The sequence below is a fragment of the Heloderma suspectum genome, chromosome 13 (assembly GCF_057233095.1).
Source record: "Heloderma suspectum isolate Gila_16-S chromosome 13, 16-S_ref, whole genome shotgun sequence".
Lineage (NCBI taxonomy): Eukaryota > Metazoa > Chordata > Lepidosauria > Squamata > Helodermatidae > Heloderma > Heloderma suspectum.
The window spans coordinates 28,551,749-28,674,227 of NC_139470.1; the positions used below are offsets into that span (position 1 = coordinate 28,551,749).

General features: G+C 47.9%; 4 protein-coding genes and 1 long non-coding RNA gene across 5 annotated transcripts; all 5 read left to right on the forward strand.

Moving 5' to 3' along the window:
• Nucleotides 1-4,286: 4,286 nt before the first annotated feature.
• Nucleotides 4,287-34,016, forward strand: LOC146336271 (2'-5'-oligoadenylate synthase 3-like). The gene is made up of 12 exons (XM_084819272.1): nt 4,287-4,586; nt 7,418-7,644; nt 9,299-9,446; nt 9,689-9,708; nt 15,093-15,184; nt 17,729-18,231; nt 22,474-22,750; nt 23,989-24,170; nt 29,571-29,580; nt 30,062-30,290; nt 30,864-31,011; nt 31,904-34,016. The coding sequence occupies exons 1-12, from the start codon at nt 4,416-4,418 to the stop codon at nt 31,946-31,948; spliced, it is 2,052 nt and encodes a 683-aa protein (XP_084675398.1). The 5' UTR covers nt 4,287-4,415; the 3' UTR covers nt 31,949-34,016.
• A 4,627-nt stretch (nt 34,017-38,643) lies between these two features.
• LOC146336272 (2'-5'-oligoadenylate synthase 3-like) lies at nt 38,644-56,701 on the forward strand. The gene is made up of 6 exons (XM_084819548.1): nt 38,644-38,877; nt 43,886-44,162; nt 49,718-49,899; nt 51,642-51,797; nt 52,382-52,508; nt 53,421-56,701. Exons 1-4 carry the CDS (start codon nt 38,656-38,658, stop codon nt 51,741-51,743), a joined length of 783 nt encoding a protein of 260 aa, XP_084675674.1. The 5' UTR covers nt 38,644-38,655; the 3' UTR covers nt 51,744-51,797; nt 52,382-52,508; nt 53,421-56,701.
• An 8,694-nt stretch (nt 56,702-65,395) lies between these two features.
• On the forward strand, nt 65,396-95,772 carry LOC146336273 (2'-5'-oligoadenylate synthase 3-like). The gene is made up of 11 exons (XM_084819547.1): nt 65,396-65,652; nt 67,823-68,105; nt 69,901-70,073; nt 70,849-71,075; nt 73,147-73,294; nt 74,726-74,920; nt 84,169-84,451; nt 86,871-87,049; nt 89,241-89,491; nt 91,645-91,792; nt 92,679-95,772. Exons 1-11 carry the CDS (start codon nt 65,464-65,466, stop codon nt 92,724-92,726), a joined length of 2,124 nt encoding a protein of 707 aa, XP_084675673.1. The 5' UTR covers nt 65,396-65,463; the 3' UTR covers nt 92,727-95,772.
• Nucleotides 95,773-102,650: 6,878 nt separating this feature from the next.
• On the forward strand, nt 102,651-106,471 carry LOC146336274 (ubiquitin-like protein ISG15). The gene is made up of 2 exons (XM_084819549.1): nt 102,651-102,787; nt 105,437-106,471. Exons 1-2 carry the CDS (start codon nt 102,785-102,787, stop codon nt 105,905-105,907), a joined length of 474 nt encoding a protein of 157 aa, XP_084675675.1. The 5' UTR covers nt 102,651-102,784; the 3' UTR covers nt 105,908-106,471.
• A 2,623-nt stretch (nt 106,472-109,094) lies between these two features.
• LOC146336275 (uncharacterized) lies at nt 109,095-112,902 on the forward strand. The gene is made up of 2 exons (XR_014785719.1): nt 109,095-109,930; nt 110,817-112,902. It is a non-coding gene; the product is annotated as an uncharacterized LOC146336275 (long non-coding RNA).
• Nucleotides 112,903-122,479: the final 9,577 nt, after the last annotated feature.

Sequence of the window (122,479 nt, forward strand, 5' to 3'; positions counted from 1 at the left end):
TGCAGGTTAAAAGCCTCATGCAGAAAAGCCCATAGATTCACCACCCTGGGGGCTAGTTCTTCTTCAGGCCATCTGCCCTACCCTAGCATGGGTAACAGTGTGACTGAAGGAGCTTCCCCAGTTTACTTCTGCCAGCCAAGCTGCTGTTAAAAGCACAGGAGCAGAGTGAAAGGGAAGGTGGCAACTTTATTCACAGACAGGGAAGGTACAACTCAAAACAGGGGCCAAAAGATTCCCCTCCAGCCCAGTCCCTTGCCTGAGCCCAGGGCAAACAAGTACACTAATTAGATTCCTCTTGTGAAGTTTCCTCCCTTAAGTGTTTGCCTTGAAATGCCCCTTTTCCCTCCTCTTCCTTCATCCAGACACTGTGTCCAGACTATCAAGTTCATAATCATGGGTCGCCTCAAATTTTATCTTGCCAGCAAACAGTGGGTGGGATTAAATGAATGTCACCCCACATAGAAAACTCGGACCGCATTCGACTTCAGCATCACCTCCTGCTGCGGTCTAATTAACTAGCTCTGATTGACTCCCCCAGGACAACAAACCCAGCCTGTTCTGGCTCTTGGGAAAAGGCAAGGCAATTTGGGAACGAACATCTGTGTTTCCTTAGGTGGAGCAAAAAGACAAGTAGGGGTCTTCCTGGCAAAGCTTTTCTTGTTGCAGATTCCTAGAATTGGGGGGGGGGGTGCAGAAGATGTCATCTTCCATTTGTAACCCATAGTTTCTTCCCACTGCTGCTTCTACCTTTTTCCTTTCCACAAAAGATCTGTTAAGCAAGGAAAGACAGAATAGCTGTACAAGGCCTTTTGGCTGAAACAAAGAAAGAGAGAAAAAAAAAGAGAAAGCCTTCTTCACAGACTGGAGGCCTCTGCCAAGGCTCCTGATAACCAAGGGTCCAGGGAATGATAAAGGGGTCTAGGAAGAAAGGGAGAAAGGAACTGGGTATTATTAAGATTAAAAGCATGTACCCTATCAGGAACTGCATAAGGCTGCCAACTTTTTACAGCCTCCTGCTCCTGCGTTTCTACCAGGAGCTTGCTCAGCAGAGATGAGCAGATGGCCATGCTGATCTCCACGCTGTCAAAAGCTTCACCCACTGATTTCTGTGCACCAAGCTACTTTTATAGACACAATAATTTTTTTATAGACACAAGACACTTTTTTTATAGACACAAGACATGAGAGCTCTTTTTTTGGAGGGGTGCAACCCCCTCTGGAACAGGCAGTACACCCACTTCCAGGTTATGAGAGCCACCCACCCACAGAGCCTCCATCTTGTTGGGCTTCTTCCCCAGATGACTTCTCCAAACATCTTCCTATAGGGCCACATGTGGACAACTTGCAGCCCACATGTGGCCCTCGGAGGCTGTCTGGGTGTCCTGCTGCAGGTACCCAGACCCCCAGCTCCCCTCCCTGCCGCCTCCACCACCACACAGGGGGCACAAAGAGAGTAATTCTCATGTTCCTGGTTTTCCCGGGTCCATGCTTAGCCATAAAGCCCGTCACTGACACTCAGCCCAACCTACTTCACAGGGTTGTTGTCCAGCTATCGGGAGGCCAATTCTGCAAGGAAACAGGGTGCATGGGGATGACTCTCTCTGTCTCTGGTGTGTGTGTATGTGAATGTGTGCATTTCATGGCCCCACTTACCGGCCTCACCCGTTTGTGTGCCCCCAAAACATTCTATGGGGGTCAAAGCAGCTCCACAATCCCAAAAGTCTGGGGCTGCATTAATAGAAGCATTGCTTTCAAATCCCGGGAAGTACTAGTTCCCCTCTACTCAGCTCTGGTTAGGCCTCATCTGGAGTACTGTGTCCAGTTCTGGGCACCACATTTTAAGAAGGATGCAGACAAGCTGGAGTGTGTTCAGAGGAGGGCAACAAAGATGATCAGGGGACTGGAAACAAAGCCCTATGAGGAGAGACTGAAAGAACTGGGCATGTTTAGCCTTGAGAAGAGAAGACTGAGGGGAGATATGACAGCGCTCTTCAAGTAGTTGAAAGGCTGTCACAGAGAAGAAGGCCAGGATCTCTTCTCGATCATCCCAGAGTGCAGGACACGGAATAATGGGCTCAAGTGACAGGAAGCCAGATTCCGGCTGAACATCAGGAAAAACTTCCTGACTGTTAGAGCAATATGACAATGGAGCCCATTACCTGGGGAGGTAGTGGGCTCTCCCACACTGGAGGCATTCAAGACGAGGCTGGACAGCCACCTGTCAGGGATGCTCTGACTTGGCTTCCTGCATTGAGCAGGGGGTTGGACTCGATGGCCTTGTAGGCCTTTCCAACCCTACTATTTTATGATTCTATGAAAAGGTCACCCACCCCCAAGACAGATGTTGAGAAGCATGCGGGACAAGATGGAGCCCTGCGGGACCCCACGACACAAGTGCTATGGGGTTGAGCAGAAACACATTTCCAATGCTAGTTTGAAATCGACCTTGCTTTTTACATGGAGGTAAACAGCAGGGTCAGTTTCAAACTAGCATTGGGGAATGTATGTAAACCAAAACCTTTACTTGTAGATTTCTGCAAATGAAGCTTCTGTTAAAGGCATAGGGGCAGGCCTAGAGCTCCCACAGCGTCTGCAGCAACTGGAGAACTGTCTGAGGACATTTTGGTGCCTGCGGCAGAAAACTGAGTGGGCGCCTCTGGCTGATTAAGGAGGGGCACAGTCCACCAGGGAGTTCTCCTGCATCCACAGCATCCCATAGGGCCAGCTTACAGAGCTGGGGGCGCACCAGAGGGAAATGGTTGTCGCTGATCATTTGCTGCCCTCTGGTGGTTAGAGTGGGACTGTGTGGCACTCCAAAGCCATCTGTGGATTTCTTGTCCACCATGGTGTAGGACTGCCTTCCCCAACCTGGTGCCCTCCAGATGTGTTCATACTCATAGAATCATAGAATAGCAGGGTTGGAAGGCCTACAAGGCCTACAAGGCCATCGAGTCCAACCCCCTGCTCAATGCAGGAATCCAAGTCAGAGCGACCCTGACAGGTGGCTGTCCAGCCTCGCCTTGAATGCCTCCAGTGTGAGAGCTGCAGTACCCATCATTCCCAGCCAGTATAATGTTGTAATAAAGGTATCATAACAATATGGATCTTGAAATTTTGCTTATGGTCAAGATGGCTACCTTAGCTCTTTTTCCTGCTCTTTTCCAAAGCTCATGTCTTTGACGTGTGTGCCTTGGTGGCCACGTTTTCACAGCTGCTATGCCATTGTTTCTCATTTCCTTTATGCCTGAGAGAACTCTGGTGCTGCATGGATAGCCAACTTCTCCTTTAGAAGCTTGGTTTCTGCATTGCGCCGTGTTATGTCTTAAGGAACTCCGATGCTGCGTGGATTGACAACTTTTGTGTCTCTCTGCCTTTGTTCCTCCAGCAAAATGGTGACCCCTTGGCTCTGCCTCTGCTGGTGGCCTGCCTGCTGCCCCCCAGCCAGCTGCCACGGCTCTGTGTGTGTGTGTGTGTGTGTGTGTAGCAGAAAAAGGGCAGGCTTGGGAAGGGTTAACCTCTCTCTCCCCCCACACCCTTGTTGCTGCTGTTCTGACTGTTCCTCCTCTTGAAGCTCCTTTTGCCTAGAAGAATCATAGAATCGTAGAATAGTAGGGTTGAAAGGGGCCTACAAGGCCATCAAGTCCAACCCCTGGACTTGATCCGGACTTGAACTGAGACAGAAGCATCTGTCTCAGTTAAAGGTCCACATGTAATGTGTCAGGTTTCTATAACGAAGATGAGGAGGGGCAGGTTGCAACCCCTGCACGGAGAAACAAATATGTATTTAGCAGTATTCACTCCGCTTTAGAATGTTTAGTAAATAGCAATATTAAGAAAATGATTAATGGGACTATAAACTATCTGTGAATAACTCTAACCCGAAGCTACGGCTCACTGGAAAGCGCGGCGTCATTGTTGCTGCACCAAAAGCAGTTGCATGTCCCCATTCCCAGAGTGTTTCATTTCCAGTCTCTGTTGTGGAGCAGCGCTCCCCTTCTTGCTGCGGGCTGCTTCAACTGCGTCCTTCTCTTCTTTGCCACGCTGCTGGTCTCCCGGCATTTCCCTATCAGCTCTCCCCTGCCCTGCCCTGCCCTGCCCTGCCCTGCCGCCTCCTCCTCCCTGGCACCAGCCACCTGACCTGTCCTGCAGGCCTTCTGCCCCCCCCAGCACACAACCCAGAGGCCCCGGAGGCAGGCGTCACTCCCGCATTCGCGCACACCTGGGTGTTTGGCTGTCACTCAAATCTGCTGCTCTGGGCAATGATGTTGCATCGAGGAAACGAAACTGTTTAGAGGGCTGGAAAAGGAAAGCAGTGACCAAGTGAATGCGAGCAGCTTTCCTCTCCCTGATTGCCAGGGGAGGTAGAATCTGCCAGGCTCAGCCCTCGGGACCGCTCCCCTGCCTCCGTCTCTGCCATGGATCTCTACAACGTTGATGCAAGGCGGCTGGATAAGTTCATCCACGACCACCTCCAGCCCAACGAGGTCTTCCTGGGGCAGGTGCGCTGGGCCATCGACATCATCTGTGAGTTCCTGACGAGAACTTGCTTCACAGATGCCACTTGCTTGATAAATCCCCGGCCCAAGGTGCTGAAGGTTGTTAAAATAAGTACTGGGGTCCTCTGGATACTGGAAAGGATGGTGGGGGGCAGATTCAACAGGTGAGCAGTGGGGTGGGGAAGGCGCACATTTGTCATTAATTATAACAACAACAACGTCGTGTGGCTCATTGAAGACTAACAAGCTAATGTAAAGACTAACAGCAATCATGGGCCAGGAAAAAAAGAATGTTTTTGAATGAGGCACCAACACGTTCCAGAAGGCATCATCTTAAGAACATAAGAAGAGCTGTGCTGGATCAGACCAAAGGTCCATCTAGTCCAGCATCCTGCTTCTCACAGTGGCCAACTGGATGCCCAGAGGAAGCCCATAATCAGCCTGTGAGCGCATAGCCCTCACCTGCTTGTGCTCCCCAGAGGCAGGTAGTCAGAGGCCTGCCGCCTCTGATTAGGGATGGACGAAAGTCCCTTACCTGATCCCGAAGCTTGCTTCGCGGTGGGGGGGAGGCGCTCCGTCCCTCCCCCTGAAATTCTTGGCGGGGGTGGAGGCGCCCCATCCCTCCCCGCCGAAATTCTGGCTGGGGGGGAGGTGCCCCATCCCTCCGGCCGAAATTCTGGCCGGGGGGGAGGCACCCCATCCCTCCAGCCGCGAAACCTCTTCTCCTGCCGGGACGCAAATGGCGGCGGCCATAGCCGCCGCCGTTTGCGTCCCTGCAGTCAGCCATGATAGGCTACGTGAATGTTTACGTAGCCTATCACGGCTGACTTTGGGGGGAAAAAAAAGCGCGTACGCAAATGGCGGCACCCATGGGCGCCGCCATTTGTGTTCCTTATTTACGTAGACTACGGCGAAAATAAGCCGTATTATTTTCGCCGTAGTCTACGTAAATGTCTACGTAGACTACATGTGCCCAAATAAGGAACACAAATGGCGGCGCCCATGGGCGCCGCCATTTGCGTACGCGCTTTTTTTTTTTCCTTTTTTCATAGGATTGCATCCTTAGGCTTGTTTGCATATTTGATTTTGGCAGCGGTCAAATATGACATCTCATGCGCTGTCAAATACGAAGTCCCACTGCATGTTGCCTGTCATATACTAACCACCATTTGATAGTAATACTTGACATTCCAAGTGTTCAAAGTGCTTCACATTAATTACCTAGGGGTGTGTGTGTGTGTGTGAGAGAGAGAGAGAGAGCTGCTTGTCTAAGACCATCCTAGTGAGTTCTTGGCAGATGTGACATTCGAACCAACTACCTGCTGATTCATTGCTCAGCCTCTCCGCCACTAGGCTATGCCAGCTCTTCTAGCTAGTTAGCAAATTCTGTCAGATATCAGTCGTCAAATGATAGATATTCAGGACAAATATTGAAATCAAGTCTCCTGATATCACATGTCTTGTTAGTATTTGGGTTGTCAGAGAATATTGGGTGGAGATGTAACATCAGCAGACCTCCACAATGCCTCTTGCAGCTTGGGAAGGGCCGGGAGATCATCAGCTCCCACTCAGCAGCCTGATCTGAGTGACGCTTAGGAATACTGGAAGCTGCTGTATACTGAGTCTGGCCCTTGCTCCATCTAGCCCAGTATTGTTGGCACTGACTGGCAGCAGCGGCTCTCCAGGGTTTCAGGCAGGGTTCTTTCCTCGCCCTACCTGGAGATGCCGGGCATCGAACCTGGGGCCTTCTCAGTCTTCTCTTCTCAAGGCTAAAAATGCCCAGTTCCTTCAGTCTCTCCTCACAGGGCTTTGATTCCAGTCCCCTGATCATCTTTGTTGCCCTCCTCTGAACCCTCTCCAGCTTGTCTGCATCCTTCTTAAAGTGCGGTACCCAGAACTGGTCACAGTACTCCAGATGAGGCCTAACCAGTGCTGAGTAGAGGGGAACTAGCATTTCGTGTGATCTGGAAGCGATGCTTCTATCGTTGGCCCCCGCTCAGCAGCCTGATCTGAGTGATGCTTAGGAATACAGGAAGCAGCTGTATACTGAGCCCAGCCCTTGCTCCATCTAGCCCAGTATTGTCGGCACTGACTGGCAGCAGTGGCTGTCCAGGGTTTCAGCCAGGGTTCTTTCCTCGCCCTACCTGGAGATGCTAGGCATCGAACCTGGGGCTTTCTGCATGCAAAGCAGGGGCTCTACCCACTGAACTACAGTCCCTCCCTCAAGCTATGGCCCCTCCCTCCCACTGCCTTCATGGGGGGAGGGAAGAGGAGGTTTCTCCTGTTGCATTGCTAAGCTTCAGGTGTGCATGGAGCAAAGGAAGGGTCAGTGGCGACCTCAAAGTATGAATAAGCTGTAAATGAATGGAGAGCTAGATGCAAAGCCAAGCCAAAGTGTGTGGATCTGTAGCCATATGTGAAACTCCCCTCCTCTTTGCCAAACTGCGGGGCAGGGAGGGGCCTCCCATATTGCACTCCCAAGCTCTGTAGCACACAGAAGGAGAGCAATAGACCCACAGTACTTCTGCCTGCTCCGAACCCCGGCACAGGACAGTCCCCTCCTCTCTCAGAGGTATCTAGCACGCTCAGAGGGCAGGACGAGATTACATAGGCATAAACTCCAGGAGAGTACATTAGAATAAACACGTTGACACTTTGACAATGGAACCAATTACCTAGAGAGATTACGAACTCCCTCTTGATTGTGGAAAAGCAAACCGCAGCAGCACTAAAGATCTGGAAGCAACGCAAAAGTAGTTTTTACCGTCCAAAGGAAAACCAATTTCCCAGCTTAGGGAAACAACTAATTAGCCTTGGCTTAGGGCATTAACACTTTCTGTTTCATGCTGACCTGTCATTATGGATTATGCACCATACCACTGTGGGTTTCATTAGCAGGCTCTTCCGTTATACCGCTGTAGTTGCCAGAGAGGAAGTCGCTACCCCCAAAGTATGCGCTGGAGCTGCTGGCTGTCTACGCTTGGGAACAAGGAAGTCAACAGACAGATTTCAAAATGGCGGAAGGGTTCCGGACAGTGCTTTGGCTCATCCAGCAGCACAGGCAGCTCTGCATATTTTGGACTGTGAACTATGACTTCCAGAATGAGACCCTCAAGCGATATCTGCAGACCCAGCTCCAGAAGCCCAGGTCAGTCTCCCATCCTGTTTTCTGCATGGTTGGTCCAAGCCGGTTCCTGTCCACCATCAACAATAATTCCATCTACGTTTCCCAATCCATCATCCATCCCCAACAGAGTTTTGCACAAAAAGACTTCTTAGGGCAAACCTACCCTAGCTGACTTCCCAGAAATCCTAAGAATTGCAGTTCTGTGAGGAAGCAGATCTCATACCAGGGCCAGCCCAACCAGAGAGGTGAGCTGACTGAAACCCGGAACGGATTTACTGCCCCATTGACATCGGAGCCACCAGCCTCCACTGGAGATAGCGTTAGGCTGAGTAGGAATACATGAGAATTTGTGACCAGAACTTGCCCCATTTGAACCGCTGAATGCATTTTGTGGGCAAAGCTCATGCCTAGCATGCGATGCTGGTTCAAAAAACTCATACTGTAGAAAATTGCACACTTTAAACATGTGCATTTTGGGAAAATGTGCATTTTCACACTTTAGCCAATGGGGAGGAAGCACACACTTAAAAAAAATGAGGACCCAAAGGCACACTTTTCCTGTTGGAGCAACAAAAAATCTTTGTAATTGGGAACAGGAACAAGGCAGACCGAGCTTTGAAGTGGAACTCGAAGAACCTAGACGAACTTGAGCTTCACTGATTCTTCCATCGCTAACTGAGAGATGATGGTGCTCGCTTGGAACCTGAGATTGCAAAGCAAGAGTTGATAAGGAAATTTGATTGTGTTTAGCAGGAACTCAGTAAGGACTATGGTTTCTGTGCACATTATAAAGACTTTTAGAGCAGTTTGTGGTTTGTAACTAGGGATGTACGAAAGTCACTTACCTTTCCGTGGATTATGCTTATGGTGTGGGGGGAGGTGTTCCGTCCCTCCCCCCAGAATCCTCGATGGGGGGAGGCGATCTGTTCCTCCCCCCTGGAATCCTCAAACAGCCGGCTGTGCTCCACGATGGCTCCGCAGAGCAGCTGGCCAGGCCCAGGCCAGAGCTGTCCACAGCCGGATTTCCAGCCGTGGAGGGCTCTGGGTAAAAACAAAAAAAACCGCGTACGCAAATGGCGGCAGCTACGGCCACCACCATTTGCGTTCCTTACCATCATAGTCTACGTAAATATTTACGCCCACTACGCTATTTGTGTTCCCCTTTATTTTCGCCGTAATAGTCTACGTAAATATTTACGTAGACTAAGACGGCCAAAAATAAGGAACGCAAATGGCGGCGGCCGTAGCCGCCATTTGCGTACGCGTTTTTTTTTTAACCCAGCCGTGATAGGCTACATAAATCTTTATGTAGCCTACCACGTCTTTGTAAAAAATTTATTTATACATTTCTACTTACTTTGATGATTTTTCAAAATGGCAGTGTTATACATTAGAAAATATTAAGATGGACTATATTAGTGTATTGATACATTGTATATCTATATAAATAACAAAGAAAATTCTGTAAATAAGGCTTTTCTTAGCTTCAAGTGGCAGAGATGAGTGATAGTGAAAATTCACCTGATTTTTTTTTAAAAAAGATGTGGAGCTTGTGAACCCCCTGTATTTCCCCCCAGAATTCAAACATCGGTGGCATTTCTTGAGTGGCGGGGGTTCTGCAAACCCTTTGGTCAAAGACTGTATCTTATTGGCTGTTTCTGTTGCTGGATTTTAGACCAATCATCCTGGACCCGGCAAATCCAACCGGGATCTTGGGAGAAGGAAGCCGCTGGGATCTGCTTGCAAAGGATGCTGCAGGTTGGGCTTTTCAGAAATGCTTCATAAACTTCGATGGATCCATGGTCAAACCCTGGGATGTGCCGGTGAGGGAAGCAGACAAGCCTGCTCTGTGTATTTGTGTGACTCAATATATCTTTCCATCTCTCTCTCCCTCTCTCTCTGTGGGTGGACAGACAGACAGACAGACAGACAGACCAAACAGAAATGACAGCATGCCCTCCCATTTCTTCCAGAAGTGCGGCACTATACTGTGGCTTGTGGCATGTGCTCGTGCTATAAATGCCAACTAAAAAAAAACACTTTAAACTCCTCCTCCTTCCCCCAGGATCCCAAGGCCGTCCATTGGTGCGCAGCACTTGATCACGTTATAACCATGGCGGATGCTGCACTCTGTTCCACCCAAAGAGCTTCGGCTGATGGGTGGTATGGAAATGTAATAAAGAAAGAAAGATTTATTAAAATGTGCCCCCCCCCCCCGAAGCAATTACGTGTCAAAATAAAAAGGGGCCACAATGTAGTTCCTACCAAGGCCACAGACTGACCTTTCTGGATATGTGAGGTGGTGGAATTTCCATGTCAATTCTCCCATCAGAAACTCTTATCTGCATCCCCCGGCATTTATGTATCTCCTCCTCCTCCTCCTCTCTTCAAGAGGTCAGCCATCCTGCAAGCCCACTGTAAAACATGCAGAGAGTGTAAAACTTGCACATTAAGTTACATATGCAGAATCGCTTGTTTTCATGACGTGGAATTGGGAGTTTCCTGTTTATAGGGAAGTATAATTCCAAATTCCAGGCCTCCTAAGGGGTGGGTTTGCTGTGTGCATTCATAAGAGATTATGCGGGATGGCTAATGGGGGTATCTCTGCTGCTTTTGAGATGTAGAGTTCCAAGACACAGCCAGAGGTACCACAGAACAGCCTATTTGTCACCGAGTCACAAATCCTCCATTTTGGTGTGTTCTTGTTTCAGCTGCAAGTGCCTTGGGAAGAAGAACAGTCCTACTGCACCATACTCTGAGGAGACCCCTCCCAAGCTTGTCACCGGACAAACTGTCTTGTGTGTGTTTTGGCAGGGGCATCTTGTCCAGTCCCCCAAGCTATTTCTGTAAAAAGGGGCAAAATACATCTTGGGAGCTGGGTTTCTGAATGCCAAATAGTTGACTGAGTCTATTCATTTTATTCAATGTATTTACAATATTTATATACCGCTCCACATCAGAAGTTTTCAGAGCAGTGAACAACATGATAAAAGAATAAAACAACAGGTTAAAATAGTTAAAACATTTTTTTAAAACAAGATTCTTTAGAATCCAGCCTCATTGGAGTCGGTGGCAGATTTCTCCGCCATCCCTACTTGGGCCTCCAGCGACAATTATTTATTTATTACATTTATATCCCGCCTTTTTTCCTCCTTAAAGAACCCAAGGCGGTGTACATAATCTTGCTCCTCCTCCATTTTATCCTTACAACAACAACCCTGTGAGGTAGGCTGGGCTGAGAGTCTGTGACTGGCCCAAAGTCACCCAGTGAGCTTCCATGGCCGAGTGGGGACTAGGACCCAGATCTCCTGACTCCCAGTCCAGCGCTCTAGCCACTATACCACACTGACAATGATGGATCTAGGAGTACCCCCAGACTACAGACCTGATCTTTCAGAGGGAGTGCAACCCCATCCAGAACAGGCAATGAGCCTATCTCCTGGACCCGGGAACCACTCACCCACAGGGCTTCTGTCTTGCCAGGATTCAGCTTCAGTTTATTGGCTCTCATCCAGCCCATTACTGAGTCTAGGCACTGATTCAGATGTCACAGGGAGATAGAGCTGCGTGTCATCAGCATTGTTGTTGTTGTTCAGTCGTGTCCAACTCTTCGTGACAAGAGGATGTCATTCCTTTAGGATGGATTGATTTGACCTCGTTGCAGTCCAGGGGACTCGTAAGAGTCTTCTCCAGCACCACAGTTCGAAAGCATCAATTCTTCGGCGCTCAGCCTTCCGTATAGTCCAGCTCTCACAGCCATACATTACTACTGGGAAAACCATAGCTTTGATTAGACGGACCTTTGTCGGCAAGGTGATGTCTCTGCTTCTTACTATGCTGTCTAGGTTTCTCATAGCTTTCCTCCCAAGGAGCAAGCGTCTTTTAATTTCATGGCTACAGTCACTGTCTGCGGTGATCTTGGAGCCCAAGAAAGTAAAATCTGTCACTGCTTCCATTTCTTCCCCTTCCATATGCCAGGAAGTGATGGGGCCAGATGCCATGATCTTCGTTTTTTTAATGTGGAGTTTCAAACCAGCTTTTGCACTCTCCTCTTTCACCCTCAACAAGAGGCTCTTTAGATCCTTTTCACTTTCTGCCATTAGGGTGCTATCGTCTGCATATCGGAGGTTGATGATAATTCTCCCGGCAATCTTAATTCCGACCTGTGATTCATCCAACCCGGGGTTTCTCATGATGTACTCTGCATATAAGTTAAATAAGCAGGGTGCCAATATGCAGCCTTGTCGTACTCCTTTCCCAATTTTGAACCAATCGGTTGTTCCATGTGTGGTTATTACTGTTGCTTCTTGACCCTCATACAGGTTTCTCAGGAGACCGGTAAGGTGGTCTGGTACCCCCTCTCTTACTGTTGCTTCTTGACCCTCGTACAGGTTTCTCAGGAGACCGTTAAGGTGGTCTGGTACCCCAGCATACTGATGGCATTTAGCTCCAAATCCCCTGATGACTGCTTCCAGCGGCTTCATATAGATGTTAAACAACATTGGGGACAGGATGGTACCCTGCGGCACCCCATAGCTCAATTGCCAAGGGGCTGAGGAATAGTCACCCAATGTTACTTTCTGAAATCAGCCCCGTAGGTAGGACCGGAACCACTGTAGCACAATGCCTCCAACACCCATCCCATGGAGTCGATCCAGGAGGATACCGTGGTCAATGGTATCAAAAGCCGATGAGAGATTGAGCAGAATTAACAGGGTTGCACTCCCCCTGTCCCTCTCTCGATGAAGGTCGACCAAGGCTGATTCAGTCCCATAACCAGAATGAAACCCAGACTGAAATGGGTCTAGATAATCAGTATCCTCCAAGAGTGCCTGCAATTGGTTTGCCACAACCCTCTCAAGTACCTTCCCTAGAAAAGGGGTATTTGCGACTGGGTGGTAGATGTCTAATACCATTTGGTCAAGGGCGGGCTTCTTCAGGAGTGGCTGCACTACTGCCTCCTTAAGGACAGCGGGGACCACCCCTTTCCATAGGGAAGCATTTATCACTCCCTGGACCCACCCAGTCATACCCCTTCGGCTAGCTTTTATTAGCCACAAGGGACAGGGACCAAGAGGGCATGTGGTCAGTCGCATTATTGCAAGCATCTTGTCCACATCATCAGACTAAAGCCATATACTGAGTTTTCCTTAGTTTGATACATGTCTGGAACAGCCAGAAGTTGTGTTGGAATAGAGCCTGTTTTGTTGTTTATTCGTTCAGTCGCTTCCGACTCTTCATGACTTCATGGATCAGCCCACGCCAGAGCTTCCTGTCAGCCGTCACCACCCCCATTTCCCCCAAGGTCGAGTCCGTCACCTCCAGAATATCATCCATCCATCTTGCCCTTGGTCGGCCCCTCTTCCTTTTGCCTTCCACTTTCCCTAGTACCAGCATCTTCTCCAGGGTATCCTGCCTTCTCATGATGTGGCCAAAGTACTTCAGTTTTGCCTTTAATATCATTCCCTCAAGTGAGCAGTCTGGCTTTATTTCCTGGAGTATGGACTGGTTTGATCTTCTTGCAGTCCAAGGTACTCTCAGAATTTTCCTCCAGCACCACAGTTCAAAAGCATCTATCTTCCTTCGCTCAGCCTTCCTTATGGTCCAGCTCTCGCAGCCATAGGTTACTACGGGGAATACCATTGCTTGAACTATGCGGACCTTTGTTGTCAGTCTGATGTCTCTGCTCTTCACTATTTTATCCAGATTTGTCATTGCTGTCCTCCCAAGAAGTAAACGTCTTCTGATTTCCTGGCTGCAGTCAGCGTCTGCAGTAATCTTTGCGCCTAGAAAGACAAAGTCTGTCACTGCCTCCATGTTTTCTCCCTCGATTTGCCAGTTATCAATCAAGCTGGTTGCCATAATCTTGGTTTTTTTTGAGGTTTAACTGCAACCCAGCTTTTGCACTTTCTTCTTTCACCTTCGTCATGAGGTTCCTCAGCTCCTCCTCACTTTCAGCCATCAAAGTGGTATCATCTGCATGTCTGAGATTGTTAATGTTTCTTCCAGCGATTTTAACTCCAGCCTTGGCTTCATCAAGCCCAGCACGTCGAATGATGTGTTCTGCGTACAGGTTGAATAGGTAGGGCGAGAGTATACAACCCTGCCGTACTCCTTTCCCAATCTTAAACCAGTCTGTTGTTCCGTGGTCTGTTCTTACCATTGCTACTTGGTCGTTATACAGATTCCTCAGGAGGCAGAGCAGTTGTGTTGGAATAGAGCCTATACTTACTTAAACTAAAATACACCCTCAGCATCCATCCCATGGAGAAAAACAGTAGAAACACAGTCTGAGAGCTTGTTCACACAGTCTCTCAGATCAGAAACGGGTGCCCCAAGCAGGGATGTCAGAGAAATTCACAACGCATTCAAATGAGTTCACACAGCAGACTGGCCTTTTCTGCATCACACAGAGTCCACAGACCATTATTTTTACTTTGGGGATGGGGATGTAGTGGAAATGCAGAACACCACTGTTATTTCGAGGAGTTAGTGGTGCACAACAAATAGCTCCTTCTCATTTCTTGAGTTCAGGTTAGGCCTGTTGCTTTGAGTAGAGAAGCAATGCTTCTTCTCCCCATTAATTCCCAGGGCCAATTATCTGTCTGAGTCTGATCAACTTCAGAGTCCAGTACCTTTAGGCAAGCCTCTGGTGAGATCTCAAGGTGAGACAGCATTAAGAGAGTCGAGCAAATCCTCTCCCTGTACACGAAAGTATAAGCACTCTCAAAGTCTGTGGAGCACAGCTTCAGAATAGGGAAGGGCTTCATGTAGAATATATGAGTTCTTGGGACCCTCCCAATTCAGTACTCTATCCTGATCCGGAAAAGTGCTGCGTCAGCCAGGCTGCTGGAGTGCATTCGTCATTGATTCTAAGGGGCTTCCCTTAGGCTTTATGATCTTGCTCTGTAGTTGCTTGCTGCAGTCATCATATTGCAGTGTTCTGCTTCAGTCCAAATCGCCCAGAGAGCTATTGGGCGGCATAGAAATAAAATAAATAAATAAATAAATTCAGTCTTTGGCTCGGCTAATTTATACACGCTTAATAACTCTTTAGCGTTCACAGATTAGTGTGTTTATCGTATTCTGAATCCTAAAAAGAACCGTTGCCTATTGGCAAACATGGGGGGAGGGGATTTAAGCCATTGCACAGTTGTGCAAATGCACACTTTCAAATGCAAGTTTGGAAAATTATCGTACATTCTTTAAAAAAATCCACTTACTGATTCTGTCAGTGAGTGGACGATGGAATGAAAGATGCCTGACAAGCCATGAAATATGGATGTACAAAACCCACACATCACTAATCCCACATTTCTAATTTCAGGATACTACTCCACCAAATAAAATAAAATAAAATAAAACAAGTCATTATGGAGCATTTTAGCCACAAGCCCTTGCTAACGTCTGCTAGGGTTAAGTGAAATGGTTGTTGACTGCCTCTCAGCATCTCTCACTCTCCAATTCAGCCCTGTCAACCAAATCAGCAGCTCAGGTGAATCCAGGAGTATTTACACGGACGTTTCCTCCTGGAAGATGCTGACCAAATTCTACTCCTGGAGTATCGTCTGTGGCAATTATCTTGCTTCATTCCCCCATCCCCACTGTGTCCTGGAATTTAATGACACCCCCCCCCCCCAACTGGAACAGGATATTTTCCCTCTCCGTCCTGCTGCGGCTGGTGTCTCTCTCATATTCCACTGCAATGTTACGGAAGACAAGGGGAAACTCATGTCAATTTACAGGTGTGTTTTGTGCGTGTGTCGCAGTATTTACTTTGCATCCACTTCCTTTTGCTCTCTTAGACATATGGACTCACAAACACGCATACAGTTCCTCACACTCTTATTCTCACTTCTTTCATGCGGTACTTCTTCCTGCAGACTAGCGCTCGTACACACCACTCATCTCACTTACACAGAGACGGGCCGAACAGTTGACCCACGCTTCGGTGATACTGCCTACGAGATTCTTCAATGAACAGACCCTCCCTGCCAAAAGCACACAACCCCCCTGCCCCTCGCTATGGAGGTTTCAAAGCCTGCAGCTTGCGCTGGCCTGAGATTCCTTTCATTATGTTTGTCTGACCTGGGGAGTGGTGGGGGTGGTAAAACCCACTCGTTCCCTGTTACATCAACATGTTTTGTGCTTTAATGGGATGCTTCATAGTGGTAAGTAACCTAAAAGATTACCTGAAGCTTGCTTTGGTTTTGCAAACGTTTCTATAGATATTGCACGCTTTTCTTTGGTCTGATGGATCAGTGGACATGGTTTATCAGATAAACTTTACTTTGGGCCCAAACCTCAGGAGGGCCGCATGTTGGCCCCCCCCCCCCATTTTAGAAGTAGGCTGCTGCCACGGGTGTAGTGACTATCCCTCATGTCCTGGATGCATGAAAAATCAGGCTTATTCGCTACTGGAGGACAGGGCCCTTTCCCAGAGCTTCATTAAAAGCCAGGTCACCGTGTTTGCCCAATGGTCCAGCATCTTCAGACCAGGCAGAAGAACGAAAGTAACTCCAGTTCCCAAATGCGTATATTTCTTGAAGAACCAGGCAGAGGTAAATTCAGAAATGGTGAGCTGCTGTTAAAATAAAGTGAAACCTAGAACTAGCTAAGGTTTGACTCATCAGGGTTTTAAGAATGACTCACCAAAGCAGCCGGGGCTCGCTGGCATGGCTTAGCCTTGTCTTGACTCTTTGCCAGCCCCCTGGAGACAAAGGAAGATTTAAAAAACAACAGCAGGGCTCTTCTATGGGGGCTGGACAACTCCCAGGGTGTTTCTACATTAAGCAAAAAAAATCCACATCCTTTCCTGAGCTTCCTGCTTTCGGTTTCTTTGTGGGATTAGGACGGGCTCCTTTACACGACAGCCACGTGGTTTGAACGGAGGAGTCTTTGTGTGCAAAGGAAGGGGGGGGGAGGGAGTCTTGTTTTCGTAGCTTAACTTCTGCGTACTCTTTTCTCACAGCCCCCAGGAAACTGCTGACTTACTTCTGAGTAGACATAAAATGTAAGATAGTGACGCAAATCTGCAACCCTCGGCACACTTACGGGGGAGTAAACCTCATTAAAACCTCATTAATTAAGTAATGGTGCTTACTTCTGAGTAGACATAATATTGCCCTGTAAGTCTGCCACTCTCTGTAGACTTACTTGGGAGTAAACCCCATTGAACTTCATGGGCTGCTCTGAATCAACACAGGATGTTGCTTCTGAGCTTGGTGGGGTGGGGGATCTGATGTGTCTCCCTTCGTTGCAGGGAGGCCTTTTACCCTCCAACTGAGAAATGTGCTCAACCATTTACATGGCAGACACCTGGAGACTGAGGAACCTGCTCCGGCCAGCCCCACAGCCCATCCTCAATGCCTTCTTTCCTGACCACACCCCCAGCACCTGAAAACAAACACCCACAGCAGGCAGATGCAGCGGTTTCTCCCGCTACTGGAGAATTTCACGGGGAGGTCATGGCACTCCTGTTCCGTGGGCTGGAAAAAGATACCACATGTTTTGCGTTTGGGGAAAACACGGGATAGGTGGGGGAATTGGGGGAGACGCCCTGGAGGGCCCTGGTGTCATCTAAAGAGCCCACAAACTTCCGAGAGAGAGCCATCTCAATAGCGGGATAAAAGCTCCATGTGATGACATCCCCCCCCCCGAAAATTCAAACTGATCGATCACAGCCTGGGATGACCTTATCATGCACCCTCCACATGCTTCCTATGTGCACCTATTTGACATCAGGCTGAGTCATGGGGCTGGGCGAAGGGAAGAGTCATCCTGCGTTGTGTAGACGTGCAGAGTTTCTGCACGTGTTCTTTGTTCAGAGCAGACGCGATGCAAACGCAACGCTCCAGGTTTCCGTAACCAGGATGAGGGGGGGCAGGTTGCAACCCCTTCCGCGACGGACCAATACATATTTCACAGTATTAACTTTGATTTAGAATGATTGGGAAATAATAGCGTTAAGAAAAAGATTAACAGAACGATAGACCAAGTATGAACAACTTCAGTGCTCAGCCACAGTTCGCTGTGAAGCGCAGTGTGATGGTTGCTGGACCAACACCAGTTGCATGTCCCAGTTCCTTTAGTCTTTCGTTTCCAGTCTCTGTTGTGGAGGAGCGCTCCCCTTCTCGCTGCAGGCTGCTTCAACTGCTTCTTTCTCTTCTCCATGCTGCTGGTTTCCTGGAATTTCTCTCTCAGCTCTCCTCCTTCCCTGTTCTGCTGCCTGCCTCCTCCTCTTCTGTGGCACCAGCCGCCTTCCCTTACGCAAACCCTTACGTTACTCAAACCCTCCTAGAAACGAAACTTTTTAGAGGGCTGGGAAATGAAAATACTGACCAAGCAAACATAGGCAGCTTTTGCTTCTTATTGCAAGGGGAGGCAAAATCAGACTCAGCTGTTAGGATCCTCTTCTCTGCCTCCGTCTCTGCCATGGATCTGTACAACACTGAAGGACAGAACCTGGCTACGTTCATTGTTGAGCAACTCCAGCCTGATGAGGTATTCTTGAACCAAGCGCACGAGGCCGTGGAACTTATCTGTAACTTCCTGATGACCAGCTGCTTCATGGATGCTTCACCTCATCCTAAACTGAGAATTGCTAAGGTAAGTGCTGGGGTCCAGGTGTTGGAAAGGATGGCGTGAACAGAGCTCAAGGAGGGTGAGGTGGGATTTAAGCCAACCTTCCCCAACCTGGTGCCCTCCATAGGTGTTGGACTACAGCTCCCATCATCCTCAGCCAGCTTGGAAAGAGTTATTTGTTTTAGTGTATAGTGATGTTTGTAATTAATTATATATCACCGAAAGAGCAGGAGGATCTGGGGTTGACAGGCGCAATCAAAGCCAAACAAAAAGAAGAATTTTTCCCCCCCAATGACGTTGCATATGCAGTCCCTGCTCGGGGTTACCATGTCATGTGTACCTGGTGACATTGGGATAAAACCACCCTCCCATAACCCTTAAACAGACCACGGGTGTGGTATATGGTCTGTGAAGGGTTAAGAGGGTACTGGCTGTACCCCCCCATAACTCAGTGGGTGGGACTCAGTACATGCCCCTCTGGGTGTAGTTCTTGCAGTCAAGGTGAATCCAGGCTGAGGCCTTTTTTGCACCTTTCTTTAAAATGGTCTAGCTAGGTCTACTGGAATAGTGTTTACATTTGCACCAGTGTCCATTTTGTGAAGAAATGGGCTTTCTTCCTCACACCAGGGAGCGGCGGATGCCTTCTGCTCTGCACTCCGGCTTGTAAATACCGAGCCTACAAACAAAGCAAAAAATCAGGTTAAGAATGTTTTACCCACTAAGTGTTTTAGAAGTTAAAGATTTGTTCTGTAGATAGTTTAATACACAACAGTGGGGTTATCAGCTACAATTTGTTGGTAGTAGCAGCATTATTTCAACTAAGATAGATTTTATACGAAGCTCACTTTTAAATGGATAATTTACAGTTGTTGTTAAAGATAAGTGTTATAATCAGAGAAGACATTTTGACTGAGGTTAATTTAATTTGATTTTTCATGGTAATATAACATAAGTATGGTATACTAAAAGTTTGGGAAATATTGATGGACAGTCAAAAAACATAACAAGAAACAAATGTGTTCTATGGCACAACTTGCATACAGTAGTTGGTAAAGAAAGGACTTGTTATATGTCTGTGAATATTAATTTGAAGCATATATACTATTTTTATAATTATTAGATTTAATAGAAAGAATAAGGAAGCATGTCTCGCTCCCCATTATGATATGATATGAGTATGGTTTTTATCAAGTGTATGAGTTGTAAAGGAAAATAGCTCTAAATATTGTGGTTGAGCACTAATTTTTAAGGTTTTTAAGAATTGTATATGTAAATTTCACTGTACAACAAAAATATGTATATTTTTAAATATATTTTAAACAGATAAATTGGTCCTGAGGAAGAGACCTAGTCTCAAAATGTGTTGAGCATTTTAGAAATCTGCATAATAAAACATTTTTATACTCCACAAGTATTTTAGAGATCTACTCAATAAATCAATAATTATTACAGTCCATACTCAGAGGCGCTTTTGGATTTTCCCCCTTGCCGATGTTTTGTTTCACGCTTGTTGCAGGCTTTCCCTCGTTCTGAGGACTTTTGCAGGAAACTTCGCTGCTTTCCGTACTCCTGGCCCTTGCTTGAGCTACTGCATGCATTTGGGTCTCTGCAAATCCAAGCCCTTGCAAGTGCTGTGCTGCTTCACCTTTGCAGATGTCTAGAGCTCGCGTCAAGGTGAAATCCTGCTCTCTCAGCAGCCAGGCCCTCAGCCTGTCTGAGCTCTCTCCACAGACAATACGATCCGTAATGAGGGATTGGCACAAGTCCCCAAACTCACACGTTTGTGCTAGTAGGTTCAAATCTGTAACATAGGGAACAGCGCTGTCCCTTTCCGTCTGGGCTCTGGTAAAGAATTTGTGTCTTCCATGAGTCACATCCTTCTTCGCAACACAGCAGGCCTCGACTTTGCTCATCACAACTGTGATCTTTTGCTTATCAGCTTCTTCAGTCAACTGAAAAGTACTGAAAACTTCCCCAGCCTCTTCTCAAGCCTTGTGCAGAAACAGAGCTGTCTGGAGTCTTCCATCCTTCGGATCTGCAACACAAACCAGTGCAGTATACTTGGAAGCCCTGGAGTCTGGAGAAGAAATACTTTTAAAACGGGGAGTTTATTTAAATAACATAACTTAAAACAATCATGGCTTCTACTAGTTACAGAGAGAGAAAACTGGGGGAGCTTTTCCTAGCCCCATCATGCAAGAAAAGGGATGGCTTCCTTCCAGGCAAAGAAAAGAACATACCAATACCAAAAGAAAAGAAAAAAAAAAGGCGGGGGAGCAATTACCCATTGGTTACTAGGCCATGCCTACTATCTCCTCCCTAGCCACTGATAAGAGTGGTACCTGCTGTTAACCCCGACCCTCAGAATTACCCCAGAAGGTTTAGAGTACAAAGTCAAGTTAACCCCTGCATGCGCATGCATCTCCTCCCGCAAACCCCTCCCTCCAGAGTTATGCTTCTGTTGTTGTTCTCCAACACACCACACTGCTGGGATATCAATGGAGAACAGGCCCAGTGCCAACACCATGTAGCATTCTTGTATGGGTCCCTTGTGCAACTACTCACGTGATTGCACGCCTCTCTGTTGACCATGCACCACTGCAGACCTCTGGAGAACAGTTGAACCACGGAGGCACACAAAGACTGGGTTCAGATGACATGATAACCCAGGATGGGTTAATTAACCCATGATGGTTTATTTAACCCATCGTGGGTTATCATGTCATCTGTCTGGAATTTTTTTTACCTGCAATGGCTTATCTGACCAAAATACAGGTGCATTAGGGTTTATTTAACCCACTGTGGGTTATCTGTGGGTTAAATAAACCCTGGGTTATTTTGGTCGCCTACTGAGTCTGTGGCAAGAGCGGTTTGAAACTTGGTCCTGATTCTGCAAACCCCCAAGGTTTGGGGGTTTTGCTCTCCTGGGGTAATTGTGCCAGTTTTTGATGGTGGATCAGGTGCCTCCTGGCTAGGAGAGGCTGTGTGTGAAATTTGGTCCTGATCCTGCAAACCCCCAAGGTTTTCTGGACCCCACCGCCTTTTTGCTGCACTCAGGATTTCCACTGCTTGGTGAGTGATTGTGCAGGGTTTTGATGGTGGATCAGGTGCCTCCTGACTGGGAGGCTGTGTGTGAAGTTTTGTCCAGGTCCTGCAAACTTCCAGTGCTTTAGAGATTAAACAGTACCACTGTTCAAGTAGAAGGACTGCAGCAGGGCAGCAGGCGGCGGGGTGCGTGTGTAAGTCAAATTACAGTAGCTTAATAAGTTACTTTGTTGTTGTTCAGTTGTGTCCGACTCTTCGTGACCCCATGGACCATAGCACGCCAGGCCTTCCTGTCCTGCGCTCTCTCCCGGAGTGTGCTCAGGTTCATATTCATTGCATCGGTGATGCTATCTAGCCATCTCATCCTCTGCCGTCCCCTTCTCCTGTTGCCTTCAATCTTTCCCAGCATCAGGGTCTTTTCCAGTGACTTTTCTCTTCGCATTAGGTGGCCAGAATATTGGAGCTTCAGCTTCAGTATCTGTCCTTCCAATGAGTAGTCAGGGTTGATTTCCTTTAGGATGGACTGATTTGACCTCCTTGCAGTCCAGGGGACTCGTAAGCGTCTTCTCCAGCACCACAGTTCAGTAAGTTACTTACAGTAGCTTATTAGCCTAGTTACCTGGGGAGGTGGTGGGGAGCCTGTCAAGACGAGGCTGGACAGCCACCTGTCGGGGATGCTCTGACTTGGATTCCTGCACTGAGCAGGGGGTTGGACTCGACAGCCTTGTAGGCCCCTTCCAACCCTACTATTCTATGATTCTAGTTGTGTGGTGGGGCATTGTGGACTGTTTCAAAAATAAGCTGCTGTGAGTAGCTTATTAAGCCACCATGGCTTACTGTGACGTCCACACGCGGCCAAACACATGACTGACCGAGGGGACACAGTAGTCCTGAACATTCTCGTTAGTACTTTTTCAGAGGACAGGGTAGTGCTACTACAATTGCAGTGTGTGTGTGCACGCGCGTGTGCATTCGTGTGTGCTGGGGGGGAATCAATGTAAATATGGAAAAAAGGATGGGGCAATAACACAGAAAACAAGATAATGTAACAGGCTGGCAAAAATGTCGCCTTGATTCTTTGTGAAAAGTAAGTGAATGAATGCTGGCAATTTTGGAAGCAACCATTGCTTCATCATATTGCAAAATGGCTATAGGAAAATATACATTGGGCCCGGGGAAGCAGGAATATGCCATGTGACATCTTCTGATTCTCCTTCCCAGGGAGGCTCATTGTGGAATGGCACAGCTCTGAAAGGGGGTTCCGATGCCTGCCTCGTGCTGTTTCTTGACACCTTGAAATGCTTCGCAGACCAGAAGAAAATCCCGTGCAGCCTGATCAGGAAGATTGAGAAAACCCTCAAACGATGCCCGGACAGGGTTTGTGGACTAGGTTTCCAGTCTGTCCAACTGAGGAGCCGGTGTGAGTTGAGTTTCAGACTTCAGTCTGATGATTCCACATGCATTGAATGTAGTGTTCTGCCAGCCTTCGACGCTATCAGTAAGTCTGTCCCGTGTAGGGATGGAGTCTCCTTCCCTAACTGAGCAGGGGTGGGTTGGAGCAGAAGGGGGGGCAGCACGGGGAAGAGGGGCCTCGGTGCAGCCAGCCCCCAGCCTCTTGCCTTGGCCTCTAGCAGGTTGGGGGGGGATAAGTGCCTCCTTCTCCCCCCCCACCTGCTACGGCGGCAAGGGACAAACTGGTCGTTTTCCGTAAGGCCAGGAAAACTTCTGGAAAATGACCAGCCTTTCCTGTGCCACTGCCACTGTAGCAAGCATGGAGGAAGGACGAGAAGCGCTGCCTTCTTCCCATCTCCTTGCTGCGGGAGCGGGTGCCCGAGCTCTTGCCCGACTCAGCACGCCGTGAGTTGGGCAAGAGCTCAGGTCTGCGAGCTGGTGACCGGGGGGGGGGTGAACTGGCAACTTCTCCCTGGGCTTCGAGCCCCAACGGGACACTCGCGACATCCCTGCTTCGATGTCCGGCCCCCAGGCGGAGCTGCAGAGCTTCCCAGACTGAGCGGATCCTGGCAGAGTGTGCTCTTTCTTTTGTCATTTCCCGTGGGGCCTCCTTGTGCTGCTGCCCTGCTGAGGGTCTGAAAGCAGAGAGGAGCATTTTTAATTCTGCTTTGTTGTGCTTTTAGCAACAAGAAGTCCTCTCTCCGCTCTCAGGCCCTCTGCAGGCAGCAGCACAAGGAAACCCCAAGGGAGGACGTCCTGCTAAGGCCTCTAGGGTGTTTCCCGAGATGCTCAGCAGCCAAAGGGGTGCAAGAACAGAAGGGAGGGATGGTAAAAGAAAAAGCACCCCCCTCCCCGGCCACCTCCCTACAGTAAGCTAAGCTCGGAGCCCTGCACCTTGAGAAACGTCTCCGGAATTCTGACCCCTTCCCACAACTTTTGGGGCAGTTTCTGTTCACCCCTCCCCTCCATGAATGGTCAGAAATAAATATTTGGCACAGTGCTAGTTTTGCGGCTAAGACCAGCACCTTGCATTGAGCCTAGAAAGCGACTTAATCGGCAACCAGCGCAAGTCTTTCGCAACAGGTATGATCTGGCCCTGATATTGTGCATGGCTTTGCCTCCAAAGGTGCTGGTTGCTGTAAATGACACCTTTGAGGCCAAATAGTAGCAGGGGTGGGGGGTGGTGGTGGAGATTTTCGACAGGAAATTGGTCCAGCAATGTGTTGTTTGGCTTTCACACAAGTTTCTCTGTACCTGTGGGCCTGTGTTTGTTGTGAACAACAGGCCATAACTACGGTCCGAGACATTATTTAGGGGTATGTCGGGTGTACTGCGACCTAGTCAAGACCAAGTGCCCTGGTGGTGAGTTCTCCTGCTGCTTCACGGAGTCACGGACCAGGTTCATCGCTGACCGTCCCCCCAAGCTGAAGGATCTCATCCGCCTGGTGAAGTACTGGTATAAAAAGGTACGTTGCCTTGACGAGGCTGCCAGGGACATGCAGAGGAATGGAGGATTGTTCCATACTTCAATCTCCTCCCATTTCAAATTCAGTGATTGCATGTAAGCTATCCTGAGGGTCTTAAACAGGCCATGTGGTGCAGCTTTTAAAAAATACAATGTTTCAGTGGTGTGCAGAGCAGTCCTACGCATGTAACCTAAATCCCACTGTATTCAATAGGACTTACTCCCAGATCAGCATGACAGGATTTCAGCCTTAGGCTGATACCTTGCTCTGATTCTGGCAGAGGTGAAATATGAAACCTCAGAGGGGGTCAAATACTAAATTCCGTTGCATGTTGCCAATTGTATACTAACCACCATTTTATCATCATAGCAACAACTTATATTTCTATAGCACTTCCAGGGGTTCAAAGTGCTTCACGTGCATTACTTAGTTGTAATTCTTACAACAACCCCGTAAGATAGGTCAATATTATTACCCGCCCCCTTGCAGAATGGGGGACTGAGGCTGAGAGGGAGTGGCTTGTCTCAGGCCATCTATTTATTTGTCTTTATTACATTTCTAGTCCGCTCATGGCAGAGTTGAGACTTCAACCGGTGACTTCCTGTTTCATAGTCTCTTAGCCACTCGGCTATACGAGGGCTGCGTACCAGTTAGCAAATCCTGGCTGATGTCAGTTGTCGGATGCTAAATACTCGTGTCAAAACTTGACATCAAATTGCATGATCTCAGCTACAGATATCAAATGTCCTATAATTATTTGGATTGCCAGAGAATACCTGAATATGCAACGTCAACAGGGAGTGGTATAGTGGTAAGTTCTGAAGGGCAAGTGCTCCTCATGGCAATCTCCACAGACACGCCCCAAGAAGATTCCAAAATGGAAGGCGTTTATCCACGTGAACAAACCAGTTGCAAGGGTTTTCCTTTCCACCGGGTGCAGGACTTTTGTAAATTGAATGGGTCCTCATTGCCCATTCCAGACCAAGCCACCCCCAAATACTTTGCATTACAACAGGGAACGATATGTTGTAGCTGGGAAGATCCATTTCTTCCCAGCTATGGTGAGGATTGCAGCAAAGCTCAGAGGGGACAGGGACATTGAGGGGGTGGGGAGATGACGTCAGCATCCCTGCTAATAAAAAAGTGCTGGTGCTCTGTCCCTGCAAGCCCTGCCTACACTCCACCACTGTCAACGGGTCTGTACATTTCCTCTCACCAGCATGTCCCATGCTCAGCCGCCTGTTGTGATGGATGTTTCCTTGATGGGAGAGGCGTCTGTTGCCCTCCCTTAAGTTCCTGACATACATGGAGGGGGGGATGGAGCAGTGGTGACTGCGAAGTTTGAACTGGCTGCAAATGAAGGGGCAGCTAAATAGAAAGCCAGGCCAAAACGTGCGGATCCCTGGTGTTAGCCTTTCGAAGTTGCAGGGGCGAGAGAGGAGGGGTCCTGCATTGGTGCTACTTAGCTTTATAGCATGCAGGAGCAGTGCAAGAAGATCACTTTCCTTTTGCCTGCTCCCATCCCCAGCACAGGGGTGTCTCTTCTTCTCCCGAAGTTACTCAGAATTCCAGGAGGGACATAAGTTCCAAGAGGGTTGATTTCGGTTGAACGTTAGGAGAAATGTCTTGATGGTAGGAGCAGTTTGACAATGGAACCAATAACCTAGAAGGGTGGTGTGCTCTCCCTTGCTAGACATCTTTAAGCAGAGGCTGGATGGCCATCTCTTGGGAATGCTCTAGAAAAAGATCTCTTGCTTTGAGCAGGGGGTTGGACTAGGTGGCTTACAAGACCCCTCTGACTCTGTGACTTGGAGCAGGGTAGGGATCCACAAATGATGGCTCGGCTAAGAAACAGAGAAGGAAAGATGGGAGGATGCCAAGTGCAAGCATGAAGAGAGGCGACCTCCCAGATGCACCGAGGATTGTTTATTGGCCCAATGCATTTTTTAATCTGACTCTTCTCAGGGCAAGTGATTTCATTCCTTCAAAAGTTAACCTATAATATCTTCCACATCATCTCAGAGTAAGCCAGAATTTGTGGATCCCTCAGCTGGAAAGTCTGGCGTGACTCACAGCAATGTTGCCATATAAAGAGAAAGCATGGCAACAGAGCTTCTAGTTTTGGAGGGAAGAAATGCAGGCTAGAGCCAGTTTAAAAGAAGTTCAAATCAACTTACTTCATTAGTTTTGACCTATAAAGCCCTACATGGCTTGGGACCATAGTACCTGATGGAACGCCTCTCCCAGCGTGAACCGATCCACACACTGTGTTCTGCATCTAAGGCCCTCCTCTGGGAGCCTCCTCCAAGGGAAGCTTGGAGGGCAGCAACAAGGGAGAGGGCCTTCTCGGTGGTGGCTCCCTATTTGATGGAATAATCTCCCTGATGAGGCCTGCCTGGCACCAAAATTGTCATCTTTTTGGCGCTAGGTTAAAACTGCCCTTTTCTCTCAGGCCTTTGGCAGCGTATAATGAGTCTCTTGATTGTCTCTGGCTGTTTTTGTTTTAGATATATGTTGTTGGTGTGTGTTATTTGTTCTATGTTATTACGTGAATGGTTTTATATTTTATATAATGCATTTTAATGGTTTTTAATTTTTGTGAACCACCCAGAGATCTTCGGCTATAGGGCAGTATAGAAATATAATAGATGAATGAAGTAATGAATGAATGTATTAGTGCTTTTATACACATTGTCAGAGAAGGCTATCTAACACTGTTTAACTGCAAGTACCCCTAAAGCTGTGTGTGTGAGTGCAAGAAAGCAAAGGCATGAAATATGGTTACTGGCTTCCTTTCATGGTAGAGGCTGTGTGGCATTTGTTGCAGAGGCAGAGAAAGAAGGAGGAAGAGGAAGGGGAGGGAGCAGGAAAAAGGAACTGATCAGACAACAAGGGGGATGAACAAGACAAGTGGCTGTTGATGCAACACATTCTCTATCGCCCCCTAGTGTCTGGAAGCATGCGGATTGTTCCTATTATCCAACAACACCCTCAACATCGGTGGAAGAATTTTGAAGAGAATTTTAGGGAACAACTTTATTTCCGTTCTAAGGGCAAGGGATTATCTGTGCAGTGCCTAGAGAGGCTTCAGCTATGAGGTGCTGAAGAGATGCAATGAAATGAAAAAATATAAAATAAAATAAATAATCTGATTCAACTTTCTGCTACAAGATGGAGAACTAGCATTGTCAGGGCCTAAACAAGTACTCATTTCAGCGGAAGCTGCTGCAGTCTAATCTTGCTCACCACCCTCATGTCTTCCCTGTAATGCCTGGTAAAAGTGTTCAGCATTTCCACCACCCCTTTACCATGGGACATGAGGATGAGGTGGATTGGTGGCATCCACACAACATCTTTCACAAGGTGTAAGTGAAGCCACTAAGTCAGTTGTAGCAAAAATGACAAGAATCCTGTGGCTCCTTAGAGACTAACAGGGTTAGGGTGCAATCCTATGGATGCTGAGATAGAAAAAAGCCCTACAATTCCCAGCATTTCCCAGCCAGCTATGGGAGTGCTGGAAATCGTGGGACTTTTTTCTGTCTCAACATGCACAGGATTGCACCCTTATTGTAGCATATCAACTTATGAAGTGCTCTGATACACTGGTCCAGCCTTCCCTAACCTGGTGCCCTCCAGATGTTTTGGACTTCAAATCTCATTAACCCCAACCAGCATGGCCAATGGTCAGGGATGCTGGGAGTTGTGCGTCCAGAATAACTGGAGGATACCTGGATGGCTTTACGTGTGCTGTAGCCACTAGGGTTACTCTCTGTTAATGATGTGGGAGAAATAAATTCAGTTCACATTTTAACACAAACACCTAATTTTACACTTTTGAACCCCTATGAGAATCAAAACTCAGTAATCGTAGAAATCCACACGAGTCCAAATACTGGAATGGAGTTCTCCAGTCAAAAAATGCCTACAAAAACGTGTATATATGGTGAAAGCGTACACAAAAATGTGCATGTGAGTGAAAGTGATGTTAACATGCATTATATTAAGAAAATTAGTCGCAAAATATGTGCATATTAGGCAAAAGTGTGTACAACAATGCATGCATTTGAAGAAATGTGCACAAACATTTGTGCACATTTTCATGCAAACTTTTGAAAAAAGATAACACTTCGTGAACAACTGAACTTAAGATTGGGGACATTCTCAAAGTTCAAGACAAGCTGAACTTAAGCCTGGAAAAATGAGAAATCGAGAAACTGAAATTGATGGACTTATCCATCCCTACTGTCTGCCTGGTGAAATGGTTTTACCATGTGATGCCATAGTAACAGACTGGTGTCTGTCTGGCTGTTGATACGGAAATTGCTATTTTTTGTTCATTCTCTTTTTAGGGACAATCCACACAACCGCCTTGCCAACCTCTTGCATTTTAATGTTGCCTGTGTTGCCTCCCATCTTTGTTTTTAATCTGATTTCAGCCCCCAGCATTACTGATAAAATACTTATGAATTGTCTCTTAAAATTAGTTCCTGTTCCCCAGCTGGGGGGGGGGGGAGGTGTTGATTATTGGTTTCATCTCTTTTTATTTTTTTTAACTGGAATTCAATTTAATTTCACAATTAAAAAAGAAAAAAAAACCAATGAGTTGGGAAGCAATTAGCAGCAGAAGTGGAAGGAGGAAGTTTATAATTAAAGTTGTAGGGGACCTTTGTAGACAAGAATTTGCTTCTGAGTATATGTAAAAGAAGGATCTCCACAATGGGCATGGAGATTGCCAGATAACTTAGCTAGATTGCTAGATATCACCATATTAAGTGTTATGTGGAACCATCATCTTGATTTTGTTTCAGCAGCACTAAGGTCCCTCATGTTGTCCTACTTGTGTGTGTTGTTGTTGTTGTTCAGTTGTTCAGTCGTGTCTGACTCTTCGTGACCCCATGGACTGTAGCCTGCCAGGCCTTCCTGTCCTGCGCTCTCTCCCGGAGTGTGCTCAAGTCCATATTCATTGCATCGGTGATGCTATCTAGCCATCTCATCCTCTGCCGTCCCCTTCTCCTTTTGCCTTCAGTCTTTCCCAGCATCAGGGTCTTTTCCAGAGAGTTTTCTCTTCGCATTAGGTGGCCAAAATATTTGAGCTTCAGCTTCAGTATCTGTCCTTCCAATGAGCACTCAGGGTTGACTTGTGTGTGGGGGGGAGATTAATTAGCCATGGTTTTTAGCATTAACACTTCCCCATTCATACTATTCTATTGCCACGTACCATACTGCTGAGGGTAACACTTAATATTAGGGATGTCAGTCAGATTCATTTGGGGGGTGGATCTGGGCAAGCTTTTGCCAGCTTAGCTCCCCCAGACTCCGATCCAGCGTCTGCACTGAGTCAGGCTGGCTGGTGGATGTTCTGCCTTTGCAGTATGGCGCAGCAGCAGGGGTGGGAGGAAGAGGGAGCGGAGTGACATGGTGCTCCCCTATCCTCCTCCCACCCCCAGTGCTGCACCACCACGCAACCGTCATCCCTCTTTCCCTGCAGCTGCTGCCACTCTGCCACCAAGCACAAACCCCTCACGGTTTCCTTGCCGAAACTGGCAAAGAAAGCGTGAGGGGTTTGCGCATGGCAGCAGACAGTGGCGGCAGGAGTCCCCACCACTGCCACCCGCTGCCACGCCTGCCACGCAATGTGCGTGAGCGTCTCCTTCTCCCTCCCGGGGCCTGAAAGGGAAAACAAGGCACTAGCACAGAGGCCCCTCCATGGCTAGGAATCCGCAAGTTCCAGGCTCGCTAACGCAAACTCAGCTGGTGGCTCGGGGGAAATCCATCGAGGCCCAAGAGGGCCGGATTTCCCCACGCTGTACATCCCTATCTAATATGATCTGTCATGTCAACTGTAGTCCATTTTCTCTGTTTCCCTTCCTAGTATGTACAAGAAAGAACAGAAGCCCGAAACAGAAAGCTCCTACCTCCAAGATATGCCTTGGAGCTGCTGGCTGTCTACGCTTGGGAACAAGGAAGTCAACAGACGGATTTCAACATGGCAGAAGGGTTCCAGACAGTGCTTTGGCTCATCGAGAACCACAACAAGCTCTGCATATTTTGGGCTATAAACTGTGACTTTCGGAATGAGGACCTCAAGCAACATCTGCAGACCCAGCTCCAGAAGGACAGGTCATTTTCCCACCCTGTTTTTCTGCAAGGTTATGGAATAACTCCTCCATCTAAACTTCCCAATTCCTTGTCCCCACCTCCAACAGATATCTACACAGAAGGAATTCTTTGGGCAAACCTATATACTACAGTTAAACTGACCGTTGACTTCCTTCTGAGAAATCTTGGGAATTACACTTCTCAGGAGACCTCATACACGGAGCTGGCCCAAGCCCAACCAGAGAGGCAAACTAGGCAATCACTTAGGGTGTCGAAATACCAGCAGGGCTTCCTTCAATAATAACCAGGTCAACTCTCGATAATTTAACAGATTGTTTTTATGTTGCCCAGCATGCAATAACAAACAAGGGAGCAGTGGCAAAAATCTAATTTGTCCACAGCCCTCCATCCAAGACTGGGGGGAGGGGGATGATTTGGCTTAAACTGGAAGGAGGCAAGGCATGGGACTTGTGGATTTTATAACCCCCCGATTCCTCCCCACAAACCTTGTCATTGGTGATATTTCTCAAGGAGTGGGGTTCTACAAATCTTTTGGCCAATCATTGCTGGTCATTTCTGTTACTGTTTTTTCAGACCAATCATCCTGGACCCAGCAGACCCAACTTGGATTGTAGGAGTGGGAAGCCGCTGGGATCTGGTTGCACAGAAGGCTGCAGTTTGTGCTTTTGAGAAATGCTGCAGGAACTCCGATGGATCCAAGGTTAAACCCTGGAATGTTCCGGTGAGGGAAGCAGGCATGGAAATGACTGCTCTGTGTGTTTGTGTGGCAGAAAGGGCAATCAGGTCACAGGCAGAGTTATGGATGGGAAAACCAGGGATGTACATGTCCACCAAAGTTCTCCAAACTTCACTTTGAAGTTTCATTTATGTGAATAGGAAAGTGTGCATTTCGAATGGTAAAAAGTATGCAATTCTGTGCTCATTGTAGAAAAGTGTGCACATTTCCTCCATTGACTAAACCACAATAAAGCACATTTTGAAACGTGCATTCACCCCCAAATACACATTTTTTGAAAACGAGCACAAGTTTGGGAATGTGCAAACATTTTTTTGAAGAAATGCATTCCTGTTTGCATTTGCAGTTGAGAACGGTCAAGTTCAGATGATTTGTGAACTGAAGCAAAATTGTCATACATCCCTTATGTGACCTTTCTGTATGTGAGATGTGGGTAGAATTTCCAAAAGGCCTAAGTGGGAATTTTGAGTTTATGTCAACTCTCTCACCAGAAACCCTTAATCACGTGCCCTTGCATTTGCATAATTAAACCTAAACCTTGTACTCTTGCATTTCCATACTTCTTCCGTCTCTTCCCTTCAAGGGTTCAAACACCATTCAAGCCCTCCCTTTTAAAAACATGTAGACAAAATAAAGTTTGTGCCTTTTGATTACACATGCAGAATAGCTTGTTTTAATGACAGCGTTTGAATGTGAAACCCACCTTCAGTGGGTGAGTTTGCTGTGTACATTTAGGAGGGACCATTCTCAAGCTTGGGGGATAGTTATGATGGGTGGATCTCTGTTTAGGTGATGTAGAGTTCCAAGGCACAATCAGAGCTATCACAGAATAGCCTATTTGTCACCGAGTCACAATTTTGGTGTGCTCTTGTTTCAGCTGCAAGTGTCTTGGGAAGAATCGTCCACCTGCACCACACTCTGAGGAGACCCCTCCCAGCTGTCGTTGGACAAAGTGTCTTGTGGGTGTATTGGGGGGGCATCGTGTATAATTTGTGTAAAAGGGGGGAAATGCATGTTGGGGGCTGGGTTTCTGAATGCCAGATAGTTGACTGAGTCCTGCAGGTCTAAAGCCATAGTTTGATTAGTTCTATACGTATCTGAATACTGAAGCTGAAGCTCAAATATTTTGGCCACCTAATGCAAAGAGAAAACTCCCTGGAAAAGACCCTGATGCTGGGAAAGATTGAAGGCAAAAGGAGAAGGGGACGGCAGAGGATGAGATGGCTGGATAGCATCACTGATGCAATGAATATGAACTTGAGCACACTCCGGGAGAGAGCGCAGGACAGGAGGGCCTGGCGTGCTGTGGTCCATGGGGTCACGAAGAGTCGGACACGACTGAATGACTGAACAACAAATTAGGGATGTACGAAAATCACTTACCTTTTCGAAGGGTGACATTCGCGGTGGGGGGGGAGGCACTCCGTCCCTCCCCCCCCCCCCGAATCCTGGCCGGCCAGCTCCGTAAATGGCGGCAGCCATAGCCGCCACCATTTGCATCCCTGCAGTCAGCCGTGATAGGCTACATAAATGTTTACATAGCCTATCATGGCTGATTTAAAAGAAAAAAAACCCCCGCGCATATGCAAATGGCAGCGCCCATGGGCGCCACCATTTACGTTCCTTATTTTGGCACGTCTTAGTCTATGTAAACATTTACGTAGACTAAGATGGTGAAAATAAGGGGAACGCAAATAGCGTAGCGTCTACACTATTTGCGTTCCCCTTATTTCCCCTTATTTCCCCTAATGTTTACGTAGACTAAGACGTGCCAAAATAAGGGACGCAAATGGCGGCGCCCATGGGTGCCGCCATTTGCGTGCGCGCATTTTTTTTCTTTTAAATCAGCCGTGATAGGCTACGTAAACATTTACATAGCCTATCACGGTGTTTTTTAAAAATCTAGCCATGATAGGCTACGTAAATCTTTACGTAGCCTATCACTTTTTTTGTTTTGTTTTGTTTTTAACTGGAAATGGTGGCGGCGGCAGCCGGTTGGAAGACCGGCTGCTGTCGCACCGCCGCTGGAGCTGCCGCCGCCAGGAGGATTCGCCCAAGGTAAGTCCCGTCCTGGGGGGGGCGGGGGGGGTGGAAGACCGTTCCGCCACCGATTTTGGGGGGGCGAATGGGCTGGCATTTGGCCTCCCCGAGATTCGTGGCGAAATTCTCTGACATCCCTACAACAAATACATATCTGAAACAGCCAAAAGTTGCGTTGGAATAAATGAACCACCAGCATCCATCCTGTGGAGCACAACAGTGGACGCACTATCTGAGAGCTTGTTCACACAGTCAAAGATCAGAAGTGGGTGTTCGAAGTAGGGATGTCAGAGAAATTCACAACGGATTCAAATGAATTCAGATTCCTGTGAATCTGAGCAGTGGATTCCACAGCAGACTGGCTTTTTCCGAGACACGCAAATCCTGCAGATTTATGGACCATTATCTTTACTTTTGTAGGGTGTAGGGGAAATGCAGAAGGCAACTGTTATTTTGAGGAGTTAGTGGTGCACACCAAATAGCTGCTTCTGAGGTCTAGAGTTCTGGTTGGGCAGATGCTTTTAGTGGTTAAGCAATGCTTCTTCTCCCCATTAGTTCCCCGGCCCAAATATCTGTTTGAGATAAGCCTCTGGTGAGATCTCAAGGGTAGACATCGTTATGAGGGTAGAGTGAATCCTCTCACTGTACAAGAAAGTATAAGCACTCTCAAAGCCCGTGGAGCACAGCCTCAGAATAGGGGAGGCATTAACATAGAATATCTGAGTCCCTGGGAGCTTCCCAGTTCAGAACCTCGATGCAGGCTGATCCGGAAAAGTGCCGCATCAGCCACGCCGCTGGAGCACGTTCGTCACTGATTCTAAGGGACAGAAGGGACATAGGCTTTAAGATCTTGCTCTGTAGTTGCTTGCTGCAGTCATCATATTGCAGTGTTCTGCTTCAGTCTTTTTGTTCCGCTAATTTATACACACTTAATAAATCTTTAGCCTTCACCCATTAGTGTGTTTATTGTATTCTGAATCCTAAAAAGAACCATTACCTATTGGCAAACGTGCGGGGGGCGGGGGGCGGGATTTGAACAAATGCACACTTTCAAATGCAAACACATGTTTGGAGAATTCCCATACATCCCTTAAAGAAATCTGATTCTGTCAGTGGGTGGATGATAGAATGAAAGACGCCTGACCATCCACGAAACACAGATGGAATGTACAGATTTAACAAAATATGTACATCCCTAGTGCCATACTTGTCATTTCAAGATAACCAGCCTGGAAAAAAAAAATCACTAGGGATGTCAGAGAATTCCGCCATGGATTCCAGTGACGCCGGATTCTTTAGAATCCGGCCCCCCAGAATCCGTGGTGGAACGGCCTCCCGCCACCCGGTGGAATCCCCCCGGGATGGAGCATACTTGGTGGTAGATGCGGCGGCTCCGATGGCAGTGGATGCGGCGGCTCTGGCTGGTCTCCTGGCCGCTGCCAGGCTGCTGCGGCCTGCGGCCACAAATGGCGGCTGTCATAGCAGCTGCCATTTGCGTGGCTGGCTTTGTTTGTGATAGGCTACATAAATATTTATGTAGCCTATCGCGGCAAAGAGCAGGGGTGCAAATTTCAAAGCAAAATATCACGGCAAAGAGCAGGGCCGCTACGCCATTTGCGCCCCTGCTCTTTGCTGTGATAAACTATGTAAGTATTTACGTAGCCTATCACGGCAAAAGCCAGCCACGCAAATGGCGTAGCAGCCGCCATTTGCGTCCCTGCCTTTTGCCGTGATAGGCTACGTAAATTCTTAAATTAAATGCTTAATGCAAGGAGGCAAATGGCTGCTACGACAGCTGCCATTTGTGGCCGCAGCGGCCCAGCAGTGGCCAGAACTCCGGCTGTGGCTGGCCCTGGCCGGCGGCTCCATGGAGCCTCCGCAGAGTGGAGCTGGCCAAGGAGCACCTCCCTCCCACTGCGGACATCCCTAAAAATCACACAAGTGATTTTGGAGCATTTTAGCCACAACCCATTGCTAATAACGCATCCTAGGGTTAAGTGAAATGGTTGTTGACTGCCTCTCAGCAACTCTCACTCTCCAATTCAGCCCTGTCAACTAAATCAGCAGCTCAGGTGAATCCAGGAGTATTTACACGGACGTTTCCTCCTGGAAGATGCTGACCAAATTCTACTCCTGGAGTATCGTCTGTGGCAATTACCTTGCTTCATTCCCCCATCCCCACTGTGTCCTGGAATTTAATGACACCCCCCCCCCCAACTGGAACGGGATATTTTCCCTCTCTGTCCTGCTGCGGCTGGTGTCTCTCTCATATTCCACTGCAATGTTATGGAAGACAAGGGGAAACTCATGTCAATTTACAGGTGTGTTTTGTGCGTGTGTCGCAGTATTTACTTTGCATCCACTTCCTTTCGCTCTCTTAGACATATGGACTCGCAAACACGCATACAGTTCCTCACACTCTTATTCTCACTTCTTTCATGCAGTACTTCTTCCTGCAGACTAGCGCTCGTACACACCACTCATCTCACTTACACAGAGACGGGCCTAACAGTCGACCCACGCTTCGGTGATACTGCCTACTAGATTCTTCAATGAACAGACCCTCCCTGCCAAAAGCACACAGCCCCTCTGCCCCTCGCTATGGAGCTTTCAAAGCCTGCAGCTTGCGCTGGCTTGAGATTCCTTTCATTATGTTTGTCTGGTGGGGGTAGTAAAACCCACTCGTTCCCTGTTACATCAACATGTTTTGTGCTTTAATGGGATGCTTCATAATGGTAAGTAACCTAAAAGGTTACCTGAAGCTTGCTTTGGTTTTGCAAACGTTCCTATGGATATTGCATACTTTTCTTTGGTCTGATGGATCAGTGGACATGGTTTATCAGATAAACTTTACTGGATTAAAAACTGGTAGAAGATTTAATAAAGTACAACAACAACAACACAGATTTGCGCAATGTGAGCTGTGCTACCATTCCATAGCAATCCTGCGAGTCTAATAAAGAAAATACTGTTTGAAGCATTTTGTTAAGGATCCCTTGCATGCTACATGTTTAAAGAATGCACCCAAATGGACATGTACCCATTGAAAAGATATGTGTGGGCAAAGCCATGTTTTCAGTGGTCTGTATGAGGGGAGTGCATGTGTCAGGAGATCCGGAGTCTCAGGGGCTCCCCCTGCTTACATATGCAGTGGACAATATGCCCATGTCACCCTAATGTGAAAACTAGCCTGAACGTGGCAGCCACTTGGAACGAGGACTTTTTGAGTGTTACACCCTGTCCCTCCTGCTGCCTGAGCCTTGGCAATAAGAAAGGACGGCTTTTGTTGGTGTCCACTAGAAGTCAGAGGGCAGTTGTTTCCTCCGCTCACAAGCCTGAATGGCCACTTTGAAACACTACATTTATTTAAACGGGGGACAGGGATGTTAACTGGGCATCTTACCTGAGTTATACTGGTGGGCCGTGATACAAAGAATGAAAATTCAGCCCAATAGGCCACAACATTTCCCAAACACAAAACGTGCAGGAGAAATACATCCCTTTGGTTCCCTAAGCCCAACTCAGATCTCCACACTCTCCTTCAGTCCACCCGAGGTGGAAAATGTCCCAGTAGGATGACTACTGATCTGGTGGGTGAAGGTCTTTCTCTTTCTGGGGTGGGGTTTCTGCTATCCTTCCCAGCAGTGATGGCTTCAGTGAGGCGCTGGGAAAGAGAGCCTATAGCAGAAGGTGGACTGTTCTTCTGTGGGTGCCATCCCAACAACTCACACACAAGAAAGTAGCTCCTCAGAGAAAAGTAAGTCAGCTCAGGACAAAAGCCAGTCCCCGCCCTCTGACAGAAAAGGCTTGGAGGGCCTCACTGGTCCTCTCACAGTTCACACCTTCACCTAGACGGAAATTGAAATACGAATAGCAATAGTAACAACAACAAGCAACTGCACTGGCTGCAAAGAGGAAACAAGTAACTAAAGCCAACCATGTCCCTCAGGGAACAGGAACTAATTAAATAAGCATCGTTTAGGAATGTCACGATACAGGGCTGGCCCTACCCTTAGGCAGAGTGGGGCAACTTCCCCAGACAGCTGATTCTGGGTCATGAGCGGGCAGCAAATGATTAGTTATTTCATTTCTCACAGACGCTGACTGTGAAGGGCCATTATTCTGACTCACTTGGTATTTAAGCAGATTCCAGCAATGGGGCCAGCGTTACTGAGAGCTGTGTGGGGCCCTCTTCTCCATGAATTTGTTGGCCAAGCAAAATAGGCTCTTTAGCCACCACTGTCAGCTTGGCATTCCATTCATTTGGGAGCTCGTCTCTAACGCTGAACTCCATCGAGCATCCGCCCATTGGCTGTGCTGGCCAGGATTTATGGGAGTTGTAGGCCAAAACATCAGGAGGACTGCATGTTGCCCCCCCCCCCATTTTAGAGGTAGGCTGCTGACGCTGGTGTAATGACTATCTCTTATGTCCTGGGTGCATGAAAAATCAAGCTTATTCGCTACCGGAGGACAGGGCCCTTTCCCAGAGCTTCCTTCAAATGCATTAAAAGCCAGGTCACCGTGTTTGCCCAATGGTCCAGCACCTTCAGACCAGGCAGAAGAACGAAAGTAACTCCAGTTCCCAAAGAGGTAAATTCAGAAATGGTGAGCTGCTGTTAAAATAAAGTGAAACCTAGAACTAGCTAAGGTTTGACTCATCAGGGTTTTCAGAATGACTCACCAAAGCAGCTGGGGCTCGCTGGCATGGCTTAGCCTTGTCTTGACTCTTTGCCAGCCCCCTGAAGACAAAGGAAGATTTAAAAAACAACAGCAGGACTCTTCTATGGGGGCTGGACAACTCCCAGAGAGGGAAATTCAAACTGATCAATCACGGCCTGGGATGAGCCGATCATGCACCCTCCACATACTTCCTATGTGCACCTATTTGACGTCAGGCTGAGTCATGGAATTGGGCATTGTGTAGATGTGCAGAGTTTCTGTGCATGTTCCTTGTTCAGAGCAGACGTGATGCTAACGCAATGCTCCAGGTTTCTGTAACCAGGATGAGGAGGGGCAGGTTGCAATCACCTCCGAGACAGACCAATACATATTTCACAGTATTAACTTTGATTTAGAATGATTGGTAAAAAATAACACTAAGGAAACAGAACTATAGACCAAGTATGAACAACTTCAGTGCTCAGCCACAGTTCGCTGTGAAGCGCAGTGTGATTGTTGCTGGACCAACAACAGTTGCATGTCCCAGTTCCTTTAGTCTTTCGTTTCCAGTCTCTGTTGTGGAGGAGCGCTCCCCTTCTCGCTGCAGGCTGCTTCAACTGCTTCTTTCTCTTCTCCATGCTGCTGGTTTCCTGGAATTTCCCTCTCAGCTCTCCTCCTTCCCTGTTCTGCTGCCTCCTCCTCTTCTGTGGCACCAGCCGCCTTCCCTTTCCAATGGGCCTTTTGCCCTCTCCTCCCGCATGCCGTGCCCCTCCCGCTTTACGCAGCACTTGTTCCAAGGCCCTTGGAGGCAGGCATTACGCAAACCCTCCTAGAAATGAAACCGCCTGGAGGGCTGGAAAATGAAAGCAGTGACCAAGCAAATCTAAGTAGGTTTTCTCTTCCTTACTGAGAGGGGAAGTGAAATCTACCATGCTTAGCTGTTGGGATGTGCTCTCCTGCCTCCATCTCTGCTACGGATCGTACAGTACTGAAGCACAGAACCCGGTTATGTTCATTGCTGAGCAACTCCAGCTCAATGAGGTTTTCCTGAAACAGGTGCAAAGAGTCATGGACTTCGTCTGTGATTTGCTGAATTCCAGTTGCGTCACGGATGTATGTCATCCCAAATTCTGGGTACTGAGGGTTGCTAAGGTAAGTCCTGGGGTCTAGGTACTGGAAAGGATGGTGTGTGCGGATCTAAAGCAGAGTGGGGCTGTGGTGGGGAAGGGTATAAGCCAACCTTCCCCAGTCTGGTGCTGTCCATACGTGTTGGACTTGTTGCAGAAAATGTTTTCTCCCTTAGAAGCAAACAGGATTCGAGCAGATGTCTGCTTATTGTTGCGCGACCCCCCCAGAACACCAAGGTGTGGTACAGTCAGAATGGCACCAGACTGGACCTCGGACCACAAGCATAAACATCTTTTATACTGACATGTAAATATGACTTAACAAGGAGGAGAGGGTTGATTTATAGCAACCTGATTGGTTCAACTCTGCTAAATGTGAGCATGCGTGGAAGCTCTTGCAGCCAGCACCCTTTGGCACCTTCATAATAACATTCCCTGATAAGGCAGAAGCAACAGTATGAGAAAATACTGGAAAGCCTGACTCAGCATAGGAAGTCTGACCCAGCAGGATTCAAATCTACTTGTCTTGTAGGCACTTGTGTGTGTGTGAATGGGAAAATGCCCTCACAATCCCTCCTTTTGTCCTAGCTCAGGACTAATCTCCACCATTGTATACCAACATTAATTCTTTCAGCTCTCTCTCTCAATGGCCTTGCAGGCCCCTTCCAACCCTACTATTCTATGATTCTATGATTCTTCTTGCCTTTCTAGCTCCTTCAGGATCATCATTCTGGTCTGGGTGGGTGCCAAGGTTCTGTTCATCGTGCGACAGCAGCACTCTACTCCCATTTGAGGAGTACGACTGCTACTACCAGTATCACAATGACAATAACCATCATTATGAGTCCCTTCAAGAGCACTCTTCCCCACTCTTCTATATCTGGGAGCCATCCTCACCAATCCCAGTCTTTAATATTAAAGCCATGTGGATCTGGGGCCATCACATGCAATCTTTGGACAGCTTGCTTAATTTTGTGTACATCTTGTTCCATCTGTCTACTCTTCCCATTTTCTTCCACCAAGTATCTTCTTCCGTACCTAAAATGGTGTCATGGACCTCGGCTTCCCTTTTTGCTCTGTGTAGCAAGTAGCAACCCTAGATTTCTAACATGTGTATCTGAAAGGTTCTTTACAACTCATCCGGAAACCTACTGAACCTACCCTTTTCCAATTTCTTGGTAGACTTTTGTAAGCACAGTTTCCACAAAGGAAATATAATCCATCTAGAGTGAGGTGAGGGTTCCAAAACCTTTGGACCAATCTCCATGCCTCTGGAGTATGTTCTTTTTGCCAGGTTGTACAATGTTGTTGGCAGTGTTTCTCTCATTGTTCAGTAAAATTTCTTACCAATGTTTGCTCACAAAACCTTTTTCATCTTCATAATCAAACCACGGGGAAACACTGTCTTTCCATCTAGTAATATCTCTACAAATCAAATTTACATTTTTTTCCTGATAATATTCTTTCTTGTTGCAGGGGTTGTTCAGCAGAGTTATTGTAAGTGACCTAAGAACCCCAGTTGGGGTTGGTGAAATAGCCTGTAGTATTTTCAGTTCGTGCTTGTCCTGTGGTAGCCCACAAATAGAGGGTCTGATTTATTAATCTAGTTAACTTTTTGCAAATGCGTGGATTTCCTTTCCTTGCCAATCGTGGGGATCACTACAAACGTCAGTGAATGTTTTCCCCATTCCTCCTCCATTTCCATTGGCAAACGTACCTGTGGTACTGTCTAAGGAAAGGATGTGCATGCACTGAGAATCTGGGATTTGACCACCTTTGTCTGTTCCCTCTTCAGACTTTACCCCCAGAGGGGACCAACTATCAAGGTGAATGATTACAAGCCTTCCCCATGAAAAGGTGAACTTTTCTCTTGCTTCTCTCCAGAGTTGGCCACTTCCCTGCAACCGAGTGGTTATTTACATCACTGACTAGATAGTTGCTTTATTTTTGTACCAGACCTGAGCTGTGGTGGGTACCCCATACCATGCTTACACATCATCTGGATCATGAGTAAATGCTGACATATCCAACAATCTGAGAGGTTTAGGACCCCAGCTAAGGTATTATGAATTCTTACTAGAGGGTGATTTTCCCACTGAGGCCACCATGGGCTATTTCTAAGCAGGCCTGGTGGGTGAAATGCAACAGGACCGACACAATAATCAATACAAATGTCATTTGTCCCAAGTATTATTTTGGCGTGCCTCTTCAAGCACTTTTAAAGAATTCATTGTCTGTACTTCTCTTTACTTTTGCCTCTTAGCGTGTCTGGACTCTTCCCACTCTTGTCGCCTCTGATCTAGCGCTCCACCTGGCTCTGCGATTTCTTCTGTCATAAGAAACTCATCCCGCTTATCTTCAGAGGAGCTGTCTTCAGCAGTCTTGGGTTGAGCTGTCTGCTTCTCACTGTCGTCTACTTCAAAATTTCATTGCAGACAAGCTCCCAACAGTGGGCATGCAAGAGCAGAAAAGAAAAGTAGGGGGAGAGAGGTTTTTTGCACCTCAAAAAAACCCTACACCAGAGATTAGGGAGAGTGACCTCCTAATGGTCACCTTAAACACCTTCTGATTAGGATCTCTAATCCCCTGGGTGACTTGACAGTTTTTACTTTTTGTTTTAGACTTTGAGAAAAGGACACTTTATGCATGGCTAGCACAAAAGCCACTGGACCTAACTGTCTGAAATTTGGTAGGTTCAGTCAGCCCTATAGGGCCTGGTAGGTCCCCAAATTCCATGATTTCTGTGGAAGCACAAAAAAATTACAGCTCTTTACTTTGACAGATTGCCTTGGAAAAAGCAAATTCTACCTGTGGCTAGCACAAAACCCACTAGACCTGTCTAAACCTTGGCAGGCTCAGTCATCTCCATAGGGGCTGCCAGGTCACCAAATTCCATGCACATATGTGGAAGCAAAAAAAATATATATAGCTCTTTGCTTTGACGCATTTTCTTGAAAAAAGCAAACTTTACCTGTGACTAGCACAAAAGTCACTGGACAGAACTTCCTAAAATTTGGCAGGTTCCATCAGCTCCATGGGGGCTGCCAGATATCCAAATTCCATACACTTATGTGGATGCACAAAGAAAGTATAGCTCTTTGCTTTGTCACATTTTCTTGAAAAAAGCAAATTTTACCTGTGGCTAGCACAAAAGTCATTAGGCCCACCTAAACTTGGCAGGCTCAGTGAGCTCTATGGGGGCTGCTAGGTCCCCAAATTCCATGCACATATGTGGAAGCACAAAAAAATTATAGCTCTTTGCTTTGACAGATTTTCTTGAAAATAGCAAAATTTACCTGTGACTAGCACAAAGGCCACTGGAACTAACTGCCTGAAATTTGGCATATTCAATCATCTCCTTAGGGGCTACCAAGCCTCCAAATGTCATGTATTTATCTTACAAACTAAAAATGTTACGGCCATTTTTGTTTTCCAACACAAGTCAATGGGAAAATGTAAAATAAAATGGAAATTGGGACAGCTCAAAAGATCCGGGACACAGCTCAAAAAAGATCCTGGGCCCGTGCCCAGGTGGGCCCTCCCCTAACGACGCCCCTGGGGATCAGTGCTGTCCCCTTCCATCTGGGCTCTGTTAAGGAATCTGCGTCTTTCATCAGTCGCATCCTGTTTTGCAACACAGTAAGCCTCAAATTTGCTCATCACAACTGTGATTTTTCTTATCTGAAAGATGCTGAAAACCTCCCTGACCATGTGCAGAAAGAAATCAGTCTGAAATCTTTTATCCTTTGTATCTGCACCACAAACGATGTGGTATATTTGAAAGCTCTGCTTCTACTTTCTCCAGTTGATGGCCACATTGCCATGAAGTACTAACTTTCATGGAGACTCTGTATGAGCCATCACCACACTTCTGGAATATCAGGGGAGAACAGGCCCAGTTCTGACACCATGTCGTATTCTTGTATGGGTCCCTTGTGCAACTACTCATCTGATTGCACACCTCTCTGTTTACCCTGCACCGCAGCAGACATCTGGAGAACAATTGAACAGCGTTACTAAACTGGCACTGAGTCTCACACACACAGGACTGACTGAGGGGAGGTGAATTATCCCTGGGAACAGGAATGGTGGTTCTATCATTCAACACTTAATGTAGTGTCATAATCTGACATGGACTGATTGTGAAAGAGCTTCCTATAATGCTTACTTAGAAGTAAACCTGTTCATTAAAAGTTCTCTGCAACTTCAATTAGAAGATTCCTCCTTGCAGCTTCTGCCTCTTTAATTGTTTCCTGTTCAGTGAGGGTATGGCATTATTGAATTGCTTGTGAATTAGGTTGGGCTTTCATTACTAGTTTGAAAGTAATGAAAGCCCAATGAAACCCCCCTTCTTGTAATGAAAGTAATGAAACCCCCCTTCTTTTATATTAAATTAGTACTATCTCACAATAAAAATATAAAAGAAAAAAAATGGGAGTAATTCTCCCCCAAGGAGCCTCCCCCAAGGAACTGACTAATTAAGGGGCAGTAATGTTCTTGCCCCCACTGAACAGGAGGCAGTTACAGGGGAGAAGCCACAAGAGACAAGCTTCTAATTAAAGCACAGATGGGGAACATGTAGCCTTTCAGTTATTGTTGCACTCCAGCTCCCATAATCCCTCATATTTGCTATGCTGGCTAAGGCTGATGGTACTTGCAGTCCAACATCATCTAGAGGGCCACATATTCCTCACCACTGAAAGGCACAGTAAACCTGAACCTTCTCGCTCGCACTTTGTCAGTGGGCATGCTAGTGCTGCAACTGCATTGTAGTGTGTGTGTGGAGGGTGGGTGGGGGAATCAATGTAAATATGAACAAAAGATGGGGCAACAACTCAGAAACAAAAGAATGTAATGGGCTGGCAAAAGTGTCATCTTCATTATAAAAAGTTAGTAAGTGAATGAACGTTGGTAATTGTGGAAGCAACCATTGCTTCATTATACTGCAAACTGGTTATGGGAAAGTATACTTTGGTGCTGGTTCACTGGACACAGGAATATGTCATTTGACATCTTCTGATTCTCCTTCCCAGGGAGGCTCATTGTGGAATGGCACAGCTCTGAAAGGGGGCTCCGGTGCCCGCCTTGTTCTGTTTCTTGACAAGTTGGAACGCTTCGCAGACCAGAACGAAATCTCGTGGAGCCTAATCAAGAAGATTGAGAAAACCCTCAAAGGATGTCCGGACAAGTTTTATGGACTAGGTTTCCAGTCTGTCCAACTGAAGAACTGGCATGACTTGAGTTTCAGACTTCAGTCTGAAGATTCTACATATATTGTATGTGATGTTCTGCTAGCCATTGATGCTATCGGTAAGGCTGTCTCGTGTAGGGATGGAGTCTCCTTCCCTAACTGAGCAGGGGTGGGTTGGAGCAGAAGGGGGGGGGCTTCCGAGATTCCCTGAACAGCAGGATTTGTGGTGCTAATGGCATTGCTTACCACCAGCTTCTCTTAACTCCAACTTCTCTTACTTCTCCCTGGAGTGCATCTTCACTCCATGATGCCTCAGTGCCTTGCTTTGGAGAGGAATGCTGGTTTGGCTACAGACAGCATTCTAGCATCCTGAACCAAGGATGAACAGACTTCCAGCTTGCCATATCTACTTCTTTTATTTTACTAGAACTCTGAGATCCACCAACCAGAGTGGAATAGACTTAGAATTAATGAATGCTGAGCCCAGGAATTTCTTTTGAGCACAAGAACTGAATTGTGTTCACAGCTCATCCACTCCTAGTTAAACACCCCGTCCCCCAGTTTCTTCATTTCAGCTATATAATTTAAGGCATGGGGAGGGGTCACTTGTTTTTATTGTCGAGCAAATTGGAGTCAGAAATTCCTGCCAGTCTAATGCAAGTCACCCAGAGATCTACCAGTAGATGCTAGGGGAGGGGGAGAAATTTGTAGGTTCACATTTGAATGCGAACTTACCTAATTTCACACTTTCGAACCAATAAGCAAAACTAAAACATAGTTTTCCTTCAAAATTCACACTTCTTTGAATTTTGCAGTGGAATCAAAGGATTCATACAAAATGTGTATGTTAGGGAGGTAGTGGGCTCTCCCACACTGGAGACATGCAAGATGAAGCTTGACAGCCATCTGTCGGGGATGCTGTGACTTGGATTCCTGCACTAAGCAGGGAGTCAGACTTGACGGTCTTGTAGGCCCCTCCCAACCCTACTATTCTATGACTCTATGATTCTAGGGGAAAGAGCACAAAATTGCATATATTAGTGAAAATAGCATGCAAAATGCAATATATATGGAAAATTGGTTGCAAAAATGTGTGTATCAAGCAAAATTGTGTACAAAATCCACATATTAGGAGAAATGTGCACAAATACGTGTACAAATTTTTGTGCAAACTGTTTTTTTTAAAAATCTCAATGTTTTGGACAACCCAAACTTAAGATTGGAAAAGTGAGAAAACAAAATTGACAGAATTATCCCTCCCTAGCTTCTGCCTATCCCTGTCCTAAACAGCTGCACCAGGCTTCCAGGATTAGTAAGGGCCAAAGCAGATGTTATGGGGAAACATCTGGCCACTGTTGAGAGCGGCAGCCCCACATCTACTCCCTATATCTCAACCATAGGCAGCCATGCAGAAATTTAGCAGGAAAAGCTTTCCCATGCATGCAACTCAATGCCAGAGGCCTGCACAGTTGTCCAAGCATGCTTACGGTTTATTTGGGTTAGTCGGGGGTGGGCAACCTGAGGTCCTCCAAATGTTGTTGGATTGCAACTCCCATCAGCCTAGCTAGCATAGCCAATGCTTAGCCCTTAAGAGGGTAGTTGGGAGTCTTTCAGGGGCGTGTAGCCTAGGGCCCAAATTAAACATTATAGAGAACATGAAGCTGCTGTCAACTAGCATCTCAACTATTGTCTCCTCCATTATGTCTTGGTAAAAGATTATATGTGCCATGATGTCATCATGCTCAGAGTTTATCCATCCTTGCTCCACTTCATTGACCGCTCCACATCACCCACCATCTTTTCCTAGACTTTCTGTTGGTCAACATCCCCATAATTTATAGTTTGGGCCCAGGTTCTTCTGAAATACTTAGAGGGAAATAATACAAGCCTCTGAAAGACCAGCTTTGGCTTGGGGCAATGATCTTGCCCAAAGATAGGACAAGAATAACCCCTTCCTTTGCATGGCCTGCCTGCTCTACTCCCCCACCCCAATCCCTTTTGCAAAACGGTGTTCACCTGATCCATCTAGGTGGTGCACAGCAATTTAAAACAATAAAACCTTAAAGTAATAAAAATAAGAACATTAAAAACAGTAAAACATTAAAGCATTAAAACAATCTTGTTATTTTCCAAAAATCAAAAACACTTTTAACAGATGAAATCCATGAGCCTCCCAAGATGACATATCTCCTCATATTTCTTCTGATTAATTTGCTCATTGTAGATACATGATGTAAATGGAGACAGTCCTGGACAGGTTTCTCTATTTTCCCCATACTGCAAATATTGCCCACACATATGGATTCTGGCATACTATATCCATATCCTCGTTTACGTGATACCAGGCAATGGCCTTCAAACAGGGCTGGCTTCCAGTTTGTTAATATTCCTCCATATCTTCAAAATTTTACCAGTCTGACAAATCTGCAGTTCTGCATGCTTCATAATGAAAAGTATGATGAAGCCTCCTTTCTTGCAAGGTAGCAGATAGCAAGTAATACAATCTGGGGTCCCCTCCCCACCAATAAAGCCCATACACAAATCTCGCCATGCTTTGAGTCTAGCCTTTCTGATACTCTTCTGATACACCCCATCATGTTAAGTTCATCTTGGACCATTAAGATTTTCTGTATCATCTGAAACATCTTCCTAGGTTTGATTTCAACCATCTCATCTAGATTTTCCATTATCCAAATGCCCAGATACTTAATTTCAGAGGTTTTCCATGGGATATTACATTATTTTCTATCATATCCTTATTTCTCTTTATCATATTAATACCCATCCATTCTGATTTTACAAAATGTATTTTATAACCTGACAACTTTCCATAGTCTTGTAATGCCTTCACCACCTCTAATATAGATGCTTCAGGTTGTTTTACTATAAATACCACATCATCTGCCAGTGTTGCTCTTTAATTATTAATAGGTAAGCAATTTAATTGTGTTGAAGCATTATCTACATACAGTGTATGTAGATAATGCAGTGAAATTATTCAGTTTTGATATCTTTAACTTGTTTAACAAAGGAAGGAGTAGCTAAAAACTGATCAAGCCTTGAATATCGTAGCTGTGGTTTTGAATAGAATGTCTAAGCTCTTTCATTTTGATGCAAATATTTCCACACATGCATTAAATTCCTTTGTTTTAACACTTGAATCAATGTTTTGGGTAGCCCATGTTCACTATTAATCCTATCCAATTGTGGATTACTAATTTCATTAAAATCTCCCCCATTAAGATTTCTCCTTCTGAAAAAGAGTCCAATACTTGGATCACCTTCTTAAAAAATGGTTTCTGATTGCAATTTGGGGCATACATTCACCCAATAGTAAGCTCAGAGTCACATACTAATATTTTAACAAAAATGGATTGACCTTCTTGATAATTTGCCCTCTCCTCCACCACAAGAAGAGAATTACTCCCAAATATGATAGCCTCTTTTCTTCTCTTTAGCTCCCGATGCATATACTTTCCTTACGCTAAAACTGCTCTCAGCATCTTTTATCTTGTCTAATATGTGTTTCCTGCAATAAAGCGACATCTGCTTTTTCTTTTTTTAATACTGCCCTAAGTCTCCTCCATTTAGTAGATGAGAATTTACATCCTTTCTAATGGCCAAGGTTGTTGGAGCCAATCTAGGTCTTGAGGAAGCAGTTCCACAGATTGGGAGCGACACAGGAGAAGAGCCTTCAACATGTGCTGGACAAACAAGGCATGTAATGGTGCCCACAAGAGGGCCTTTCCTGTCCCCTTAATACCCAGTCAAGTCCGTAATGAGACAGGCGGTCCCTTAGACAGCAGTAGCGTAGCGGCAAATTCAGCGGTGCAGGGTCCCTTCATGACAGTCACAGCCCCGCCCCCTCACAGCCCCGCCCCTGTCTAAGTTTGTACAACCTTGTAACATATATAGCCTTCAACTGGGACCCCAAAACAGTGCAGCTGAGAGTAAGGCAGGGGTATTTCAACTGGATGTCGGAGAAAAAAATGCAGGGATGCTAAAATCTTTTTCAGTCACTCACTCACTCACAAACATTTTAGGTTTTCAAAATATGATACTCTATGGAAGCTTCACCCTCTCAACTCAGCCCTCCTGGACAGATCCGCTCTCATTTAAAGAGCGCCCTTGCACACTCCCTTAGCGCCCCAACATTACCCATTAGCCTTCCCTAAGCTCCTTCAGTATATCTCCCCCTTCCCCTCCAACAGAAACGTCCACACACCCAGCTGGATTGAACTACACACACACACACACACACAAACACACACACACACACACAGAGTGGTGTAGTGGTAGATTTGGAAATGCAGGATCTCATTGTGACAGTCTCCAAGGGCAGTCCAAAAATGTCAGGCAGCTGTGTCGATCCATATCAACGAACCAGTTCTAGGAGTTTTCATCTCCACCAGGAGATGTCTTTGGTAAAGCAAATGGGTCTTAATTGCCCATTGCAGACCACGTCATCCCAAATATTCTGCATTCCAACATGGGACAATATATTGTTGCTTGGAAAATTCATTCCCCCCACAGCTACAGTGAGGATCGCAGCTAAGCTCAGAGGGAACAGGGAATTCTGGGGGGGTGGGGGTGGCAGATGACATCAGAGTCCCTGCTAATGAAAAGTGCCAGGGCTGCGTCCCTGCGAGCCCTGCTTCCACTACACCACTGTTAGGTGGTCAGGGACTAAGCCATTTCGGGTCTAAAGGCTAAGACCAGCACCTTGCATTGAGCTGAGAGAGCAGTTGGTAACCAGTGCAGGCCTTTTGAGACAGGTATAACCTGGTCCTAATATTGTGCACGGCTTTGCCCCTAAAGGTGCTGTTCGCTGTAAACAACACCTTTGAGGCCAAATGGTCATGATGGTGGGGTGGTGGTGGTGACGATTTTCGACAGAAAACTAGTCCAGTGTCATTTGGCTTTCAGACAGAGTAGGGATGTCGCGAGCGTCCATTTGGGGGCTCAAGCTCGGCAAGTTCCCGCCAGATTGCCTCCCCCCGGAAGCCAGTCCACAGACCCCCACACGTGCCCGACTTGGCATGCTCCAAGACGGGCAAGGGTGGTGACCCCTATCCCTTGCCCGACTGGCAGCTTGCCCTGCTTCGTAAAGGCCAATTTTACATGGAATTGTCCAGGGCGGCCAAACTGGTGGGAACCCACCAAGCTCAAGCCCCAAATGGACGCTCACGACATCCCTACTGTGTGTGAAAGCCAAATGAGACATTGCTGGACCAGTTTGCTGTCAAAAATCACCACCACCCCACTACTATTTATTGAAAAGCCCCCCCCCCCCCGGTGCCTGGGCTGTTAACCTTTCGTGCTCTCCTTGCAAAGAAGGAGAGCGTGAGGGGCCATCGGTGCCCGGCAGAGAGAGGCACGGTTGCCTAGTGACCTCGGTGGCAGCAGGATCGGCTCCCGTCCCATCCTGCGGCCTCCGCTGCCCCACAAGCCACCATTTTGAGCACAATGGCGGTTCATTGGGGAAGTGGGTGGCCACTCGCTGGGCACCCGTAAACCACTGGGTGGCTCACACCCCAGCGCGAGCAGGGGTGGGTGGCCAATGGGGTCCGTCGAGCGGGGCATGGGACGGACCCCGGTGAGTTCACCCATGCCTACACGAGAGCTGTTCTGCTTTTCTCCGTACCTGTGAGTCTATCTTTGTTGTGAACGACAGGCTATAACTACTGTCCGAGACATTCCTTAGGTCTAAAACGGGTGTACCGCGACCTAGTCAAGACCAAGCACCCTGGTGGTGAGTTCTCCTGCTGCTTCACGGAGTCACGGACCAGGTTCGTCGCTGACAATCCCCGCAAGCTGAAGGATCTCATCCGCCTGGTGAAGTACTGGTATAAAAAGGTATGTTGCCTTGACAAGGCTGCCAGGGACATGCAGAGGAATGGAGGAGTGTTCCATACTTCAGTCTCCTCCTATTTCAAATTTGGTGATTGCATGTAAGCAATCAGCAGGAGGTTGGACTCGATGGCCTTACAGGCCCCTCCAACCCTACTATTCTGTGATTCTATGAAGCCATCCTGGGGGTCTTAAACAGGCCGTGTGGTGCAGCTTTTAAAAAATACAATGTTTCAGTGGTGTGCAGAGCAGTCCTACGCATGTAACGTAAATCCCACTGTGTTCCATAGGACTTACTCCCAGATCAGCATCACAGGATTTGAGCCTTAGGCATAGTAGCATACCTTGTTCTGATTCTGGCAGAGGTGAAATATGAAACCTCAGAGGGGGTCAAATACTAAATTCCGCTGCATGTTGCCAATTGTATACTAACCACCATTTTATCATCACAGCAACAACTTACATTTCTATAGCACTTTCAGGGGTTCAAAGTGCTTCATGTGCATTACTTAGTTGTAATTCTTACAACAACCCCGTAAGATAGGTCAATATTATTACCCCCACCTTGCAGAATGGGGGACTGAGGCTGAGAGGGAGTGGCTTGTCTCAGGCCATCTATTTATTTGTCTTTATTACATTTCTAGTCTGCTCATGGCAGAGTTGAGACTTCAACCGGTGACTTCCTGTTTCATAGTCTCTTAGCCACTCAGCTATACGAGGGCTGCGTACCAGTTAGCAAATTCTGGCCAATGTCAGTTGTCAGATGCTAAATACTCATGTCAAATCTTGACATCAAATCTCATGATCTCAGATATCAAATGTCCTATAATTATTTGGATTGCCAGAGAATAGCTGAATATGCAACGTCAACAGGCAGTGGTATAGTGGTAAGTTCTGAAGGGCAAGTGCTCCTCATGGCAATCTCCACAGACATGCCCCAAGGAGATTCCAAAATGGAAGGCGTTTATCCACGTGAACAAACCAGTTGTAGGGGTATTCCTCTCCGCCGCTGCTGGCGGCTCCGCTGGCGGCGGCGGCTCCGACGGCTGGTCTCCTGGCCGGCCGCAGCTGGGCTGCTGCGGCCGCCATTGGCGTCTTTGCAGCTGTGATAGTCTACATAAGAATTTACGTAGCCTATCACGGCTAACCCCCCCCAAAACAAAAAACCAGCGTACGCAAATGGCGGCGGCTACGGCGGCTGCCATTTGCGTTCCCTATTTTTCGCCGTTCTAGCCTACGTAAATATTTACGTAGGCTATTACAGCGAAAAAAAGGGGAACGCAAATAGCGTAGTGGGCGCTATTTGCATTCCTTTTTTTTTTTCCGTAATAGCCTACGTAAATATTTACGTAGGCTAGAACGGCGAAAAATAGGGAACGCAAATGGCGGCCGCCGTAGCTGCCGCCATTTGCATACGCTGGGGTTTTTTTTGGGGGGGGGAGCCGTGATAGGCTATGTAAATTCTTATGTAGCCTATCGTGGCAGCCTGGCTGGACGCAAATGGCAGCTGCTACGGCGGCCACCATTTGTGTCCGCAGAGGCCCGTCCACGGCTGGAAATCTGGCTGTGGATGGCCCTAGCTGGCTGCTCTGCGGAGCTGCTGCGGAGCGGAGCCGGCCGGGCAGGATTCCAGGGGGGAAGACTGGATCGCCTCCCCCCCCGTCGAGGATTCCGGGGGGAAGGACGGAGCGCCTCCTCCCCCGCGAATCACATCCGCAAACAGGTAAGTGAGTTTCATACATCCCTAGAAATCAACAGATGGATTTCAACATGGCGGAAGGGTTCCAGATGGTGCTTTGGCTCATCCAGCAGCACAAACAGCTCTGCATATTTTGGACTATAAACTATGACTTTCAGAATGAGACCCTCAAGCGATACTTGCAGAGCCAGCTCCGAAAACCCAGGTCAGTTTCCCACCCTGTTTTCTGCAAGGTTATGGAATCACTCCACCTTCTAAATTTCCCAATTCCTCATCTCCACCCCCAACAGATATCTGCACAGAAGGACTTCTTTGGGCAAACCTATATACTAGCGTTAAACTGACCGTTGACTTCCTTCTGAGAAATCTTCGGAATTGCACTTCTCAGGAGATCTCAGGGCTGGCCCAACCAGAGAGGCGAACTAGGCAATCACTTAGGGTGTTGAAATGCCAGCAGTGCCTCCTTCAGCTAAGTAATAACCGGGTCAACTCTTAATAATTTAACATACTGTTTTTATGTTGCCCAACATATGGTAACAAAGGAGCAGAGGCAAAATTTTGATTTGTCCACAGACCTCCACCCCAGACTAGGAGTGGGGGATGATTTGGCTAAATTTGGGAGGAGGCAAGGCATGGGGCTTATGGATTTTATACCCACCCATGTGTCCCCCTCCCCCTTCCCCTCCCCCAAACTCTGTCACTGATGATATTTCTCAACTGGTGATAGTTCTACAAATCTCTTGGCCAATGACCGTATATTGTTGTTTGTTTCTGTTATTGGATTTTTAGACCAATCATCCTGGACCCAGCAGATCGAACTTGGATTGTAGGAAAGGGACGTCGCTGGGATCTGGTTGCAGAAATTGCTACAACTTGTTCATTTCAGAAATGCTGCATGAACTCCAATGGATCCAAGGTTGAACCCTGGGATGTTCCGTTGAGGGAAACAAGCACTGAAATACCTGCTCTGTGTGAAAGGGAGACCCGGTCACAGGCTGGCTAGGGATGGGAAAACCAGCTCGCCAAAATTCTCCAAACTTCACTTCAAAGTTCAGTTCAGCTTGCTCCTGTTTTCATTTTTCCCAAACAGGAAACATGCACATTTCAAAGGGGAAAAGTTCACATTTCTGTGCTCATTTTTCAAAAGTGTACACTTCCCCCCCATGAAAGTGTGTGTGTGTGTGTATGTGTTTTAAAAGCGCATTTCAAAGTGTGCATTTCCAAGAAATACACATTTTTCAAACACGATTGCAAGTTTGGGAATGTGTGAACATTTTTTTTTAAAAAATGCATTCCTGCAAAAATGCACCTGTAGACAGGTCAGGTTTAGATGATTTGCGAATTATAGCATCATTCTCGTACATCCTAGGCTGACCTTTCTGTATGTGTGATGTGGGTGGAATTTCCAAAGGGCTTAGGTGGGAATGTTGAGTTTATGTCATCTCTCTCACCAGAAACTCTTAACCACATCCCCTTGCATTTGCATACCTCTTCTTCTTCCTCCCTTCAAGGGTTTGGGTACACTTCAAGCTGTTCCTATTAAAAAGATGTGGGAAAAATAAAGCTTGTGCCTTTCAATTACAAGTGCAGAATAGCTGGTTTTATGGTCAGCTTTTGAGTGTGAAACTGGAATGTTCTCTTCTCACTTTCACAGGGCACATTTGCTCTGTGCATTCAGGAGGGATCACTTTCCAGCTTGGGGGATGGTCATAAGGGGCAGATCTCTATTTGGGTGATGTAGAGTTCCCGGACTCAGCCAGAGGTACCAAAGAATAGTCTATTTGTCACCAAGTCACAAATCCCCTATTTTGGTGTGTTCTTGTTTCAGCTGCAAGTGCCTTGGGAAGAAGAACAGTCCTGCTGCACCATACTCTGAGGAGACCCCTCCCAGCCTTGTCATGAGATGAAGTACTTCGTGGATGCAAGGGCGTTGCTATGTTCTTAAGAGATCCAGAGCACTGGCCCATAACACAAATTTGCATGTGTCTGAGCCTATGTGCACCTCTAATATAAATAAATAAATAAATAAATAAGTGTGTGTGTGGGGGGGTATGCTTGCGTGTGTGTGTATGTGTATAGATTATACACATACATACATATGAGGTGTGCACTGACCCCCCTCCCATACACACACACTTCAACTCAGACTCCAATTCAGCATTTTGGAAAATATCCTGCTTCTGCTCGGGCCAATTTGTAGTTGGGCCACTTCAGCTCAGCACCAAATCTGAGTCACGGTTTGGAAAAATGAGTCTTTATGCTTCCTGTTAACTACCGTGGGAAATTAGAAAAAAACTAACTTTTTTCTCTTGGTCAGAACTGGATGATAATTTCAGGCATAGTAGCCCCCTAGAAGGGGATTACACCTGCCCAATGTCAGAAAAATAGGTGCAGGGTTTATATTTTGATTTTCTTTTAAAGGGAACTGCCAATAACAGTTTTATTCCTTGGAAGAATTGGATAAAAATTGCAGGATTCATTGCCCAGAGGAGATCATGTCTGCCAAATTTCAGAATGATAGCCACTAGAATTTTTATGCAAGGGTGGTCTTGACATTTTGAGGTCTCCAAAAGAGGACATACTTATCTCCCTATCTTCCTGGTGGACCATTGTTCTGAAAATTACAGCCTAGAGTTGTCCCTAAGTAAGAAACCAGCAAAGTTTCAGAAGGATAGGTGCAGCAGTTCATATGGAGGGGAAGTCCTCCAATTTGGGGGTGGGAGTAATTTGTTTTCCATTCCCTTCTCCTCCTCCCCAATAGTTTTTGGGTAAAGTTATAAGAAAATGCACAGGTCATTAGAGGTGTCCCCCAGGCAAGAAACCTCCAAAGTTTCAGAAGGATATACATGCATGCAAATTTAGAATTACTAGAATTTATTTACATTTCACCAATGTTAGCAGCAGGGGAACATGGGAGGGAAGATGGTATTGCACTCGTGTCCTGCTTGTGGATTTCCCGTGGGCATCTGGTTGGCCACTGTGTGAACAGAATGCTGGACTAGATGGACCTCGGTTTGATGCAGCACGGCTCTTCTTAAGTCCTTAAATATAAGGCCTCTGAGCATATGCAGAATGCTTTCCTTTCACCACTGAGCACTTACATTCTCCCCCTACCAATTCTATTCCCCTCCACGCAACCATCCCTCATCATCCTACCATCCTCCAGAAAATCTTCATAAAAACAGGTGTCTTGTTTTGGGCAACTCCTCTCTACCTCCTCCTTGTTATGCACAAGCTCTCATTGTATCTTCCTCCCCATAACTTCATTTGTGCCAGGACTTCACCAGGATTCAGCCAATGAGTCTGTTTTCAAAACTAGGGCTAAGTTATTGAGAAACTCTGAGCATCTACTAAGTGCCTTTCCCTTACCACTGAAGCTAGAGTTCATGCAAAATGAAAGAACACAAATGACAAAACATGCACAGGACTGAGCTGAAAGGGTAGTCAATTCATTGGACTGGAATTGGGTGGGCACTGTATTAAGCCCGCAGTACCATGCTCACAACTCGGGACTTATTTCTGAGTAAACATGCAGAACGTGAGGGTGCAAACCCCGCTGCAAAAGTAGCTTGTGCTGCAATCCTATGCACACTTGCCTGAGGGAAAGCCTCATGAAACATACTGGGGCTTCTGAGTAGGCATACATAGGATTGTATAAATGAGCAGTGTTTATTTCCCCTCCACTTAAAACAACAACCCCAAACTCCTATTTTTAGTAAAGCTTTCTGTTTATAGGAACACAGGAAGCTGCCTTATACTGAGCCAGACCCTGGGTCCATCTAGCCCAGTATTGTTGACACTGACTGGCAGCAGTGGCTCTCCAGGGTTTCAGGTAGGGATGTACGAAAGTCACTTTTCGCGGATTCTGTTCTTGGTGGGGGGGGAGGCGCTCCATCCCTCCCCCGGGAATCCTCGACGGGGGGGAGGTGATTCGGTCCTCCCCCCCAGAATCCTCAACGGCCGGCTCTGCTCTGCAGCGGCTCTGCGGAGCAGCCGGCCAGGGCCGTCTGCAGCCAGATTTCCGGCCACGGACTGGCTGGTGCAGACACAAATGGCTTTGCGTCCAGCCAGGCAGCCATAATAGGCTACGTAAGTTTTTATGTAGCCTATTACGGCTGGGCAAAAAACAAAAACTCAGCGTACGTAAATGGCAGCGGCTACGGTGGCCGACATTTGCATTCCCTATTTTTTGCTGATTTATCTTACGTAAATATTTACGTAAGATAAAATGGCGAAAAAAAAGGGGAACACAAATAGCGTAGTGGGTGCTATTTGCGTTCCTTTATTTTTCGCCGTTCTAGCCTATGTAAATATCACGGTGGGGGGGGAGGCGCTCTGTCCCTTCCCCCGGAATCCTCGACGGGGCGGGGGAGGCGATCCGGTCCTCCCCCCCGGAATCCTGCCTGGCCGGCTCCGCTCTGCAGCGGCTCCGCTCTGCAGCCGGCTAGGGCCGTCCATAGCCGGATTTCCGGCCGCGGACAAGCCTCTGCGGGTGTAGCAATTCGTGCCTGGTGGGTGTTTAAAGGCATGATCCTATGTATGTTTAGTCAGAAAAAGTCCTATAATGCCAGCATTATAAGACATTTTGGTCACAGCAGCAGGGCTGTGCAGGGAAAGTAACACAGGCAGGTAAGACAGGTGAGAGCACTCTGTGGCACATTTAAGGTAGATTCCTGAGACTTGCTGCTCAGAACTCTGGGACCCAGGGGAAATGTATGGAACCCCTCTGGGCTCAACCTGTCTCATCCACCCAGAGTTATGGGGCTGGGGGGTGACTCAGGAAGCACCCCCTCTGCACCTGAGGAGGTGTGGCCAGTGAGGAGGGGGTAGTAAACACACTACCTCCAACTCACAGCCAGGTATGATTCACCCTAATTCAAGACAGGGATAGCCACAATGCAGTTCCTGCATTAGCAGTATTCTGCACAATATTGTTCAGGATCCTTTTATGTTAAAATTAAATAAAGCTAAATAAAGTTAGGCTCAAGTCAACCCAATGACGCGTGTCTCATCTCATTATTTTGGGTGTGGTTGCAGTATCCTGTCACTAGTTTAAATATCACTACTCATCTGTCCAATTTAATAAGAACATAAGAACACAGGAAGAGCTGTGCTGGATCAGACCAAGGGCCCATCTAGTCCAGTGTTCTGTTTACACAGTGGCTGATTAGCTGTTGACCAGGAACCCACAAGCAGAACATGAGTGCAACAGCACCCTCTCACCCATGTTCCCCAGCAACTGGTGCACATAAACATACTGCCTCTGATACTGGAGGTAGTACATAGCCATCAAGACTAGTAGCCATTGATAGCCTTCTCCTCCAGGAATTTGTCCAAACCCCTTTTAAAGCCATCCAAATTGGCGGCCATCATGACATCTTGTGGTAGCGATTTCCATAGCATAACCATGCGCTGTGTGAATAAGTCCGTCCTTTTATCTGTCCTGAATCTCCCACCAATCAGCTTCATGGGATGACCCCGGGTTCTAGTACTATTAGAGGGAGAAAAATGTCTCCCTATCCACATTCTCCACACCATGTATAATTTTGTAAACCTCTATCATGTCTCCCCTTACCATCCTTTTTTACAAGCTGAACAATTCCAGCTGTTGTAGCCTTCCCTCATAGGGGAGATGCTCCAGCCCCTTGATCATTTCCAGCTCTACAATATCATCTTTAGGTGCAGCGACCAGAACTGTACACAGTATTCTAAGTGTGGTTGCACCATAGATTTAAATAAGGGCAGTATGGTATTGGCAGTTTTATTCTCAATTCCTTTGCTAGTTATGTCTTATATGGAGTTTGTCTCTTTTTTTTTCTTTTCTTTTTTTTACCGCAGTTGACATTTTCATCAAGCTGTCTATGACAGCCCCAAGATTTCTTTCTTGGTCTGTCACCACTAGCTCAGATTGGATCAGGCTATACTCGAAATTGGGATTTTTCCCCCCCTACATGCATCACCCCCTTCATGGATCACTGCCTTGTTGTGGCAAAGGGGCTTGCGTAACTCAGTGAAGCCATAAGCTATGCCGTGCAGGGCCACCCAAGATGGACAGGTCATGGTGGAGAGTTCTGACAAAATGTGGTCCACTGCAGAAGGAAATGCCAACCCACTCCAGTATTCTTGCCAAGAAAACCCCATGGAACTTATCACAAGGCTAAAAGATATGACGCCGGAAGATGAGCCCCTCAGGTCGGAAGGTGTCCAATATATTACTGGGGAAGAGCAGAGGGAATTTCCAAATAGCGCCAGAAAGAGTGAAGCGGCTGGGCCAAAGCCAAAAGGACACTCAGCTGTGGATGTGCCTGGTGGTGAAAAGAAAGTCCAATGCTGTAAAGAACAATATTGTTTAGGAACCTGGAATGTAAGATCAATGACTCAAGGTAAGCTGGAGGTGGTCAAACATGAGATGGCAAGATTGAACATCGACATCTTGGGAATCAACCAACTAAAATGGACAAGCATGGGCGAATTTAATTCAGGTGACCATTATATCTACTACTGTGGGCAAGAATCCCCGAGGCTGAGGAAAGAAACGAAGATATATCCAACTGAATGCAGAAGAAGAATAGCTGAGGAAAGAAGGGAAGCAAAAAGCAAGGGAGAAAGGGAAAATATATCCAACTGAATGCAGAGTTCCAGAGAATAGCAAGGAGAGACAAGAAGGCCTTCTAAAATGAACAATGCAAAGAAATCGAAGAAAACAACAGAATGGGAAAGACTAGAGATTTCTTCAAGAAATCAGAGATATCAAGGGAACGTTTTGTGCAAAGATGGGCATGATAAAGGACAAAGAAGGCAGGGACCTAACAGAAACAGATGAGATTAAGAAGAGGTGGCAAGAATACACAGAAGAACTATACAGGAAAGATCTTCATGTCCCTGATAGCCATGATAGTGCGGTCACTGAACTTGAGCTGGACATCCTCGAGAGTGAAGTCAAGTGGGCCTTAGGAAGCATTACTAACAACAAAGCCAGCGGAGATTACAGTATTCCAGCTGAGCTATTTAAAATCCTAAAAGATGATGCTGTTAAAGTGCTGCATTCAATATGCCAACAAATTTGGAACACTCAACAATGGCTGCAAGACTGGAAAAGGTCAGTTTACATTCCAATTCCAAAGAAGGGCAATGCCAAAGAGTGTTCAAACTACCGTACAATTGCGCTCATTTCACATGCCAGCAAGGTTATGCTCAAAATCCTACAAGCTAGGCTTCAGCAGCATTTGAAGTGAGAACTACCGGAAGTACAAGCTGGGTTTTGAAGAGGCAAAGGAACTAGAGATCAAATCGCCAACATTCGCTGGGTCATGGAGAAAGCAAGAGAATTCCAGAAAAACGTCTATTTCTGCTTCATTGACTACGCTAAAGCCTTTGATTGTGTGGATCACAACAAACTCTGGCAAATTCTTAAAGAGATGGGAATACCATCAAGTCCAACCCCCTGCTCAGTGCAGGAATCCAAGTCAGAGCATCCCTGACAGATGGCTGTCCAGCCTCGTCTTGAACACTGGAGGCGTTCAAGATGAGGCTGGACAGCCATCTGTCAGGGATGCTCAGACTTGGATTCCTGCATTGAGCAGGGGGTTGGACCCAATGGCCTTGTAGGCCCCTTCCAACCCTACTATTCTATGATTCTATGATACCAGCCCACCTTACCTGTCTCCTGAGAAATCTGTATGAGGGCCAAGAAGCAACAGTAAGAACCAGACATGGAACAACCAATTGGTTCAAAATTGGGAAAGGAGTACGACACAGCTGCATATTGTCGCACTGCTTATTTAATTTATATGCAGAGTACATCATGAGAAACGCCGGGTTGGATGAATCACAGGTCGGAATTAAGATTGCTGGGAGAATTATCAACAACCTCAGATACGCAGATGATACCACCCTAATAGCAGAAAGCAAAGAGGATCTAAAGAGCCTCTTGTTGAGGGTGAAAGAGGAGAGTGCAAAAGCTGGTTTGAAACTCAACATTAAAAAAACGAAGATCATGGCATCTGGCCCCATCACTTCCTAGCATATGGAAGGGGAAGAAATGGAAGCAGTGACAGATTTTATTTTCTTGGGCTCCAAGATCACTGCAGATGGTGACTGTAGCCATGAAATTAAAAGACGCTTGCTCCTTGGGAGGAAAGCTATGGCAAACCTAGACAGCATAGTAAGAAGCAGAGACATCACCTTGCTGACAAAAGTCTGTATAATCGAAGTTATGGTTTTCCCAGTAGTAACGTATGGCTGTGAGAGCTGGACTGAGTGCTGAAGAATTGATGCATTCGAACTGTGGTGCTGGAGAAGACTCTTACGAGTCCCCTGGACTGCAAGGGGGTCAAATCAGTCCATCCTACAGGAAATCAACCCTGAGTGCTCATTGGAAGGACAGATACTGAAGCTGAAGCTCAAATATTTTGGCCACCTAATGCGAAGAGAAAACTCCCTGGAAAAGACCCTGATGCTGGGAAAGATTGAAGGCAAAAGGAGAAGGGGACGGCAGAGGATGAGATGGCTAGATAGCATCACCGAGGCAATGACTATGAACTTGAGCACACTCCGGGAGGGAGCAGAGGACAGGAAGGCCTGGCGTGCTATGGTCCATGGGGTCACGAAGAGTCAGACACGACTGAACGACTGAACAACAACACAACATGCATCACCTTACACTTGCTTACATTGAACCACATTTGCCATTTAGATGCCCATTCTCCCAGTTTGGAGAGATCCTTTTGGAGCTCTTCACAATCCCTTTTTGTTTTAACCACCCTAAATAATTTGGTGTCATCCACAAACCTGGCCACTTCACTGTTCACTCCTAATTCCACATCATTTTAAAAAAAGTTGAAAAGTATTGGTTCCAATACAGATCCCCCTGGGAAGGAGCAGGTCTGTAGCTTGGGGGTCCTCCTGGAGCCATCTTTGTCACTTGAGGCTCAGGTGGCCTCAGTGGCATGGAGTGCCTTTTACCAACTCTGGTTGGTGGCCCAGCAACGCCCTATCTGGACAGGGATAACCTGGCTTCAGTTGTCTATGCTCTGGTAATCTCCAAGTTAGAGTACTGAAGAATGGGAGATTTGCACTCCCCAGACGGCCCAGACAGTGCGATCCAACTTACCTCGTAGCTCAGCCTCCAAACGACCCCAGAGTCGGACAGCGTTTCGTCCTGTCCTCCAAAGACCGCCACTCGCCTCGTCTCTTCAGGAGTCCTTTGCTAGCTGGGTTGCCAGGCAACAGCTGCCTCAAACCTCACGGTGAACCAAACAAGGTCCAGGGCGCCCTCCGCTTGGGTTGATCCAGCGTTTGCCTAGCTCCCAGGTCACACAGGGTTGTCCTGCCACCGTCGCCAAATTTGTTACAAAAATTGTGTTCTTTTCCCTGGTAGACCTTCCAATTAGTTTACCAAGAATGAGAGGAGGCAGAGATCTGGTCCAACACGATTTTATTCTGCAGAATAAGGCAACCCTTGGGGCTAACGCTCCATCAAAGGTTACAATCAAGTGATGTGATTCAAAAGTTTATATAGGCAAGACCTTTGGGGCTGTCTTACGCTTGCGCTGTACTAATCTCTTTGTCTAGCTGAGAGGGAAACAGAAGACAGGCAGCACCTTTGACATATCTAGGCATGCGCAGAGAGGTAGCCTTGTACTCTAGTAAACACATTCTTGGCATTCCTGAGTCTCTGATAAGACGCTGTGTCTTTGTTTAGCATGGCAGTCTCACACTGAGGTAAAACAGACATAGCCTAGCTTATAAAATCATGGGATAACAGACATACTACAACTGAAATTTCTATAACACAATGAACTCTACATGGGGCTGTCTTTGAAGATGGTTCAGAAGCTGCAGCTCGTGCAAAATGCGGCAGCCAGATTGATAATGGGGACCAGAAGGTCCAAACGTATAAGACCAACTCTGGCCCATTTGCACTGGCTGCCTGTATGTTTCTGAGACCGATTCAAGGTGCTGGTTTTAACCTATAAAGCCTTACACTGCTTCGGACCACAATACCTGATGGAGCGCCTCTCCCGACACGAACCTACCTGTGCACTGCGCTCAGCGTCTAAGGCCCTCCTCCGTCTTCCTACTCTGATGGAAGCTCAGAAGATGGCGACAAGGGAGAGGGCCTTTTCGGTGGTGCCCCCCAAATTATGGAATTATTTCCCTGATGAGGCCCGCCTGATGCCAACATTGTTATCTTTTCGGCACCAGGTTAAGACCTTTCTCTCCTCCCAGGCATTCGGCAGCATGTGATAAGTTTTAATCGATCCTGGAATGTCTTATGGCTATGGTTGTTTGCTTTTGAGATGGTTTGTTTGAAGTTGTTTTAGATATATGTTTCTTTTGTGTATATTGTCCGGTTATGTGTTTTTTATGTAAATGACTTTTAATCTCTGTATATTGTATTTTTAATGTTTTTAATCTTTGTAAACTGCCCAGAGAGCTTTGGCTATTGGGCGGTATAGAAATGTAAATATTAATAATAATAATAATAATAATAATAATAATAATAATGTCACTGACTATGTTTATTAAACCTCTCACTGGGTGTCTGCTGTCATCAAGTGGATTGATACATGTTGTTACATAATTCTGGATCTTCATGCAATGTGCACAGTCAGCCTTGATATGTGGATCATGGAATCATAGAATCATAGAATCATAGAATAGTAGGGTTGGAAGGGGCCTACAAGGCCATCGAGTCCAACCCCCTGCTCAGTGCAGGAATCCAAGTCAGAGCATCCCTGACAGGTGGCGGTCCAGCCTCGTCTTGAACGCCACCAGTGTGGGAGAGCCCACTACCTCCCTAAGTCATGGGTTCCATTGGATCAGCCTCTTCCTTGTTATAGGTCATGATATTCTCAACATTTCCTTCCTTCATGTCTTCCAGATCTTTTAAAATCTGACCAAAAATGTGTTGGTACAGAGCCCAAGCAGCCAACGTCTTTGGTTTCAGAGTGAATCCATTATGCTTCCAGGGCCATGACCATATTACATGTATGTTGTCTTGAAAAACTGATTGGTCCATAGCCCATTCCAAATACCTTTCTTGTGCTGGACTATGTGTTCACCTGCCGTGAACTTAATAAATGGCTCTCACTCAAGTTTTTGTATACTTTTCAAGTCGTAGGACCCATACCGTGCATAGTTGACGTGCCCTGCAGCAAAGAAATATGGGAGCATTTACTCTACTGCATATAACTGCAGTAACCAATCACCTTCTCTCGCAGCATGGATGAGATTCAACATAATAAAAACAGGCTTCAGCAAGCAGTCAACCCGTAGCGTTGAAGTCTGGCTACTTTCAGACTTCTTATCAATCAGTTCCGCTATATTACTCATAGATGCATTGTCTGGGAGGTCACTAATAACTCCCTGCAACATTTCTTCTGTGACCATCCTAAAGGGCTCTCATGTTTTGAGGGAACTTATGTCCTGAAAGCATCTCTGGTACCCTGACAAATGTACACTTTAGAAGGTCTTCTAGTCCACTACTACTCATTAGTGTACCAACACAACTGACAAAGGACATAAGCATGTGCGTATTCATGAAGGTTATCGCCTCGTAGTACACTTGCTTGCTGTATACTCTGAAGCCTTTTCGACTCTTTTGTGTTTCTCTCCCTGCCACAAAAAATACAAGCTTTTGGCACATCCATTCCTATGCCAATCAACACTCCTGAGGACTGTTTTAGTAAACTGCCTGCAACAAAGAAGGAAATCACAAAACAATATTTTTATAAGAACAATAATCAAAATGATAAAAGAACAGTGTAAAAATCTTATATGATATGAAATGTAATATTGTGACATTTTCCCAAGGCTTAAATGTAATACTAAAATCAAGGTTTACAATCAAGGTTTAAATGTAATATTGTGAAATTTCCCCAAGGTTTAGAGAGCGGCACTCTTTGGAATCAGATTCAGCACCTCAAAATGATATAAGAACAGTCAAACAACATTATCTGTGATGAAAAGTAAGGTTCAACCTGCCCTCCCACATACTCTAAGGGCACAATCCTATCTGGATAGACAGCCACCTATCCAATGCAGGGCAGGAGAAGTGTGGAGGGGATCATCCCCTCTGTGCTTCAGCCGCCCTGCATTTATGGCTAGACAGCCGATTTTGGCTGTCTAGCCATGGGACCTCGGAGCGCAGGAAGTGGCAGCCGGATGACAAATATAGGATGTGTCATACTGGCATTTCCGACTTCCCCGCCCTGACATGCCCCCGGAACACCGTTTTTGCTGCTCCGCGCTCCTCTTCCGAGCGCAGAGCCATTCCGCACTGCCTACAAGGCAGCACGGGAGGGGGTGGAGGTCGGTTCTCAGGGGACCAAACTCGGAGTGCGGGCTCTGAGGTCAGTTCCCGGGAACCGACCTATCCTATGGCCATCTAGCCGCTGACTAGAGGCCACAGAATTGAGCCCTAAGTGTATCTCTTATGAAGCAATAGAATATTAAGATATATTCCCATATGAAGTTTGATTCTAACAGAAACATTCTGACAGAAACGTTGTCCTGACATGCTTTTGACTGAACCTGTCACTGTCTGGGCCAGAGTGAGAGGCAGGTAAGCAAGCAGGTTCAAGGTGAAGAGAAGGAGCAAGTCCAGGGGACTTTTGTCAGTGGGCCCCTGCTGGGCTACGGCCCCTTGGCAGGCACCCAACTATGACTGCCGTTGATACAGGCCCTTAAAACCCCACAGGGCAAAATCTACTGAGAGAGGATGTGGAGTGGGAAAACAGGTGGTGGGAGGTTCAAACCACACCCTACAACATGCCACGTGGACACTTTTCTAGGGAAGTACAAGATCCATGTTAATATTGTATTTAAATGTGATCTCCCAAGTGCATTTTAGTGCTGGGCTGGAATTACGTCTGGAAAGATAAAGGGCGCCTTTATGAAATCCTCGAGCCTTACTCCATGAGCCTCCCTTCCAATTTTAGCCAAATCACACACCCTGCCCCCACCGCCTTTAAAAAATAATTGTTAAGGATGGTGGTCACAAAAGGCAGAGTGGCTGTCTAGTGAGCAGTGATGGTAGTGAGGAGGAGTGGGAGATGCCGCTGCCTCCTTGCTCCCCGGCTCTTTGCCTGCCTGCCTGCCTGCCAGGCAAGCAAGTGGTGGCAATGATGAGAAAGAGGAGGAGGAGGAGAGGGAGGAGAGCAGCTGGTGACAATGAGGGTGAGAAGGGAGACCCACTGAGGGAGCGGGTCCATGGAGGGGGTCTTGCCCAAGGCCCAGGAAAAACCTGGGGCTGCCAGGGCCTGCAGGTTCCCTGCAAAGATGAATTTGGAACCCCAGGGAGCCCCTTGATGGGGCCGGGAGGGTCAAGCTCCAGTCTTCCTGTTTCTTCCTTCATTCCCAGCTGTCCCGCTCCAAACCAGCTTTTCCTGTAAAAACAAAGGGGAGGTCGTGTGTCCCCCCCGTTTTGCATGTGATCTGTATTTTGCTTCTAAGACAGGAGAGACAAAGATGAATATCTGAAAGGAACTCATTCTGTGGCAACGGGTTGCCACAGCAACGTTTCAGCTGAAACCTCCAAATGCATGCCTGGAACTGTGTGTGTGGCAGAAAGGGGGCAGGCTTGGGAGTTAACCACACACATACACACACACCCACACACACACACCAAGAAGCAGCTGTCAGGGCGTCAAATGCACACATTGACATGGAAAACTGTGTTTGGCTGTCACTCAAATCTGCTGCTCTGGGCAATGATGTTGCATCGAGGAAACGAAACTGTTTAGAGGGCTGGGAAAGGAAAGCACTGACCAAGTGAATGCGAGCAGCTTTCCTCTCCCTGATTGTCAGGGGAGGTAGAATCTGCCAGGCTCAGCCCTCAGGACCGCTCCCCTGCCTCCGTCTCTGCCATGGATCTCTACAACATTGACGCAAGTCGGCTGGATAAGTTCATCCACGACCACCTCCAGCCCAACGAGGTCTTCCTGGGGCAGGTGCGCTGGGCCATCGACATCATCTGTGAGTTCCTGACGAGAACTTGCTTCACAGATGCCACTTGCTTGATAAATCCCCGGCCCAAGGTGCTGAAGGTTGTTAAGGTAAGTACTGGGCTCCTCTGGATACTGGAAAGGATGGTGGGGGGCAGATTCAACAGGTGAGCAGTGAGGTGGGGAAGGCACACATTTGTCATTATTGATAACAACATTAACATCTTGTGGCTCCTTAAAGGCTAACAAGTTAGTGTAAAGACTAACAGCAACAATGCGCCAACATGTTGTTGTAGGCACCATCTTAGGAACATAAGAAGAGCTGTGCTGGATCAGACAAAAGGTCCATCTAGTCCTGCTTCTGTGGCCTGTCTGTGGGAAGCCCACAAGCAGCACATGAGCGCATAGCCCTCTCCCACTGTTGCTCCCCACGACTGCCTCAGCATCGTGAGGAAAACCCAGCTCCCTTTTGCACACAGCACTATGTCTCTACTAAGATGGTGCTTGCTAACTGCAGTTTTTATAGGTACTTATAATAAAGTTAAGCTTAAGTATGTAAAATCTGTTGACCAATTAATCAGGCGGGGTGGGGGGTAGACCATGAATGCAGAGAGAAGAGGACTGGAGATGGGTGTGTGTGTGTGTGTGTGTAAGTAAGAGGTGGGATTCAATTATGAAGTGAGGTCAGGATGCTCAGAAATGAGCATGAGAAATACTCTGCAAAGCACCCATATCCAGTTATTCCCAACTGGTGACACACTGGCAAAGCAAGAGTAACTCAGAGGTGCATAACTAGTTCCAGCCCAAGGGTTGAATTCTGTTTTGGAAAAGCTCCCTGGAGCTGCATTCCTGTGGCGGGCAGGGCCAAGGAGGAGGGGACAGAGGCAAATGGGGCAGGGTCAAAATCCCCACAAATACCAGCAAGTTTTAGTTTAAAGCTCCTACTTCCTGTAACTGAGACTTAGGAGAGGCATTTCAACATTTTAGAATGGGGGAAAATGGCACGAAAGCCGGGAAACCACCAAATGATTGGTTGGGTGGGGCCAAGAGAAGGAGCGTGGCCATGTGGGGAACGCTGGAGGGCTGGACTGGGACCCCTGGCAGGCCAGATTTGGCCCCTGGGCCACCACTCCCCTGCTGTAAATAATGGACACCTACAGAGGGACGCTCGCTTTAGAAATTGTAGGGGAGCCAGAAGAAAGATGTGAGTCATCACAATACGTACTGGGACATACTTTGGGGCCTGTCAAAAAGTCCTTACCCCTCTCCTTAACCTAGCACCCCAGGGGGACCTAGGTAAGCCAGATTAAATTGGTGTCTGGTTGCATCAACTTTACTAGTGGGACTAAAAGCACAATGCAATTGATTGATTGATTGATTGACTGTAGCTCAGTGGTAGAGCCCCTGCTTTGCATGCAGAAGGTCCTAGATTTGATCCACAGCATCTCCACGTAGGGCAGGAAAAACTCCTGCCTGAAACCCTGGAGATCCGCTACCCTTCAGTGTTGACACTCCTGGGCTAGATGGACCCAGGGTCTGACTCACTATAAGGCAGCTTCCGATGTTCCTATGTCTGATTGTTTTAGTAAATACATTTATAGGCTTCTACATTTGCCCTAGCTTGTATAAGCTTTCCCCAAGCTGGTGCCCTCCAGATGTTTTGGACTACAACTCCCATTATCCCAAACCAGTGGACCCAAGACTTCTAAATTTTCCCTAGCTGGTGTGATAGGCCGGTATCTTCCCTCCTAAAAGGTCCGTGTCAAGAAGCAATTGTTTGGTCAGATCAAAGAACTCACCCTGTGCTTCTGGCAGAGAAATAGTACAGACCTCAGGCAGTGTGGCTGGCTAGTTTTGACTGAAGACTCCTCACCCCAAGGTTGAATGGTGGGAGATTCAGGACAGGGGAAAGGAATTGCTCCTTCACACAGCACGTTGTTCAACTATGGAATTCGCAGCCATGTGATGTAGTGACGGCCGCCAACTTGGACGGCTTTAAAAGAGGATTAGATAAATTTGTAGAGGATAAGCCTATCAAAGGCCACTAGGAAGGATGGCTGTACATTGCCTCCAGCACCTGAAGCAAGCAGTATGCCCCTGAAAACCCGTTGCTGGGGAAGATGAGTAGGAGGGTGCTATTGTGGTCATGTCCTGCTTGTGAATTTCCCACAGGCATGTGGCCGGCTACTGTGGGAACAGAATACTGGACAAGAGAGGCCTTTGGTCTGATCCAGCAGGGCTTTTCTGTGCTCTTATAGTGTCCTCTGATTTTTCCTCCCAGGGAGGCTCATCAGGGAAAGGCACGGCTCTGAAAGGGGGTTCCGATGCTGACCTTGTGGTGTTTCTCGACATCTTCAAAGGCTACACAGACCAGGAAAGAGAGAGGAAGACGATCATCCAGGAGATTGAGAGGAGGCTCAGAGAATGCCAGGAACTGATGGATTTAGAAGTGTGCATTGAGGACTCAAAGTGGGACAACCCCCGTGTGACCAGCTTCAAGCTTCGTTCTTCTAATGTTGAGGATTACATTGAGTTTGATGTGCTGCCAGCTTTTGATGCTCTCGGTGAGGCTGCCTGCCTAGGGGTGGAGTCTTCTTCTCAACTGGAGCTCGGGAGGGCGGTGAGGAGGGGGGGAAGGATGGTGTATCCTTCAAAATCCCGGGTTCCTCACAAGCTTATCAGGTGTTCATCCATGAGAAGGCCAGTAAAGGCTGACAAACTTCCATGAAAGACCTCTTGACCCATATCAACTGATAGAGATAATCTGCTGGAATGTGAAGTTGCTAGAGCAGGGGTGGGGAACCTCTTTCAGCCTGAAGCCTGAATTGCATTTTGGAGAAGCTCTCAGGGGCTACATTCCAGTGGTGGACAAGACCAAAGACAAACAGCATAGGGCCAAACCCCCAAACTACCAGCGTATCTTAGCTCAAACCTCTAACTTAGGAGAGGCGTTTCAATCTTTTTTTAAATGGGGGAAAAACTGCACAAAAGTGGGGTAACCTCCAATGGATGTTGGTTGTAGAGCTGGCCTCTCAAAATTCTCCACCTGTGGGCAGAGAAATTTGGGACATAATTTCACTGAATTTCTCCAGGGGAAGGAGAAATTCTCAACAGTTTCTCACAAGTAGGGCTCATTGTTGGCAGGGCTTATAGCACAGCTTTCATTTTTGGTAAGGATTTTGCGGGTTTTTGTGCTGCAACAGCATCAACTGTGTTGGCAGGCTGGCCCCCGTTTTGCATCCACCACAATGCAGGTGTGTGTGTGTGTGGGGGGGGCAGTGTTGTATCAAGCTCCAGGGATGAGGTGGGGTTAGTGCTTTGCCAAAATCTGTCCTCCAATTTCCAGAAAGTTTTCTTCCTTCCCCCATGAAAGGGGCTTCCATTGTTCTGCCTCATTCTCAGGACAGTCTATAACTTAGGTTGAATTTCTTTTGGTGGTGATTTTGAGCTTACCTAATCACAGCCAGCCTCCCAGGCTGCCTGCAGGTCCTGATCTGAAAAAGCCCCAAGGGAAGAATTAGCTCATGATGCCTTCTGCTGGGCTTCAGTTGAGGCGTAGGGAGCCGAGGAGGCTACAGGCTGGGCCAAACTGATGATTGTACAAGGAAAGACAGGACACTCATGCACACTCCTCAGTCATCTCCTAAGTAAGGTAAGCCCAAGACACCCAAACCCAACCCTTGAGAATTTCTCCAAAATTTCTTAAGTATTGAATTTCTTTTTGAAAGCAATTTCTCTTCCATCATATTGAATGAGGACGGTCGAAAAAAATGTGAGAGAAATGTTTGGCACGGCACTAGATGATTGTGGGGGAACAAGAGTGGGGCCAGGGGAAACAGCCTTCTGGGGAACCTGAGAGGGCCGGATTGTGACCCCAGGCAGGCTGGATTTGGCTGGATTCTCTCTGAGTTTCCCAACCTTTGCAAGGAGGAACCAATGAAGTGGACCACAAACAGGGAAACTCTGAGGGGGAGGATGTTACATCAGTCCTATCAGTACTTCTTCCACCAGGCCAGTACTAGGCATTACCAGGCAGACGTGAGGGGAGATGCGGGACCGCTGCTGCTCTCAGGCCAAACATTCCTCTGTCACCAAAAATCCACCCCACCCATGACTATTTACCCCGAAGGTGCTGTTTACTGCAACCAGCGCCTCTGGGGCAAAGAACATTTGGAGGGGGCAGGAAACAAATGCAAGTCCCCCATTCTGGACTGGGGCCTCACATGAATGCTTTTTCTCAAAATAAAAGCGGTCAGCTTAAGCAAGCTAAATGTGTGAATGACGCCATGTGCCATTTGCCTGTTTGGAGTGGCCTGCTTCTCTCTGTACCTGTGAGTCTGTGTTTGTTTGGAATGACAGGTCCTTATAACGGCGCCAGGCCTGACCCTCAGGTGTACACCGACCTGATCAAGAGCAGCAGCTGTGGCGGTGAGTTCTCGCCCTGCTTCACGGAGTTGCAGAAGAAGTTCATCAGTAGGCGCCCCACCAAGCTGAAGAATCTCATCCGCCTGGTGAAACACTGGTACAAACAGGTGTGTTGGCATGACAATGTTGCCAGGAACATGCAGAGGAAGTGAGGATTGTTCTATACCCATGCCTCTTCCCATTTCAGATTCAGTGGCTGCATGTAAGCCACCCTGAGAGTCTTAACAGGCCATGTAGTGCAGTTCTTTTCCTCACCAAAAAACTGAGCTTGAGTGGTGTACAGAGTGGTCCTGTGCAAGCTTACTCACAAGCAAGCCCCTCCATGTCCAGTAGGACTTACTCCCACATAGGCATGCGTAGGATTGTAGGCTTAGACTTATTAGCATTTCTTCATTCTTCTGGTTTAGGCAGAGGTCAAAGATGAAATCTTATCAGTTGGCAAAAAGTGCCAAATAGGAACATCAGAAGCTGCCTTATACTGAGTCAGACCCTGGGTCCTTCTAGCCCAGTATTATCGACACTGACTGGCAGCAGCTCTCGAGGGTTTCAGGCAGGATTCTCTCCTTCCCCTACCTGGAGAAGCCGGGGATTGAACCTGGGACCTCGTGCATACAAACCACGCGCTCTATCATACTGAGCTATGGCCCCTCCTCCATGCAAAATCCCATTTTGTGTTGCTTAACATAAAGTAACCACCACTTTAAAAGACTGTTCTTGTCTGTTGTTATCATCATCACCATCTACTCCCCCCCCCCATTCCCTGAATGAGGCAGGATGATGGTGCCATAAAGCCTTGTCTGGAAGCATTGTCATGCTGTTCTGTCATCATGCACCATACCGCTGTGGGTTTCATTAGCAGGCTCTTCCGTTATACCACTGTAGTTGCCAGAGAGGAAGTTGCTACCCCCAAAGTATGCGCTGGAGCTGCTGGCTGTCTACGCTTGGGAACAAGGAAGTCGAGATACAGATTTCAAAATGGCGGAAGGGTTCCGGACGGTGCTTTGGCTCATCCAGCAGCACAGGCAGCTCTGCATATTTTGGACTGTGAACTATGACTTCCAGAATGAGACCCTCAAGCGATATCTGCAGACCCAGCTCCGGAAGCCCAGGTCAGTCTCCCATCCTGTTTTCTGCATGGTTGGTCCATGTCAGTTCCTTTCTAAAACCAATATCCTCCATCTAAATTTGCCAGTTTCTCATCCATCCCCAACAGATACCACCACAGAAGGACTTCTTAGGGCAAAGCTACCCTCGCTGACTTCCAAGATATCCCAAGAACTGCAGTTCTGTGAGGATGCAGATCTCATTCACAGGGCCGGCCCATCCACAGAGGCGAGCTAGGCAAGTAGGGTGCCCAATGCCAGAGCTGCTTCTCTGAGCTAAGTCATAACCTGGTCAACTCTTAATCATTTAACACACTGGTTTATGTTGCCCAGCTTATGATAATGAACTCAAGGGAGTGGAGACCACGTTTTGACTTGCCCAGGGCAGCCAGAAATCTTGTGCCAACTCTGCCTACAGGGCAAATGCAAATTATTCCTATGAAAGTGAGCAGCCGTCTCCTCAAGTTTCTTTGGGAGAAGCCATGGCAGCTACACAGGTTTAAACCCAACTCCATGATTCTACATCTATATCCTGCCTTTCCTTCGATGAGCTCAAGGTGGCTTATGTGGTTCTCCCTGCGAGGTAGGTTAGGCTGAGAGATGATGGCTGATCCAAGGTCAGATGCACGGCCGAGTGGGGATTTGAACCTCCCTTTAAAACTCAAACCAGTACACCAGCACATTTAACTGTGTTTATTTAAGAACTGGGGAGGGGAGGAAGAGAAAGGTGTGTGCGAAGCCAAAAGTCCTGCAATACTCATTCATGTAATCATAGAATCATAGAATAGCAGGGTTGGAAGGGGCCTACAAGGCCATTGAGTCCAACCCCCTGCTCAATGCAGGAATCCCAAGTCAGAGCCCGGATCGTTGCTTCATCTAGCCCACTTTGAGCTAGTTTGCTCATCAGGATACCATGCAGGGGTGCATAGCCGTTTTGGCACCAGGGGCCACATTGGGTGTTGACAGAGGATGGCACATGCATGTACACATATACATACGCTCATCCGTTCACTCTTGCACACACAGACAAACACACACATGGCTGGATTTTCTTTTGCTAGTGCTAATAAGGGAACCCCTTCCTAGGGATCTATGAAAAATTAGTTTCAGTTCATTTTTGATCAGGATTTACCCAGTTTGCACCTTCTGGATCGAACACGGATTCAGATGCAATCCGTGATCGAAGTCTGTACAGTTCTGAGCTTGCAATGTAATTCGCAGACCCCCCCATCCCAAAATGTGTTCGCCAGCATGCGTACATTTGAAAAATGCGCATGAAAAAATGTGTACATTTGAATAATGCGCACAAATATACTTTAATCACTGGGAGAAAATGCATACGTTTCAGAGATGCGCACAATTGATGCATACATTTGAAATATCTACATGGAAATACAGATGTGTTTTGAATGATGCAAAAAGAAAAACAAAACAAAACTCACAATATGATATGGACTTGAATCAGAACAAGCTTCAAGAGAGAATTTGGAGAACTTTGGCGAGCTTGAGTTTTGCTGATTCGCACATCCCTACCCCTCCCTTATCTTCCATTTCTCAGCAGAGATTGGAGGTAAGGATGGGGTTAACTTGCTAATGCTAGCAAAAGAATCCCTTCCCATATCTCCAACCTCTGCTCCAGCAGCAGATGCAGGAGTCTTGCAAGCCACCAAAAACAGCTTGGCTGGATGCACTTCTCCCAGCCCCGATGCAGTGTCTTTGTTACTAGCTATTTTATAACATTTCTGTTGATTTTGGTAATTTTCCAAAATTTCAGTGTTATGAATTAGATAATATTAAGGTGGCATATATTACTGTATTTATATATTTTTAATTAATATATATAAATATACAAGATTTTAAAATAAAATACAGTAAGTGAGGCTTTTCCTAGCATTAAAAAGGCAACGATGAATAAAGCATCACCTGCTGACTTTTTGAAAAAGATGTGGAGCTTGTGAACCCCCTATATTTCCCCATAGAATTCGAGCATCGGTGATACGTCTTGCATGGCGGGGGTTCTGCAAACCCTTTGGCCAAAGACTGTATCTTATTGGCTGTTTCTGTTGCTGGATTTTAGACCAATCATCCTGGACCCGGCAGATCCAACCGGGATCGTGGGACAGGGAAGCCGCTGGGATCTGCTTGCAGAGGATGCTGCATGTTGCGCTTTTCAGAAATGCTGCAGGAACTTCGATGGATCCATGGTCAAACCTTGGGATGTGCTGGTGAGGGAAGCAGGCACTGAAATGCCTGCCGTGTGTGTTTGTGTGGCTCAAAGGCAGTCCAAGGAGCATTGGTGAGAATGCTGAGTTTGGGTCAACACTCTCATCAGAAACTCCTATTTTCATTCTCTTGCATTTACATATTGGGTGAATCCAGGGGTGTTAACATTTATGTTTCCTCTTAGAAAAGCTCTTCAGATTCTACTCCTGAGGTAATGTTGTTGCTGTTGTTCTGTGCACTGTATTTTAATGACACCCAGTGGACTGAAAAACACTGTTTCAATCCATTGATATATTTTGTATGTGTATTGCAGTATTTACTTCATGTCCACCTCTCTGTGCTCTCCTACACTCTTTTCACATGCTTACACAGCCATACACTCATAGGGCCTGTTCACACAATCACGGGGGGGGGGAGGGTGGGTAGCGGAACCACACTGTGGGGAGGGGTAGGAAAACCACATCTGAACAGGCCCATAGACTGGGTTCACACAACACACTAATCCACACAGTGGTTGAGTGTGGGTTGTTGTTGTACCGTGGGTTATCGTGTTGGCTGAACGCAGAGTGTTTTCCGCAGGGTGGCTTGTTAACCATGCAGAGCGGCTTATTTTTCTTGAGCAAGCCACTTTGCGAACCCATGGTTTGTTGTTGGGTTGTTCAGGGTGGTTAACAAGCCACACTGCATGGTTAACAATTCACCCTGGCTGCGTTCAGACAACACGATCACCCACCCTGCGGAAAACTCTTTGTGTTCAGAACCCACGGTACAACAAGAACCACTGAGCGTGGGTTAGCATGTTGTGTGAACCCAGTCACATTCTCACCACTTATGCAGCATTGGTATTTGCAGATTAGACCTCACGTGCATTCACGTGCCACATACCACATTCGCAGAGTCCAACAGTGCCCCATTTTGTCTTGGGGTAAGGGCTACCTTATCTGCTACATTTTAAAAGAATGATTTTAATTGTCTGTATGATAATAGTACATGTGATGGGAGATCTGGATTCTCAGTGGCTCCACACCCCACCGCCCCACCCCTGCATGCACATGGGGCAGAAAATATGCCCTTGCCACCATGCAATGTAAGAACTAGCCCCAGCTGGCAGCCAATTCCCCATGGACCTCTTCCCCAATAATTTGTTCGCTAATTGAAGTAGGCCATATGTTCATCTTTTGCATTCTGCTTGTGTGTACGTTTGTTAGTCTGTAACACATTCACCCCATTGAACACTGAAAAACTGGAACGAAATTTGGTATATATGCTGAGGGCACCACTCCCCATTGCAGATTCTAGCCCCAGTTCAAATGCTGTACCCGTTTTCAAATTATTCTGCAGGGTGGGCAACCAGAGGTTGTGACAGTCCCAGGTAAAGAGCTCTTTTCTTCTTTGAGATGAAATCAGACTCAGATATTGGGACCTTCTCTTAGGCCTCCATTCCTGCCATGGCTCTCTACAACACCGAAGCAACTAAGCTGGATGAGTTTGTCTCTGACTATCTTCAGCCCATTAAGACATGTCTGGACCAGGGGCGCAGCGTCGTGGACACCCTCTGCACATACTTGCGGGATAATTGCTTCAAAGATGGCCCCAAGCCCTGGCCCCGGGTGATGAAGATTGTTAAGGTAAGAGCTTGCAGAGATTCAGAGAGTGGGCAGTGGGAGCATAATCTCCACCAGCACACTTGCACGTGAAGAAAGAATATGAAACTAGATGGCTTTCCTAGAAGCCAGCTTGGAGGGAGAGGGAATGAAGGAGATGTGAATGCAGCAGTAAGAGGCATCCCTTTTTATAGCTTTTAACTTCTGTTCTTCTTCTGCTAAGAACCCAGAGCAGCATACCTGGAGTCTGAAGCCAGGCCAGTGGAGTGGGGGGCACGAGAAGGGAACAAAAGTTTTGTATGGGGCCCAGACAAAGCCTGGCCTGGGAAGGAGACAAGATTAATCCAGCAGCCCTGTGGAGTTCCTGGGCTATTAACAATTTGGGGGAGATTTGCAGAGAGTCTTCCAGGGGCATCCTCACAAGCACTTATTATACCTTCGTCACTCTGACAAATATGCTCTGGAATGCTCTGGACTGCAGGGAGGACTCATACACCGTGTTACATGCATCACGTCCCTGAGCAGTGCCCAAGTTCCAGGGGCAAAGCTTCCCTGGCTTTGTTTTCTTTTGGAGGAAGTGATGACTGGTCTGTTTCCAGGCAGAAGTCAAAGTGCTGGTTATGACCTATAAAGCCCTATTCAGCTTGGGACCAGGCTACTAGGGATGTACGAAAGGTACTTACCTTTCCGCGGATTATGCTGATGCTGGGGGGGAGGCGTTCCGTCCCTCCCACCGGAATCCTGGCTGGGAGGGAGGCGCTCCATTCCTCCCCCCCCCCCAGAATCCTGGCTGGCCGGCTCCGCTCCGCAGGGATTCTGCAGAGCCGCCGGCTGGCTAGCAGGGACACAAATTTTCCCTTTGTCCCTGCAGTCAGCAAATTGTCCCTGCAGTCAGCCGTGATAGGCTACGTGAATGTTTACGTAGCCTATCACGGCTGATTTAAAAGGAAAAAAAAAACACGCGCGTACGCAAATGGCGGCGCCCATGGGCGCCGCCATTTGCATTCCTTATTTTGGCACATCTTAGTCTACGTAAACATTTACATAGTCTAAGACAGCAAAAATAAGGGGAACGCAAATTGCGTAGATGTTTACGTAGACTAAGATGTGCCAAAATAAGGAACGCAAATGGCGGCACCCATGGGCGCCGCCATTTGCATACGTGCGGTTTTTTTGTTTTTTTTTAATCAGCCGTGATAGGCTACGTAAACATTTACGTAGCCTATCACGGTTTTTTAAAAAATCTAGCCGTGATAGGCTATGTAAATCTTTACATAGCCTATCACGTTTTTTTTTACCTGGAAATGGTGGCGGCAGTGGCAGCCGGTCAGAAGACCAGCCGCCGCAGCTGCCGCCGCTGAACCGCTGCCAACCGCTGCCGGAGCCGCCGCCGGAGCTGCCGCCGGAGCCGCCGCCGCCAGGAAGATCTGCCTAAGGTAAGTCCCGTCCCGGGGGGGGGGGGTTCCACCACCGATTTCGGGGGGCCAAATGCGCTGGCATTCGGCCTCCCCGAGATCTGTGGCGGAACTTTCGTACATCCCTACAGCCTACCTGAAAGGCTGCCTTCTCCCATGCAAGCCTGCCTGGGTCTTAAGACCTTAAGATCGTCAGGAGAGGCCCAGCTTTTGACACCGATGCCTTCAGAGGCACATTTGTTGGTGATGTGAGAGAGGGCCTTCTCGGTGGCCACTCCCAGGCTGTGGGATCCTCTGCCAAGGGAGGCTAGGTTCATTCACTCTCCGCTGTCCTTCCACCAGCAGGCAAAAACCTTTTTACTGAAGCAGGTCTTTGGCACGCAAGTGGGTCTGTCATGTTAGATGCTGTTTTTATTGTTATTGTTGTGTTTTAACTGTGTTTTAATTCACTTGTTTTATGATTGTTTTAATCAAGTCTTATTTATGGTTGTAAGTCACCCTGAGCGCCATTTTTCTTAGTAGAAAGGTGGGGCACAAATTAAATCAATCCATCCATCAATCAAATTTTAGTTTATTTACAAATATGTAAGTTCGTGTAGGCAGACAGCATAACTCCCACTGTCTTGGACCAGCCAATGATCAGGTATGATGGGGTCCAACAAATGCATCCAGTATACTTACCTAGACTGTGTACCTATTTTAAATGCATCCAGTGTACTTACCTAGACTGTGTCCCTATTTTAAATGCATCCAGTGACTTACCTAGACTGTTTCCCTATTTTAAATGCATCCAGTGTACTTACCTAGAATGTGTCCCTATTTTAAATGCATCCAGTGTACTTACCTAGACTGTGTCCCTATTTTATCCAGGTCTCTTATCCCAGCATTATCTTACTGTTGTTGGTCCTGTTCACCCTGTTCTAGCAGCTCTCTTTCCTCTAGGACTCTAGGCCTCCTTCTTTCCTCCGCCTTCTCTTCCTGCTTCTCTGCCCCTCTGCCTTTTTGCAATCCCATGGAGACAGACGTCAGCCTCCGAACTTGGAGGCTGACGCCTATCCAATGCAGAATGGCCAGCGCATGGAGGAAATCCTTTCCTCCATGCTCTGGCTGCCCTGCATTTTCAGCTAGATGCGCCATTTCGCACATCTAGCCGGGGACATCGGAACAGGAGGGAGGCTGCGCAGTGTGTAGGAAGCCTCATTCCGCAGCCTTCTCCCCTCCCCACCCCTGGGACTACCCCCTTCCTGCCTTCTCTGTGCTCTGTTTGCAAGCATGGAATAGCAGCCGGCATGGAGAGTACCTCACCAGCTACAAGGGCGCAGGGCAGGGGAACACAAGAGAGCTTCGGCTGTTGGGCAGTATAGAAATGAAATGAATGAATGAATGAATGAATAAATAAATAAATAAACTGAAAAATCCAATGGTCCTCTAGACACTGTCTAGTGGCCATAGGATTGCTCTCCCCAGCAGTTAAAGTTGTTTTTTTTCCCTCTTCATCAATCAGGATGGTACTTCCTTGTTTCTATTTCCTGAGTTAAGAACTCCCACCAGCCCCACTTCCTCTAACCTTGGGTTCAGCTTTATCATTTCCAGATTTCTGGGCACAACTTCCTGATTTTCTAACTAAACCTTTGACCTCTAAACTATTACCCTTTTGGCTGAAATTGACTAGCACACACAAACACAGGATTTAACCTCATCATATCCTAAAACCAAACTAAATACAAAAATGGAGGACAGCTCTGTTCCTTAACATCTCCCCACAACCTCCTCCAATGGAACACTTATCCTTACAAAGGATCAGTGGGCAATGGCCATCTTGGGGCATCTCTATGCCAGCCTAAAATCCTGCTTTTAAAACGGGGCTTTCTGCTTCCGTTTTAAACGCAGGATCACAATGGACTGCCTTTACATGTGCTTCCTTTCCCCCTCCTTTCCCCCGTATCTGAGTCTTCCATTACCTTTCATTGATCTCGCTCCTCTTCTTGCCACTTTGCCTCTTTTCACGGAGGAAATTGAAGTGGAACACAGCAGGGTAATTTGATAGCTCATTATCTGCAATCTATTTAAAAACGGAACAAAGGGCATTTAGTGCAGGAGACGCCTTGGAGGATCACGGCGTCGTGTAAAGAGCCCGCAAACTTCCATGGAGGAGCCATCTCAATCGCAGGATAAAAGCTCCGTGTGAAGGAGCCTTTGGTGATCCATTGCAAAGCATGGTCAGTCCATAGTGTAAATTCCTGTCCATATACCTAAGGTCTGAACCAGCAGAGGCTAGTGGGCAATCCAACTGGTGGGGCGGAAAGGGGTCACCAGAGGCCGAGCCAAGGGGGTCACGGGAGGCAGAGACAACAAGGACACCTATATTGCTGCACAAACCTCCTGTGCAAGTTCTAGGCGTCTTACCTTGATTCAGAAAGTCTGTCACAGTTGCAGATAGTTGTTCAAAACAAGAGACAAAATACTATGCTGTGTACCAGTGTAAAGCTATGCACAGTCAAGAGTGCAAGCTCCATTACACAAAGTGTGACCTCAAGGTGAAAATGCTTATGCTTGAAAGAAGTCCTATGAAGTAAATCACATAACCCGCCAATGTGGAATAAGGATCCTCATAGTGACCAGAAGTTCTGTTATAATGGATGACCTTTATAGGAAGAAATGATTGAAAAGTTGCCCTTGAATATTTGGTATAGATAATCACAGGCTTTTTTAAATTTAAGTTTGGCCCAGCGAGCCGAAAACAGGAGAAATTTAGCCAGGAATACGTGTTTGAAGGCATTACTTTGCACCACCCAAAAAGGGGAAAGGGTAAAACAAACAGAGAAGCATTGTACAGCACCCCAAAATGGATGCCAGGCATCCATCCCCTCAAAGTTTCCTCAAAATTTAAGGAAAGGGTAAGGAGGAACAACACAGGCCCAAATTTACAAGCAGTTCAAACCACCAAGCCCCACACCACCCCAATTTATACAGAATAGCAACAGAGAGAAAGCCATTTCTGGCAGAGGCCACTTCTCAAAGATTAGAAGCATGGGAAGCCCATTTCCCTTGTGTGAAAACCCATTTCACACACAGGAAAACTGAGGCAGCAATTATTATTATTACTAATACATTGTTGTTTATTTATTGCATTTATATCACACCTTTTTTCTTCCTTAAGGAACCCAAGGCGGCATACATAATCCTCCTCCTCTCCATTTTATCCTCACAACAACCCTGTGAGGTAGGCTAGGCTGAGTCAGTGACTGGCCCAAAGTCACCCAGTGAGCTTCCATGGCCAAGTGAGGACTAGAACCTGGATCTCCCAACTCCCAGTCCAACACTCTCGCCACCACACCACACTGGCTCCCACATGAAGTCTGTGCTCAGTTTGGGCTACATAATCACAGGGTTTAAAACAATAATTTTGACCAGCAAATAGAAAACAGGAGGAATTCAGCCAGGTATATGTGTTCTTTAATGAGCTTCCGTCGTGCGTTAAAAACGTGGTTGTTCAGGCAGGCATTTGGGGTGGGTTAGGGTATTTTAGAAAATGTTTTTACTGTAGAATTTTATTGTTTTAAACTGTTTTATTGTACGCTGTACATCGCCCAGGGTGGCTGGGTGACCAGCCAGATGGGCGATTAATAAATTTAATAATAAATAAATACATTCTAAGGCATTCTTTTGCACCACCCCCAAAAAGCAAAGGGTAAAAAGAACAGACTGAGAAGCATTGGACAGCACCACAAAATGATGCCAGGCATGGACCTCAATTCATTACTTAAGGCAAGGATAACAGAGGGGAAAAATCAGGCCCCAATTTAAAAGCAGTTTGACCCCCGGCCCCCTCCAATGCATCCAGAATAGCAACGGAGAAAGCAAATCCCGGCAGAGGCCACTTAACAAAGATTGGAAGCAAGGGGGTGGGGGGCCGCGGGGAGGGGGAAAGCAACGTCTGTCTCTCTCGCTTGCTCATTCTGTCACATACGCCCATTTCTCAAGAGTATGTAATAGTGCAGAGAAAGCCATTTTAGAAAAGCCCGTTTCTCCAGGATTTCAAGCAAAGGGAGGCGGGGGAGAAGAACACACCCATTTCACACACAAGGAAACTGAGGCATCAGGCAAGCAAACACAGTGCTGAGTCTGGGTTATATAACCTCAGCAGAACTAACACAAAGCAGGCTTATAAAAACGGTTTAGCCCATGTGCTTTTCGACACAAACCCCTTGCAGAACTGGGGTGGGGGGGTGGGGGAGGCTTGAGACACGGGGGGAAAAATGGTTAGGAAAAAGGCTCCAGACACAGGCCAGAATTAATGGTTTTGCCACACAACCCAGTCATGGGGGGTGGGGTATAAACAAGATGGGAAGAAAGATTTTTGTTGCACCTGTGCATTTCTCCAGACACCCAAAACAGAGAAAGATTTTTAAATGAAGAACATTCTTGTATAAATATAAAAAAACCGGTCACGATCTCCGAGTCTCCCCTGCTCCCCACCCCTTGCGCGTGCGCGCTCTCTCTCTCCCTCTCCCCCCACACTTTCTACAAGTGAAGAAGAGTGGGGTGGAAATGAAGCCAATTCTGTGCCTCAGTTACTCCACCCGCTCCGTTCAACCGGGCTTGGGCCGCCCAACGCCCCTCAAGTGGCTCTGATTGCCCACTGACTGGCGGCCAGCCAGCAGGCAGGGTCCATGCCTATTCCATGTCTTGGCTGTCTTGGCTCAGCTAGCCAGTCAATCAGCCAGCCTTCTCCGCCCCCTATCGCCCGAAGAGGGAAGGGGTCATCCGCAGGGATGGTGGAGAAATCCGCCATGGACCCCAATGAGTCCGGATTCTAAAGAATCTGGCCTCCAGAGTTCATGGCGGAACGGCAGTACTCACCTCTGCCTGGCTCCAGAACCGTCTGGAGCCGGATCGTCCTCATGGCAGCTCTGTGGAGCCGCCGGCCAGCTCTGGAGCGCAAGCGATGCAGCCGCCATTGCCATGCCATTGTATCGCCGGCTGAGGCTGATCTGGATGCAAATGGCGTCCACTACACAATTTACGGCCATAAAGCCCTTAGATTAAGCTAAATGGCTGCATTTAGCTTAAACTAAGGGTTTTAGACTAAACTAAGGGCTTAAACTAAGGGCTTAAACTAAGGGCTTAAACTAAGGGCTGCATTTAGCTTAAACCAAGGGCTTTACGGCCGCAAATGGCATCCGCTACACCATTTGCGTCTGTGTTTTTTCACGCGATAGGCTAGCAATAGGATAGAAATCACCGTGGAGTGGAGCCAGCCAGCGAGGATTCCAGGGGGAGGGATGGATCGCCTCCCCTCAAGGGCGGATTCCCCACCGGAGCAGCAGGTAGGGAATCCGCCCATCCCTAGTCATCTGGGGCTGGCCAGCTCAGGCTAACAGCCTGAGCTGATCCTCATTTTTGTGCCACGTCCCCTCTTCACGAGGGTCGCAAGCCCCCAGAGCTGTTCTGGTCCAGGGAAAGGCTCTGGAGCAGCAGGCGCACCCTGAGCACATGCAGGCCCTCAGCTGGGACACTGAAGCTGCTGTACCACCAGGAGCCCTGGCGCAGCAGCGGCCAGCCGGAAGGGGGAGTGCGACAGAGGGCTGCCCTGGCCTGGCCTCAGCTAAGGCCCACGCACCCGGCAGGCCTGCCACGCAGGCTTCACTTCTCCTTGCGTCAAGGCAGGAAGACCATGTCCTCATCTCCCACTTCAGACACTTTTCACCATGCTGACTTGTCATACCCGCATTTTTATACTCCTTGGGCTTTTGCTAGAGTGCCTTGCATGACTTTACACATTTCCCCATCTTGTCTTGAAAACATAATGCATAGTTCTTCACAGAACGGTGATGTTCCGCCAGGTTCCCCTCCCAGTTCTCTTTAACTAGGCCCAAAGGCCCGCTCGCCCTTTGGCTGTACATTAGCGCAAAAGCGGGAAATCCCGTTGACTCTTGGGGAACATCTCTGCGTGCACATAAAAGGCATGCGTGCTTCTTGGGTGGTGTCGACATAAGTCTTAATTATTAAGCTTAATGGCATTAAACTTTCCCACCAGTCCACTGCATTGTGGGTAGCGTGCTGTGACTCTTAAATGTTTCACCCTACTACATTTCCTGAGACCCTTCAAGACTTCCAAGAGGAAATGGGTGCCCCTGTCTGTAAGGAGCTCTGAAGGGAGCTCTTCCTGAAGGCCCTATTTCTGTGCAGCCTGTCCCAAGCTGGATAGACACCATGTGGATCCTCTCCAGGAGTGAAGGCTGTGAAATCTTTGGGGGCAACCTTGCCTGGCTGCTGCTGCTGTAACTGTGCCATCTCCTCCTCACGCTTGTGCCGTGCCTCCTGTTCTTCCCTCTCTGGCTGGAGATGCTGTGCCTCCAGGCAACGGTGAGCCTCCTGCCGCTTCTCTCTTTCGCCCAGCTCCACCTCTCATAGCCCGTGTTCTTTCTCATTAGCCAGATATAGGCTGGATTCATCTGCTCTGATATTCCGGCACCCTTAGGGTTCTGTGCAGTCATTGCCTCATTTTGGATGAGGACTCTCAACTCCTTCACATTTTTCCCTTCAAAAGGCAGTCCTTTGGCTTGGCACCTTTCAGTCCCTGCTGCTCTGTTCATGGATATATTTCTAACCTATCTGGTTCCAACCTGGTAGATCAAAAGAAAGTCGTATGAACACCCTTTGCTGAAATAAAAAACACCCCACTTTCCTTGTTTTCAGTATTCTCAAAGATGCTAATCACCGCCACTCTGGCCACAGCTTTCTGGATCCCAGTTTTGCCACCACATATGGAGCACCAATGCTCTATTCCATGAGTGAAAAGAAAAACAGGCAAAATAGCGTGCCCGCACTCCTTTTGCCCTTCACATCCTGCGGCCTTTTCCACTGCCACCAGATGGAAATCGTCATTTCCTCTGGCTGTCTCCAGTTCTGTTCCTTCATACCGACAGTGAATTCTACTGCCCAGCGTCAGATCTCCAAAGCAACAGAGCGCTTCCTAGAGTTCAAAGCTCAGCCTCTTTCTCAGACACATTCAAAACCCGCAGCTCCTGTCTCAAAACAGGCTTCTGTGCTTTCCTGGCTTGCCCTCTCCTCACAGCTGGAGTGTGTGTACCCAACGTGGGTTATCGTTTTGTCTGAATGCAGCACATTTTCTGCAGGGTAGCTTGTTAACCATGCAGTGTGGTTTATTTTTCTCAAAAAAGCCACCTTGAGAACCCATGGCTTGTTGTTGGGTTGTTCAGGGTGTTTTAAAAAGCCATGCTGCATGGTTAACAACAAACCCCATGGAAAATGTGCTGAGTTCAGACAACATGATAACCCACCCTGCAGAAAACGTGCTGCGTTCAGACAACAGGATAACCCACGCTAACTGGGTGGGTCAGCATGTTGCGTGAACCCAGCTTCTCTGTGTGGTGGTGGTAAGGACAACTCATCTTATTCAACCCTCTCTTAGCCTTCCTGGCCAATTAACTGTAATTTCCTTAACACAAGATGTGCCTGGCATGTCCACCAGATTAAAGATGTTTCAGCAGTCAGTCCTTATGGACCCATTAACCCTTTTCTGTCCAGACCACAGGCTCCTTTGCAGAGATCAGATAGCAAGGACAAGGATCTTGGGTGCAATGTATCTGCCTCACCCCCATACAGGATCTCTTTCAGTGACCCAGGAGCAGGAGTGATGAGTTTGGCCTTCCTCACAACTGCACCTCTAACTGCAGCCTGTTACTTTACCTGTAGGAATGGATGGCAGCAGTTTGCATGTTGCATGCTTTAACCCCCCCCCCCATATTGATCATGGATCCATGGAGGCTCTGGGTACAGGGAAGCAGGAATACTTCGAGTGAGTGACATCCATGTCATTCTCCTTCCCAGGGAGGCTCCTTGGGGAAAGGCACGGCTCTGAAAGGAGGTTCAGATGCTGTCCTTGTGGTGTTCCTCAACACCATCAAAGACTACGCAGACCGCGAAAGAGACGGAAAGGAGATCATCAAGAAGATTGAGGAGAGGCTTGGACAGTGCAAAATGCAGGAGCTAACTGAAATGGAAATCAATCCTCTGAAGCAGAAAAATGGGTGTGGGCTCAACTTCAAGGTGCGCTCTTGGAAATTTGGAGAGTCCATTGAACTTGATGTGTTGCCAGCTTTTGATGCTCTCGGTGAGTTGGTCTGCTGCAGGGATGGAGCCTTCTTCCCAGAGCTGGGTGGCGGAGGCTTCTGGGCTCAGACTCCCTGACAACACTGCCGTGCTAATGGCATTGTTTTCCTTTGGTTTCTCTTGGGGCCAAACTACGAACTTTCACCATGTTTCAGCAGCCAGGACATCCAGAGGGAGAGGGAGAGTGAGCAGGCAGTGCCTCCTTTTGCTCACTTTCCCTGGATGGCTTCTCCAGGCCCAGTGCTTCCTACTGTGCTGCCCAGAGATAGAGGATGTAGACAGGTACAGCCTTCCAGAGAGAGATGGCAGGTGAGCGATCAGAGGCAGCAGCAAACTTCCTTTCTCCCACACTCTCTTTTTGAGTGGCATGGCAGGGGGAAGGAGGGCTTTTCTACACGAGACATTTATCATGCACTCGTCATTCTGTAATCACGATCCCTAATCACAATTGGTTCTTTAAATGACGTTGTAGCCCTCTAATTTTGTTTCTGTGTCTAACAAGCACTTTCAACTAGTTTTTTTTAGAGTAGGGAAAATGTGGGAGTTAACTGAGAAAGTGAAAGAAAGTGGTGTTTTCACTTGTGCTGTTCCGCTAAACCACAGTGCCACCTAGAGGTTATGTAGCAGAAAAGCAGGAAAGGAAACGCTCTTTGCGTAGTGCTTGGATCTCAATTCTGCGACGAAACTGAAAGTAGGTACAGTGGATTAACCGCCTCATGTAGAAAAGCTCTTAGGCTCACTTGGATGAATTGCTCCCTCTCTGCTTCCCAGAGGGAAAACCCAGTGGCTTGCCCTCAGAGCAAGTGAGAGGATGCAGTGACTGCGCCTTCCATGACCAATTCCCTAGGGAGGCGGTGGGCTCTCCCGCACTGGAGGCATTCAAGACAAGGCTGGACAGCCACCTGTCAGGGATGCTCTGATTTGGACTCCTGCATTGAGCAGGGGGTTGGACTCGATGGCCTTGTAGGTCCCTTCCAACCCTACTATTCTATGATTCTGTGACCTAGGCTGCATCGACCAGAGAAAGAGGTGAGTAGCCAGAGAGGGATTCTCCTGCTTTCTGTCTGGGCATTGGCCTGACCATCTCCGCTGGTCCCAGAGAGTGTGAGCAAGAGAGAGCAGGTAGGAGCAGTTGCTGCCTTCTCCTGCTTGCATTCTCCCCCCCCCACCACCACCACTCAGATGCAGTAGTGCTCAGAGGCGGGGACATAATGCCTGGAATGGTCCTTCCCACCTCTTCCAGCCTCTGCAAGGGAAGGGAGGAGATGCTGTTATTTATGGCTTGCTGTTTGATTGCCTCTCCGCACGAGCAATGGATGCTGATCGGGTGCATTCCCTTCACAATAAAAGTGGGAGGGTCAAGAATTCTTTTCAAGAGTATGCTTAATGGCACGTGTAGTTTGGCCTTTATTTTCACATTGGGTCTTCTTCTCCTTCTCCTTCTCCTTCTCCTTCTCCTCCTCCTCCTCCTCCTCCTCCTCCTCCTCCTCCTCCTCCTCCTCCTCCTCCTCCTTCTCCTTCTCCTCCTCCTCCTCCTCCTCCTCCTCCTTCTCCTTCTTCACCATGGTCCTTCTGCATCAAATGCAAGTAGTCAGAAACGGATTCTAACACTCCCATCAGTAACTCACTGAAAAGGCTGGGCAGGACAGGAAGCTCTCTACTTGTCTCCTAACATTTGTCAGTCATTTTTGGCTTGGTGCAATAAGAAATGATAGGAATTGCCCTCTCTCTGCTGGGCCTGCCTCGTTTGTGATCCCCTGAAGAACAGATGCCTACTTATGCATTTTTTTTAAAAAAAGATTAAAAATCTAGACTGCCTCTTCGCTGAGGCACTCAAGGTGGGTGACACGTGACTGTAGCCCCATAACACATTAAGCTCTTTTCCTGCTACAATGACATGAGATTACCCTCCAGGTCCAGATAAACAATACAACCGAATTATGGTCATACCCGAGAGAGCGCCTTCTCCCTTACCAACCAGCCCAGTCACTGAGGTCATCAGAGGGCATGCGGTTCCACATGGACCTATGGCCACACTGGAGTCCACTCGGAAAAGGGCCTTCAGGGTGGTGGCTCCCTTCCTGTGAAACTCCCTGCCCTTGGAGGTCAGGCAGGCACCCACAACGGGTTGTTTTCAGCACCTCCTGAAGAAGCTCTTTTCCAGGAAGCCTTCCTTGGTTGACCAGCCTCGGTTTTATTGCTCTCTGTTTTTAAAGAATAATCTTAATATCATGTTTCTTCTTTTTATCATTTGTTCATTTTATCTCTTGTCATTCACCGCTCTGGAATCTGTTTAGATGTGGAGTGGTATACAAATGTTGTTACTACTACTACTGCTGCTGCTGCTGATGCTTAAGGGGCTTTTCCACACGTCTGTTTCGCTCTGTACCATATTGGTCTGCGTTTGTGTCCTGTGACAGGCCAATACACGAAAGGCGCCAGGCCTGACCCTCAGGTGTACATCGACCTGATCGAGAGCAGTGGCCGCCGTGGTGGTGAGTTCTCCCCCTGTTTCACGGAGCTGCAGAGGGATTTCATCATCGATCGCCCCACCAAGCTGAAGAGCCTCATCCGGCTGGTGAAACACTGGTACAAACAGGTAGAGCGGCTTGACAATTTGCCAGGGATGTGGTGTGCATGAGGTCCCATCTCCAACAGCAGCAACCTCCCCACCATGAGTATGAGGCATGAAACAAGCCCATGTGTCTTGAGCTGCATTACCGTAGCTTTGCTTTATGTTGTTATTTTTGTTATCATCCTGGTTTGACGCTGCCAATCTCAGCAAGACAACTTCACGCAGATGAAGACTTTGGGATGCTGGGCTTGGAATTTTGCTTTATTAACTAACATTTAATACATTACAAAGCTAATTGAAGCATTAGCTATCCCTGAGCTAAAAGAGAACACCTTTCTATTTTTCCCCTGTCATTAATCTTTCAATATGATAACCCCCCTCTCAGCCGAAGCTCCCACGGCAGTTAATAACAACATGCAGAAAGAAATGCAGTAAGACAACAGGCTGCACGCTCACCACATCGGAGCAATGGGTGGTTGGACTTCCCAGGAGCAGCCTGGAGGCGGATTAAGCTGTTTTTGCAATATTTGCTTTATGTACTATTATTATTAATTCTAATAATTAATATTGTTATTCTTTTATAAAGCACCTAAAATTTACTAAATGCTGTACGTAGGTTAAAAGCAAGACAGTCCCTGCCCACATGTTCTAATAAGCACGATATGAGAGGAAAAAGGGATGGGGAGGGAAGAGGTGCAAACTTTGCACCAGTTCTGAAAGTTTACATGGTTCTTATGCTGACCAGGTTGAATGCAAAGAGTTCACAGAGGGGGAGCCAAATGGCTCCTGGACTCTCCGGCAAGCTGCTGGAGTGAGCCCTCCCATAACATTTCTCCCACTGCTGTATACAAGCAGAGCATAAGCAGAGGCACCCCTTCATAGGCAGCAGATCTGCTACCATACGTTGGATCCCCATAGGGCGGGGTGTTGAAATTCAGGCCCCACCCACTTTCCCCTTGACTGTGGGCATCTCTACACCAGCCTAAAATCCTGCATTTAAAATGGTGCTTTCTGCTTCCATTTTACATGCAGGATTACGACGACTCCCTTTTTCACGTGCTTCCTTTCCCCCCTCCCCCTCCCCGTATCTGAGTCTTCCATTACCTTTCATTGATCTCGCTCCTCTTCTTGCTGCTTTTCCTCTTTTCACGGAGGAAACTGAAGCGGAACACAACGGGGTAATTTGATAGCTCATTCTCTGCGTTCTATTTAAAAACGGAACAAAGGGCATTTAGTGCGGGAGGGTCACGGCATCGTGGAAAGAGCCCGCAAACGTCCGTGAAGGAGCAATCTCAGTTGCAGGATAAAAGCTCCACATGAAGAAAGCCTGTCAATCATGTTGTGTTTTCTCAGCTTTTACGCCGTGTTTCCCATTCTGAAAGACTGGAATGCCTGTCCTAAGGCATAGTTATAGGGCAGTAAGAGCTTCAAGCTAAGATTTGCTGGTATTTGGGGTATTCTGGCCTTTCCCCTTCTGCCTCACCCACCATTGGACTGGGCCTTGGAGCGCTTCTCCGAAATGGAATTCTGCCTTCGGGCTAAAAGAAGTTCTGCCCCTCAGACACAGAGCGACCCTGTACCCCAAGGCGCTTCCACAGCGCCGTCCGTGTCAAAATTCAAAGCCCCAAACTCCGGACCCCTCAGCTAAAGAGTGCCATCACCTTCTGTCACGTCTGATGGATATCCTGTTCAAAAACAGAGAGAGATTCCACACTCTCTGGAGACGTGCTTCTAACCATTAGCTCCTGTTGAGGGAATATCAACCAACCATCCTGGATTACTGACTAAGTACATAAAGGAGTAAGCAGAACAGGGCAACAGCTATTATTTCCCGCACATAATGATAAAAAACACTGCCTTGGTTTTCCTTTTATTGCTTCTGTTCTCTCTGTGCAGTGGGTAATTCAGGATAGCTTCCACACAGATCCTTCCTAGTGCTACCAATCAAAAGGCATTGTGCAGCGATACCATCTTTCCCTCTTTGATGGATTTTATTTGCTAAGAAAAAAGGTGGAAGAAGTGCTGGGAAAACAAGGGAGGGTTACATGTGGAAGCAGCAACATCATCTGAATCCCTGCAAAATTATGTGAATGAAGCCCTTGCACAATAAAAGCCTCTTCTGGAAGCAGCCCCGTTCCCTTGATTATATAGCTAATTCTCTTTGCACCTTGAGGTTTCAACACCCCATCTTTTTTCTCCCCTCTGTCCTTCCTAGTACATATATCCATACAATTCACAGCTCCAAAGTGGAGAGTCACTTCCCCCAGAGCACGCCCTGGAGCTGCTGGCCGTCTATGCCTGGGAACAAGGAAGCGGAAAGGACAAGTTCAACATGGCGGAAGGGTTCCGGACGGTGCTTTGGCTCATCCAGCAGCACAAGCAGCTCTGCATATTTTGGACTGTCAACTATGACTTCCAGAATGAGACCCTCAAGCGATATCTGCAGACCCAGCTCCGGAAGCCCAGGTTAGTCTCCTGTGCTTCTCTCAGGTGCTCTGGCATTTCGCAGGTAAAAATACAGGTCATTGTCAGGGCCACCCGTTGCTGAAGGCTCTTGTCTGCCTGCCCCATGCTGGCGTTCATTTATTCCACAATTAGCTGAAAGAAAAGAGTGGGGTGCTACTTTTGCTAAAAGAGAGACCAGAAGAAATGCAACTGTCCTGCAATATCTTGTCAGGTTGCCACTAATTAGGGGCGGGAAAGTTGTTTCCTTAAGGCAAGTGTAGGCAACTTTTGGCCTACACTTTCCATCATCCCTCCCCATTGGTTGTGCTGGCTAGGGCTGATGGGAGTTGCAGGCCAAAACATCTGGAGGGTACGGATGGCGGAGAATTCCGCCACGGATTTCAGTGAGGCCGAATGCACTGGCATCCAGCCCACCGAAATCCATGGCGGAACAGCCTGCCCCCCCCGCCCCCCTGCAGATTTCCCCTGGGACAATGCTTACCTGGGGCAGATGTTCTGGATGGCGGCGGCGGCGGCTGGTGTTTCGACTGGCTGCCACGGCCGCCATTTGCATCCGGGTCTTTGCCTTGATAGGCTACGTAACTATTTACATAAGTATTTATGTAGCCTATCACGGCAAGCCAAGCAAAACACACACCAAAAAACGGTGTACGCAAATGGTGGCGGCTACGGCAGCCGCCATTTGCGTTCCCTATTTTTTGCCGTTTTCCTCTACGTAAATATTTACGTAGGCTATTATGGTGAAAAAAAGGGGAACGCAAATAGCGCCCACTACGCTATTTGCGTTCCCCTTTTTTTGCTGTAATAGCCTACGTAAATATTTACGTAGGCTTAAACGGCGAAAAATAGTAGTGGGCACTATTTAGTAATTTAGCCAAATAGTAGTGGGCGCAATTTGCATTCCTTTTTTTCCGCCGTTTTAGCCTACATAAATATTTATGTAAGCTATTATGACGGGGGGAAAAAGGAACGCAAATAGCGCCCACTACGCTATTTGCGTTCCCCTTTTTTTGCTGTAATAGCCTACGTAAATATTTACGTAGGCTAAAACAGTGAAAAATAGGGAACGCAAATGGCGTCCGCTGTAGCTGCTGCCATTTGCATACGCGGTGGGTTTTTTTGCCCAGCCATGATAGGCTACATAAATACTTACGTAGCCTATCACGGCTGCCTGGCTGGACGCAAATGGCGGCCGCTACGGCACCTGCCATTTGCGTCCACAGCAGCCTGTCCACGGCTGGAAGTCCAGCTGCAGACGGGCGATTCCGGGGGGGAGGATTCCAGGGGGAGGGATGGAGCGCCTCCCCCCCCCCCCGCGAACACAATCTGTGAAAAGGTAAATGACTTTCGTACATCCCTACTGGAGGGGCACAAGTTAACCCCCCCACACACACACCTTAAGGACAGAAATCAGCCAGTGAAAAGCTGTATTATTACCTGCTACTTTCTATAGATCAAACTGCTCCTTGCATAGCTACACAGGCTGGTTCAACAGTAGGCACCTATATATAATTGGCAGTTCAAAATGAATCACGCTGATCAGAGGCTGTGCACTATAGATCACAGGTTGCACACTAAATGGGGCCTTAGCGTGCAACATTATTTACAGCCTTATAAGGTTAGGTTTGAAGGGCCGCGGTGGCTTAGTGGTTAAGACGCTGAACTGCAGACCGGAAGGTCGGCAAGACAGCAGTTCGAGACCCGAGTGCTGCGTTACGGACTGAGCTCCCGTCTTCAGTCCCAGCTTCTGCCAACCTAGCAGTTCGAAAGCAAGAAATTGCAAGTAGATAAATAGGTACTGCCTCGGCGGGAAAGGTAACAGCGCTCCGTGCACCTCGGTGTTCAGTCATGCCAGCCACATGACCACGGAAGTATCTTCGGACAGCGCTGGCTCTTCAGCTTAGAAACGAGGATGAGCCGCACCCTAGAGTCGGACACGACTGGTTGGGGACACCTTTACCTTTACCTTTTAAGGTTAGGTCATCACTATTCCCATTTAGCAGGCAGAAAAACTGAGGCTGATACAGAATAGCTTCCTTGTTATGGTCATGTGCAGCATGCCTTACAGTTAACTGAGGCATTGAACCCAGGTCTCCCAGGCTCAGTACTTTAATCGCTGTACCTTACTGGCTGTTTCTGATATTGCATTTCAGACCAGTCATCTTGGACCCAGCTGATCCAACTGGGAATGTAGGAATGGGGAGCCGCTGGGATCTGCTTGCTAAAGAAGCTGAACGTTGTTCTCAACAGAGATGCTGCAAGGATATCAACGGATCCCAGGTTGCTCACTGGAATGTTCCGGTGAGGGTGAAATGCCTCCTTTTACGTTATTTGTGTGGCTTAGGGCACCATCCTATGCACGTTCAGACATAAAAAAAAGTTCTACAGCTCCCAGAATTCTGGGGGATGCTGGGAGTTGTAGGACTTTTTTCTGTCTAAACATGCATAGAATTGCGCCCTTAAAGGCAGAGCACGTCATTGGACCATCTTCCTCAATGTGGGATATGGGGGGAATTTCCATGGATATAGGTATGGGTTTTGAGTTCACATGACGTCCTTTCACCAGGACATCTTGTTCTGTACACATCCCCTTGTCTTTATCAAACAACAAGAAGTCTTTCAGTGCCTCAAAGACTAACCAGTTTATTCTGGCATAAGCTTCCGTGGGCGATAGTCCACTTCATCAGATGCATGAAGTGCTATCGAGGGCTTCAGGTATATAGAAGAACTGTCAATCAGTAAAACAAGACAGTTCCTGCCCACAGGCGTACAATCTGAAAAAGACATGACACACAAGGAAGAGGGCATGGGGAGGGAAGAGGAAAAAATGAAACAGACTTTCAGCAGGGCTGGTGGAATGGTCCTACTTGCCTCTTGGGAGGTGGCAGTCAAACTGGAACAAGTCCTGATATTCCCTTTGCCTCCTCTTATCTCCCTCACTCCTTCTTCCTTTCCACAGGGCAGATGATGTCAACTGGCCTTCGGAGGGGGCAGTCCGACTGGATCAGGCCCTGATGTTGCCTTTGCCTCTATTCCCCCAGACAGAGTCCTGATCCAGATTAGGCCTCCTTCACCTGCCATTTACTTTTAGAAAGCCATCCATGCAATTGCTAGTTGTGTGAATGGTGTCTTGTCTAGCTGGGATGTTAAATCACAGATCTTCTGTCTTTCTGCGTTCTTCTTTCAGCTGCAGGTGCCTTGGGAGGACAAACAGTTCTACTGCACCATACTCTGAGGAGACCCTTCCAGCCTCATTGCACGGGATGAAGTATAGTGTGGGTGTATTAAGGGGGACGTACATCTTTCATGGTCTTCCAGGCTGTTTTTGTAAAAAGAAAAAAAACACACGTCACTGCGGTTTCTGAAAACTAGTTGGCTGCCTGAGGCTGCATGGACTCAAAGCTATGAACTTGCGTTTTTATCCTGCAGTTCCTCCAGTATATATGCTTTTGCACATATTTATACAGAAATTGCACTTTGTTGTCTGGGGTCACTGAGGGTTGCACATTGTTTAGCTTGTTTTTTTTTAAAAAAAGAATGTTTTAATAAAGTTAACAGATACCTTAATTTCATTATTTTGTATTGTTTTAAGTTTGATTAGCAAACGGCCCCAGCTTTGCGCAGGTTGGAACAACCCTCAGTTTAATACAGTGAAACCTTCCAGCAAAGTAATGCAGGTGATAGAGCTGGTCAGATTGTGCCCACCCTTTCTGAGTGAAGCTCTTCCCTGTGGCACCCCTAGGCATGGCCCCTGATGTGGTGCGCCTGTATAGTGCCCTTTGGGAGGGGTTTGCCCACTCTATTCCCTCGAGGGGGGCTGCCCCACAGTGGAGGGGGGGCATCTGTCTCCTGCCTTCCAGCTGTACACAGAGCAATGTGCTGCTCAGGAAACTCTGCCGTCTGGTGACTGAAGGTGGCATTGCAGGCTTCCAACACAGGGGCATGCTGGGAGTTGTAGGACTTTTTAACTGTCTACACATGAACAGGATTATGGCTTAAATGGATGAATATTAATTAATGCATTTTTAAAACACCCCCCCCCCCAATTAGCAGCAGGTGATGGGGGAAGTGGCAAAGAGGCCTGGTGTTTGAACCAGCATGGGCGTGCTGGGGCCTATCAGGTCTCACACTGCTTGCCATAGTATTCTTTGCTCTTACTTTTAAAGACATTTTATAGGAAATAAAATGGGGCGGCCAGGCACTCCCTTTATTGCTTTTACCTTTAGAATATATTATCCTTTTCTACAACAAAATGGTGTTTATTCCAACGTAAATGTTTTTTTGCATCAGGGTAGCAGAAGCACACTCTCATTTTGTTCCTGCAGTCATGATGGTGCTACAATTTAAGTGAATTTAAAAAGCACGCTCAGAGGATTTCCTTCTTTTAAATCAGGGTTGGCAAACAGTATTTTTTCATTTTTGCTCTAGAGTATCAGTGGAAGCAGTTGAAAAGCATGGAATGGCAGGGGTTGTGTGTGTCAGGAGGTCGCTCCCTGTTGCCTTCTGAAATCCTCAGGTAGCCGGAATCAACACGCAGACAATAGGGCTCTTTTCCAAGACTTTGTTCCCATTCAACCTAACGATGCGTACAGATGCTAATTGCTTGATCCTACCAGTAAGACTTAAGAGGGCTGCCTACTCGGGGGTTCTAGCCTTAGGAATCAGTTGATCTCCGTTTGGAGGGGAAGGCGGGAAACCGCTATACTTATGAGCTAGGAGAGAGTCCACCCCTTTCCCATGGGGCATCGGGGTGCCGCTGTTGCCAACGCGCCAAGTGGGCTGAGCGCCACCTCTCAGTGCCCGCCATCTTGTGCTTGAGGGTGCGCTGGCGCCTAGCGTCCAGAAACTGCTGTTGCTCCGCCCTCTCCCTGCCAGGGTCACTATCACTCTCAGGAATGTGTACCGGGAGGGGCTCTCCCCCTGGCTGCTCCTCTGAAGCACGCGCGGGTTCCTCTCCCACGGTTTCTAACTCTTCCTCAGAATCAGAACTGCTTTAGGGCTCTCTGGGCTCCGATCCAACCCTGATCGAAAAGGAGACATCTTACTTGTATGCTTCACAACCAAAGCAAGACACATGGCTGTCTAAAGGGGCCCATTATGTCCAGGGTCTAAATGACCTTAAAGTACCACTGTGTGGAGATGTCTGCCATCCCCACCCCCACTTCCATCTCCCCCCAGTTCCATCCCCCCCCCGCATTTAACCTGCCCATAAGTAGAGGTCAGCATCTGTTGCCCTGCTCTGTATCCTGCCTGTGCATGTACGTAAGAGAAGCATGTAGCCAAGACCGGGCCTTTTCAGTGGGGGCACCAAGCTGGTAGAATTCCCACGGAGTCGTGCAGGGCTCCTTCCCATTTAGTCTTTAGGCAGCCGTGAAGGGCTTGCTTTTCAGTAAGTGTTTGAAGTCTGATTCTATTCTTTTAACCTGCTGTTGTCTCAGGGGAGAGGACTAGTCCAGACTTGTCCCAACTGGCCCTGCCATACTCTCCATAGCACGGAACCATTCCTGATTTGTTGTGCCTTCTTGTCAATTTTAGCAGCCAAGTTATCCTGGCAAATACAGACACGTCTTCCATTGCTCCTGGTGCAGCTGGTGTTATCCTGCATTCCTAGTGGGAAATCCATGAAGGTGGCTTTAAAAACATTAAATTCATAGAGCTGGAAGGCCTCTTGGAGGTCATCCAGTCCAACCCCCTGCTCCGTGTGGGAAGTCCAGAGCTAGAAACCCTTCGTAGATGGCTGTCCAAACTCTGCTTAAAGCCCTCTGGTGAGAGAGACCCCACCACCCACCTAGGGAATTGGCTCCCTTGACAAACCGCTTTTGCTGTCAAGAGGTTTCTCCTAAGGTTCGGCGAAAATCTACCTTCCTGGAACGTAAGCCCCTTAGATCTAGTCCTGCCCTCTGGGGCAGCAGAAGACGAGTCTTTGCCCTCTTCCGAGTGATGACAGCCCTTCAGAGATTTGAAGAGTGCTATCACGTACCCACTGGAGGCTGGGGGCTCCAATGTCAGTGGGGCGGTGAATCCGCTCCAGGTTTCAGTCAGAACTCTAAAGGAGCTCTCCAAGGTGCAGAGCAACTTTAGAGTTCTGACTCAAACCCGGGGTGGATGCACCGCCCCACTGACATCACAGCCACCAGCCTCCATTGCGACATCCCCTTCCATCTTCTCTGCTCCAGGCTAAACATCCCCAGTGGACTTGCTTTCCATACCACTCCTTGTTGCCCTCCTCTGAACCTGTTCCAATTTGTCTACATCCTTCTTAAATTGTGGCACCCAGAACTGGACACAGTGCATCAGATGGGGTTGGACTGGTGCAGAATGAAGTGTTACTTTTCGCAATTTGGAATCTACAGTTCTATTAAGGCAGCCCAAACTCACATTAACCATTTTTGCAGCTTCATCACACACGTGATCAGCTTGTGATTGACTACAATTCTGAGATCCTTTTGACATGTACTACCGCCAAGCCCTATATAAGAAATGAAATCCAAAACATAGTAGAGACGATGATGGTGATGAATTACATTTCTATACCGCCCCATAGCCGAAGCTCTCTGGGTGGTTTACAGAAGTTAAAACATTAAAATTCAAAATGCGAAGTTGAAAAGCCATTTACATGGAAGCACATGGGCAATATACACAAAAAACATATAACTAAAAACAACTTTGAACTGTCAGTCATGACTAAAGACACATCCAGGACTGATGAAAACTCACCATGTGCTGCCAAATGCCTGGGAAAAGAGATGGGTCTTAACCTGGCACCAAAAAGATAACAATGTTGGCGCCAGGCGGACCTCGCCGGGGAGCTTTTCCCACAGATGGGGGGCTACCACCAAGAAGGCCCTCTCCCTTGCTGCCACCTTCTGAGCTTCCCTCAGAGGAGGTACCTGGAGGAGGACCTTAGATGCTGAATGTAGAGTACAGGTAGGTTCATTTTGGGAGAGACGTGCCATCAGGTATTGCTGTTCCAAGCCATGTAGGGCTTCATCGGTTAAAACCAGCACCTTGAATTGAGCTTGGAAGCATATAGGCAGCCAGCACAAGCGGGCCAGAATTGGTCTTATACGTTCAGACCTTCTGGTCCCTGTTATGAGTCTGGCAGCTGCATTTTGCATGCTTCTGAACTGCCTTCAAAGGCAGCCCCACATAGAGCACATTGCAGTAATCAAACTTGGAGGTGTTACCAGAGCATAGACAACTGAAGCCAGGTTTCCCTGTCCAGATAGGGGCGTAGCTGGGCTACCAACTGGAATTGGTAGAAGGCACTCCATGCCACTGGGGCCACCTGAGCCTCAAGTGACAAAGATGGTTTCAGAAGGACCTCCGAGCTATGGACCTGCTCCTTCGGGGGAGTGCAACCCATGCAGAACAGATTGAACACCCTCCATCCGGTCAGCAGAACCACCCATCAACAGCATCACAACCGCAGCCCCAATGTAAATGCAGAATTTTAGGCTGGTGTAGAGATCCCTCAGTCGTATCTGGCTTGAGCTTCAGTTTGTTAGCCCTCATCCAGTGCACTGCTGCAGCCAGGCACTGATGCAGCGCATCCACAGCCTCACCTGAAGAAGATGAAAAGGAGAAATAGAGCTGTGTGTCTTCAGCATACTGATGACAACGGACTCCAAATCTCCGGATGACCGCACTCAACAGTTTCATGTAGATCTTGAACAGCATGGGGGACAAAGCTGACCCCTGTGGAATCCCATGCTGGAAAATCCACGGGGCCGAGCAGGGTTCCCCAAGCACCACCTTCTGGAGCTGGCCCTCCCAGTAAGAGCAAAACTACTGCAATGCAGCGCCTCCCTCTTCCAGCTCAGACAGTCGTCCCAGAAGGATACCATGGTTGATGGTATCGAAAGCCATGGAGAGTTCAAGGAAAATCAATAGGATCACACTCGCCCTGTCTTTCTCCCAACACAGCTCATCATACAGGGCGACCGAGGCTGTTTCTGTGCCCAAACCTGGCCTGAACCCTGACTGAAATGGATCCAGATAATCGGTCTCATCCAAGAGTGTCTGGAGCTGGCCTGCAACCACCCGCTCAAGGACCTTGTGCAGGAATGGAACGTCTGCCACCGGCCTATAATTATTAAAGTTTTCCAGGTCTAGGGAGGATTTCTTCAGGAGTGGTCTCACCACCACCTCTTTCAGGCAGCCCAGGACCACCCCTTCTCTCATGGAGGCATTAGCCACCTCCCTGGCCCAGCCAGCTGTTCCCTCCCTGCTGGGTTACACAAACCTGTCCAAGCACCTTGTCCATGACCTCGAGCTGTACCAACTGAAACTCATCCAAGAAAACCGGACCAGGCTGTGCTCAGGATACTTCCCCTGATTCACCAGCAGTAAAACTGGAGTCTAAGTCCCGACGGATGCAAGAGATTTTATCTTGGAAGTGCCTAGCCAACGCATTACAGCAGGCCTCAGGCGGTTCCATAGTGTCCTTGGGGCCAGAATGTAATAGGCCCCGGACAACCCTAAAAAGCTCTGCTGAGTGGAAAATGGAAGATGGAATACAGGCAGTGAAATGTTTTATCTTTTGCCGCTCTCACTGCCTTTGAGTATACCTGGCCATAGGCACACACCAGAGTTTGATTGCATCCAATAGGAGTTTTTCTCCACCTGCACTCAAGCCTTCTCCTATTTTGTTTCATTGCTCTCACTGCAATCGTGTCAACTGCCCAGGGCCATTTCTGCATTCCACAGGTCAACAACCAGGGCTTCGACAAGAGCACCAGCCATATCACCCGGAAAAACACCTAGAGCCCTCTGGAAACCATCTGGATCTATTAGCCACCCGGGCAGACCATCTTAATAGGTCCCCCACCCTTGTAGAGGGGAAAAGCGGCTGTAAGTCTAAACCTCAGCAGGCAATGACAAAGGGACTGATGCAAAGTCCACTACCTTCAGGTCACCATCTCCATGTCCAGCTGGGAAAACCAGGTCTAGAGTATACCTTGCTTCATGTGTTGGGCCAATGATATGTTGGGACAGCCCCATGGCTGTCATGGAGACCATGAAATCCTGAGCTGCCCCAGACAAGGTCCCCCTCAAGTCCCCCCCATTCCCAGGCACATGCTCAGGCCACCAGAAAGCCAGGCAGAGGAACAGGGTCCAGGTCCTGCAGGGCTCACAGCTGGATGCTCTCTGGCACCTCAAGCAGCAGGAGAGCATTTATAGCTGGAGTCAGGTTAGGGCCCTGCCCTCCCAGGCCAGGGGGAGAAGAGCCAGGCCGAGGAATAGGGTCCCGGTCCTGCGGGGCTCACATCTAGATGACGACGACGATGATGATGATAAAACAACAGATAGTCCAAATGGCACTGGGCAGCTGTCATTTTGATGCCTGAGACAAAATCCAAATGCCAATTCACATATGAATGCATCTAGGGGAAAAACCCTTCAGTTCAAACTGAACTTTAAGACAACCATTAAGGTGCTTATAAAGCCACTCACACCAAAGGAATTGTATGTGCCTGCCTTAACTCCTGCGCCATATAAACCAGCATTCCCAAACCTGGTACCCTCCAGATGTTTGGGATGACACCTCCCAGCATTCCTGGCCATTGGCCATGGTGGCTGCAGCTGATGAGAGCCGAAGTCCAGAACATCTGCAGGGGCCCAGGTTGGGGAAGGCAACCTGTAGAGATGCTACAGTCTCACGTATTGTGCTTGCGTACAAACTAACTTCCATGCACTCACATACTCCTTTGGTATTTAAGCCCTTAATTCTCTGCAGGCTGGGGAAACAATGAAGGACAGGACACGATAATAGCACTTTGCTGCACACTGACCCTACGTGCTCCTCGTATGTTTCCATTTGTGGGCAGCAGAGGGAATGGCATGTAATAATTCCACAAACACCCATTAGAACTGGGGTTGAGAACTTTATTAGAGCCAGGGGAAGTCTTTCCTTTCCTTTCTGGTTCTTGCTTGGGCATAATGAATTACTCCCAAGAAACAGCATAGAAAGGAAAGTGAAACAAAGGCACCATGTCAACGCTACCAACTGTATCACTGGGGAACTCCCCCAAATTCTGAAATGCCAGCAGCTGACTTTCCTCATGTAATAAACAGGAAGTAGTGACAGTTAGTAGTGACATTAGTAGTGACGTTAGTAGTGACAGACGGGCTGGCTAGGAACACACACACACACACAGTCATCCACACACAGAACAGCTTGTCTTCATTGTCTCACCTCCCTCACAGAATCCGTTCCACGTTAAGGAAGTATGGTTGCCAACTGATTAGACCAACATGGCTCCTGTGCCTTTAACGGCAGAAGACATCAGGAAGGGAAGCCCTTCTTCACAGCATGGACATAAACATGATCAGTGCCATTAATGCCAGCACTGCAAGCTGCTTTGAATGGCATAGTAAAGGAGCAGGTTGAAAAGTTGGCAACCGAATTAGGAACCCGCTGCGCACCTGCCAGGAAACCCTGATGCAGTGTAGAGGATTCTGGGATTTATTGTGGGGCCTGCACAGTTCAGGCCAGGCCTACTGGGCACACTGTTGTAGCGCATGAGCTGAGAGCGTGCCCAACACTCTCCTGTGGTCATGCATTGTGACGGAAGACTGGCTGTGGACAGGCGCATGGCTGTTCCGGGAAGCTCACCTGCTATTCCTGATTTGCTCAGTGAGGAGGAACCCCCGATAAGTTTCTACGGAACCCCAAGGATTTTACAGAACTCAATTTGTTGGGTTTGTCACCAGGGCCCAATTTGAAGTAGCTGAGCTGCATCTTAAGAACTTGCTTCCTTCTTTTCCTGGGCTCTTTTGGGTCTGATGTGTTACTTGAGTAAGGAGTGAAACAGATTATTGATTATTGAAGCAAGTGGGAGCTACGATAAATGTTCAGGATTCTGTTCAGGATTCCAGCGACTACGTGCTACCCCCCGTTTTCCATTCCCCCCCACACCCACCCCAGTCAATCCATTGCCACTGAACACTCTGCCCCACCCCACCTGTTTAGGGTGTTTTCCTAAACATTTTTTTGTACTTCTGCCAACCTCAGGGCTCCCTCAATCCTGGATACCTCTTCCTTGTGTGTGGGTGGTGCCATTTTGGCTACATAAGCAACGGTACTCGATGCCTGAACATTGGAAATAGTGGGCTTGATGGCTGCTGTTCTAACAGAAAACAGCGGCTTCTGCTTATTCTGCTGTTAGCTTACCCTCCAAATTCAGTTATGAATTTTCAATTTGGGATTTCTCAGTCCAATGCAAGGCATGCTTCTGTTGGCATCTTTGCCCCTATAGCTTCTTCTGCTGTCTCCCTCTGAGCCCAGAACCTGGACTGTATCCCCAATTGCTGGGGTGGGGTGGTGGTGGAGTGGGGAGGCAAAGAGACTGCTGCAGACTGATGGACGGACTGCTTTACCATCAGCCAGATCCTGAGTCCATCTGCAGCTTCTTCGGTCTCCTTGTTCTGGAGTGGAGAACCTGACCTTTATTATCAATTGCTGGGGTGGGTGGGGGATGACCCCCCCCCCTAACATATCCCTAATTACATTGTGCCTCTGTATCGGCTGTAATCATGAGCCAGTTTGAGAGTCAATCTTAGCTAAAAAGTAAAGTAGTCAGAAATAATAATAATAATAATAATAATAATAATAATAATAAAAATAGAATCAGTATCTCACAAAAGTTTCTGTACTGATGCCTGGCTAATACGAAGATTTATTTACCTTTAATGGATTGTGGAATTGGTTCAAAGGCCAATAGTCAACAAGCTATCTTTAAAAAAAATAATGACAAGAACTGGTAGACAGATTGAGTTACAAAAGAATGAATTGTACATACTTGCTTCTGAGTAAACATGGTTAGGATTGGACTGTGAAACCATGGAAAGGACAGTGAGGGGGGGCAGGTTGGGAGGTCAGCACTGAGTCACTGAACTGGTATCCCACAGAATCCTAAAGTAAGGGCAAAAGCAGACATTACTTTAAATCTGTATTTAGTAACTCTGTCTTTTTTTCTTATTTTTAATCTGAGTAGGTTCCAGGGGCCCAATTCAGATCTTAAAAGCCTCCTACCTGCCACACTAAGGTCGCAATCTAATTCTGCTTCAGAGTTAATAAATATGTTAAAAATAAAACTCCAACTTTGCGGTACTTCTTTGTTATATAGTTGATTTTTCATGGTGACTGGGGTGACGGGAGTTGTAGTCCCAAGAAATCTGGAGGTTGCTGGGTTGGGGATTGCGCTCTTAAAGGCTCAAAATATTTATGTCATGAAATGGAATTATACCAGTTTCCAGAGAGTAGCTGTGTTAATCAAAAACAAGGAATAGTCTTGTGGCACCTTAGAATCATAGAATCATAGAACAGTAGGGTTGTAAGGGGCCTACAAGGCCATCGAGTCCAACCCCCTGCTCAGTGCGGGAATCCAAGTCAGAGCATCCCTGGCAGGTGGCTGTCCAGGCCCGTCTTGAAGGCCTCCAGTGTGGGAGAGCCCACCGCCTCCCCGGGTAACTGGTTCCATTGTCGTACTGCTCTACCAGTCAGGAGGTTTCTCCTGACGTTCAGCCGGAATCTGGCTTCCTGTCGCTTGAGCCCATGATTCCGCGTCCTGCACTCTGGGATGATGGAGAGGAGATCCTGGCCTTCCTCTCTGGGGCGGCCTCTCAAGTCCTTGAAGAGCGCTACCCTATCTCCCCTCAGTCTTCCCTTCTCAAAGCCAGTTCTTTCAGGCTCTCCGCGTAGGGCATTGTTCCCAGCCCCCTGATCACCCGCGTTGCCCTCCCTTGAACCCTCTCCACATTCATCTGGGCATAAGCTTTCATGGCACAATGGAGTACGGTTGATCCGGAGAACGCGGCATCACGATCAGATTTCTCCCGGGACCTTTCACCACAGTAACGGCGTCGTCGTCTTTTAGGTGCCACAACGAGTCTGGGCTGCTTCTGAGGCAACAGCTCAGCGCGGCTGCCAGCCCCGCCCCGTGCCAGCGAGGAAGCCTGCGAGGCCGCGAGGCCGGCGCTGCGCCGCCCGCGCCCCGATCGGTGTCGTTTTCCCTTCTGCTTTCGCTTTCTCCGGCCGGGAAAAGGAAACTCCGCGCCAGGCGCGCGGCCGCTTCAGTTTCCTCCGGGCGCCTCCCACCAGCCGCATCTCGAAAGTGGCGCGGGTATAAAGCGCGGCGGAGAGGAGGCCGTTGTCGCCTTCGCCGAGGATCGGACAGCTGTGCGCGGACGTCGGGTCGCCAGGCGCCAGCGTCGGCTTGCTGCGGATCGTCGCTCGCCGCTCGCCAGGCGCCAGCGTCGGCTTGCTGCGAGCGAGGCTGAACCGGGGAGATGGTGAGGGAAGCCCGGGGCGGCGCGGGGCTGCGGGGAGGCGTCCGGAGAGAGGCTGCCCGCTGATCGGAGGGAAAAGCGCAGCCGGGCGGCTGTCCTCCGGCGCCATCACGCGCGCGCTTGCCGGCTGGAAAGCGGCGCGCTTCTGCCCTTCGAGGCAGGGGAAGCAGCCGCCTGCGGGAGTCCGCTGCCGCGGAGGCGCAACCGGAGGGGCTGCGTGGAAAGCTGCCCACCCGGGAGGGTGGGCTCGATGCGCTGGGCGCTCTGCGCGCGGAGGGGAAGTCGTTGCCCTCGGAGCGGGACCTTTTCCCCGTTTACGGCACTCCGCGTCTGTAAAATGTCGGGAATGGCCCTTAGGGCGTCTGATGATGTGGGCAAAGGTGCTGTCACCATGGCCGGTGAGGGTGGGTGGTGCGTGTGCGTGTGCGGGGGTAGAGTGCAGCTAGGAACGAAATGCCCGAAGGTGTTTCTTCCAGCGGAGGCTGGCGGCTGCGATGCCAGGGGGCGGGGAATCCGCCCCGGGTTTCAGTGCGAACTCTGAAGGAGCGCTTGCAGCGCCTTGGAGAGCTTGCAGCGCCTTGGAGAGCTTGCAGCACCTTGGAGAGGCCCTTCGGAGTTGTGACTGAAACCCGGAGCGGATTCGCCACCCCCCTGGCATCGCAGCCACCAGCCTCCACGGGTATTTGGGGCTCCCACCCCCATGGGGTCCGTGTCAGTGGGCTGCCCGTAGTCAGGAGTGGATTCGTCCCGCTGTAATGTTGCCTCCAAATGCCACACTTTCTTTCTCTCCCAAGGGGTGAATCACAGCCAGTATAGAAGAAAGGAAAGGGGCACCCTTGGAGGGGCTTAACGGGGGGTTTACGCCCCTGGACCTCTGCCCCAGGGGTAAGACTGCCACTTGCAACAGAAGGCCAGGCTGTTTACTTCCGAGTAAGCCCACTCAGAAACTATCCCAGTCAGCCCTTTGGAGTGGGAAACTGAGGAGCCATGGTCTAGTCCGTTTCACACACCCCGCCTCCGCCGCCCGGAGGTTTTTAAAGTGCTCCAGAGCAGTGGGACTGACCTGGAATGCCACTTGCCGGAAAGGATCCCAGCTGCCGCCTCTTCGCTGTGAATAATTGTGCCCGTTTGCTGCTGGGTTTAGCTGGCTCTGACAAAGACAAGGCTGGTCCAGACTCAACCCAGATCTGCTGTTCTCCCTGATATGCTAAGTTGACAGCATTCCCCAACCAGGTGGCCTCCAAATGTGCTGGACTACAACTCCCATCACTCCCAGGATAGTGGGAGTCATAGTCCAACGCATCTGGGAGCCATCAGGTTGGGAAAGGCTGTTGGCTGCCTTCGTATAGAAGAGGATAGTATTCTGGGTGCTTTAAGGTGCACTCCTATGCATGTTTAGACAGAAAAAAAGTCCTACAACTCCCAGCATTCCCCAGCCAGCATGAGAACTGCAGGACTTTTTTCTGCCTAAACATGCACAAGCTCACGCCCATGCAGACATGTACTTCTCTTCTCGAGCCCCCACCCCCGTGTGCTTACCTGATCTGGGACAGTCTGACCTTTTTCAGAGTATGAGCCACCTTTATATGGGCTGCCTGCTGCAAGGAAGAACGCGTTGCTATTACAGGCATAAACTGATAGCCTGAATTCTCACCTCAAGGATTTGAACTCTGGATGTAAAATGCGGTTCTGTGTGTAGGGATTCCTAAGCAACTGCCCCTCAGCTACAATCCCCAGGGTCCTCTGGGTGAAGCCATGCCACTGGAAGTGATCCGAGAGCCATGTACGTAAGCTTGTGCTAGACCTGCCCCAGAAGTGGCTGTTGGAGCATCTTGAACTCAGCGGAGGCCAGTGGCTCTGATGTCAGTGGGACAGTGAATCCAGTCCAGGTTTCAGTCAGAACCAGTCAGAACCAGTCAGACCTCTAAAGGAACTATCCAAGGTGCTTGGATAGCTCCTTAAGAGTTCTGACTGACACCTGGACCGGGTGCTATGTCAGCCTTCTTCAACCTGCTGTCCTGTGGATGTATTGGACTACAACTCCCATCATGCTGGCTGCGTACTAGGCATTGTAGTCCAACCAATGGAACCAATTACCTAGGGAGGTGGTGGGCTCTCCCACGCTGGACTGGAGGCGTTCAAGACGAGGCTGGACAGCCACCTGTCGGGGATGCTCTGACTTGGATTCCTGCATTGAGCAGGGGTTGGACTCGATGGCCTTGTAGGCCCCTTCCAGCCCTACTGCTCTATGATTCTGTGACATCTGGAGGGCACCAGGCTGGGGAAGCCAGCTGTCTCGCAGAAGAAGGCAATTTATTCACCCGGTTGAAGCACCCAGTCTGTAAAGCGTTAAATGATTAATCCAGAGGTGGGGAAACGATGAATCTGCAGATATTGTTGCGACAACTCCCGTCATCCCTGACCATTGGCTATGTTGGCTGGGGCTGATGGGAGTTGGAGTTCAACAAAATCTGGAGGTTTCCCCACCTTAATACATCCACATTAAGAGAACATGCTACTAATGGTGATGTTCCATTCCTGATCAACTTATCTGGAAGAAATGCAAAAGCATGATCTTGTTAGAGCAAAAATTCGTCTCTCTCTCTCGACCTGCATGTGGACTCCCAGTTCTTTTGCTCCCTTTTCCCCCAGGCCCTGCGTTTGAATGTGAAGCTACTGACGGGAGACCAGCACTCCCTGGACACATATGCCCACAGAACCGTCTGGGATTTCAAAATCCTTGTTGGGCAGAAGTCAGGGGTGCCACCTTATCAGCAGAAGCTAGCTTGCCAGAACAACACCTATATCAACCTGCGGGATGGTGCGCAGCTCTCAGAATACGGGCTGAAATCTGGGGATACCATCCTGTTAATGGTCAAGAATGAAGAATCCATTACCGTCTTCCTGAAGAATGACAAGGGCAGAACCAGCACGTACCAAGTCCTGCCTTCAGATCTGGTGACCCAGTTCAGAGCCCGGGTTCAGCAGCAGGAGAACATCCGGGCAGAACAGTTCTGGCTCACGTATGAAGGGAAACCTCTGGAGGATGGCCACAAGCTGTCAGACTACAACATCGCCCCACACAGCAGCATCTTCCTGAACCTGCGCCTCCGTGGGGGCTGAGATCTGGTGGATGGATCAGCCTAGCCGCCCTCCTGACCTTGGACCAGTGTTTCCCAGACTTTCTGAACTTGTCCCTCTCCCCACTTCTAAATTAGGCTGCCCCCTCCCCCCTCCCCAGCCCAGCACCAGTCTTCTGGTTTACACATGTAGCAGTAGATAAATCTAGCATCAGCCATTCCGTCTTGACTGAGAGTCAGCTGAGAGACTGTCCGTATTTGGCTCCACCTCTCCTTGAATGGTTTCCCTTCCAGCTGGCCACAGTAAGAATCGTGAAACTTTAACCAGTGTCTTGAGTTTGCTTGCTCTCCTCTTCCCTCCTCACCCCCCTCCCTGTCCCCTTCTGAGGTGTCCCTTCGATTGTAAGCCTGAGTGCAGGGGCTGTCTTGTTATTTTGTGCGCTCGCAGCCTAGTTAGCTGAAGAGCGGAGTAGAAATATTCTTAAATAAACTGTAAATGTGAGTTCTACTGATGCTTTTATCTGAGCTTGGCTCTGCTTCTCCATTTTGTTTGGATGCTTTTTAGCAGCTGAAAAACACATCACTAAATAAAGAAAAGACAAAATGACTTGTGCTCTATTTCTTGACTGATATTTCTCTGGGTTCTGCCACTCTCGGCGTCAGTGTTGCATCGTTCAGTCACACTGAGTCGTTTTAGGGCCTCTGGGCAATTGGAGTGTGGGGGTGACCAGTATAGCAGCTGCTATGGTTGGTAGACCTGCTGGAATCCCCTGTGATGCAGTGTTTGGATTTGAATCCGTGACAGTGGGGCTCAAATCCTCATTCCATCACAAAGTTTACTGGGTGACTTCAGGCCAATCATTCTTCCTCAGCCTAGCCCACCTCACAGGAGTGACCAATCTGTGCTGTCCTACACTCTCTGGAGGGTGGGAGGGACAAAACTATTTTAAAAAATCAATATTTTGAATCATTATAGCTCCATTCCTGGAAGAAGACAAGTGGGATTCTGCGACCTGTATAAATACATTCTGCAGTTTTACCTAGTTTGCAGAAGTGATCGTGGCTAGTCTTTTGGGGAGGGGGATAAGAGCTTCTAGGGGAAACTCTGGGTCTGGCTTTTCTGACCTCTGGGCACCCCCACACCCTCCTGAGATTTGTCTAGGCATTTCGGCCATAAGGAACAGAGTATAGTTATCGTTTTTTAAAGCATTCACAGAAAGTTGATTTTTGCAGACAGTCCCACAGCTTTTCTGCAGAACTGTGTCTCCCAAATGCGTTTGCAATACAATTGCCAACTGTCCTTCTGGCAGGGCTCCTCTTCGTCTAGCAGCTTCGGGAATAACAGAAAAATAGCGTGAGGCTTTGCCCACCATAAGAATGCAGCAATGAATGCAGTTTCATCTACTGAATGGTGTATGTTTGCTTGCTCAGTATATCCTGCTCGATACGTTTGAATGCTGGGCTCCCAAAGCAGCTGGCAGGATCAAAGAAGCCATAAAGTACAAGAAACACGTTCGCATTCCTGATTTTGTAATTCAGGCCCAAACCACGGGTGATGGTGAAGGGCCTGATCAGCTGGGGGGGGGGGCTGCCCCATTTGTGTGTATAGTGGGGAGTGGGGGATGCCGAGTGGAAGCCCAGGTAGGCAGGGCTGACCTGTTCCCCCCCTGCCCTGTTGCTGCTACTCCTGCCATCGTGTCTCTAGAAGCCCTTTTCCCACCGCTTGGCCCTGAATCCTCACCTGAGTAAAGCAAGAGCGGGGTGGGGGTGGCGGTCAGGAAGAGCAAGAAGAAGAGCCTTGCTGCATCCACCGCTCCGTTTGGAGCTGCTTCCCACACAGTGGCCGGCTGGGTGCCTCTCGGAAGCTCACAAGCAGGACGCAAGGGCAACGGATGTCTCTGCTGCTGCTGCTGCCGCTGCTGCTGCTGCCTGGCAGGTGAAATGCAAGTAACCAGCTGCCAGTGAAGACGAAGGGTGCACTGAGCCATATCCTTCCTCCATGACGTGGCCCAGTCCCAGGAGCGGCTCTATATTTGGGGGGATGGGTCAGCGGTCCTCTGCCTCCCGCCTCCACCCACTTGTGTCAGAGAAATCCCCCCACAACCAGTTCCATTTGCCCCCATGCACGGCATGCAGCTGCCAATGGCCGCACACAACCTTCTGCCCTCCTGGCAATCTCAGTAGAATATGGAGTATCTGCCCTGCCTCCACCCCACCAGCCCCAATGAGCATCAGCTGCCACTGTCTAATCTCCTTTCCGAGTCATCTAGGCAAGTGGGCATCACCAAATGGCAGCTGTCCCCAAGTTGGTGCTCTCCAGATGTGGGACTACAACTCCCATTGTCCCCAGCTCGGGGACGGCTGCTATGTCTGGTGGCAGCAAACCCTGTGAGTAGATCGTGCGTTCTGTGAAGAAGTCCTTCCTTTTGTCTGTTGTGAGTCGGGGGGGGGGGAGGCTGGACCAGATGACCTTTGAGGTCCCTTCTGAGTCCATGATTCTATGAGTCTCCCACCACCAGTCGGCTTCCTTGGAAGCCCCCAAGTTCAAGCATTATGGCAGAAGGAGAAAGCCATCCCTCTCCTTCCACACCCTGAATAACAGGGGCGGGGGGTGGTGGAGGTGGCTCTGCTCTGCGCTCGGATGTCAGGTGGTGGCAGAGAGGGCTCTGCCCTCTGAGCTGGTACTTTTGGAGGGCTACATGGTGGTTGTGGTGGGAGGTGATCTGATTACAACTGGGGGAGGTTAGGGGTGGGGCAGGGGTTGTGCATCTGCCAGAATTCCAACTCTGGGGCTGCAAGGAAAAAGGTGTTGTGGGGGAGGGAGAGGTCAGCACCCCCCTCCCATCGTGGCACGTGGCTCTTCCAGTTTCACCTTCACTGCTCCCTTCACAGGGAACGGGGGCCGGTAATAGAAAAACAGTGTTCAAAGACACAGGGGCTCTCTTCACACGGAGCTTTTATCCTGGGATGGAGATGGCGCTCTCGCAGAAGTTTGCGGGCTCTTTAGATGACGCCGTGATCCTCCAGGGCGTCTCCTACACAAAATGCCCTTCGTTCCTTTTAAAAATAGATCGCAGATCATGAGCTATCAAATTACCCCGCTGTGTTCCGCTTGAGTTCCCTCCGTGAAAAGAGGACAAGCGGCAAGAAGAGGAGCGAGATCAATGAAAGATATTGGAAGACTCAGATATGGGGAGAAGGAGCGGGGCAGGGGAGTGGGGAAAGGAAGCGGGTGAAAAAGGGGGTCGTTGTGATCCTGCATTTAAAACGGAAGCAGAAAGCCCCATTTTAAATGCAGGATTTTAGGGTGGTGTAGAGATTCCCATTATCTGCTATCTATTTAAAAATGGAACAAAGGGCATTTAGTGCAGGAGATGCCCTGGAGGGTCACGGCGTCGTGTAAAGAGCCCACAAACGTCTGTGAAGGACCAATCTCAATAGCAGGATAAAAGCTCCATGTGAACAAAGCCTGTGGGCATCTCTACACCAGCCTAAAATCCTGCCCTTTAAACGGGGCTTTCTGCTTCCATTTTAAATAGGCAGATAAATAAGTAGATAAATAGGCACTGCCTCGGCGGGAAAGGTAGCAGCGTTCCGTGCACCTCGGTGTTCAGTCATGCCGGCCACATGACCACGGAAGCGTCTTCGGACAGCGCTGGCTCTTCAGCTTAGAAACGAGGATGAGCACCACACCCTAGAGTCGGACTGGTTGGGGACACCTTTACCTTTACCTTTTAAGGTTAGGTCATCACTATTCCCATTTAGCAGGCAGAAAAACTGAGGCTGATACAGAATAGCTTCCTTGTTATGGTCATGTGCAGCATGCCTTACAGTTAACTGAGGCATTGAACCCAGGTCTCCCAGGCTCAGTACTTTAATCGCTGTACCTTACTGGCTGTTTCTGATATTGCATTTCAGACCAGTCATCTTGGACCCAGCTGATCCAACTGGGAATGTAGGAATGGGGAGCCGCTGGGATCTGCTTGCTAAAGAAGCTGAACGTTGTTCTCAACAGAGATGCTGCAAGGATATCAACAGATCCCTGGTTGCTCACTGGAATGTTCCGGTGAGGGTGAAATGCCTCCTTTTACATTATTTGTGTGGCTTAGGGCACCATCCTATGCACGTTCAGACATAAAAAAAAGTTCTACAGCTCCCAGAATTCTGGGGGATGCTGGGAGTTGTAGGACTTTTTTCTGTCTAAACATGCATAGAATTGCGCCCTTAAAGGCAGAGCACGTCACTGGACCATCTTCCTCAATGTGGGATATGGGGGGAATTTCCATGGATATAGGTATGGGTTTTGAGTTCACATGACGTCCTTTCACCAGGACATCTTGTCCTGTACACATCCCCTTGTCTTTATCAAACAACAAGAAGTCTTTCAGTGCCTCAAAGACTAACCAGTTTATTCTGGCATAAGCTTCCGTGGGCGATAGTCCACTTCATCAGATGCATGAAGTGCTATCGAGGGCTTCAGGTATATAGAAGAACTGTCAATCAGTAAAACAAGACAGTTCCTGCCCACAGGCGTACAATCTGAAAAAGACATGACACACAAGGAAGAGGGCATGGGGAGGGAAGAGGAAAAAATGAAACAGACTTTCAGCAGGGCTGGTGGAATGGTCCTACTTGCCTCTTGGGAGGTGGCAGTCAAACTGGAACAAGTCCTGATATTCCCTTTGCCTCCTCTTATCTCCCTCACTCCTTCTTCCTTTCCACAGGGCAGATGATGTCAACTGGCCTTCGGAGGGGGCAGTCCGACTGGATCAGGCCCTGATGTTGCCTTTGCCTCTATTCCCCCAGACAGAGTCCTGATCCAGATTAGGCCTCCTTCACCTGCCATTTACTTTTAGAAAGCCATCCATGCAATTGCTAGTTGTGTGAATGGTGTCTTGTCTAGCTGGGATGTTAAATCACAGATCTTCTGTCTTTCTGCGTTCTTCTTTCAGCTGCAGGTGCCTTGGGAGGACAAACAGTTCTACTGCACCATACTCTGAGGAGACCCTTCCAGCCTCATTGCACGGGATGAAGTATAGTGTGGGTGTATTAAGGGGGACGTACATCTTTCATGGTCTTCCAGGCTGTTTTTGTAAAAAGAAAAAAAACACACGTCACTGCGGTTTCTGAAAACTAGTTGAAAACTAGAACAAGATCTGAGGCTGTTAATTAAAAAAAAATGTTGCAGGACAGTCTGGCTTTTAACAAAGCGTGGGAGCGTGAGAGTGTGAGGCCGAAGAAGTAGCTGTTAGCCTAGTGTGCTGAGGGGGGGGGGCAGGAAAATTGCCCACAACGTTCTGAGTTGTGCAACATCATCACCTCGCCTAATTGAGATAAAATCCCTAAGAAATGGAAACTGAAAATGAAGACCCAGAAGATGAAGGCAAAATAGAAAATAAAGATGAAGAATCAGCCCCCAGAGCACAGGCTAGACCCCTCTTCGAGTGAAAAGTGTGCCATAAGACTGTCCCAAAGCAGAATGAAGCAGAGAGACCATGTTGAAGATCTCTGTCAAGGTAACCGTGTTTAGCTTTGAACTGTGTTAGAATTGCATAGAGCCTGTAGCTACTGACCATCAGCTATATGATTTCTGAAGAGCGTAACCATTAAGCTTTTGCCGTGGGATTCCCTGCAATGAAGAAATCTCACTGATTTGAGTATCCAGTGTTACACTGCCTAAGTGTGTGTGCTAAAGAGACCGAGAAAACAGACAGCATGTTCCTGGCCAAGCCAAAATCACGCTACTGCCATGCTCCTGAAAGCTGCAATAAACTGTGTAAGCTGAAAGACCCAACCTGATTGAGAAGAAAATATTGGAGCAACTGTCTTAAAAAACAATGAGATCTGTGTAGCTGGCTGGCTGACGCTGTCAGTGATGTTACAACTTTAAATTAAGACTGTTTTCCTGTTTGAGACCCCAGCGAAGAAAGCTGACCCGAGTTATTTGTTGCCCGTGCCAAAGCAAGAATTTGGCTGCCCTGTACCTCATCATGTCCTGTTTTAAGCTTGGGATTTACAAATACAGACAAACTGAGAAGCTTGCCTTTGAAGTCCTGCAAATCACCCCACCGCCTCCCCGAAGATTAATGGCTGCCTGAAAAATGCAAGTATAAGGCGATGCCCGTCACCCCCCAGCGTCCTGAGTTTCAGCACTCAGTGTTTCAGTGCTTTCGGGTACCAGGTTAGAAAAGAAAAAAAAAAGAGTAAGTTTTTAAAATGTCTGTGAGAGAACCTGACAGAGGTAGAATAAAATTTACAGAGGAGTTGCCCAAGTTAAAGCATCATGGCTGGAGAGCTGAGCTGTGCCGCTCTGTTTAAACAGAAGCCTTGCTAAAAAGTTAAAGGCCCTTGTCTGTCAGAAGGGGTGTAGGGCCACACTTTCCCTTTTTAAACTGATGCAAAAGTGGAGAGCCTTTGCTGGAAACATCTCATCTTCATTGCCCAGAGCCTTCCCTGTTTGCCTCCATCATTGTCTGGGCTTTTTAGAGACACTCTGCACATGAACTAAAATTTTAAATTGTCAAAGACTTGCCATGGACAGTGCTGTGAAGCTTTTGATGAACTCTCATCGCTGTGGACCGTGTGTCTGTGTTTGTCGTCAGCTCAGTGTACAGCAGGCTGAGTTTAATCTGTGACTTTTAGATTTCCTTCTGCCAGAACTCATGCAGCATAGAGTTGCCAATGCAAAAATGGTGACCTAGAACTCTTTGCGTGTGTGGGTATGCCCGTTCCTTGATTTTAATGGGCCCTGAGCTTTCAGCCAGAAGACCAGTATGATTGCTGGATCTGCTCCATCATGCCTTACCATGCAAAAGGTGTTTTCCATTCATTGTGTTAAATTGCAGAAAAAGTTTGTTGTGTATATTTTATGATTTCTTAAATATCATAAAATATATGTGATATTTGCAGATTAGTGTTAGTTGCAACTCCAAATGATACTAAGTGTGGTTCCCAATAGATGACAAGGAGAAAAGACAAAGTCAAGTAGAGAAAGTAGAAGACAGATAGAGAGAGAAAAAAAAAGAAAAGAAAGAAAAGGCAAGAGGCAAAGAAAAAACATTTATAAAAAAGAAGCGTGGCCATAGTTGCCCCCAGGGTAAATTAAAAGCAGCTGATTGTGCCTGGAGCTTATTACCTGGGATAAAGTAGCCACAATAATGTAATAGTTCTTTAAAATGAAGAAAATGTAACTAGAAGGAGAAGAAGAGCCTATCCCAAATGTGTGTCATTGAGACTAGTGTAAGGCAGAAAAGTTTAAGTAAGTTTAACTTGAAAAAGACAAATAAAGAAACAAGGCTGGTGCATGGATCAGAAAGTTTTATGTAAAAAGTTTGAAACATGATCTGCAATACAGGCAGATCAGCAAAGAAAAAAAAAAGCAAAAGAAAGAGAAAAAAAATTGTCTTCCCATACTAATAAATAAAAGTGTTATCAAGCACTTTGGGAAGCGAAGTTGTTTACAGGAAGCTGTGCCTGAGAACCAAACACTTCTAGCCTATGCTGAAAATGCTTGCTAGTGTTGTGCTGCCTCATGGGTAACATGTATGGTATAAAACCCATTTAGCGCAATAGCTCGTGGTTCAGAGAAGCTGTCTGATCCAAAAATTAAGTACGCCTGTGTGCTGTAAGTTACCCAATAAAGTCTCCTTGTAAGTAACCCCCCCGCTGGAATCCCAAAACACAAGTGGGGCTAGAGCGCCTCACCCAGTATCAAACCCTGCTGTTAGAAGCCATAAAAGCAGGTATAAAGAAGTCAATTAATATGACCAAAGTGTCTAAAGTGCTGCAAGGTGCCACCGAGGCCCCAGAGCGTACTTGGAGCATCTTTCAAATGCCTATCGCCAGTACACCTCCCTCAACCCAGAGGCCCAAGAAGACGTAGACGAAAGAAAAAAGAAGAAGACCCGGCAGAGGCAGAAGATTCTTAAAAAAGAACCAGTGTGCCCATTGTGAACAAGATGGACATTAGTGGCATAAATGCCCAAATAAAATAAATCAAATACACAAAGGAGAAAACCAAAGGGGCCAGAATGGGCGAAGAGGGAGACAGCTTGAGAGGGGCCGTGACATTGACTGTGAGGGGCAGTGGCATTGACTTCATGATTGACACTGGAGTGGCATCAAGAGCAAGCAAACGTTAGCCTTAAACAAGAAGTCCAAACACTGAGCAAAGGTCTTCAAGCCCAGCGTCGCTTTGTCTTAAAAAAATAAGCCATTCCCATCACAGAAGTTCATCCTTTCCAACCAAGAGTTAAAGTATGAGTTAAAGAGAGAAAAATAACCCTTTGACTCCCAGATGGAAAGAACTCAGAACTGTCATACTTTCCACCCCCGCAGCTATGAAAGCAGCTAGAGTTAAACCCTAGATACATTGGACACGAGTCAAGAGAGCGAGAAAGAGAGAGTAGACTATAAACAGAAATCCTGAAAATCCTTTAAAAATCATTCTGAAAAAGCAGTAAGAAGACTCAGGCTAGACCTTACTGTGGACACACCGGGAAACTATCCCCCTGCGTACGGTCAGACCTGCAACTGGAGAATTGAAGAAGGGGACTAGACCCTACTGCAGCTTGCCAGGTGAATAGCTGCCCAGCGTACGGTCAGATCCCAAAGAAGATCAAACATGCGTGTTGTAGTGTTAGTAGTGTTGCATTGTGTCTCCTTAATAAGGTGCAAAAAGGGGGGCCAGCCCCTGAAAGAGAAAGTTTGTCCCAGGGATTTGCTGATAATTACTGGCTTCACCTGGCTAACATCACGAAAGTAAAACATTTTTGTTTGCCAAAAGGTATACCTGCAAACAGGCTTATTAGCTCTTGCCTAATACCTGTCCGTAGACATCCTGAAAAAATTCAAAAAGATACCATGTTAAGAGTTTATGGTGTAAGTTTAACTTATTCCCAAAATGCTAATTGGGGCGTGGTTGCAAAGATCCTACCCCCTACAGAGTTCATTCTACGCACCCCCATCGTTGCTGAAACAAATGCTACGTGTGCACGAATGCTTAATTGTCAAAATTTTTTCCAGAAAATATAAAGCTATCCCTGGCCCCCTTCCACTGTAATAAAATTCAAAACATATCTTTTAATGATGCCCGCATACTTTTGCCTCATGGATGGTTTTAGACATGTAATTCCCGCACTTGGTCATTCATTCCTGCCAACTTGTCTGATAACCACCCATGTTGCCTCAGCCGCCAATTGAACTGGTGCCAATTCTTCCCCTGTAGCCCGAGAAAATCCGTCAACGGCAGCCTCGAGCACTCCAACTAACTAAAAATTGTAATAGTCATGTGCAGTTATATTCTGACTCAGAAAAATTGGCCTTAGCAATGTCACTGGTTAAGGTTCCAGGTTTAGCCTTGGCTAATAGTCTGGAGATCAACCGGTTAGCTTGCAGCTTAGCCAAAAGCATAAATGCCACCTCACGAGCATTGTCATTGTTCAATAAAGAGTTGCGTGATCTAAGAGGTGCAATCTAGAAAATAGACCTGGTATAGATTACCTCTTCCTTCTTCATCATTTAAGTTGTGAGACACACCAAAATCTCTGTTGTTTTAACTTAACTAATAATGGCAATGCTGTAGATGAACAGATCAACAAGCTGCACAATATAGTAGCTAACAAAACAATAAGACAAAACAATTAGCTAAATTAGTTAACCCCTTGGCTTCCAGATCTTAGCTGGCTTAAAAGCATTGTTCATCCTAATTCTACCAGTATTGTTCATAAAAGTTCTGTTATGTCTCTGCGTTCCTTGTCTTATGCGCTGTTCAACCAATCTGTTTTATGTCTCAGCTAGTAAAACTGCTGCCCTCTACGCTCTAATAGCCCAACAAAAGGCTAAGTAATATGTATGTCACAAAAAGCTTTGTATGGTTATCAAAAATGCTATAATTGTAATAAAATTATGCATTTAAGGGGGGAATGTAGCAGCCATATCGGGGGTCAGACTAAGTAGCCTCATGCAGTCTCATGCTTCATGTTCTTGCTGAGCTCTTTCTCCCTTAAATATATTGTTGTAAGCTGATGAGACACAGGAATTCCTTAACTTGTCAAAGGTCATACAATTGTATATCTTGTTCTCTGCTGTTCTCTTCTGTTCTCTCCTTATCATGGCTACCCTATAACCCAGTTCTTGTATTATAAACAATAGTGCTAAGAGAAGAAATGTTGAGAATTGCAACCCCATGCCGGAGGGGGAGGAGGAGCCATTTCATATGTGTCACAATGTCTATAAAACCAATGTGCTAATGTAAATCGGGGCTTCTGGCTCTTTGGAAACGATTCCAGCCTTAAGCCCGCGCGTTAAATAAAGAATCTCTTTTTCCTTCACTCCGTGGTCTCTCTGACTCTGGGTTCTGCAACAATAGAGCTGGTCAGATTGTGCCCACCCTTTCTGAGTGAAGCTCTGCCCTGTGGCACCCCTAGGCATGGCCCCTGATGTGGTGCGCCTGTATAGTGCCCTTTGGGAGGGGTTTGCCCACTCTATTCCCTCGAGGGGGGCTGCCCCACAGTGGAGGGGGGGCATCTGTCTCCTGCCTTCCAGCTGTACACAGAGCAATGTGCTGCTCAGGAAACTCTGCCGTCTGGTGACTGAAGGTGGCATTGCAGGCTTCCAACACAGGGGCATGCTGGGAGTTGTAGGACTTTTTAACTGTCTACACATGAACAGGATTATGGCTTAAATGGATGAATATTAATTAATGCATTTTTAAAACACCCCCCCCCCCCGATTAGCAGCAGGTGATGGGGGAAGTGGCAAAGAGGCCTGGTGTTTGAGCCAGCATGGGCGTGCTGGGGCCTATCAGGGCTCACACTGCTTGCCATAGTATTCTTTGCTCTTACTTTTAAAGACATTTTATAGGAAATAAAATGGGGCGGCCAGGCACTCCCTTTATTGCTTTTACCTTTAGAATATATTATCCTTTTCTACAACAAAATGGTGTTTATTCCAACGTAAATGTTTTTTTGCATCAGGGTAGCAGAAGCGCACTCTCATTTTGTTCCTGCAGTCATGATGGTGCTACAATTTAAGTGAATTTAAAAAGCACGCTCAGAGGATCTCCTTCTTTTAAATCAGGGTTGGCAAACAGTATTTTTTCATTTTTGCTCTAGAGTATCAGTGGAAGAAGTTGAAAAGCATGGAATGGCAGGGGTTGTGTGTGTCAGGAGGTCGCTCCCTGTTGCCTTCTGAAATCCTCAGGTAGCCGGAATCAACACGCAGACAATAGGGCTCTTTTCCAAGACTTTGTTCCCATTCAACCTAACGATGCGTACAGATGCTAATTGCTTGATCCTACCAGTAAGACTTAAGAGGGCTGCCTACTCGGGGGTTCTAGCCTTAGGAATCAGTTGATCTCCATTTGAAGGGGAAGGCGGGAAACCGCTATACTTATGAGCTAGGAGAGAGTCCACCCCTTTCCCATGGGGCATCGGGGTGCCGCTGTTGCCGACGCGCCAAGTGGGCTGAGCGCCACCTCTCAGCGCCCGCCATCTTGCGCTTGAGGGTGTGCTGGCGCCTAGCGTCCAGAAACTGCTGTTGCTCCGCCCTCTCCCTGCCAGGGTCACTATCACTCTCAGGAATGTGTACCGGGAGGGGCTCTCCCCCTGGCTGCTCCTCTGAAGCACGCGCGGGTTCCTCTCCCACGGTTTCTAACTCTTCCTCAGAATCAGAACTGCTTTAGGGCTCTCTGGGCTCCGATCCAACCCTGATCGAAAAGGAGACATCTTACTTGTATGCTTCACAACCAAAGCAAGACACATGGCTGTCTAAAGGGGCCCATTATGTCCAGGGTCTAAATGACCTTAAAGTACCACTGTGTGGAGATGTCTGCCATCCCCACCCCCACTTCCATCTCCCCCCAGTTCCATCCCCCCCGCATTTAACCTGCCCATAAGTAGAGGTCAGCATCTGTTGCCCTGCTCTGTATCCTGCCTGTGCATGTACGTAAGAGAAGCATGTAGCCAAGACCGGGCCTTTTCAGTGGGGGCACCAAGCTGGTAGAATTCCCACAGAGTCGTGTAGGGCTCCTTCCCATTTAGTCTTTAGGCAGCCGTGAAGGGCTTGCTTTTCAGTAAGTGTTTGAAGTCTGATTCTATTCTTTTAACCTGCTGTTGTCTCAGGGGAGAGGACTAGTCCAGACTTGTCCCAACTGGCCCTGCCATACTCTCCATAGCACGGAACCATTCCTGATTTGTTGTGCCTTCTTGTCAATTTTAGCAGCCAAGTTATCCTGGCAAATACAGACACGTCTTCCATTGCTCCTGGTGCAGCTGGTGTTATCCTGCGTTCCTAGTGGGAAATCCATGAAGGTGGCTTTAAAAACATTAAATTCATAGAGCTGGAAGGCCTCTTGGAGGTCATCCAGTCCAACCCCCTGCTCCGTGTGGGAAGTCCAGAGCTAGAAACCCTTCGTAGATGGCTGTCCAAACTCTGCTTAAAGCCCTCTGGTGAGAGAGACCCCACCACCCACCTAGGGAATTGGCTCCCTTGACAAACCGCTTTTGCTGTCAAGAGGTTTCTCCTAAGGTTCGGCGAAAATCTACCTTCCTGGAACGTAAGCCCCTTAGATCTAGTCCTGCCCTTTGGGGCAGCAGAAGACGAGTCTTTGCCCTCTTCCGAGTGATGACAGCCCTTCAGAGATTTGAAGAGTGCTATCACGTCCCCACTGGAGGCTGGGGGCTCCGATGTCAGTGGGGCGGTGAATCCGCTCCAGGTTTCAGTCAGAACTCTAAAGGAGCTCTCCAAGGTGCAGAGCAACTTTAGAGTTCTGACTCAAACCCAGGGTGGATGCACCGCCCCACTGACATCACAGCCACCAGCCTCCATTGCGACATCCCCTTCCATCTTCTCTGCTCCAGGCTAAACATCCCCAGTGGACTTGCTTTCCATACCACTCCTTGTTGCCCTCCTCTGAACCTGTTCCAATTTGTCTACATCCTTCTTAAATTGTGGCACCCAGAACTGGACACAGTGCATCAGATGGGGTTGGACTGGTGCAGAATGAAGTGTTACTTTTCGCAATTTGGAATCTACAGTTCTATTAAGGCAGCCCAAACTCACATTAACCATTTTTGCAGCTTCATCACACACGTGATCAGCTTGTGATTGACTACAATTCTGAGATCCTTTTGACATGTACTACCGCCAAGCCCTATATAAGAAATGAAATCCAAAACATAGTAGAGACGATGATGGTGATGAATTACATTTCTATACCGCCCCATAGCCGAAGCTCTCTGGGTGGTTTACAGAAGTTAAAACATTAAAATTCAAAATGCGAAGTTGAAAAGCCATTTACATGGAAGCACATGGGCAATATACACAAAAAACATATAACTAAAAACAACTTTGAACTGTCAGTCATGACTAAAGACACATCCAGGACTGATGAAAACTCACCATGTGCTGCCAAATGCCTGGGAAAAGAGATGGGTCTTAACCTGGCACCAAAAAGATAACAATGTTGGCCCCAGGCGGACCTCGCCGGGGAGCTTTTCCCACAGATGGGGGGCTACCACCAAGAAGGCCCTCTCCCTTGCTGCCACCTTCTGAGCTTCCCTCAGAGGAGGTACCTGGAGGAGGACCTTAGATGCTGAATGTAGAGTACAGGTAGGTTCATTTTGGGAGAGACGTGCCATCAGGTATTGCTGTTCCAAGCCATGTAGGGCTTCATCGGTTAAAACCAGCACCTTGAATTGAGCTTGGAAGCATATAGGCAGCCAGCACAAGCGGGCCAGAATTGGTCTTATACGTTCAGACCTTCTGGTCCCTGTTATGAGTCTGGCAGCTGCATTTTGCATGCTTCTGAACTGCCTTCAAAGGCAGCCCCACATAGAGCACATTGCAGTAATCAAACTTGGAGGTGTTACCAGAGCATAGACAACTGAAGCCAGGTTTCCCTGTCCAGATAGGGGCGTAGCTGGGCTACCAACTGGAATTGGTAGAAGGCACTCCATGCCACTGGGGCCACCTGAGCCTCAAGTGACAAAGATGGTTTCAGAAGGACCTCCGAGCTATGGACCTGCTCCTTCGGGGGAGTGCAACCCATGCAGAACAGATTGAACACCCTCCATCCGGTCAGCAGAACCACCCATCAACAGCATCACAACCGCAGCCCCAATGTAAATGCAGAATTTTAGGCTGGTGTAGAGATCCCTCAGTCGTATCTGGCTTGAGCTTCAGTTTGTTAGCCCTCATCCAGTGCACTGCTGCAGCCAGGCACTGATGCAGCGCATCCACAGCCTCACCTGAAGAAGATGAAAAGGAGAAATAGAGCTGTGTGTCTTCAGCATACTGATGACAACGGACTCCAAATCTCCGGATGACCGCACTCAACAGTTTCATGTAGATCTTGAACAGCATGGGGGACAAAGCTGACCCCTGTGGAATCCCATGCTGGAAAATCCACGGGGCCGAGCAGGGTTCCCCAAGCACCACCTTCTGGAGCTGGCCCTCCCAGTAAGAGCAAAACTACTGCAATGCAGCGCCTCCCTCTTCCAGCTCAGACAGTCGTCCCAGAAGGATACCATGGTTGATGGTATCAAAAGCCATGGAGAGTTCAAGGAAAATCAATAGGATCACACTCGCCCTGTCTTTCTCCCAACACAGCTCATCATACAGGGCGACCGAGGCTGTTTCTGTGCCCAAACCTGGCCTGAACCCTGACTGAAATGGATCCAGATAATCGGTCTCATCCAAGAGTGTCTGGAGCTGGCCTGCAACCACCCGCTCAAGGACCTTGTGCAGGAATGGAACGTCTGCCACCGGCCTATAATTATTAAAGTTTTCCAGGTCTAGGGAGGATTTCTTCAGGAGTGGTCTCACCACCACCTCTTTCAGGCAGCCCAGGACCACCCCTTCTCTCATGGAGGCATTAGCCACCTCCCTGGCCCAGCCAGCTGTTCCCTCCCTGCTGGGTTACACAAACCTGTCCAAGCACCTTGTCCATGACCTCGAGCTGTACCAACTGAAACTCATCCAAGAAAACCGGACCAGGCTGTGCTCAGGATACTTCTCCTGATTCACCAGCAGTAAAACTGGAGTCTAAGTCCCGACGGATGCAAGAGATTTTATCTTGGAAGTGCCTAGCCAATGCATTACAGCAGGCCTCAGGTGGTTCCATAGTGTCCTTGGGGCCAGAATGTAATAGGCCCCGGACAACCCTAAAAAGCTCTGCTGGGTGGCATATGGAAGATGGAATACAGGCAGTGAAATGTTTTATCTTTTGCCGCTCTCACTGCCTTTGAGTATACCTGGCCATAGGCACACACCAGAGTTTGATTGCATCCAATAGGAGTTTTTCTCCACCTGCACTCAAGCCTTCTCCTATTTTGTTTCATTGCTCTCACTGCAATCGTGTCAACCGCCCAGGGCCATTTCTGCATTCCACAGGTCAACAACCAGGGCTTCGACAAGAGCACCAGCCATATCACCCGGAAAAACACCTAGAGCCCTCTGGAAACCATCTGGATCTATTAGCCACCCGGGCAGACCATCTTAATAGGTCCCCCACCCTTGTAGAGGGGAAAAGCGGCTGTAAGTCTAAACCTCAGCAGGCAATGACAAAGGGACTGATGCAAAGTCCACTACCTTTGCCATAGGTAGTGGACTTTGCCATACACTGCTTGCCATAGTATTCTTTGCTCTTACTTTTAAAGACATTTTATAGGAAATAAAATGGGGCGGAGTGGAGTGGAGTGAGTATGAGCCACCTTTATATGGGCTGCCTGCTGCAAGGAAGAACGCGTTGCTATTACAGGCATAAATTGATAGCCTGAATTCTCACCTCAAGGATTTGAACTCTGGATTTAAAATCTACATACATCTACTGAATGGTGTATGTTTGCTTGCTCAGTATATCCTGCTCGATAAGTCCGAATGCTGGGCTCCCAAAGCAGCTGGCAGGATCAAAGAAGCCATAAAGTACAAGAAACACGTTCGCATTCCTGATTTTGTAATTCAGGCCCAAACCACGGGTGATGGTGGTTTGGGCCTGATCAGCTGGGGGGGGGGCTGCCCCATTTTTGTGTATAGTGGGGAGTGGGGGATGCCGAGTGGAAGCCCAGGTAGGCAGGGCTGACCTGTTCCCCCCCTGCCCTGTTGCTGCTACTCCTGCCATCGTGTCTCTAGAAGCCCTTTTCCCACCGCTTGGCCCTGAATCCTCACCTGAGTAAAGCAAGAGCGGGGTGGGGGTGGCGGTCAGGAAGAGCAAGAAGAAGAGCCTTGCTGCATCCACCGCTCCGTTTGGAGCTGCTTCCCACACAGTGGCTGGCTGGGTGCCTCTCGGAAGCTCACAAGCAGGACGCAAGGGCAACGGATGTCTCTGCTGCTGCTGCTGCCGCTGCTGCTGCTGCCTGGCAGGTGAAATGCAAGTAACCAGCTGCCAGTGAAGACGAAGGGTGCACTGAGCCATATCCTTCCTCCATGACGTGGCCCAGTCCCAGGAGCGGCTCTATATTTGGGGGGATGGGTCAGCGGTCCTCTGCCTCCTGCCTCCACCCACTTGTGTCAGAGAAATCCCCCCACAACCAGTTCCATTTGCCCCCATGCACGGCATGCAGCTGCCAATGGCCGCACACAACCTTCTGCCCTCCTGGCAATCTCAGTAGAATAT

Excerpts from the sequence above, each read along its gene's own strand:
- LOC146336272 (XM_084819548.1), top strand. The coding sequence starts at position 38,656 with ATGCTTAGCTGTTGGGATGTGCTCTCCTGCCTCCATCTCTGCTACGGA. Across the intron at positions 44,163-49,717 it reads GCTAGCCATTGATGCTATCG|GCTATAACTACTGTCCGAGA; the intron begins GTAAGGCTGTCT and ends TGTGAACGACAG. Across the intron at positions 49,900-51,641 it reads TGAAGTACTGGTATAAAAAG|AAATCAACAGATGGATTTCA; the intron begins GTATGTTGCCTT and ends ATACATCCCTAG.
- LOC146336273 (XM_084819547.1), top strand. The coding sequence starts at position 65,464 with ATGGATCTCTACAACATTGACGCAAGTCGGCTGGATAAGTTCATCCAC. Across the intron at positions 84,452-86,870 it reads GCCAGCTTTTGATGCTCTCG|GCCAATACACGAAAGGCGCC; the intron begins GTGAGTTGGTCT and ends GTCCTGTGACAG. Across the intron at positions 89,492-91,644 it reads ACCCAGCTCCGGAAGCCCAG|ACCAGTCATCTTGGACCCAG; the intron begins GTTAGTCTCCTG and ends ATTGCATTTCAG.
- LOC146336271 (XM_084819272.1), top strand. The coding sequence starts at position 4,416 with ATGGATCTCTACAACGTTGATGCAAGGCGGCTGGATAAGTTCATCCAC. Across the intron at positions 15,185-17,728 it reads GACCAAATTCTACTCCTGGA|TCTCTGTTGTGGAGGAGCGC; the intron begins GTATCGTCTGTG and ends TTTCGTTTCCAG. Across the intron at positions 18,232-22,473 it reads CTAAACTGAGAATTGCTAAG|GGAGGCTCATTGTGGAATGG; the intron begins GTAAGTGCTGGG and ends TCTCCTTCCCAG.